General features: G+C 34.0%; 9 protein-coding genes, 2 non-coding genes and 7 pseudogenes across 11 annotated transcripts; 9 read left to right on the forward strand and 9 right to left on the reverse strand.

Moving 5' to 3' along the window:
- Positions 1 to 7,191: 7,191 nt before the first annotated feature.
- On the reverse strand, positions 7,192 to 14,771 carry LOC120143032 (annotated as a pseudogene).
- Positions 14,772 to 27,773: 13,002 nt separating this feature from the next.
- On the forward strand, positions 27,774 to 28,561 carry LOC120142965 (annotated as a pseudogene).
- A 383-nt stretch (positions 28,562 to 28,944) lies between these two features.
- Positions 28,945 to 33,699, reverse strand: LOC120143182 (annotated as a pseudogene).
- A 6,666-nt stretch (positions 33,700 to 40,365) lies between these two features.
- On the forward strand, positions 40,366 to 43,149 carry LOC120143034 (ataxin-3 homolog). Its single transcript, XM_039157459.1, has 2 exons — positions 40,366 to 40,704; positions 42,413 to 43,149. Exons 1-2 carry the CDS (start codon positions 40,456 to 40,458, stop codon positions 42,998 to 43,000), a joined length of 837 nt encoding a protein of 278 aa, XP_039013390.1. The 5' UTR covers positions 40,366 to 40,455; the 3' UTR covers positions 43,001 to 43,149.
- Positions 43,150 to 44,096: 947 nt separating this feature from the next.
- LOC120142991 (reticulon-like protein B12) lies at positions 44,097 to 45,525 on the forward strand. Its single transcript, XM_039157423.1, has 4 exons — positions 44,097 to 44,216; positions 44,430 to 44,610; positions 44,826 to 45,034; positions 45,145 to 45,525. The coding sequence occupies exons 1-4, from the start codon at positions 44,150 to 44,152 to the stop codon at positions 45,312 to 45,314; spliced, it is 627 nt and encodes a 208-aa protein (XP_039013354.1). The 5' UTR covers positions 44,097 to 44,149; the 3' UTR covers positions 45,315 to 45,525.
- A 291-nt stretch (positions 45,526 to 45,816) lies between these two features.
- Positions 45,817 to 47,563, reverse strand: LOC120143111 (annotated as a pseudogene).
- Positions 47,564 to 64,815: 17,252 nt separating this feature from the next.
- On the forward strand, positions 64,816 to 65,599 carry LOC120143045 (protein transport protein yos1-like). The gene is made up of 2 exons (XM_039157468.1): positions 64,816 to 64,969; positions 65,297 to 65,599. The coding sequence occupies exon 2, from the start codon at positions 65,301 to 65,303 to the stop codon at positions 65,532 to 65,534; it is 234 nt and encodes a 77-aa protein (XP_039013399.1). The 5' UTR covers positions 64,816 to 64,969; positions 65,297 to 65,300; the 3' UTR covers positions 65,535 to 65,599.
- On the reverse strand, positions 65,569 to 66,362 carry LOC120143044 (heme-binding-like protein At3g10130, chloroplastic). Its single transcript, XM_039157467.1, has one exon. It carries the CDS (start codon positions 66,286 to 66,288, stop codon positions 65,689 to 65,691), a length of 600 nt encoding a protein of 199 aa, XP_039013398.1. The 5' UTR covers positions 66,289 to 66,362; the 3' UTR covers positions 65,569 to 65,688.
- A 1,278-nt stretch (positions 66,363 to 67,640) lies between these two features.
- On the forward strand, positions 67,641 to 67,731 carry LOC120143186. Its single transcript, XR_005517911.1, has one exon. It is a non-coding gene; the product is annotated as a small nucleolar RNA snoR26 (small nucleolar RNA).
- Positions 67,732 to 67,827: 96 nt separating this feature from the next.
- Positions 67,828 to 67,920, forward strand: LOC120143187. The gene has a single exon (XR_005517912.1). It is a non-coding gene; the product is annotated as a small nucleolar RNA snoR27 (small nucleolar RNA).
- A 10,419-nt stretch (positions 67,921 to 78,339) lies between these two features.
- LOC120143112 (dehydration-responsive element-binding protein 1D-like) lies at positions 78,340 to 78,754 on the reverse strand. Its single transcript, XM_039157521.1, has one exon. It carries the CDS (start codon positions 78,730 to 78,732, stop codon positions 78,340 to 78,342), a length of 393 nt encoding a protein of 130 aa, XP_039013452.1. The 5' UTR covers positions 78,733 to 78,754.
- A 398-nt stretch (positions 78,755 to 79,152) lies between these two features.
- On the reverse strand, positions 79,153 to 80,439 carry LOC120143085 (annotated as a pseudogene).
- Positions 80,440 to 91,832: 11,393 nt separating this feature from the next.
- Positions 91,833 to 94,244, forward strand: LOC120143113. The gene is made up of 8 exons (XM_039157522.1): positions 91,833 to 92,019; positions 92,108 to 92,369; positions 92,750 to 92,950; positions 93,033 to 93,272; positions 93,345 to 93,744; positions 93,861 to 93,964; positions 94,046 to 94,105; positions 94,192 to 94,244. Exons 1-8 carry the CDS (start codon positions 91,846 to 91,848, stop codon positions 94,242 to 94,244), a joined length of 1,494 nt encoding a protein of 497 aa, XP_039013453.1. The 5' UTR covers positions 91,833 to 91,845.
- Positions 94,245 to 94,575: 331 nt separating this feature from the next.
- LOC120143114 lies at positions 94,576 to 98,862 on the reverse strand (annotated as a pseudogene).
- A 20,656-nt stretch (positions 98,863 to 119,518) lies between these two features.
- Positions 119,519 to 121,412, forward strand: LOC120142967. Its single transcript, XM_039157401.1, has 2 exons — positions 119,519 to 120,583; positions 121,181 to 121,412. Exons 1-2 carry the CDS (start codon positions 120,147 to 120,149, stop codon positions 121,410 to 121,412), a joined length of 669 nt encoding a protein of 222 aa, XP_039013332.1. The 5' UTR covers positions 119,519 to 120,146.
- A 1,215-nt stretch (positions 121,413 to 122,627) lies between these two features.
- On the reverse strand, positions 122,628 to 123,561 carry LOC120143115 (phosphatidylinositol:ceramide inositolphosphotransferase 2-like). Its single transcript, XM_039157523.1, has 4 exons — positions 123,443 to 123,561; positions 123,297 to 123,343; positions 123,051 to 123,178; positions 122,628 to 122,954 (listed from the first exon to the last, which is right to left on the reverse strand). Exons 1-4 carry the CDS (start codon positions 123,559 to 123,561, stop codon positions 122,874 to 122,876), a joined length of 375 nt encoding a protein of 124 aa, XP_039013454.1. The 3' UTR covers positions 122,628 to 122,873.
- A 75-nt stretch (positions 123,562 to 123,636) lies between these two features.
- Positions 123,637 to 124,722, forward strand: LOC120143116 (annotated as a pseudogene).
- A 5,195-nt stretch (positions 124,723 to 129,917) lies between these two features.
- Positions 129,918 to 131,850, reverse strand: LOC120143118. Its single transcript, XM_039157524.1, has 5 exons — positions 131,368 to 131,850; positions 130,966 to 131,277; positions 130,619 to 130,886; positions 130,397 to 130,516; positions 129,918 to 130,315 (listed from the first exon to the last, which is right to left on the reverse strand). Exons 1-5 carry the CDS (start codon positions 131,698 to 131,700, stop codon positions 130,194 to 130,196), a joined length of 1,155 nt encoding a protein of 384 aa, XP_039013455.1. The 5' UTR covers positions 131,701 to 131,850; the 3' UTR covers positions 129,918 to 130,193.
- Between the last annotated feature and the right edge of the window lie 12,329 nt (positions 131,851 to 144,179).

Here is a 144,179-nt window from a genome sequence, read left to right on the forward strand (position 1 = left end):
GATTAACTTGTTGAGTCAGCCTATAGTGAGAGCATAATGACATATTACTAATCGCAGACACTTCAACAAATATGACATACATTTTTGTGTATCAGCGTCTAAATTTTGATTATGAGCATCAACCATTATAGCAACATCATCATCGTTGGAGAGTTCGAACGTTGTATAAGTTAACGGAAATAGTGCAGTTTGAAATCTGTACTGAAGTGAAGACAATCTTCTAGTCCTTCCAACATGAACATTCCTTGAAATTTTAGTGATCAGCTCCTCAAGAGTAATGTTTCTCTTGAAGGATATTCTGACTGAATGATTTGATGCGAAGACAACGTTGGTTTCATTTTCCCGAATTTTTTCATCATGGTAAACAGTAGCTGAAATACACCTCATTTTGAGAGTTTGACAGAATGAGAGTCATATATCTGCAAAAACAATAGCTGAAATATAACTAATTAAATAAATTATATACAAATTAAAATATAAACTAATGCTAAAAAATTCACAATAATTTAAATAACATAATTTAATATTGTTATCGTATCGGCAAAATATCTCGAGATATGATCTCACTTTCCATTTTACAATCGCAAAAAATACAAAAAAAATTAGTACAAAAATATTTGGTCAAATAATTAAATATAAAATAAAAATAATATAATAAAAATAATTTTACCTTTTAAAAACTATAACAAAATATACTTAGATTGATAGAATAAAGAATGTGAAAGTAATTTTGGTGTGGTTTGATGTTTGTATTCGAGGTTATTTATAGGGGAATGGATGGGTGACCGAGAAAGTTGGTTCAGTTAATAATGGATTGCGCAATAATTCCTTAATAATGAAAGGCGCGACTCATGATCTGCGCTTTCTCTGCACTTGTCAAATTTTCCAGCGAATGCGTGCTTCATGATCCGCGTCTTCCCTTCACGTGTCAAATTTTCCAACGAAAACGCGCTTTATGATCCATGTTTTTCCATTGTGGGCCCAGATCAGACAGAATCCTATAAAGACGCGCTTCATGATGGGTACTAGATCAATAATATTTAAAGAAATAGTGTCTTACATGTAATATTTCATTGTTAGAATGTTATTTGGGTAAAATTGCCGATGTTTATGCACAACATTAGCGTATTATTATATGAGAGCGATTGTGGTACGAGCCCGCCGTTTATGCACAAACTAAGATGACAGCATATTCAGATATATATATTTTGGGACCAAGTAAAAAATGGGAATAAAATACCCATTATCATTATATTTATTTAATTTTTATATTTAATTTAGAGTTTTTTTTACTTTATCTTATTATTTTTAATATTATTTAGTAAAATTTTAGTTTTTATAATTTTTATAAAAAATAATGTTTAATTAAATATAAATCATTAATATTTTTATATAATATTTGAACGCTTTTTATTATTTAAATATATAAATATTTATTTTATATTGTAAAATAAAATTAATTACAGATTAAATCAAATAATTATGAGAGAGTAAACAAAGCTGCAAATATTTATTTTTGTAAAAGACAGTGAAAGAGGCAGACAACACGTGTACGCGTAGGGGTCGCATTCACTTACGTGCAGCGTATGGGATCAGAGACATAAGAGTAGAAATTAACAGTTGGGAAAAATTATGATTTTCGAGAAATAAGCCCGAAAGGGCCCACACGAGTAGGGTCACTATTGTGCTCCAACGAATTTTAAAAAAATCGAGTTTGGTCGAATTGGTCAGATTTTTTAAAGAGCGAGATCGGGTCAGGTAGAGAGTAAAAAATTATGACCTGAAGATAATAATGTATTTTTTTTAAAAAAATATTATTATTTTAATTAAATCTTTATTTGTTATCGGGTTAGATCGAGTCAGATTTATAATATAAAATTTTGGGTTGGGTCGGAGTTTGTTGGAGGATATATATATATTTGGATCGGTTTGGGTGGAAATTTTAAATTTTTTGGATCTGGTTAGGTTCGGGTGGAAGATATATTTTTTTAGTCAAGTTGGGGGCCGGGTAAGTTGACCAAAAACCCGACTCTAACTCGACTTGTTGTCATCTCTATCTACATCTCCTTAATTTGATTTGAGGGATCAATGAACTGAACTTGAACGAATAAAATTATATTTATATTTGTTTATTTATTTTTAAAAGTGTTATGTTTAATTCGTGTTTATTTAAATTTTTAATATCATATATCTGTTTATCTATTTTTTTTGAAGGTGTTGGTATTTAATCGATTAGTATTCCCAAATATATTAGTTTATATTTGGTAACCAACATTCTCTTTTTACGCAAGTCAAAAAAATGTTAAATTATGACACTAGTTCTTAAATTCTTTATGCCTCACAATTTAGACTTCAAAGTTCATCTTGTGTTCAATTTAATCATCATTTTCACTAATATTTAAAATATAAAAAAGATACAAGGAAAATGATAATCGAGTAAATGAGCTTATAAACTAATCGGTAAACAAGCTAATAAACTAGTTGGTAAACAAGCTAATAAACAAGTTGGAAAGGATGAAGCCATGACTAGAAATTGACAGAGGGCGAAATATTGAACTTTTTAAGAAAAATACAATTGTTTATTAGTTATTTAAACTTAAAATTTAAAAGAACATGTCTAATTTTTCTAATATTTAAACTTACAATGACCTAAATTGTTATTAGACAAAAAAATTGAGAACATTGAATTATCATTCTTTAGTTCAACCCCTACTTGATTAAATATGTAATAAATTCTTTTATTTTTTAAATTTGATTACTTATTTTTACATGAATTAAAATACTATTAGATCAAAATTTAACGAACATAACTTTTTTTTACAGGGGCCCAAGAGAGCAAGGCGGTAAACGAGTTTGTTTGTGAACCTAAATGGACCGAACACACTTCTATGTGTATTCATTCGTTTATTAAATAAATATAAAAATATTATTCATTCTCATTTATTTAACTTAATAAATCAACGTTATACAACTATTGACAAACAAGTTATTGACGTTATGTACATTTATACCTCTAGATTTGATAATAACAACATCCGATAATCATAAAACCAGTGCAAGATCCAGAAATATTTTTTAGGGTGGACACATATATTAGTAACATAAAATTTTTAAATGGGACGGGTACAAATAAAATTTTAGGGTGGGTATCATACGTGAAATAAGTAACTAATCAAATAAAACTCATAATTCAAGATAGGCACCATTAACAAAATAAATAACTAATCGAAAAAAATTCAGATTTCAACATGGCACGTGACTATGCAACTGCATAAAACTATGATGTTAAAGAAGACTCGACCTGTAATTTACCCCATATATTACTCATTGTAATTTTCAAAATTACAGTGAGAGGAGAGTGCGAGTTATTGTTGGACCGTGGCCAACGTACAAGGGAGTGTATGTTTGTTTTCTTGTTTTTAATCGAACGAGGAATAAAGGGATCCCCTGTCCTTTCCACCTTCACTTTCCCTTTCCCTTTCTTTTATTCTAATGGATACATGGATCTATCTTCCTTGCCACATTCTTTACAATTGTCGGACACATCAGCTGTGATTTTCCATCATTTTGATCCTATTTTAATAAACATAAGTTAACTAATCGATTCATAAAAAAACTATCAGGGTAAAGTACATAAATGATCTCCAAAATATATGATATTGCTTTATTAAATATTCTGATTGTTAAAAGTTACAAATAATCGTCTGACCGTAAGTAGTTGTTTTGTTGAGTCTCTTGACTATTAAAAATTATAAAATTGTCCCCCGGTTGACTATTCATTATGTTACAAACTCATCCCCTCTCATTAAAAATTGATGGAAATCTGAGTAGCACATTGACTTACTGACTGATATATGACTAAATCTGATCTCATAATCTCAAACGACTATAATATCTCAATCAACATGTTAACGTCCAACTCAGATGATCGATAGTTTTTTTAACGGAAAATGACAAGTTTGGAACATAACGAATAGTCAAGTGATTATTTTGTAACTTTTAATAGTCGAAGGACTCAACAAAGCGACTATAGTGAAGAGATTATTTTGTAATTTTTAATAGTCAAGGGACTTGATAAAGCAATATCCTATAATGGGGGACCATTTATGTACTTTACCCAATATATTTATAAAGGAAAAGCCTCCACATTTTAATTCCAACAGTGTAGGCAGTGGCCCCAGGCTTACATGATACCAAATTCCCTATCTTTGTTCCACTATGGGAACATTCACCCATAGTTTTCGAATTTTGCTTTTTATATCTCAATGTTCAGTCCATCTTACTTTATCAGTTCCCACCAAACCTATTACACTGACGGGTAGATATGTGTACATTTAAAATTCTAAATTTATTTATATTGATTGTTTATTTTATTATTAGTGTATATTCTGAAATTTTATTTTTGTCCATCTCGAATAAATTTTATTATTGGTATCACCTATTGTGTCCACCTTCAAAAATATTTCTCAATCTATCATCGACTTCTTACGTACCCAATGCTAAATGTTATTTCAACTCGAGGATATATATATATATATATATATATGAATATATTTCAAATAGGGATGGGCACGGGTTGAGTTTAGGTTGAGTTTCGGTCAATCCGACCTGATTCAAAAGTTTTACATCCTCCACCGACCCAACTTTTTGAGATAAAATCCAAACTCAACTCGACCCGACCCGAAATAATATATTTATTAAAAAATATTTTTTATTCAATAAAAAAAGGATTTAATTGAAAAAATAATATATTGAGGGATATTATTGTAATTATATTTAAATATATAAGGTAAAATTTTATTTTTTCGGATCGAGTATTTTTCACCCTAAACTCAAACCTAAACCCGACCCGAACACATCTTCTAAAACACTCGATTCGACTCGACTTGAACATGAATTTTTTATTTATAAAAAAACGGCTCTACGAAACTCGTCGGGTTTTAGTGCCATGCCCATCCCTGATTTCAAACATTAATTATATTTAAAAGAATAGAAATCCATTATATGCCATGCATCATGCATGTATCTGTCCAATCGGTCAATTTATATATATTATGGATAAACCTATTTTAGTCTAAAACAAAGATTCTGGTCTTGATTTTGTAGAGTCAACAATTATTATTAGGTTTGCTTGTGAAATGTGTTATATAGTAAAATTTAGAGTATGAACATATTGACATTGGCCTCACCATAGATATTGCAACTTGACATATAAAGTAAAATATATATACATGTATGTATATGTTGATTTCAAACTTAATTCAATTAATTTGTATAATCGCATGTACTCTAATCTTGAAAATAATAAATAAATAAACTACATTCATGATCACTTAATTATGGGTATATTTTATTTTGACTATCGACTTTTTAATTTTTTTCAATAAGATAAATTAATTGTTTAAGTGTTGTCAGTCAAACCATCAACCATTAATATTTAATAAAAAAATTGACGAGACTATTAAAAATTAGAATAATTAAACATTTAATTATTAATATCTATACATTCTATTAATTTGATCATAATCTTAATTCAATTGACCAAATTGATTGGATGTGTAAATATTGAGGACATTTTAACATCCACGTCAACTGCTCTGTTAAATGTTAACGATTGATAGTTAGATTGACAACATTTAAATAGTTAAATGATTTTATTAATAACATTTAAGTAATTAAGTGATTTGATTGATAGAATTAAAGGATAGGTAGTCAAAACAAAATCCGCCCATATATAACATTTCATGGTGAAAGCAACTGAACTTGGAGTGGACCAAACAAACTATAAACACAAAGCAAAAGTTAAGCTGCATGTTTCTTCTCTGGTGTCGTCGGACTCGGAAGCCAAAGCTGATGGAAGGGTTAACATCTGAACCAATGAACAGCATGGAAAGCAGGTTAGGCATGACAACAAAGATTATTGAGTTTCGGGGACAATCTTCTTAATGTTTGTTTTGCTTTTTTTTAGTGCACAACTGAAGATTCTGTAGTCAGATTTCAGACTTGGAGCTGTCTTGTGTTCTTCTCTCAAGCCTTTTTTTTTTTACAATGAGAATGAGAATGAACAGGAGGGAGAGAGAGAGAGAGAGAGGAATCCCAAGAAAAAAAGAATTGTAAGCTTGGCATGTTATGTTAGTAAAGCAAGACAAAAAGGTATATTATAGGGCCAAAGGGACAGACCCTCCCTATAAAATATAGTGTGTAGGGAGGCATGCCCTTTCTTAGGGATTTACACATGTTCCAAACAGATCTTTGCTTTGCAGTGTCATATAACAAAGGGATAAGAGAGCTGAGCATTGGACTGTCATGATTTGATATTTACAAGAAGATTAGAGAACTTTTTCACACCCATTTGTTGTTTCTTTATGCATTAGTAATGCATGAAAATCATCAGTGAAATATAAATGCTTTTGAAAGGTGGGAAAGGGGTAGGGAAAAGGCAAAGAATTTTTTTTTTAAATATATACGTATATACATATTTTTAAAAAGTTCACAACCCCTTTTCTCTTTAATGTTAAAGACTAGTGAGAGGTGAAATATTATGTTGGAAATTAAATTCAATTGAATCAAATAATTAATCTTATATATATATATATGATGAGTTTGTCACATATAAATTTAAATTAAAAAATATTTAAATTTGGAGGGAAAAAAACTTAGACCTAATACCAATCTTAATCAAATATCGATTTTTTTTCTTAATGTAGAGAAGAACATAGCAGTAAAAACTCGTCCAACATCACAGCATGACTTGCGCCAGCCTCGGCTTGCAGCAGCAGCGTCTGTGTCTTCTCCGGAGCAGAATTAAAGGTTCGAAGACTAAACGGAAGACTGCTAATTTTGTCATGCCATCCGCAACCATATTTCTCTCGAGATGCATCCGTATAATCCACTCGGAATCTATTATCTATGTTATTGGTTGGTTGAGTACTCAAGTTGAGATGCATTGTAACATTGGGTGGAATCCCCCTTCGCCGGATGGTATAATCTGATATCGAATTTAATATCTAATTTTTGAAATCTTCATCCTTGTCGTTACATAAGAGAATCGTTTCGGACCTGAATGCGGCTGAACTATCGGACACCAACCCTGGATCATACAACTCACCAGCATAGCACAAACACTACAACACAAACTTCAAAAATAGAAAAAGGAGAGAAAGGGCTAATTACATGATGCACCTAATTCTAAGTTGCAACCAAAAGAAACTTGGTCACCTGCACACCCAAGCATCCGATACCTCGATCGAATCAACTGCATACCAGCCAGAATACCATCAGTCACCTGCGTCGTGCTGCAATTGAATGCATGCGTGCCTTGCTGTCCATCCTTATTTTATCGGCATACATGGGCAACTGAATAATCTCGTTTAATAAGATTTCCTCGGTGATGTTATCCCTTATACTTCGCGTAACCTGTTCTTGGATAAACAAAACAGCTTTACTTCATGCGGTTAGCTATGGGAAAAAATTAACTATTTGTCAAGTTGGCAAATGGGACAGACCTTTTTGTAAGTATTGAAATCATTGGGAGTCGACTTATCTGTCCTGATCCGCATATAGACCCACACCTGTTCATCGAGATCCCGCCCACACTATAATCTTCCCGGAAAATGAAGGAGGATCTGAAACATCTGCAAGTAATCCAAGAAATTGAAAATAAAATCCAGTACTAAAGATCTCAAATAAAACAGACGAAAGGAAATAAACACGATAACAAACCTCCTATAAATTCAACTTTGTTTCCTTCCATCAACTTCTTTTTCCCACGTTCAAAGAGAAAAAGATGTTCATGACCGTCACTATCAATCTGTCAAAACAGAAGCTTTTAGTTCAAGGATGATTAATGTCGGTAAATGTTGGTAATGCAAAGGGGACAAGTATCCCCCAATCCTCGAGAAACCCTTTGGAACAATGTCTATAAGCCTTATTACTTGGCTGGGCTTGTGAGAAGTAAGGGGTTGGACTCATGCACAACAAGACAAAACCATCAACCTTTCTTACTTCAGGGTGTACGAATTTGGTAGTCCTTTGTTAATTTTGGTGGCAATGTCCATTTTCGATTACACAATTGAGACAAAATTACTTTTAAGACGATTGTTCCACCACACACAGTTCCTCTTACGAACCACCGTTATCGCAGGATTTTATTTTTCTTGCTAACCATTGTTTTGCAGAAGTGTCACTACCAATAATAAATTTTTTAAAGCCAAAATAGCCAGTTTAACAACAAGAACCAATTAAAAGAAAAATGAGAAAGCAAACCTCAAATAGAAAGTCAACAGAATTCATCGAAGCATATTTCCACTTCAAAAGACCTTCATGAGTGCGAGGTACATAAGGATCATCCCAGCCCTGAAAAGTAAAATTTAAAAATCATTGACCACTTGCGCCTAAAAGCATAACAGTCTTTCCTCACAGAGCATGCCCGTGAAATGACAAAATGATGCAGCTGTTACCACAAAAATCAAAAGAACAAGAAAGGTCGAGCAGAAAGAAGAAGAAAATAGGTAGAAGATAGATGAAAGACAGAGAACAAGGATGAAATGACATAGTACTGATAAAAAGAAATAAGCAAAATGTTCCGTTTCATTCAAATGAAATGACATGCATCACAAAAACTTTGATGTAAAGATGCATGAATTGGCAGGATGTTAAGTGAAATTAGAAAAGATTATATTGGATGATTATATGAGGTGAGCCACTTACTAAATAACCGATAGAAAGATCATTTAAATTCAAAAAGGATAAAGTGTAAAACAAACAAGTTTGAAAAATTAGAGACACATAATACAATAATCCTCTTCAAGCACCTGAAAAATAAGGCCATCTGCCTCATGAGAGAGATTGGGGATAAATTCCTTCAAAACCTTATTTACAGTAGATAGTAGCCAAAAATCCTTCCTCCGCACCTGATAACAGATTAAGCAAAACCTTAAAACTCATCTCACAAATGTAGGAGATAGATCCATATAATAAACATCGCTGCTCCTTAATAAATACCCTAAAGGGTTCAAGATCATATCGGTAATAAGGATTCCTGCTCTGGTAGATGTTATGCCGTTCATAATTTCGAGGCACAATCACTTCTTTCTCCAGCATTTTCCATCGCTCACAGAAAGGCCTCTGCACAAAGTTTCAATCAATAGGATTACTAGATATCTTTATGTATTTTCTTTTTCACATTGAAAATGGATTGAAAATTAAAATGGAACTTTATCATCTAATAACTCCATTCTTGAATCTCAAAAAAAAAAACCTAGAAAAAAGCAACAAAAACTAATAAGGGAAACCGACATAACTCCCTTTACAATTTATTTTACAATCATGAAGTAATCTAACTGTAATCTTCAATTCCCCAAAAGGATGACAAGAAGTGCCCACTTCCAACATCAAATAATGCTCGCTAGAAATTTTTGGTTAGGGAGAGCAAAATCCAAAAGAAAATTAAGTCTACTGTTTCGAAAGATACTAACTATCAGGTTCGTATAACTGCAAAGAGGACAAACATTAAGAAAAAGAAATTTTTAATACATAAGAATGACCAACCTCAATGATAGATGTATGGTTAAGTGCCATCATATCATAGATGAGATATCTTCTCTCTTTCTTTTGAGAGGCATGGTATAAATTACCATTTCCCCATCAAGCAATGTGAAATGATGAGTTCCGTCCCCTATACCCTTGCAAGTGAAAAAGTTATGCCAAATTAATAAGACGCATGGAAAGATAAATTCCCAAAGTTCTTCATGCAAGCTTCAGGACCTTTTCCGAACCAGTGTTGTACCTTCAGACACATCTTTACCTTATCTTCTAATTTTATTCACTATTTGTGTTTTTATTTAAATAGATGATAAAAACGCTTTCAATATCACCTTGGACCAAGCTAATCACAAGAAAGAATGGAAAAGAGAGAACCAATGTGTCAGCATAAAGCCTTGGGAAATATTTAAATAGATGATATAACTGCTTTCGTTATCACCTTCGACCAAGCTAATCCCAAGAGTGGAAATGAGAGAATCAATGAGTCAGCATAAGACTTCAGGAAAACGTATGTATTCTCAAAAAAAGGTTATTTAAAATGTAGATCCATATTCTCAAAATATATACTTTGCATCTAACATAACTACCACAGTGGCAACCATATTCATGAACTAATTTTTAAATACTTATGTTTCATAGCACTTTTTTTCTTTACTAATTTAACAAGAAAAATCCCTGCATGTTAAAAAATAGCTTTAAAGCCTGACCACGGTTCCAAGAAATAATTCACCCATGTCAAAAAATGAACAATCAAAAGAAGCATATAGGTAGACCACTCATATGAAAAAACAATATAACCACTTCAATCAAGAAAATAGAATAAAACCAAACATATTAAAGACCTGTTGAGTGAAACTGGATGTGATCCCGGAAATTGCGAGTTTCCTCTAACCTGGTTTCAAGAAATGTTGATGCCAGAGCTCGTATTAAATCAAAGCTGTGCGAGTAATACAGAATGTAAAGAACTATCTTAGACAAAAAGGTACTCAAGTATTAAAAAAAAATTGGTTTTATGAAAATAAGTTATATTAATGTTATCATTAAGAGAAGGTTTTCACAATTTTTCATATATTATAATTACAACAGTCACTCCCACATGTTCAAAGCCCTCTAGTCACTTGATTCTCTTCTACAGAATTATCACAGATAAAGGAAAGAATCACTTAAAAAATAAAATATGGATAAAAAAATTATGCTATAATGTCACAGATTTGATGAAAACTTTCTCTCTCCAAGTCCCATAGTCTAGACAACAGAAATAAGTAGTTAAACATCAAAGGAAAAAAATGACTTTCAAAGTCATACCCCAACATTTAACTTCAGTGTATGGTAGCAGAATAGTCGAAGTGATATCAATTGGTCTTGAGGTATTTCATCTCCCAAAATGTCATCATTTGTCAGCATTACATCTGTTTCATGATTCTCCTGCAATAAAAAATGCTTATTGAGGGTGAAATCTAAACAGAAATTTCAGAAGTTTGAGCAAAACTGAAACATCACGTATGAAACTAGAATAAGCGTAGTCAAGTTTGTCTTGGTACCAATTACAATACCTTAACACTAAAGCTTAACTTGATACAATGAGTAAGATTTTTATAACACACAACAGAATAACTTATCCAATTTACACGATGAAGAAGAAAAGGCAGGCTGAGGTTTCTTGCTAAAAAGTTAAAATCTTACCTTATCAATATGCAAGAGAAGTAATGGTCATTAAAATTTAAAAAGGTTTTGTCAATACCATATTCCATTTTTATTCCCAGTATTACAATTAATAACACACAATAAAGATGAGAAATAAATAATACTGCAAGGTATTCCATACAGGTAATGCAGTTAGACTTTCACCATCATCACCATCACCATCACCATCATCATCTGGAACTGCTTCACCATTGAGATCAAGATCAGAAGACCTCTTCCACTCCGGAGTTGGAGGGCAGACAACCATTTCAGGCCTTTTTTCATGATAAAATGCATACAAGGCATCAATATAGTCAGGTTTGTAAATTCCAGGAGGGCGTGCCTCGGAAAATATTTTTATTGCCTGGACAAAAACCAAAATGAAAATATTACCCCAATAAGAATATCAAAATGATATTGAAGAAGATAAAATATAACAGTATCTGACCTGAGAAACAGATATTGATTGTGATCGCATGAGATAGTGAACAATCATGTATCCGGTCCGATTATGCCCATGTGTGCAATGGACAAGAATATATTTCTTTGATTTCTGACGTAGTAGGAATTGTGACACCTGATAAACAAATTCCATAAAAACTCTCATAAATGATTGCAATAAATTAAGAACAAACAAGTCACGAGTTCAGTAATTAGCATATTTCTGTAGATCAGCAAATGTATTAGAATTAGATGAACGAGACAATGGAGACAGTATCAATTACGACATAAGATCGAATTTATGTTGGAGATTACAAGATAGTACTATGTTTGCATTGCCATGATGATAAGGGAACATATAAGACCAGCCAAAACTTCGGTCATCATGTGATAAAAGCAGCATGGGAGTTGAGAATGAATCTATTAAAGGAATCACATTTGATATACGGGCAGATATTCTAGTAGATTCTGGAAAAGATAGACAATTATAGTGGAAACCTACCTCATAAACAAAAGTATTTACAGACAAGTTATCAGGTACAGCATCTCTGCCCCTGCATTGAATCTAGAAGAAAACTGAAAAATTAAAACCAGAACTGCAAACAACAAGAATATCATTAAAATATAATAACAATCTACTCACTTTTACATGCTTAATGCCTTCTTTCTTCAGGTCTGTAGTTTGATAGTAACGAGATGTGTTCGTCAAATCAATGACCAAACCAAGCTGAAAGCAGAACATCATATGTAACGTCATACTTATTATACAATTAAAAATATTACTTCACAAGTCTAATATATCAAAAACTGATATCTAACTTGTTTTTCTGCAAGCAAAAATGCAATGGTTCAAGCCCTTAGAACAAATACTTACACAAAATCTCGAATGCTATAATCATGTCTATTGCCATAAATGTATAATTAGTCCCTAAATGCATTTTTTAATTCTATAGTTAACATGACCAAGCATATTTGAGGATTTCTAGACTATTCCACAAGGATTTTGTCATGCTGTTTACATGGTCGAGACAATGATAGAAGAGATCTGCTTTGCATTAAATGGGAAAATCAACAAGGTATTAACACTGAAATGAGAAAAGAAATGCAACCTTTCTACATACCTTTCTTCCTAAAACTCTTTGCTGATGAATCACTTGTTTAAAAGAGTATCTTTTACCAGGCGGAACACAGTCATTATAGGATTCACCAAGTGGAGTTTTAGAAGGAATGATGCAGCCTATTTCCTGACCAACCGAAGGACAACCCAACCAACCTGCAAAACGTTTGGAAAAACAATCCAATAACTTGGGCAACAACATGAATTTGAAATTTCAAATAAATTCAGATGATCATCTTGAGCACACAAATGAAACAAGTAAAAATTGGAATCTATGTTTTTAGTTTTTGTTGTATCTGAAAGCCTGCAACAATCATTCATACAGTTATATTGACTGTTGACGTTGTAGATACCATTTCATTAATTTGTTGACACATAAAACCATTATTAACAGCAATTATTTTTATTTTAATTCAAAAAGATACAGATGAATAAACACTATCTAAAAAAACACCACAGTATTTGGGCAATGGAAGTTATGGAAAAGCATTGTTATCGACATAGAGAATGACCAAAAAACATAGAGCAATTATTGTTCAATGTCAAGGATCTTACCAGGAGGGATCCTACTTTTATCATAAAACTTTGGATTCCTATTCTGATAAAAGTGATCAAGTATTTGAGGCTGAGAGACATGTACTGGCTGGTCATCAGGTTTGTCTTTTTTCAATTTCTTCCGTCTTTCCTCGCGTTCCTAATAGAAGCAAATTCCATTACCATGCACAATGAACAACGATGCACAGAAATAATTATTACAGAGTGAAAAATTCAATGCAGCATGATGTGCTCAACTCAGAAAACATATGGGAGAAGAGTGAGATGCAAAAAATAAAAAAGAACATATGCGCATGTTAAATAATATGAACACATTGATTTTTCATAAATGCAAGAAACAATCGTCTGTAACAATGCTAAATAAAAGATCTAAACAATTTCTCTTATCTACATCACAATCTCACCTATCCATCAATGCATAGAAAAAAATCATTCAGGAATTGCCTAAATCATTATAACCAAGAGTGTAAAAATATGATAAAAAAAATTGCATGAATCATTACCAAAAATTGGTAGACATCAAAAAAGAGAAAATTCAAGACGTACCCTCCGCAAAATTTCAACTGCAGATTCTACATGTTCTTCTGGTGCGGAGTACTGTTCTACATGTCTATCATATGCGTCTTCATCATCTTCAGGTAATGGAGAAGCATTCAAGTCCATACTAGCAAACATTCAGTATCTACCAAGCACCATAAACTTATAACCTATACCAAAAGGTAAATAAAATGAAAACATATACAAGATATAATATACTTTTGAGCAAACAAATTCTCTAATCACATCATACTAAACACAAATATCTAACCCCTTCCTAACTTCATAAAAGCGAAGACTAACTTTAACAGCAAAACTGAAACTTCCAGTCTCAACAAATAAACTAGTCAAAATTAAGAGAAAAAACCAACCTAACAGCTCTTGCTCTTTGCTCTCACACTTCCCTCCTTTTTTTTCCCTTTTTCTTATTTGCCTCACGCGTTTTTTTAAGATAAGCTACGCCTAACTGGTGAACGAAGTAAGAAAACTCTAAACAACTAAATCATACGCAAGCAACGCAATACTTTAAGCATGAAAAGGAGAAACCGCCGACGAGAAGAAAGAGAAAGGATACCACAAAAGGAAACGCGAAATTTGCTTCAAACTCACCTGAACCATGTAATCGACGATGAGATTACAGCTAAAAGAAGATCCCGAGAGCCGTCGAAGCCGCTAAAATCAACTGATTTCCTCTCTTTTTCCCTGAAGTATCCGATATACACCGAAACTTGATCTGTAAGCTGTAGGAAGCGTACAATCAGAACGGAAAGCGCCTAACGTTTGTCTGAAAGTAGACCTTCTAAACCCTAGAGAGAGAGAGAGAGCAAGTGGTAAAGCAAATTTAAAAAATGAATCCCATGAGAGGCGAGAGAGAAAGATGCACGCGGGAGGAGAGCAAAATGTCAAGATTCCAGTTTGGAAGGAATCCATGAATTAAATTTTAATATATATTTTGTGAAGTAATTTGAAAATATATTTAAAATATAGATTTTTTTTTGGCAAAATAGTAACTTTTATCTTTGAATTATACTTAATTTATTATTTTTATCTCTATCGTATTTCCACATCAATTTAATTTTTAAAGTTATTTAATTCCATCATTCTATACACACTTCTAACTTAAAATACTAAATTATAAACCTCAAACCCTAAATCATAACCTAATTACATCTAAACACTAAACATTAACTTAGAGTTTTAAGTTACAAAAATGATATATAATGATGCAATTAAAAAACTTTGATGATTAAATTTATGCGAAAATACGATAGAAACGAAAATAGTAAATTCGGTCTACCACAGAGGACAAAGGTGACCCCTTAAGCCATGTTTTTATAACAATATCGGATTCACATCTTCGGTAAATACATATTTATCTAAAGTTTAAATTTTCTTTAATTATAATTTTTTTTAATTATATTTGTCTTAAATTTTATATTTATGTTTATCTCATTTAAAAATTTAAACATGACAAAAATAATATAATAAAATTAGAAAATATGATAATGTTATTTTTAGGGTAAACTATACTCGTGACCATTCAACTATAACCCTTCTCATTTTGACCATCACTTTTATTTTTTATCAATCAAGTCATTCAACTATTTAAATACTTTCAATCATGCCACTTTTCGTTAACATTCAAAGGAGTAGTTAACAAAAATGGTATAATTACACATTTGATCCTCAATATTTATATATTTTTTCAATTTGGTAGTAGTTTTAATTATATTTGTCTTAAATTTTATATTTATGTTTATCTCATTTAAAAATTTAAATATGACCAAAATAATATAATAAAAGTAGAAAATATGATAATGTTATTTTTAGAGTAAACTATACTTGTGACCATCCAACTATAACCCCTTTTCATTTTGACTACCACATTTATTTTTTATCAATCAGGTCATCCAACTATTTAAATACTTTCAATCAGGCAGCTTGTCGTTAACATTCAACGGAGGTGATGATGTGGTAGTTAACAAAAATGATATAATTACACATTTGATCCTCAATATTGATATATTCTTTCAATTTGGTCGTAGTTTTAATAAAATAAAATAATTAAAATAAATAAAATATCTTCTTATCTGATAGTGACAAGTGTTACCACCTTATTTGATACAAAACATTAACATATCAATTAAATTGCAATTGTGGGGATTTAATCTAACATCTCACTACTTCACCAAGAAAGCCTAAACTACTAGGCTAAGCCCTCAATTTAATAATATTTTACAACATTTTATATATAACAGGTTATATTGATAGCAAAGAAAAAATGAAATTAACGTGCTTGTAGAGGGATTCAAACTTGAAAATTTAAGAGGGAGTGCAAGCATTTTAGCCATTAAGTTAAGCCTTATATTTGGTTAAAATTTACAATATTATATATATATATAATCATTAATTTATTTTAAAAAATAAAATTTATATTTTTAACCTATATTTTATTTTTAATATAATCATTAAATTAACTTTTTTTAATATAATTAATAAATTAATTTTATGATTATATATAAATAAATTATATATATAAGATTATTTTGTTGTTTTTAATAAAAAAGGATTATTATTTTTGTTAAAATAAATATAGTTTAAAATCTGAATTCAAGATTTAGTGAAACTAGTTTCTAATTTTTAAAATCATTTTAAAAATATTAAATTTATTTTTATACTTATCAAATTTTATTTTAAAATATTAATTTTTTATTATTTTAAATATTATATTAAATACATTTTAAAAATATATATATTTATAAAAACATTAATTAAATTTGTTTAAGTAGTTTTGGTGTTTATATATTCTCTAAAAAAACAAGATTTCATCCATTTTATTGTTTTCGTTATAATTCAAGATAAATATAATATATTATAAAATATAATTCAAATATGAGTGTTGGTGCAGTGGTAGGACTGCTCCCAAATCCAGTTGAAGTTTTAGTTTGTATGAAATAATGTAAAATAATACTCAATGAAGGGTTTAACCTAGTGGTTCAAACACTCTCAAGTGAATGTTGGGATGTTGGTTTGATCCTTTATGGTTGTAAATTATTTCTTTGCAATATTTTGTGTCAAATAAGGTGATGACACATGTTGTAACGCTCCAAAACTCGGGTTAGTAGTTTGGGTCAACTTGAGATCAATTTTAGAGCCCAAAATAATCTTAAACCAAGACTAAGTGGATTTGGGTTGTGTTGGGCCCAAAAGACTTATGTAAGGTGATGATATTCATATGGGCTTAAAAGTATAGGGACCTAAAATATAGTTTACCCATATTATTTCAGCTAAAAATCTTTCATCTTATTTTTATAATTTTCACGTGAATCAAAGCCCCAACAATCTTACCAAATACTTTTCTCTTTCTTCCTTCTAGTATTTTCCATTTCTCTTCCTCTTCCATCTCATATTCAAGTTTTTCCAAGCATTTCATTTTCCATTTGGTTAAACCAAGGTAAGAGCATGAATTCTCATCCTACAAGTTTTAGATTAAGCCTCATTTTGTAAGATTTTATCATAGTTTCCAAAAATGAGTTTTTGGGAAGTGTAGTAAAATCTAAGGATCTAAGGAGGTTTGGCTAGATTTAAGGGTTAAGAAATGTTCTAAATATTATCTTCAATACATAGACAACTTAGAAATTTCCATTTTCTTACTCTTGTTTAGAAAAAAGATATGGGTGGAAGCTCAAATACAAAAGGGAAGAAAACTTTAGGTCATAGTTTCAAAACTCCCAGGAAGTATCGAAAATGGGCATCACATAATGCTTAAAAGTGTTTGTACTTACATAAAGTATTGAAACTTTTGCAGGAGTGTTGATATTCTTGGGCTAGTATCGATGTTTTCAGTCTGTTTTAGGCAAAAAAAAAAAGATAGTTTTTAAGGGAATTAGCCCGAGGTACCCCAAAACTTCAGTTATTATCAAATAAGACTACAAGTGAGAATATTTACAATGTTTAATTCAAACATAGAAACCAAATAATAGGGTGACATAAAACTAGCCTTGGTTGATGCTTGGGAAATAATTTAGACACTCGAATTCCTCTAGTTTAGGGTGTCGAATGTATAAATATTGTCTGAATATCTATAGGTAAGGCGCAAGGCCCTTGAAATTGACTAGCTAGGGCGCAAGGTCCTACACTCATAAGGGGTGGGCTAGTTGGGGAAGTGGTATCCAATGCAATGATTTCGGGGGCCACATCCTCGGTTGACTAGAGGGGTGAGTGAGCTCAGAGATGCAGAAATCCCTCAGTCACACCATGCTTTCTACCATATCATAGAGAGTGAGTATCGCAAGGATACTAACTAATGTTGTATTGATGATACATTGTATTGTTTTCAGTTATTAAAGCATGTTGTAAATGTACCTCTGTTAGTATATTTTAGTTGTTAGTGTGGCATTGGACGCGTTTGGATTTTGTTTCCTTAAACAGTAGATGAGTCTTTTGACTAGAAGAAATCCAGACCAAACAACAGAGCAGGGTACGTCTCAAATTTCTAGAGGGCATATATATTCAAAGTTTCTATTTTGTAAATTTGAGTCATAAATTGTTTTAAATACATGGTATGTATATTTTGATTTATTTTGTAATTGTGGGATTTTCTAAATGTTAACTGTTTTTACATGGATTTTATTATCTATTTTATTGCAAGTATTTGTACATGAAGCTTTAATTTCAAATGAGTATGATAAAAGAAATTGGTTGGTTAGCCACTTCGTTGGTTTCGTATGTCACTTTCATTAGTCGACTGTGTGTCGTACTAGTGTAAGGTATTACATTTAGTGGTATCAGATCATTAGGTTTGACGTTCCTAGGACCCGCGGGTCAGAGTTAGTAACAATTTATGAAAATACATGCATATAGAGATGTCAAGAGTACTTCTCCTTTTGAAAAAGTTTAAAACAACACATTTATTGTTTCAATTTCAGAGAGTAGATATGGACGATAGCCCAGGCCACAGTTAGGAGGGTAGACATGATAGTGGGGTGTCCCTTGTGGATGAGTTAGGTGATGAGGTTTTCCTTGATACTAAGGTTAATGAGCCTAGGGATACGGGGGTTGAGGAGGTGACATTATTTAAGGATCTGACGGAGACCCTTAGACATATAGTTATAACTATACCCAGAGTACCTACTACCCCACTTGCCCAACTGGTACAGTCAGTCCCACATACGGTAGTACCACAGGAGACCTCGGTTGAGAGGCTCTAAAGATACTAACCACAGATTTCTTTGGCATGGGATACGATGAACCCATAGCCACAGATCAGTGGCTTAGAGAGACCCTTCGAACCCTTTGTTAGCTTCATCTTTCTCTCGATGGTATGTTATAGTATGTCATCTCTTTGTTGAAGGGTGACGCTATTGATTGGTAGAAGACGATAAAAAATGTCCTTACATCTAGAGAGACCTACCTGGATTGCTTTTTAAAAGAATTTTGACAAAAGTATATTGGTGATGGACATATTGACCAATTTATTCAGTTGACTCAGGGGGACTGTACAATGTTTGAGTACAAGGTGGAGTTCCTCCACTTGAGCCATTATGCACCCAAGATGGTATCGAAAGAGTACCACCATTATCAGAAGTTCATAGAGAGCCTTCGTTTGGACATTTTGACCCACCTAGTTGCTGACCCACCGAGAGTATTTTCTGAGTTAGTCTGAAAGGTGAAAGCTGTCGAGAGGGTTTTGGAGAGGATAGCGGCAGAGACAGAGGCTACCTCGGGCCAGAACAGAGGAACAAAATGGTTATCAGGATTAACCCAACAATCAAAGAGAGTAAGAAATTCTCAGGGGTCCTATAGAGCCCTAGCAGGCCAGTCTAGTAGGTATGCTCAGAGTACGAGCAGAGGGGGGCCCGATCTAGTCAGCGTAGGAGGTCGTTATCTACTGCTTCAGTATGAAGTTCCAAAGGTTCTTTAAGGTAGCAATCTCATCCCACTTGTTCTACCTGTGAAAAGAGGCATCAGGGATAGTGCTGGGAAGGGTCCAGGGGCTGTTACAATTCTGGATCCCTGGACTATTCCGTGAGAGATATCCTAGAGACTCAGAAGATGACCCTATCCACTACTCAGAAAGTAACTCCATCGGTTCATAAAGGTAGATGACCCCAAAAAGATGAGAGTTTTGTATCCGGACAGACTAGTAGGGGAGCAGCTAGATCAGAAGCCAGTGCAAAGCCTAGAGTTACCGCTCGCTAGTATGCAGTTAAAGCTAGGGAGGATTGTGATGCAGCTGACATGATCTCAGGTACTTTTACCATGTTTTCCCTTCCAGTCACTGCTTTGATTGACCCTGGATTCACTCAGTCCTATATTTTCTATGATTTAGTTCAAGAGAGAAACATTTCAGCTGAGAACTTCAATATAGGAGTTCGAGTGTCCAACCCTTTAGTATTAGATATCCTAGTAGACAAGGTTTATCATAGATGCCCGTTTGAGATTCAAGACGAGATCTTTTTAGTCGATATTTTAAAGTTACCATTCAAAGAATTTGATCTGATTATATGCATGGATTGGTTATCGGAGCATGACGTAAGTTTGAGGTGTATGCTTCGACGGCTTAAACTTAGAAAAGAAGACGAAACTCGAATCGTAATGTTTGGAGAGAAGTACAAGGGTGAAAGGGTTGTGTCGGCTCTTAAGGCGCAAATGATGTTAGATTATGGTTATAAGGCCTTATTGGCTCATATAGTCAACATTCGAGTTGGAATTCCAATAATTAAGGATATTCGAACTGTCAAAGACTTTTCAGATTTTTTTATAGGAGTTATTGGGTTTGCCACTAGACGAAGAGTTTGGAATCGAAGTAATGGTACCGACAGAGTTAAAGTAATTGAATTTGTAACTTCAAGAGTTTCTTGGTGGAGCCTGCGGCTTAATTTGACTCAACACGGGGAAACTTACCAGGTCCAGACATAGTAAGGATTAACATACTGAGAGCTCTTTCTTGATTCTATGGGTGGTGGTGCATGGTCGTTCTTAGTTAGTGGAGCAATTTGTCTGGTTAATTCCGTTAACGAACGAGACCTCAGCCTGCTAACTAGATACACAGAGGTGATCATCCATGGCTAGCTTCTTAGAAGGACTATGGCCGCTTAGGCCAAGGAAGTTTGAGGCAATAATAGGTCGGTGATGCCCTTAGATGTTCTGGAATCGAATTGTCAGAGACTTTTGAGATTTTTTAGAGGAGTTATTGGGTTTGCCAGTAGATGGAGAGTTAAAGTTTGGAATCGAAGTAACGGCACCGACAGAGTTAAAGTAATTGAATTTCCAACTTCAAGAGTTGCTTGAGAAAAGGTTTATCTAGCTATGCATCGACTATCGTCAGTTGAATAAACTGATGATTAAGAACTTATATTTTCTTCCCAGAATCGATGACCTCTTTCGTTCGGCTTAAATGAGCTTACATTTTTTCTGAAATAGATTTGAGATTTGAGTATTATCAACTAAATATTAAAGAATATGATATCCCAAAGACGGTGTCTAGGATAAGATACAATTATTATAAGTTCTTTGTGATGTCGTTTGGACTCACAAATACCCCGGTGGCATTCATGGATCTTATGAATTGAGTCTTCCACCCTTACTTGGATCAGTTCTTGATGGTCTTCATTGATGACATCTTGGTATACTCAAGGTCAGAGGATGAGCATGATCAACATCTTCGTATAATTCTTCAAACTCTTAAAGATCACTAGCTTATCGCTAAATTTGAGAAATACAAGTTTTAGTTATTTGAGGTTTTATTTTTAGGCATATAGTAGCAGCGGACAGTATTCGAGTCGATCCTTAGAAGATTCGTGCGATACTCGAGTGGGAGTTGCCCAAGAGTGTAACTGAAGTGCGAAGCTTCTTGGGACTTACAGGATACTATCATAGGTTAGTGAAAGGTTTTTCAATGATAGCGGTCCCGATGACTAAATTACTTCAAAAGGAAGTATCATTCATGTTGGAAGAAAAGTAGTATAGTAGTTTTGAGCAGTTGAAAACTTTTTTGACGCAAGCCCCAGTTTTAACTCAACCAGAGTCAGAAAAAGAATTCACAATTTATAGTGACATTTCACTAAACGACCTCAGATATCTATTAATGCAATAGGGAAAAGTGGTCACCTATGCTTCTCGTCAGCTTAAGCCTCACAAACGGAATTATCCTACTCACGATCTAGAACTTGCAGTAATAATATTCGTGCTCAAGATTTGAAGACACTACCTATATGAAAAAAATGTTATATTTTCACCGATCAGAAAAGATTGAAGTATCTGCTCTCCTAGAAAGAATTGAATTTGAGGCAATGAAGATGGGTTGAGTTACTAAAGGACTATAATTGAATCATCGATTATTACCCGAAAAAGCCAATATGGTAGCGGATGCACTAAGCCGAAAGTCTATATCAGAGTTGAGAGCACTTTTAGCACCTCTGAGCCTTTTTAATGATGGTGGATTATTGGTCGAGATCCAATAGAACCTGAGATAGTAATAGAGATTAAGAGACTACAAGGTTCAGAGCAAGTTCCCTGATGTGAGATCTCAAGGTTTGAGTTACGTAGATGAGATATATTGTATTTTAGGGGACGTCTTTATGTCCTGATGGTTGATCAGTTGCATGAAAAGATCCTCCAGGAAGCCCATTGCAGTCAATTTTCAGTTCATCCAGGAAGTAATAAGATGTATAAGGAACTTAAACTATTGTATTATTGGTCGGGGATGAAGAGAGATGTTTTCGAGTTTGTAGCAAAATATATGGTGTGTCAGCAAGTTAAGGCATAACATCAGGTTCCCTTGGATTTATTGCAGTTGATCCAGATATCACAATGGAAGTGGGACAGAGTGTGTATGGATTTCGTGATTAGTTTACCGGTGACGAGATGTAAGCAAAACACAATTTGGGTAATAGTAGATCGGTTGACCAAGTCTGCCCATTTTTTACTGATTAAAATGGATTTCACTTTGGAAATATCGTCACAACTCTACATCCAGAAGATAGTAAGATTACATGGAGTTTCGACCTCAATTATTTCGGACAGAGACCCTAGATTTACTTCTCGATTTTTAGAAGTTTTATATGAATCTTTAGGCACCAAGGTCCATTTCAGCACCGTATTTCAGCCTCGGATAGACGGTTAGCCAGAGCGGGTTGTTCACGTTCTTGAGGACATACTCAGGTGTTTGGTTATGGACTTTGAGAGTAGTTGGGAGGATCACATGCCTTAGGTGGAGTTCGCGTATAATAACAGTTACCAGTCAAGCATTCAGATAGCTCCATACGAAGCTCTATATGGGCGAAAGTGTAGAAATCCCCTCTGTTGGACTGAACTTAGTGAAGAAAAAATAGTGGGACTAGATTTAATCTGAGAAATTGAAAAAAAAAGTCAGGATAATTTAAAGTAGATTGAATGAGGCATTAGATAGACAAAAGTCGTATGCAAGTTTGAAATGCAAGGAAATCGAGTTTGTCGTGGGTGAAAAAGTATTCCTTAAGGTGTCTTCATGGAAGAAAGTACTTCGGTTTGGGCGAAAAAAAATCAACTCCGTATTTTATCGGTTCTTACGAGGGGATTAAAAGATTTGGACCAGTAGCCTATCGTTTAGCCCTTCTTCCAGAGCTAGAACATATCCATAATGTATTACATGTATCAATGTTGCAAAAGTACGTTCAGACCCATCACATGTCTTACCCTTGGAGCAAGTCGAGTTGAGTCCTGACATGACCTATGAAGATGAGTCGATTATAATCCTAGTTAGGGAGGTAAAAGAGCTAAGGAACAAGAAAATTCCCTTAGTAAAGGTGCTTTAGAGAGACCATGAAGTCGAGAAAGCCACATGAGAAACCGAGGAAGACATGCAACTTTAGTATCCACATTTGTTTTATCCAAGTAAAACTTTCGAGGATGAAATTTCTTATTAGGATGGGAGAGTTGTAACGCTCTGAAACCTGGGTTAGTAGTTCGGGTCAACCTGATACCCATTTTAAAGCCCAAAATAACTATTAAAAATATCTTAGACCAAGGTTAAGTGTATTTGGGCTGTGTTGGGCTCAAAAGACTTATGTAAGGTGATGATATTTATATGGGCTTGAAAGTATAGGGACCTAAAGTATAGTTTACCCATTTTATTTCAGCTAAAAATCTCCCCCTTGTTTTTATATTTTTCACGTGAATCAAAGACCCAACAATCTTACCAAATACTCTTATTCTTCTTCCTTATTGCATTTTCTATTTCTCTTCCTCTTCCATCTCAAATTCAAGTTTTTCCAAGCATTTCATTTTCCATTTGGTTAAACCAAGGTAAGAGCATGAATTCTTATCCTACAAGTTTTAGATTAAGCCTCATTTTGTAAGATTTTATCATGCTTTTCAAAAATGGGTTTTTGGAAAGTATAGTAAAATCCAAGGATCCAAGGTGGTTTGGCTAGATTTAAGGGTTAAAAATGTTCTAAATATTATCTTCAATACATAGACAACTTAGAAATTTCCATTTTCTTACTCTTGTTTAGAAAATGATGTGGGTGGAAGCTAAAATACAAAAGGAAGGAAAAAAACATATCAAGAGTGATTGAGGATTAACATTTAGCCAAGGATAAAAGGTATCCATACTTATAACTTCTCTATACTCTTAGTGGGTCATTTTAATCTATTAAATATCATGAAGGTAAGAAATAAACTTATTTAGTATATCTATGGTAGATTCTATATTTTGAAAGTTAGAGCATGCCTAAAGCCTTATTTATGATCCTTTTTAATCATATAGGACTTTAAAGAATGTTTGGGAACCTCACTAAGGTCTTTGGGAGTGAAATATAACATTCTCATACGTGAATTGTATATCATGCAGGTTGAGTATCGATACTATAGGGTTAATATCTATACTTGTTCTTTATTTCTAGGTAAAAATGTGTTTTATGGGTATGAGTATCGATACTCTTTCAAGAGTATCGAAACTTTGGGTCATGGTTTCGAAACTCCCATGAAGTATCAAAATTGGGCATTATAGAACGCTTAAAAGTATCCGTACTTACATAAAGTATCGAAACTTTTGCAGGAGTATCGATACACTTGGGCTAGTATTGATACTTTCAGTCTATTTTGGGCAAAAATGATAGTTTTTAAGGGAATTAGACCCGAGGTACCCTAATACTTTAGTATATTATCAAATAAGACTAAAGTGAAAATATTTACGATGTTTAATTCAAACATAGAAACCAAATAATTAGGGTGACATAAAGCTAGCCTTGATTGATGCTCGGGAAATAGTTCGGACACTAAGTTCCTCTAGTTTAGGATGTCGAAAGTATATATGCAATTTGGATATCCATTGGTAGGGCACAAGGCTTTTAAAATTGACTAGATAGGGCGTAAGGTCCGACACTCGCAAGGCTTTGGCTAGTGGGGGTGTGGTGTTTAATGCAGTGATTCCGGGGGCCACATCCTCGGTAAACTAGAGGGGTACGTGAGCTCCGAGATGCATAAATCCCTCAGTCACACCATGATATCTACCATAGCGTAGAGAGTGAATATCGTAAGAATACTCACTAATGTTGTATTGATGATGCATTGTATTGTTTTGAGTTATTAAAGCATGTTAAAATGTACCCCTGTTAGTATATTTTAGTTGTTAGTGTGGCACTAGGCTAGTTAGATTAGTGTTTGGAATTTGTTTCCTTACGTAATAGAGGAGTCTTTTGACTAGAAGAAATTCAGACCAAACAACAGAGCAGAGTACGTCTAAAATTTCTAGAAGGCATTTATATTCAAAGTTTCTATTTTGTAAATTTGAGACGTAAATTGTTTTAAATACATAGTCTGTCTATTTTGATTTGTTTTGTAATTGTGGGAGCTCCCGACTGTAAAATGGTTTTACATGGATTTTATTATTTGTTTTATTGCAAGTTTTTACACATGAAACTTTTAATTTCAAGTGAGTATAATAAAGGAAATTGGTTGGTTAGCCACTTTGGTGGTTCTGTGTAACACTCTTATTGGCTGACTGTGTGTCGTACTGGTGTAGGGTGTTACACATGTCACCACTGGATTGTATACAAAATAAAATAAATTAAATAATTAAAATGAATAAAATATCCTTCAATATGGTAGTGACACATGTTGCCACCTAATTGGAAAATCAAATTTATTAAATTGAATTAAAACTATGACTAAATTAAAAGAATGTGTTGTGTCACCACCGGATTGGATAATGTGTTGTGTCACCACCGGATTGGATACAAAATAAAATAAATAAAATAATTAAAATGAATAAAATAGCCTCCAATCTGGTAGTGACACATGTCACAATCTAATTTGAAAATCAAATTTATTAAATTGAATTAAAACTATGACCAAATTGAAAGAATATACAAATATTGAAGATCAAATGTGTAATTATACCATTTTTGTTAACTGTCACGTTAGCACCTCCATTAAATATTAACAACAAGTAGCCTGATTGAATGCATTTAAATAATTGGATGACCTGATCAATAAAAATTTTAAAATAGTGGTCAAATAAAAAAGGGTTATAGTTGATGGTTAGTTTACCCCTATTTTTATGTATCGAGGATTTAAATAATGCAAAAACTTCATTTGACGTTGTAAACTGAAAATCACAATTAGGATAGGTCAAGATTTTAACTTTAGATTTTAAAGGAAATATTATATTATGTTTCAAATGCTAAATTCAAAAAATGAAATCAAAATGGACGAATTTGATGTGCATAGAAGTTGACGCCTATTAAAAAAATAACAGTTAAATATGAAAACCACGTCGGGCATATATATATATATATATTATGAATAGTTTATGGTAGTATTTATTAAGTTTTTTTAAATTTATGGATAATATAAGTATATTATATAAATACTTTTGTTTGAGCTTAAATCTTCTAAAAAATAATATTTTTTTGAGTCAAGTATATAAATGGTCCTTGCTATATAATGTTGCTTTATTAAGTCATCAGCTATTAAAAGTTATAAAATGATCTTCTAATTATAAGATGTTATTTTGTTGAGTTCTCTAACTATTAAAAATTATGAAATAATCATTTAACTATTTATTATACTCCAAATTAATCATTTTTTCGTTAAACATTTGGCGACAGAATGAGATATAATAAAATATTATCTCATAATCTCAAATAACTATTATATCTCAAATGACTATTATATCTCAAATAGTATATTAACATCCAAACTCAGACTGTCGTTCATTTTTATCGGAAAAGGGACAAGTTTGAACCATAATGAATAGTCAGATGATCATTTTATGACTTTCAATAGTTAAGTGACTCAACAAAATAATATCTTATAATTGGAGGACTATTTGTAACTTCTAATAGTCGAAAAACTCAACAACAAAAAACACCATATAATCATAGACTATTTGTATACTTTATCATTTTTCTTTTATGATTTAAGTTAAAAATGAACTCTAAAGTTTAAATGTAAAAAAGGTAAGAGAGTTGGATAATTAGAGAGGAGTTAAAAATAGAATAAATTTTAATTTTTTTATTTTATACTAAATTTTTTTTTATTTAGTCACGAAATATGTCATGTTAGTTTAAGATTTTTTTAATAATCTGATGTAAGTACAAGGCAATATTTGTTTAAAGATAATTTTAATAATTTTAATATTAAACGCTCACACATCTAATATTTATGATTACTTGAACCCGAATACTTAAAATAACAATAATTCATTTGCATCAAACCTAATAATTAATTAAGGATAAATCCGAAAGAATATTTAATCGTAGCAAACCAATAGGTGTGTAGGATTAGGAAGGCAGCCGAAGTAAAAATCGAAGTGGACCACCACTTTCCCATGTTTTAAACTACAAATTCAATCGGATATTCTCTTTTCCAACTTCACCTTCGATTCAGATCCTTCTCTCTCGTCAAAAATAACCAAAAAAAAAAAATGGACTCCGATCGGACCCTTTTTCACTACAGCCTCTTCCTAATCTCCCCTCCGACATGGATCAGCCTCTACTTCCTCCAAGCCCCTTACGGTAAGCACAACCGGTCCCACCATTTATCCTCCTCTGGCTTGGTTCTTCATGGAAAGCCCCACCCCCTGGCTCACTCTCCTGCTCTTCCCCTTCGGCCAACATTTTTCCAACCCAAATCGCTTATTCTCATCTACCCGTTTCTCCTCCACTACTTCAATCGCACAGTGCTCTACCCGCTTCGCCTCTCGAGGAACGGAAACGGTGAAGGTTTTCCGGTGAGTATAGCTCTCACGGCGTTTGGGTTCAATCTGTTGAATGCTTATCTGCAAGCCAGGTGGGTTTCTCATTACAAGGACGACTACGAGAGGGATGGGCTTTTTTGGTGGAAATTCCTCTGTGGGTTGCTGATATATGGGGATGGGATGTGGGTCAATATCTGGGCTGATGAAGTGCTGGTGGGGCTGAAAAACAGGGCGGCGGCGGATATAAGGTTCCGAGTGGAGGGTTGTTCGAGTTGGTGAGTTGCCCGAACTATTTCGGGGAGATTTTGGAGTGGTTTGGGTGGGCGATGATGACTTGGTCTTGGGTGGGTTTTGGGTTCTTTCTCTATACTTGTGCTAACTTGATGCCTAGAGCTCGTGCAAGCCGCCATTGGTACTTAGAGAAGTTTAAGGATGAGTTTCCCAAGAAGAGAAAAGCTGTGATTCCATTTTTGTATTGAAAAGATTTGATGTTACCACAAGATAAAATTGTCTTTTGATTGTTTCATAATGGTTTTTGATTCATGAAAATTTACTTTCTTTTGTGTTTTAATCTGTTCTTGGTTCAAACCATAAACAAAAATTAAGCATCGGTGTGTAAGTAAATGCAAATTTTACAAGTAAAATGTTGGTCGTCTACTCGTTCTCATCACATGAAGAAAGATGCTTTGGCCGCTTGAAAGAGTGTTAACATGCTATCAGCAATAAACTGGATAATGTATGCCAATGGTAGTGCAAATGATTCAACAAGAAACAATTTACTACTACACGATACATCTCAGACAGAGGAACCAAACATTAAAACACCGTTTGCATTGCCGAAAACTACGCACAGAAACATGATTTGGCCACAAATTTGGCAGAGAAGTCTTTTGTAAAGAAAAATGGGGGGGGTATTCCTGCATGTCATTGGCTATTTGGTCTCCCCTACAGATCACACAACCTATACAGTGTTCTTTGTCTATGAGTAAAGGGAAAACAGTCTACCAATAAATCGGATAGAAAGCAACATCCAAAGGGAAAGTTTTTTAGCATCCCTAACTCAGAATGGTGAAGTTCAGCTTAAAATAGGAGAATAAAAAAGTGTGAGAGCAATATGTGATAACCGATCAGTGTTCTCATAGATGCAAAACCTTGTGTCCTCTGGCAGTTGACATCGGAGGATTTGGTAGCTCTTGCAAGGTTTGAGTTTGAATAATTCCTTCGATACAATTTTAGTTCTCCAAGCAGACTTCAAACACCATCTCTTTCTATACCATCTACCTCCGTAACATTCTGACCGAATGAAGATCCTGTTGAATACAAGTCAATAGTACCGATCAAATAAATTAGCAAAGCTATTAAGAGTTTAAACTAGCCACTCTTTCATGAAAAGTAGTTCATTTGTGAATTTAGACCTTTTTCATATATACTAAATGGCATCATGGACAAACAAAAAATAAATAAATGCCATTTGGGCGTAAACCAACTATTCTAAACCTTGTTCTAGATTCTAAATCGTATATATCCTTAAGCATCCAAATAAATAATGTAAGGAATCTCAATTATTCATCAAACACCAAAAGCAAAAATAAAAGAACCAGTAATGTATAATGCAAGGAGCTACATACACTGAGCAAAGCTGTTGTTTGAACCCATATTGATCTCTATTCCAGGTTCCTCATGCTTGGTTTCCTTTTGCAAATTTCCATTAGTTCCAGCAGAAGATTGTACCATTTCTGAAATTTCTGCCTTCAACTCTTCATGCTTCTCTTTCAATTCTGAAGAGATGATAGCTTCAGAAAGTCTCTGCTTAATCTGCTTTTGTAGAGCCTCAATCTTACTTTTTGACTCACTATCAGGTTTGTTTCCTGCCCTTGCTATTTCAAGCTTCAACAACTCAATCATATTCTTCAACTCCAATGAACTGGCAACATTTTCAATTTTCTTGTTAATTTCTTCATTCAAATTATCCACCTTACTTTTGAAGACTGAGAGCGAAGCTTTCTCACTAAGGACTTTTGCATTAGACTTTACAACAACAACATCCAAACCAAAGGACTTGAGTGCGCTTATCATTTCCGATTCTATCTCTTTCTTCATATTGATAATTTTGTCCTTCAGCCCTTGATCTAAATCCTCAAAGCTGGATGAACCGGAATTTTGAACCTCAGCCTTTATTGCTTCAAGCTTATCATTTATCTCAGGCCGACTCATGACTTCATTAAATTCCTTATTAACTTCCTGCTTCAGTGTAGCTGCATCTGATAGACTCTTGGCTTTCGAAAACTCCTACAACATGTCAAGCTTATATTTGAGGATTGAATAATTTGGAGCTGCTGATAGATTCTGGTCGAATTCATCTTTAAGCTTCTCAATCTTATTCCTTATAACAGGATTCGTGAGTTGGTCCCTGGAATTTACTTTTGAAACTTCTTCTCTCAACATCTCAAGCCTGTCCTTCAAGCCCATGGCTCTGATGGCCTCAGAATATTCATGATCAACCTCCATTTTTAATTTCTCCATCATGTCCTTTAGAGCCATCTCAGGAGGCTTGCTGGATGATTCCTTGGCTTTCAAGATTTGCTGTTTCAGTTTTTCAACCTCACCTTCCAACTCTGCATTTGAGATTCTACGAACAGTGTCTTCTTTCTTTTTCATATTGACCTTCTTCTTGGGATCTAACTATGCATTTTCTTGGAAGCCACCAAGTTTTCTGAATTTATGATTGCGATGGTGTAGTAGCTCTTCAGTGGTCATTGCTGTGAGCTCCTGCAGAATAAGATTTTGTTAATATATTATAATACAATTATAGATAGAGAACTACTGCTGGTGGAACTTACATCCATTGACTCGTTAATTGCGGCTTTTATTTGTTGTGAAGTCCAAGCTGGATTTGCATGGGCACCACCCAGTGGCTCCTATCAAACGTAAAAGCAAGTGTCATATGCCATGGTAATTAACATGAACTTCCAAAGGAAACAACAATCGGGAGAAATATTCAACTATTAAAGCTGTTGAAATGCATATACTTTGAAAACCAAATACGGCATTTTTGTCAAACATCAGATAGAAGGTATGCTAAGAAAAGTAGCAAAATGGTTCCCATAACAGTCAGGTTTGCTACATGAAATTGCTTGTAGTAGGTTAATCATATTTGTGTAGCTAGAAACAGAGAAACAAAAACAGTAAAAAAGAAGGGAAAGAAAAAGGAACACGTAGAAAAACTAATTCACTGAAGACATTGGAGAAACAATGTTAATCACCGGAATAATTCCATCACAATTTTCCAGCCTGCACAACTCTGGAGCAGTAATCCTCAGCTTCTCAGCTGCATGCATATAGATGAAAAGCTTAAATACTAATCAGAAAATGCAAATTACTGAAATATAAGCCTAAAACCAATAGTTTATTTCAAACCTTTGGAGAAGCTTTGGCAGTCTTCCACAAAATTGCAGCACAGGCTTCTGGACTATACCATTAGAAGATATAGGAAAGAAATGAAATATCAGCATGATTAGAAATGTCATCTAAAAAAGATCAACGTTACAAGGAATAATATACAATCCTCCTACCAGGTACAACAAGGAAAAATAAGGTTTTAACCAATTGCAATTTCATATATTATGTGGGTTCAAAAAGGCAGGTTGTACAGGCTTAAATAATATTCAATAGAAACAATATAGGGCACCTCAATACCTGGCAACATAAAAGACTGCATTTTCCAACATCAACAATTTATTAGCACAGCCAATGGCCAAGGCACCGCCAGAGCCACCTTCCCCGATAACAACAGAAACAACTGGGACCTTCAGACCAAACATGGTCCTCAAATTGTGGGTAATAGCTTCACCCTACATGAATGTGACGCATAAAAATCAGTTGTGCTAACATTAAAAGTAGATCTGGTATGCTTCATAATACAATAGTCCTCATACTTGACCCAGCTCCTCAGATTTAAGGTCAGCATACGCCCCAGGAGTGTCAATAAAAGTAACTATAGGAAAACCATGATGATCTGCATAATACATCATGCGCAACGCCTTCCTATAACTGTAAGCATTTCCTAAATATCAGTTACGTGTTACAGATTCTCTCTTTCAAAGGTGAAATTCAACATGCAAGTTTCATATACTTACCCATGAGGAGTTGGCATTCCAAAGTTACGCTGAATATTCTCTTTAGTGTTTCTACCCTTTTGCTGACCAATAAACATGTATCACCTACCATCTATGGTTCCTATACCAGTAACAATAGCTGGATCATCATACCCCGATCGATCTCCATGAAGTTCCACAAACTAGACATAGGAGAATATACAAAACATTTATTAAAACAATTCTTCACCTCCCACACTAGGTGTTAAAGATAATGTTGATGAGAATATGCAGAATTCAATATCTGAGAGTTAAAGGGCATGCAGCCACCAAACCTTATCAGTAATGCTAAATACATGATCAAGGAATGTAGGTCTGTTAGGGTGCCGGGCAATGTTCACACGTTGTATAGGGGTTAGATGTGTGCATAAGTCCTTCAGGGCCTGAAATAAATAACAGAAAGGATGATAAAATTTAACCGGAAACCACAAACATGGTGAAACATTAATATCTTCGACAGGACGTTAACACTAAATGGTGTGCAAGCCTTTTTCGAAACATTGAATTAAGTTCATCCCTTATTTAAGGTATCAAGTTTACACCAGACTTGAAAAGAATCTTAGATTTTGGAGTTTAACACCACAGAATTTCAAGCAAGCATATACATGTTCCACTATTGATAATCCTCTGCAATAAGAGAATGAATCCAAAACTAAAATCAAGTACTATAATAAAATTCTAAATAACCAATAAATGCCATAGCAAATGCAACGTCAGAAACATTTTATCAGCCAATACTAAATATAACTTCCTGACCTAATATTCAGTTTTGGCATAATTAAATTGTGCATACGAAAACATATTCCATACTCAACTTCACTCTCATTAACAGGCTGAATATGTATCGACTCGGAGGATCATATAAATGTATAACTAGAAATTATATTACTTCATGGAAACAACTAAAGTACTCTCAAATTGACTAAAACAAAAATAATTGTACCTGTTGATGTTTATTCTCCAATAATATAATCTGATCACTGAAGTCCAATCCAGTTTCATTTGCCATCCTCCTCACCTGCATATGAAACAAACACAAAATTTGAAGCAATCACGGGCGTGATATTATCAGAAAAATCAGAAGTCACTAAAAATAAGGAATTACATCAATCATCTTTTTCTCGAAATTCACAAGGGGCTTCTCAAAATCCAAAGTAACAGGCTTTTGCTTTTCTTTCAAAGGCTTGAAATGGGAAAGATGACTTAGGACTCCCCCTTTCACATTTGGATCCGGATCTGCAGGCCACGGATATTCATGCTTCTTCACTTTCCTCAGCTTTGCAACTACAGTTACACCCCTTTTTGTCACGGCAAATCGTGGCTTCCGTAGGGTTTCAAGAGGGATGCCGGTCACACCATTACTGGAGCTTCGAAGAAGATCGGAAGCCGAAGTTCCAGTAAATGCAGCTGGAGAATACGTCATAGAATACATCACGCCTCGAACTTAGATATCTCAGAACCCTATACGAAACCCAAACATTCAAATCTCCAAATTTCAGTCTAATGATTAGAAAAAAAGATAAACTGGATATTTTTTTCTTAAAATAATTTGACACTACTTCTAAGTAAGATAAACAAGGAAACATAAGAAAAACGAAAAAAAATCATAAAGAAAGAAAGTCATAATTTAGCATTCCAACGACACACAAATTAGCAGTTTGCTTTTTTTATCTCTGATTTTTACCTAAAAAGGAAATCTCCAAATTAATTCTTATGAATACTTAGCTCACACTTGTGTTTAAGCTGAATAAGCACATTTTAGACTCAAAAAACACAAACTTGAATCTCATCTTTTCCCTCTCCATTCTCTCAGCATCCAAACAGAGAATCATTCAGGGGAAAAAAGCGAGAGTAAGAACACTAACGATATATCAAATCAGACAATATCAAATTAAATTTAAGATAAAAAAACAGATGAAATTAGTAGGATATTTACCAGAGAGTGAATCGAAGAGAGAGAGAGAGAGAGAGAGAGAGATGAGTTTGAGGAGCAGGGAAATAAGAGTATTAAATTTGAAAGGAGAGAGAGACAGCCTCGTGGGGATCGTCAATCGAAATGCCTTGTTAGATTTAGGATAAATTATAACATTGATCACTTAACGATACTATTACTACTATTTTAGTCACTAAAGTTTAAACTTTTTCAATTTAATCACTAAACTTTGAAGATTGAGTTTTTTAGGACACACCACCATTATTTTTTTTAACTCTGGTGATATGCAAACTTTTATAGATTTTTGAGCTACGATTCACATTCCTCGGCATATATATATGGTTTCTTGTTTTAATTTACCAGAGATTTGTGCAAGCTATCTTCAAGGTAAAAATGAACGAGTTAGCAATAGCATCACATAATTATATATTATGTGTTTTCTCTCTATGGTGGAGAGGTCTTTCTTGAGTAAGTAAGTAATACATTTCTGTTTGAATTCAATATAATAATCAACGTAAGAGATCAAAGAAAAAGAAACCGAAACATTAGTGTTAGATTTGTGGAGTTTGTGGTGTTTTTTCAATTAAAAGGATATTAGATTCGCACTTTCGAGGGTGGAAGGAGTGTGATTAAAAATTTAGAACTCATCGACCGTATTGATTGTGACTAATGCGGTGGCCAGTCATGATAAGTGTTAGTTGAATTTTGAACAGATTGAAAGAAAACGAAGGGGGTAAAGAAGATAGTAGGAAAATAAGTTTTATATTTATTCAAAACGACGTCGTTTTAGTGTAAAATTATTTTTTGAAAACGGTATCATTTTGGTATTGTATGTTATGATATAATGTGTTAACTATTTAATAGGGTGGTAAAACGGTTAAAACGGACACCGACTGAACTGAATTATCATTAAACGAATTAATAGAATTTTTTTCTTTAACTGTTAATCGAACCAAACTTTTTTTCTGAAAATATTAACCGAACAGAATAAAGTTCGGTTAACCAATTTTTTTATAATATTTCTAATTAAATTAATTTAAATATAAAAGAAGTATTTTTTAAATTTGAGTTAAAATTTCATTAGTTATTAATAATTTAATGAGTCTAGTGTGATTAAAAAATAATTTGATCTTAATTCTTAATGGGTTTGGGCTTAAAATATGTATTTAATATATATTATATTTAATATTTAATAATTTTGATTAATTAACCGAATAATCGTTGGAATATATGAAAAACTGAAACTAATTCAATGAAATTAACCGAACTAATTTAGTTCGGACGGTTAATTCGGTTAAAACCGAAAATGAGCACCCTACCATTCAATGATGAAGTGACCAAAATAATAGTAATTCAAAAATTAATGATTAAATTAAAATTTTAAATTTTAGTAACTGAAACAAATGATAATATATTAAGTGATGGAAATTATAATTTACTTTTGTTTTTATTTATTTATTTATTTTGATTCTCACAATTTTCTATGCATTGAGTTAAGTTCTTCTCTATTGATAAAAGCATGAAATATCAATACGCAACAAAAAATTCACCAGTTATACCAATTACCAATCATGCAAATTAAATTCGATTAAAATATGATCACAATCCAAAATGAAGCAAGAGTATAAAGCGAAATTCAAGACTAGCAACCAACGATCCCAACACATCAATATCAGAATATTTTAATTTCAAACAATCAACACAAGTTAAGGAAAAATTTGACGACATACTTATCCTTTCACCCCTCACTTAATCCGTTTTGTCCCCAAAACATATATTAAAAACAAAGTTTAGTGACCAAAATGCAAGAAACCTAAAAGTATAGTGACCATTTATGTAGTTTACTCTAATATTTAAACCAAAGGTGATGGATTGCTTTAAATATTACTCATGTAATAGGCAGCTGCGGTAACTACTCTATCGGGGCCCAATGATAAAGAATAAATTATATTTTTTAGGTAAGATTATGGTTTGAGTTATCTGAAATAGAAAAAAAGGTAAAAAAGTCTGTAATGATGATGATGTTTACTGCATGTTACCATAATGTTTATCTTTGAAGACGTCGAGAGATCCAAATAATATATAAAAAAAATCTCACGTTTAGATATCCGGTAATGCATTGTTTTACATTTCATCCCATTTGAGCAAATAATAACATTATTTTGAGGAAAAATATTCTCCACATGCATTATTCCGGCCATTTAGGCCCTCTTACTCAGGCTCGCCTCTGCTGTTCCAACATATTTTCAGGATTAAATTCCATTTTTTAAAATCAAATTTTGATAAATATATTAAACATAATACTTTCAAATATTTTTCTCGAAGGTCGTTATTAAAAAAATGCAGGTCATAATTAACAAAATAATTATATGTGAATTAAATTTGTTTAGACAATATCGTAGAAAGATAGGGGTGCTCAACCAGTCGATTCGGTTAATCAACCGATTTTTTCCTCTTAATCGTATATTGAATCAATTTTTTTAAAATTTTTAATCGAATCCGGAATTGGTAATTAATATATATTATATATTTAATATTTTCGACTCTTGAACGTTAAATGTGAATTAAATTTGTTTAGACAATATCGTAGAACCCTCTTGAACGTTATTCAAGCAAATTTCATCAAATACTTTAATCGACTCTCGAAGAATAGATTCTTGATAAGTAGAAGTGTGAAGATGAAATTTACCTCGAAAACTAAAAAAAAAAAACTTGTTGAAGAACAATTTTTAAAGCACAAGTATACGAAACTTAATATATCAGTTTTAAATTATTTAATATAAGATCTAATTGGACCTCAAATATGTTTTAGGCGAGTAAGTTGTATGGATAGTAGACACTACATTTTGTCCGAGCATTTTAATTTCATATTAATTATTATTATGCGAATTAAATATTAATCATCGATTAATTAATTACTCGTTTTTTATTTTTGGATATTATTAACATAATATAAAGTATATATTGAATAATAATATATATACTAATATTATTACTTTGTTTCTTTTACATGGCCTAATTACAACAACCGAGCCCAAACAAAATACGTCAAACAAGCCCAAGGATCCGAAGCCCCAAATGTAATCCAAATCAACCCAAGTTTGTAGGGTTTGATGGAAACCCTAAGCAGGCTTTCTTCTTCAACGTCAGTCATCTCAGTCGTTGGATATGTTTAGATTCAACAATTCAAATTCTAAATAGGCCATCAAATTCACTACCATTGTCGCCTCTGTCGAGCCTTTCACTTAGAGCTAGGTATACGGGCTACCCGCCCGTTTAGCCCGTGGATTTGACGGTGCGAGCTTAATCAGAGTGGTTTAAAAAGCCCACAATCATAAACAGTCTTGAATTTTAAGACCCGTGGTCCGTACCGTTTAACCCGTAGGCTAACGGGCTTACTCGCGACCTGTTAAATAACAACAATTTTAAATACTAAGGCCCGCGACCCGCAATCATAAACGGTCTTGAATTCTAAGGCCTGCGACCTGTACAATTTACAACCATAACACAATAACACTATAACACCAAAAGTCAATTACACTATTAATCTAAAACGAAAGTTAGCAACAAAAAATGATCCACAATAACACCATAACACCAAAAGTCAATTACACTATTAATCTGAAACTGAAGTTGCTAAATAACACCATAACACCAAAAGTTCATTACAATATTAAGTCTTAATAAGTCTCAAGATAAACAAATAAATAAAAAATACTATAACACCATTAAATCTCAATAAGTCTAAAATAAATAACATCATTAAGTCTCAATAAATCTAAAATAAATAACACCATAACAGTAATAAGTCTCAATAAGTCTAAACAAAATCAACATAAAATAAATCGAAAAAAATAATTAAATTAAACGGGTTATCTGCGGAACCCGCGGGTATACCCATTAAATCACGGGTTTAACGGTTCCGGCTAATAAACCCGTAATTTAAACAAACTTAAATTTTTAAGCTTGAAGTCCGCACGAGCCGCGGGTTATACGGATAGCTAACCCATATACCGGCTATACTTTCACCTCACTACGTCGCCGTCATTTCAGCCATACCATCAATGTCAGTAAAAAACACAAAGGGGCCAAAGTCAGTAAAAAAATAAGATCCACTTGCAAAAGAAAATCCTGAGGGAAATCGAGGCCCTGTAACAAGACAAAATAGGGCTCTCATACCCTATGATTTGTAGCTACACAAATCATCATCAACCATCAACATGCAAAAGGATTAAAAAAAGGGAACTAATATTCGAATAAAGGAGATCCAGAAAAAAAAACAATTCGAAAAGAGAAAAAAGAGAGCAAGAGATCAGTTCGAAACAAAAAAGATAAGAGAAGGAATAGTCATCACCTTGATTCGGAACTTGTCGGAAAGCCGAAGGGATGCCTGAGTTCGAAAGTTTTGAAAGGCAAAATCCTAAATCTAGGCTTTTGAGGCTGGTTTTAGTTAAAAATAATATAAAGATTTGGGTTTAGGAGAAAAAAGGGAACATTTTGGGTTAGTTTTGGACTTCCCGACCATCGTTGGCAGTAGTCGGCAATGGTTACCGAAGTCGATGGACTGCAACCGGTGGTTGTCTCCTCCGAGAGAGAAAAAGTTAAGATGGTTGGGATTTTTGTTTTGGGTGAAAAAAGAGTGAGAGGTTGCAAATGAAGGATAAGGCTAGAATTTAGCTTTGGTTTTTATTTATATACGCCATTCAAAACTATGTCGTTTTTTGTTTAGGGTTTCTGAACCCTTACGTATAGGTTAATCCCATCTTCAGTCATCCCTGTTTTGTAATATTCCATTTCAGACAATAAATATAAGCTTTTATTCATTTTGTTTTGATCCCTGAATTTTGTTACGAATTCATTTTAGTCATTGTTTACTTGTGGTTGTGTTTGATGGGTTCTTTGGTTTTATTGCAGATTACACCTAATTGTTTTATTTTATTTATAATATCCCCCATATTTATTATTCGATGTTGGTTATGTTCTCAAAATTTTAGCTTATATTATAATATTTACAAATATATATATATAACGGAGTTAAAATATTTTTTATTTTTCATAAATACTATTCTTTTTAATTGAGGTATGTCTTATATTTTTTTTATTTTTTTAAAATATATACATTTATTTAATATTAATTAATATTTAAAAAAAAATTGGTGGGGGCCAAGACTCTCTTTGGCCCCTATGAAGTTCCGCCACTGACCCTCACAGTTCTAAACCCACACCGCTTTATTAGTGGTCACTACTCCGACGCTACCTTCAACGAATGAAAAAGTCCAAACCACCCTCATTTGGAGACAAAGAAGTCCAAACGCCTTTTATTTTTCTCTCCAATGGGTTAATCAAATTACCATTTTAAGATGGTTCTATGCCATGCTTTATCGTTATTTTCTGCTGCTTTATCATCGAACTTTCAGAGGTCAGGGAAGAGTGAGTCGACAATAACATGACTGTTGTTCTGCTGAATGACGAAACAGAACCTTTTAAGCCAAACACATATCATTATCCAGTTCCTATCTAGCATCAAAAAGTACTACTCCCTTCTAGTACTCGATCAAGAGAGCTTCAATATACATCATTGTCTTATCTTCATACTCGACCCATGGTAATATATATATATATATATATATTCATAATTGTGGACTCCGATGGTATAGCACTAGCAGAGATGCGTGTTGGATTCACCTGATAAATATCTGTAATTTTTCGGATTTTTTCATCTCCAATTGACAGTGGCTTGGACTTCTCCGTTCGTTGAAGGTGGTGTTCGAAATAGTGACCATTGATGAACGGTGATCGAGACGTCGGTTTAGGTATGCGAGGATCACGACTGTAGAGAAGAGGGAGGTGTGCGACGCAAGATGGGTTGGGAAAAAAATGTATAAAAGGGATAACCCTAAATTGCTTTGAATTTATAAAATGATCCTTAATTAATATATTATCTAAAATTCAGTGATTAAAGTAAAAAAGTTAACTCTTTTACTAACGTATCACGCCACCAAACTAACGAAGTCAACGCTTCAGTGATCACATTTTAATTAAAACAAAACAAAAGTGACTACTAATTATGTTTTTTGAATCTAGTTAACTTACCTTTATAAAACTGAAATAAAAGTGATTAACTCTGTAGTTTACCCTATAATTTTATATGTGAGTCCGATGACGCAAACTAGTACAACGTCAACTAACATTCGGTCTCAATTGTCATCTTCTCCTCCCTTGCATTGAAGTCGAAAGGGCTTTATTAGCTTTTAGGGTTTTTTTATATATTAAGCAAATAAGTGTTTAATTGACTGGTTTTGGAGGGATGGAGGGAGCGAGCAACGGAGGGATGTTGTACCATGAGGTTCAAGAATCTAATCTTTGCGCTGTCCACTGCGTCAACACGGTGTTGCAAGGACCTTTCTTCTCCGAATTCGATTTAGCGGCGTTGGCTTCCGATCTTGACGTCAAGGAGCGCCAGATGATGTTCCAAGGCACCGCCGCCGCCTCATCTGGTGGTTTCCTATCTGAGGAATCTCACAATGTCTCCCTAGGCGGCGATTTTAGTATCCAGGTTGTTCTTTCTCTTTCTCCTTTTCTGTTGCTCTCTGTTCGCGAATCGGTCTAGCAGTACTCCATAACGTGGAAAGATTTAACAAGAAAAATAATTAGCGATTTTGGGCCCTTTCTAACCTAATATTGGAAAAAATGAGCTTTTTGTAGAATAAAATCAACAAGAGTTGAACATTCAGTTAATTCGGAGTTTCAGTAATTAGGATAGAAGTCATTCGATTAATGCATGAATGATTTGAATGCTCCAATCAGTTTGATTGTGAGATAGTTACATACACTCGGTATGAAATTGGGTTTTACTTTTATTGAATTCAAATTCACGATTATTTCCATAGGTCAAAAACTGGTACTTTCTGTGTCTTTTCTTTATGTATTGAAGTAGCTAATTTTATCTTAAGTTTCTGTTCGGGTCTTGTTGGATAAACAAGCATGAAGCATCCCTAAAAGTTGGGAAGGTGTGGCAGATTATATGGCAGAGCACAACTAACTTTTTAACTTGGAATCCGTCATTTGTGCCTACATCGTATTTATTTCGGGCTGAATCGATTGCATTTATATTTTTGATCCAGTAGGTTTTTGATCATACCATATCAGACAACTTTCCGTTAATCGCACATATGTGGTCAGTACAATTCATGTTGTGCAATGTGTGAACACTTGAAAATCTTGATGTATATGCAAAACATACATGCATTTTGGTTTCTCTTATTATAGATTGCATTTATCATGTGGGTGTAATTGGTGCAACTTCTGATCAAAATATTAGCCTCGCATATCCGGCTTTTCAGTATAAGCCAGCTTAGGACCGTGAAACACTTTCCTTTAGTGTTGTTGCTCACACAGAATGACAGAAAGCAACATGTAAATTCCCAAAGAAGGCTGTGTGCATAGATGTCTACTGAGGTGGAGCCAGATATTCAGGATCTAATACTTCCATATTCTCATCTTGGAAAAAGAAAGCATCATTAGAAGTATAATATATTGGAAAAGCATTTCTATTTCATCATGGTGAAATAATAGAATCTTAAAATGTAAGTTTTTTCTGGCCTATTACCATCCTGCTGTTATATGGCCGGTGGATTGGGTGGTTATCAATAAGTAATGTTGGATACATTATTCACTTTTATGATAATTTCCATTTATGTTATTCTTCAATCTTACTTGGTAGGTTTTTGAAATCTACAGTTTTACATTGTTATTTCTTATATATCAACCATGAGGTAAAATAATACAGTTGATGTGATACAAAAAATTCACCTCCATAGACCTTAAAAGTGAAATCGTAAACATGCTTTCTAATATGTGAATATATCAAGCATCCCAACCGAGGAGCCGTTCATAGATATGTTGAGGATATCATTAATAAAATTTAAAAACTCTGCTGGTTCCTTTCCAAACCAGGGGCTAGGAAAGTGACATTGGTTGGTTTAGGGTATTCCAAGCAACTTAGAATGATTTAGCCTTGTGCCTTCCATTATAAAAGCACGACGTTTCTGTGGCCATTCATGCATCACGTAACAAGTTAATTTAATTTTCTTACATGTAGGGTGGTTGTGATTTGACACAGAATCTGGAATGAAAATATTTTTCTTTCCCTATTTATTTTGACAGGCTGCTCAAATAGGCGAATGTGAATGTCTGATCTATTTTCGAGATGACTTGCTTGTAACTTTTATAGCTTTGTCTTGATGAGAAATCCTTGTTCATAGGTTCTGCAAAAGGCTTTAGAAGTCTGGGATTTGCAAGTTATTCCCCTCGACTGCCCAGTTGCTGAGTCGGCCCAAATTGACCCCGAGCTGGAAAATGCATTCATTTGTCATCTGAATGACCATTGGTTTTGTATCAGAAAAGTCAATGGAGAATGGTATAATTTCAACAGCCTTTATACAGCTCCAGAGCACTTCTCTAGGTTTTATCTCTCAGCCTATCTGGACTCACTAAAAGGATCTGGCTGGAGCATTTTCCTGGTGAGGGGAAACTTCCCGAAAGAATTCCCCATTTCTTCCTCTGAAGCTTTTAACGGTTACGGGCAGTGGCTGTCTCCTGAGGATGCCGAGAGGATAACTAAATCATGCAAATTGATAGAGTCTCCACGCCAGAGAAACAATACAACCCAACAGCATCCCGATATGCAAGTGCTTTCAGATATGGAAGATGAGGACTTGAAGGCTGCAATCGCTGCCAGTCTGATGGATTCATACCCCGCCACAGCCAGTGATGAGGCCGGCAATCCTAAAACTGAAAATGAAAATAAAGATGGCCTGGAAAAGACTGCTAATGGAGAAAACTCTCTTTGACATATATATTTACGGGGAAATCTACAATGATTCATGCCAGGTTTTAGATTATTTGAGCAAAACATATTTGCCTAGAGGTTGTTGGCACTGTGCTGTATACACATTTATTATACATTTTCAGGTCGGAATTTAGCTTTCGTTTCTGAGATGTACGGCCTCAGTTATTCTGATCATCAGTAGATTTTTTTTTTTTGCATAATGATAAAATTAGTCAGTCCCAAAGTTTGCACAAATGATCATTTTATATCCTATTATTTTTTTTAGAGCATATTAGATTTTGATGCTTTAATTTTTGGTCAAAATTATCTATGTTAGGTGAAAATTGTTAGTTGACTAATGATTTACACATATTAATGATGTGGTATTTTCATATATGCTTAATCGATGACGTGATACATTGATACATACATCTTTCTCTTCTAATTAATTTCTTTGAAAGTCATTTCCTACAATCTTTTATTTTGTTTAATTTAATAAAATATACATATTTACTTTACATGGCATCATGTGTCCAAAAATAAGTATAACTTTTATATTTAATATTCTTGGTTAACAGAGCCATTTTTGAGAAAATTATTCCTTTATCTTTATTTTTTTCTATTTTAAAAAAATAATATTGATCTATTTAAAAAATATTTTCTAACAATAATATTAAATAATTTAAAAATATTTTTCATTATTTTTAAATATAATACTAAACTAGCTGAAATCATAGGAGGATAAGCTTATAAATTAGGGGAGGAGATGATACTTTACTTAGAACTCGAATTCTGTAAATCTTGAAGATATTAATATAGCATTTTAGCCACCTAATCCTCTAAATCTTAAGGTTGTAAAACCGTAGAAAACAAGGCACATGAAATCAGCAGTTATGAGGGGAATTTCTAAAATTTCTCCTACTTTAATTAATAAATAATATTTGGAATTTGAAAGGAAAAACAAAGGAGAAGAAAAGTTGGAAAAGGCATGAGTAGGATGATGCTTTTAGGCTGGAATCTGTGGCCACCAACCTTCCCTTTCAAAGGACATTAAGAAATTACTCTGATATACATATAGATTTATTCTTTTTATCCTCCTCAGGTCATCGAAAAATTGTGTTTAAACGATCTGATATTTGATTCCATTGAAGGTCTTTTCTTTTTCTTGTGAATGGGTTCATCTGATCGACTGTTTAACAGACAGAGAACTGTTCATGAGATCCTTGGCGGTGGTTTAGGTAAAGCTTCTCACTTTTTTAGTTCTGGGTTTTCTTTAGAATTCAGTTTGATGCACCGTTGAACTTGATTGAATTTCCATTTTTATGTACTGTGAAATGGATCTTCTTTGATCCCTTTTTGTGAATTCTGTTAACTTTGCTCAAGGATCAAAAGTGTTTCTTTGATCGACTGCCATTAGGGAAACTGATGACTATTTTTTTTGTTTTGAACAGTTGCAGATGTGGTGTTGTGGAGGCGAGGGAACATGACAATGGGGATCCTGTTGGCGACTCTAGCAGCTTGGGTGGTGTTTGAGAAATCCGGTTACACTCTGCTATCACTTGTCTCTAATGTTCTCCTCCTCCTCATTGTCATTCTTTTTCTATGGGCCAAGTCGGCCGCCATTCTTAACCGGTAATCGATTCAGCCGTGCTTAGAACCTAGCAACAGCATATAATGCTTGGAATATCTGATATAGACATACGGTTGTTTGCATATTGCTTCAGGTTATGGCTCTACGAGCCACAGGCGTAATGTTGATATAATGATTAGCATTAGAATAAGGTGTCATTATACTTTGTAATTCTTCCGGTTGACATGAATTTTACTCATTTGTTGTCATAAAATAGACCTACTCCGCCTCTTCCAGAATTGAATCTATCAGAAGAAATGGTAAACGAAGTTGGAGCTTTCATCCGGTCCCATGTAAATGATTTTCTCTCGGCTTCTCAAGATATCACATTGGGTAAAGATGCAAGGTTGTTCTTCAAGGCTGCTGCATACTTGTTGATTTCGATTGTCGGTAGCCTTACTGATTTCCTTACTTTGGGTTACACCAGTAAGTTCTAAATTCCGGATTCTTATTACTATTACCATCTTCATCGTTTTCGTCATCATCATTGACGGGTTTGGTGTTTTTGTCTTGTAACTGCAATTTCATTCTAGCAGGCCTTGTTGTAGTTCTCACAGTTCCAGCGCTTTACGAGAGATATGAAGACTATATTGATTCGTTTACCATACTCGGATGCAGGAAAATGCAGCAGTTGTATGTGAAATTTGATTCCAAGTTTGTAAACAGATTTCGGAAATGGATTTTGGAGAGGCAGAAGTTAAGCTGATTTCTTCTTTATTTTTTCTCTCTTGGATTTGATTTCCCTTTCTGATTGAGAGTGACAGAGACAGGCACAGGTTTGTTGTTTTGAGCATTGGAGATGCATTTTCTCTTGTATTAAGCTGATGCTTCCCTCTAGTATTGTTTCCGGCATGCGAGTTCGTAGGTGATATCGAGCATAGAGGTCATGTTAGCCACCACTCATGAAATGGTTATCAACATTTGTACAAGGAAATATACTCATGAAAGAATGCAATACTAATTTCACAAATCAGTTTCTTTCCAAATGAAACCTGGAAATCAGGTAGATCATGCATGGTTGCTTTTGTTGTGCAAAGAACTATTTTAGATATGGGTCATCCTTGTGCTCTGAGTACAATGGCGGATCAAGGGCTCTCTCTGCGACTCTTCTGTCCTCATGAATCTTCGCTATCAGGCTTTCAAGGGACTGGAAATTAACCTGTTGGCATGCAAAACTCATTAGCAGAAAGCACAAGTGTACAACCGCCAATCTACCAAGGTTCTGTTGGCAAAGTTCCCTCTATCCCTGCAATCGCATCATCGTATCCTTATGAATATAGTTTTACAAATTCAAGACATTAAGAAGAAAATGGAGCGGTCAAGAGGTTTACAATCTTGAAATGGAGGTAGGCCCCACTTTTCACGTTGCAAATCTAATAGAGAGTTTATCACTTCGGTTTTGTTTTGGAACGGATGGCACAGCAACCACTTCCATTCCAGCAGCCTTACCAGCAGCAACACCTGCTCTGACATTGCCAATCCCCAGTATTGGAAAAAAAATCTGGCGGATGCTTGTTAGTAATTGAGTAATGATTTAAAAAATCTATGCTAATCAATAAAAACAACAAAATATCTAAACATTATAAGACCATATGTCGGGACAAGTAAAGCATTCTGGCAATGCTGAAGGCTAGCTCAAATGCCCCATGTTGCCAAGATACTTCAATAACCAGACAACTTGAAGGTTCTCTATTTAGCCTTTTAGCAGCTTCCAGGAATCTTTTCCAGGAAATCAAGTGTGTTAGATTTGGACAAGGTTAAAAAGAAAGAATTTAGAATTTTATATTCAAATTAGATAAAATATGTATAACATAATATCAGACCATGTACTGATGCCACTCACATTTCAGGACTTGGCTTCCCTACTGTCACTTCATCACCACCAACAATGACAGAGAAGTAATCTCTCCAACCTGCAAAGGAAAGGATGAGTTGGCGGCAGCCCTAACAACAGATTTGAGTCATAGAAATTGTAAGGAAAAAAAAACCTCGGTGATAAGAAATTTTGGATTCTATGTTTCCCCTTGAAGAGTTTGAAGCTAAAGCCATAGGCACACCATGACCGCTCAAATGTTGAAGTAGCCGTTTGACACCTGGGAGAGGTTTAATGTTGCACAACCTGCAATTACAAAGTGCGTAAATAAGAGCCTTGGCATTGTGATAATTCGAGTTACTACAGCATCTAACAACAATAACATAAAACCAGACTTACTGGGCAGAGAATACTGGATAGAGTTGTGCAAGAAACTCATCCTTTCCACAAGGAAGCCCATATTCTTCCACAACAGCAGCAGCAGCAGCTTCCAATGGTGTTTTTCCTATTATTTTTTTAGATTCTCTTCCGTCCCATTGTTTACCATACTCGGCAAAAATCCCTCTAAAACCTCACTTACTACACCATCTGTCGTTTAATTAAAAAAACAATTCGTTATATAAATCAATACTCTAATTCCTTTGCATAACATCAAGAAAGTAATATCAAATCTTTTAAAAATTGGATCCATAATCAGAGCATAACCAAAAACAGGTTCCTAGCTGTAAAATAAGCAAGATAAAGAACAAAACTCCAAAGTAATACGAAGAACGAAAACTCACCAGTGCTAAGAAGTGTACCATCCAGATCAAGGATAGCACATGAAACCAGATCAAGGTTTATACACTCTACATGATTATTTTGTATTGATTATTGGAATATCAGTTTTTGTTGTCTATTTTGCTTCTCATGCTTCAACCATCCTGGTGGCTGTTCTTATTCAAGTTAAAGTACAATCGTTTGTTTTTGCTGATGTGGGTGAAAGGTTCATGGAATATTACACTAGGTTTGTGGTTTAAAAATAATGTACAATTATAACCATGAATATAAGTATGACCAAAAACAAAATATTATCTCCTTGTTTAAGTATATTTCCCATGGGAAATGTAGCCTTTAATGTTACGGTGCATGAGGTTGAACATGGTACGTGGAAACTATCAACAACCTCTTCAATGTTGTCGTCAATATTAGAGTCCAAAGAGGAGCATTCTTCAACTTAAATTTTAGATACATAGAGCACGATATCAAATCGTAAAGATGAGGATCCGGTTGCAATCGTTGGTGTATAACTTCGCAATAACACTAGCTCAAAATTATTTTTCAAAGAGGGGGAACACTCTACATTAATGTTGGATACGTTGATAATCATATCCGATTGTGGAGATGCGGATGCAGTTGTAGATGTTTCTGTAAAAGTTGGCAACAACACTGGTGCAAAAACAAAAATTTGGGCTATCCTTTGTTGCCTAATCTCAGAAGAAACTCAAGCAACCGAGTGAGAAATCAACCGAAACATAAAAAACATACAAAAAATTAAGCATGAAGAAAACAGAAAAATTCTTCTTCTTTATGAAACCAAGGATGAGACGGCAGTAAAAGAAAATATTAAATAAAAAAGAAGAAACATAGGGAAGAAGAATCAAACAAGTAGAAAATGAAACAAATTTAAGAGATATCATCCATTTCATGTGCAAAATGAAACCAAAATTAGAATTGTTTGTTGATAGAAGAAAGTTCATTCGGGAACTAAAATTAGAAATTATCATGCATATATATATGTTAAGAATTTAAAAGAGGAAAAATAACCAAAGTGATATCAACATAAAACAAAACATGCACATGAGATGAGATTTAACGTGGTTCGACATTGCCTACCACCACAAGCATGAACAATAATCCACTATAAATGTAGAAAATATAAAGAGTACAAATATATGATATCACATGTATCTCAAAACTCAGTATAAATACCAAAACTTGGTATATCGCAAAACACTCTTTCAACATCCTATAAAACTATCTTCCTAACATAACTCCAAAAGTTGTAAAAATCCCCCAAAAAAATTACATATCTCCAAAACAATTCTCTCTCATAATACCCTAAAGGTTAAGACATAATCTCTATTTATTGAGTCAAATACTTGGTCACCAAGATTTTTTTTCCATAAGAATTCTTGCCTAAAATAAATATTTACTTTATTAAATAAACCTAACTATCAAGTAATCTTTAACTAGTAGAATTATAATAAAATCCAACTTAATTACCAATTATAATTTAGGTTAAAATATAACAAATCTTCCTCTTAACTAAAATTTCATCAAAAACTGATCTTCAAGTTTTCAACAACTTCAATTCTTACACAATAGCAGTTGAAGTATCACCGGATCAATTGAGAATAGCTTTTCTGCAACTGAATACTCGTTGCAACAAATTAATCTTGCATGTCTCCAAAATCCTAACCAAATTCACAGCAACGAATTCGTTCAAAACTCTACAACCCAAACCATAACTCTGATACTACATGTTAGGAATTTAAGAGCAAAAACAAAAATAAAAAATATATCAACATAAAATAAGACATGCACATGAAACGAGATTTAATGTTGTTCAAACTTGACTATCTCCACAGTTGAGATGAACAATAATCCAATATAAACTTAGAGAATGCATAAAGTACAAATACATGATATCACATATATCTTGAAACTCGGTATAGATACCAAAAAAGCCCTATCAGGTTTTCTCCTAGCACATGCTTTCGATCAGAACTGAGTACTCACCTGAAATGGTTTTTCAACCCGTTCAACCGAACTTTGAACATAGCCATAAAATTTTGAAACGACTACAAACAACAACATTTCAGTGATACAATTTTTCTAAATACTAAACTTCAATTTAAAAGTTAAACTTTAAATCTTAATTTTGTTATCAAACATCACTTTTTAAATCTTATTATTTTATTTTAATAAGTATTAAATTGTATTTATGTAATTAACTAAAAAAATAGATAAGTATAAAACACAATATTAAAAAAAGTGGTCACCTAAAATAGTGTGTTTGACATTATTAGCAAAATTGACATTATTAGCAAAATTATTTAATTTTTAAGTTCATCATAAATTCAAAATTACATTTTGTTTGATCGGATAAAGATGTCAAATTTGGTGTCACTTCTAAGTTCTAACTGATTATTCATTTGGTTTTTAAATTAGAAAATAATCATTAAATTATTTTCAATATTATTTTTAAAAAATATATATAAAATGAGCACTAAAACTTTAATTTAGTTAAAAATTTAATATTACATTTTTATTTTGATTTAACTAAGATAATATGACACATTAAATCTAATAGATAATATCTCAATTAGTCCTTCAAATGTAATTAAATTTTTTTGATACTTTTTTATATTTTTTTTGTTGCCCTTCAGTTTCAAGGCTTCGTCCTGACTAATCTGGACCGATCCGGGTCGCACACCTGACTTCGGTGGGTGAGTCTCCCTGTGAGAATTTTCTGCATACACAAGGACGATACTTTTTTATATTTGAAAACACTAGTCTATTCTTAAAAAATACATAAAATATAAAAAAATTATAATTTATTTTCAATGTTAAAAAAATCATAAAACCCTTTGATATATAAATATAAAACTTATTAAAATCTCTTAAAAAAATGAAGAAATGCATAAATATTTTAATAAAAATATAAAGAAAAATAAATGATATTAGTATGTTTAATTAATTCAATAAATGCATATAACAACGGTTGAAATAATTAATAAGTAATAATAATCAAAGTCAAATTTAAAATACATCATAGACGGTTTTGTTCAACATTTTTTACAAAAAAAATATAATATTAAATACTTCACAAAAAATAATTATAATATAAACAAAATAATAATTTATATAAATTTACAAATACATTAACGAGTTTAATCTACATTTAATAATTAATAAATTCATATAATTTTCTTAATAAATGTGACCTTTTATATAATAAAATCAATTTCATGATAATTTAGAAATTATAATTTATTAATAAATTTAACAAATATTTTTGGATTGTATTTTTATCAAAATTAATTTACTTGAATTTCATTTTAACTGCCACTCCACCAAAATCTCACCAAAATATTTTTGGGCTGTTTTTTCATTTGGAGATAAAACTCTGAAATCTCACCAAAATCTTAACTGCCACTCCACCATCCTTTCCATTCCATCACCTCTATGTTTTGAATTGTGATACTTGTAAATATGGATGTCGACCCTCAATTTTAATCGAATTAATTGACCATCCTTATTCTGGGTTACACTAGTAAGTTCTAATTCATGCTTCTTCTTACTATTATCATCATCATCGTTGTCGTCATCATCATTTTCGGGTTTGGTGTTAACAAATTTTTTTACATCCGTCCCCTACTTCTGGCATGCCTTGTCGTAGCTCTCACAGTTCTAGCTCTCTACGAGAGATACACACTCCCACTTCTTGCTTTGCGGGGTTCGATTATTTCTTTACAGCTCCTCGAGATGATTCTACTTCTGGCAGGCCTTGTCGTTCGAATTTTCTTCCTCGTTAACATAATATATATATATATATATAAATTTCACACTTGTTATTTTAAAAAGTAGATGAATATGCCCGCAATTACCAATGAGATTGATTCAAGCGGTAAACAGTTTGATGTTGTTAAAACACATAGAAGAAGTATAATGGGAAATCAGGTCAGTTATACTTGGATGGAACTCACAGCATTGATTTATTCATTATTCTTTCAATAATTTGATTGCAAACATGGGAAAGAAAAAGAAAATAACATTTGTCTAACAAGCTTGGATGTATCTTTAAGGATAATTTGTTGTTTAGAGGTATCTTTTAAGGTTTAACAAGCGTCTTTTTATTACCGAGACGAGAACAAAAATATAAATATACTCAACAAACTCGTAAGAATAAAAGAAAAGATAAATAATAATTAAAAAAAGAGAAAATAACCTCAGTGACCGAAAAGCCCATATAATATACGATTTTAACCAACTTTTTCCGGATTTGCCAAAATGACCAACAAAATCGCAATGCGATCGCTAATTCGCAACGCGATCTCCATTATCGCAAATCAGTTTCCAGATTCGCAACGCGATTATGACTATCGCAATGCGATTTTCCAATTTCGCGTTGCGATTTTCCCAATTCACAATGCGAATTTGGAAAATCGCAACGCGATAATACAAAATCGCAATGCGATACTGACTTTCGCAACGCGATACTTACTTTCGCAACTAGATACTGACTTTCGCAACGAGATAATACATAATCGCAATGCGATTTTCAAAGCGCCATTAGTATTGCAAAGAGTATTTTATTTTCAAATTCCAAACACGAATATTAATATATTGGAACACTGAACCGTCCACAGTATATCCCGTAATCACAACTCATAATCTAAAACCTAAAATCACAACTCAGTCCCATCTCCATCTCTCACTCTCTCACTCTCTCACCCATCTCCGACGAAATCCGTCCCTATCTCCGGCGAAATCCGTCTATCTCCATCTCTTAGATCCACCCTCACAATCAGAAATGGAAAATCAACCAAATCAACCACCGAGGGTTAGTTTTTTTAATTATTTTCTTTTTGAAATTTTTGCATCATTATTAGGTTTTTCATATTGAAATTGATGATAAGTTTACTGGTAATTTCAATAATAGATTAACTATTTCACTTAGATTGCTTATTAAATCAACCGAGAATCGCAACGCGAAATGAAAATCGTAACGACAAAATCGTAACGCGATTTTATTCTCTCGTTGCGATAGTCAAATTCGCGTTGCGATTGTCATTTTCGTGTTGCGATTTTCATTTTCAGAAACTATTCTTCTTCTGCAAATTGAAACTTGAATGAATTGCATTACTTCAACCAAAAAACAAAGACAAATAAGAAATTCACAGTGTTACAAATTTAAGTTTGAAGAATAAACTACTACTCTTTATGTTTATTATTGTTTTTGGTATATCTTCACAGTGTAGTTTTTGGTATATCTAACTTAGTATGTTTATTGTTTTTGTAGAACTTTTATTCGGCTCAATTGACCTTAAGAAATAAAGTCAGCCTGGCCAAAACAATTGCGTCAAAGCTTTCACCTGCACAAAGAAAAATGTTTGAGGATACTTGCTTCGGGCCATGGCTGAAAGTACAACATCCCGGTGGAGATGCGATGTTGACACACCTGTTTCTTCAAACCACGACTAGGGATCTACCAGATACTATACAACGTCGTGATGAAGATATATGGTTTGATTTTCCACCGGCGTGTACGTGTTTTGGGCGGGAGGAGTTTTGCTTAATCACCGGTCTACGCTTCAGACACAATGATGTAGGTCGGTACACTAGACACATTACCCGCCCATCATGGTTATCCCGGGTTTTTCCTGAGCTGGAGAGGTCGAATCTACACGTGGAAGACCTGACGAGCTTATTGAATAAGAAAGATGATTTTACTCGGATGGATGACGTCGATGTTGTCCGAGTATGCCTTCTAATACTTTTGCATGCCGGCTTTTTAGGCAGAGAGGCCAGACAACCTATTCCGAATGATCTAATCAAATTGGTAGAAGACCTAAATGCGTGGAACCTGTTTCCGTGGGGCTCGTATTTATGGAAAGCTACATGGAATAAGTTATCTTCTGTCTTGGATGATCGAAAAAGTTTGCATGGCGATGGTTCCAAATACACTTTGACAGGCTTTATTTAGGCCTTTAAGGTAAGAATTTTTATATAATGTTTCCAAAATTATAAGTAATTATTTAACAATTACTAATATTTGTTATTATATTGTTTGTAGATTTGGATATTTGAGGCCTTTCCCGCCATGAAGACATATGCAATAAAAACTTCAAATGATATTCCCAGGGCTATTTCCTGGAAGAGGAAACGAACCTTGCAATGGGAAGATTTACTACGGTATACGACAATAAATAATGTAAGTTAACATAAATACTACCATATGTTTATAAACAAGTTATTACTAGTACACGTTTAACTTTGTTTGAGCTTTTATATTGTTAGGAGGCCAACACTCTATTACAGAGGCTGACACCCACAGAAGTTGAGCTTGTCACTGATTGGTGGCAAGCTAGTAAGCATTTTTTTGATGGCACAGATGATGAGCAGCCTTCACTTCGGGAGCCATCACCTCACCCAGAGCTATCACCTCACATAGAGCCATCACCTGATCGACCCGACTATACACCTCCACAACGACAGCCATCACCTATTATGTCACATCATCGAGCCTCTTCTCCACCATCATCGCAAGATAGGCGACCGGAAAAGATGCCACGACGTTTATCTCCCTGTTCTCCACCTCCACGGGATGAGTTAGGGGAGTTACATGATGAGGTCAATGCCTTGCGTGAGGAGGTCGGTAATTTACGCAAAGACGATGGTGCATGGCGTGTTGAGGTGTCTACTTTACGCGGTGAGGTAGCCGCTCTACGTGAGATGGTAGCATCATTGCAGAATGAGGTTCATACTCTACGCAACGAGGTAAGTTTAAGATTTTTCATATTTAACTTGATGATAAATTTACTCGTAATTTCACTTAGATTAACCATTTCACTTAGATTGCTTAATAAATTCATTCGGTTGCTGCCAATACTGCTAAACTGTTTTTGTTATTATTTGTTTTTGATTTTGTTTTTGTCTTTTGGTTGAAGTAATGCAATCCATTCAAGTTTCAATTTGCAGAAGAATAATAGTTTACTTTCGCAACACGAAAATAACTATCGCAACGCGGAAATGGCTATCGCAATGCGAAATGAAAACCGCAACGACAAAATCGCAATGCGAAATGAAAATCGCAACGCGAAATGAAAATCGCAATGCGATTTGTGTTTCGCGTTGCGATTTTGTCGTTGCGATTTTCATTTCGCATTGCGATAGCCATTTCCGCGTTGCGATAGTCATTTCCGCGTTGCGATAGTCATTTTCGCGTTGCGAAAGTATGTTTCGTGTTGCGAAAGTAAACTATTCTTCTTCTTGAATGTTTATATATGTTGTCCTTTTAAATGTTTATATAAGTGCTTACTTCTGGAATGTTATCTGATGCATTTTGTGAACTATGATAGAATAATGACTTGGGTGAATACAATGCAAGTTTGAAACTTATTTGTCTTTGTTTAATATCATGTCTGTTTATTTACTGATTTATGTATTAATTTTTTTTAGTGGCCCGATAAGGTGGATGCTTTATGTCGGGTTTTCCTTGCACGACGGAGTTCACGCATCAGACGGCGTGCACGTGCTATTACGTCTCCGTTCACCCCAATGGTGCGAAGACTCCACAAGAAGAAGCCCGACTCACCTGTCATCCCTCAAGAGTCCCCTCCAATCGTTCAAGAGGCCCCTATCATCCCTCAAGAGTCCCCCCCACCGTTCAAGAGGCCACTGTCATCGTTGAAGAGGTCCCTCCCACCATTCCAGAGCCCGATTCACATGGGGTAATATATCGAATTATTGAGAAACCCCCACCGTTACCGGACATGATGGATGAGAGTTGGCTCTCGTATGAGTTACCGGCTAGTACCCTTCCAGTATCTGAAGTGGAGATGAGACAACTACCGGAAACAATTCTGGATAATACCCTTTGGGCTAAGACCGTAGCTGATTTTTTATCTACATGAGCGGAGCCAAGGGTGTTACACTGACATAAGCAAACTCAACGATGAGATGTATTTGTTTCTTAATCGGTCTTGGTGGGGTGTGTTATTAGGGGTTGAAGACAGTGGCTATTTCGATGGGGAGGTAAGTCTTATATTTGTCTTATATATGATTTTGATTAATATTTTTAAAAATTAATGTAATTCACTAATATATGTCTTTTTTTGTAAAACAACATATCGATGCGTGGGTGTCACGTCTTCTAATAATAAGGAAGCTTAGGAAAAATAAAAAAAATTCGCGATATACAATAATGCCGGCTGCTTTTCACGCAGTTTACTTGAAGAATCAACGAGATGAATCATTTTTCGTTGGGCAATGGACAAGCTAAACTTTATCCTGCATGGTGGGAGGTAGATAAGGTTAGTGTTTATTTTTTAAATTTTTTAAAGGTGTTCATAAATAAGTGCACAAATAAATGAATTATTACATATGATTGCAGTTGTTTATCCCTGTTTTGGAACGTTGTCATTGGCTTCTCGTCCAACTTCAGCTCCCATCCCTGAAGATAATAGTATATGACAGCATGATAAATTACATATCACTGTCTGATTTGAGAGATATTATCAAGGGATGGAGCTCTCATTTGGCTAAATTCTTGGATGGGATTAATTATTGGACTCATTCTGGATAAAAGAAGCCAAAGAAGTTCAATGTCACAGTTGTCAGAGACGAGACCGTGCCACAACAATCGCCGGGAGCCAGAGGGGATTGTGGTCCTCTCGTATGCATGTTCTTGGCGCGTTTGACGACGGGAAGCACAGAGTTTCTACCTCCCATCGATAGAGATAGAGCTGCAGTAGGCTTGTGGTTTCGGTATTATATGGCTAGAGCGATATATTCGAGACGCTGCCTACTTGTATCCGCGTTATGAAAGTATCCATTGTTAATTGGTAAGTCAAATGCAAGTTTTGTTAACATATATACTTCTTTTGGTTTGAAAATGTTTGGTTAAGTACTTAGAATTCAATAATTTGTTGTTTGTAGGTTTTAGATGTGTAGGAAGTCTTGTTTGAGAAAATGTTTGGTTTATGCAGGTTAATCCTTAAGTGAGCTACGTGAAATGGATGTACGGGTGCAAAAGTTGATTCATTGATTCAATAATTGATGAGGAAATAAGAATTATTATTATTTTTTGATTGTTTAATTGATTTGTAAAAAATGATTTGTAAATGTTGATTTGTTTAATTGATGTGTACATAATTCTTATTTGTGCTTGTTTAATTGATTGAAATGTAATAGTTGATTTGTTGATTTTCAATCTGCATTATGTTGAAGGCAAAACAGACTGTCGCAACACGAAACTGACTATCGCAACGAGAGAATCATAATGCGAAATGAAAATCGCAACGAGAAAATCGCAATGCGATTTTCATTTCGCGTTGCGATAGCCATTTTCGCGTTGCGATAGTCATTTTCGCGTTGCGATTTCCCCGTTGCGATAGTCAAATGAATGTCTAATAAGTGATAACAACTGAACATATCATAGCAATGTTCAAACTCAAGTTACTAATACATGCCTAACTGAAAATGTTAAAAGTGCACACATAAAATACACATAATACAACGTTTGCATTTAAAAATCACCTAAGTTAACAGTCCCAAAAGGTGAAGTCGGTTGTGATTGGGATTTTGAAGATGATTGCGATTTTGATTGCCTTTTGCTTGACACCAAATGAGCTTTAGATTTTGATGAGGATCCATATTTTGGTAGAGGAAAAGATGATTGTGATGGCACTGGTGAACCACATGTCAACCTTGTATGACCACTTTCCTTGCACCGACTACATGTCGATCTCTTATTCTCTTCACCCTTAGACGGTATACGATCGTGAGTTTTTGGTCGGTCAGGTAGCCTTCTGTCCATGGCTGGTGGCAAAACTGTTTGTAAGTCATCTGGTATGTCCCACTCAGAAGGATGTTGCGAAACTAAAAACCTGTTGCGAACTTTGAAAATCGCATTGCGATTCTGTATTATCTCGTTGCGATAGTCAGAATCTCGTTGCGAAAGTCAGAATCGCGTTGCGAAAGTCAGAATCGCGTTGCGAAAGTCAGTATCGCGTTGCGATTTTGTATTATCGCGTTGCGATAGTCAGTATCGCATTGCGATTTTCCAAATTCGCATTGCGATTTACTTATTCGCGTTGCGAATTGGGAAAATCGCAATGCGAAATTGGAAAATCGCATTGCGATAGTCATAATCGCATTGCGAATCTGGAAACTGATTTGCGATAATGGAGATCGCGTTGCGAATTAGCGATCGCATTGCGATTTTGTTGGTCATTTTGGAAAATCCAGAAAAAGTTGGTTAAAATCGTATATTATATGAGATTTTTGGTCACTGAGGTTATTTTCTCTTTTAAAAAGTAGATGAATATGCCCGCAATTACCAATGAGATTGATTCAAGCGGTAAGCAGTTTGATGTTGTTAAAACGCATAGAAGAAGTATAATGGGAAATCAGGTCAGTCATACTTGGATAGAACTCACAACATTGATTTATTCATTATTCTTTCAATAATTTGATTGCAAACAGGGGGAAAGGAAAAGAAAATAACATTTGTCTAACAAGCTTGGATGTATCTTTAAGGATAATTTGTTGTTTAGAGGTATCTTTTAAGGTTTAACAAGCGTCTTTTTATTACCGAGACGAGAACAAAAATATAAATATACTCAACAAACTTGTAAGAATAAAAGAAAAGACAAAAAATAATTAAAAAAAGAGAAAATAACATCAGTGACCGAAAATTCCTTATAATATACGATTTTGACCAACTTTTTTTTGTTTTGCCAAAATGACCAACAAATCGCAATGCGATCTCTAAATCGCAACGCGATCTCCAGTATCGCAAATTAGTTTCCAGATTCGCAACGCGATTTTAACTATCACAACGCGATAATACAAAATCACAATGCGATTTTCAAAGCGCCATTAGTATCGCAACGCGTATTTTATTTTCAAATTCCAAACACGAATATTAATACATCTCGTAATCGTAACTCTTAACCTAAAACCCTAAATCACAACTCAATACCATCTCCATTCTCACTCTCTACGGCGACATCTGTCCCCATCTCCTACGAAATCCGTCTATCTCCATCTCTCAGAGCCACCCTCACAATCATTCACAATAAGAAATGGAAAATCAACCAAATCAACCACCGAGGGTTAGTTTTTTTAATTATTTTTATTTTGAAATTTTTGCATTATTATTAGGTTTTTCATATTGAAATTGATTATAAGTTTACTGATAATTTCAATAGTAGATTAACCATTTCACTTAGATAGTTTATTAAATTCATTTGATTGCTGCCAATACTGCTAAACTGTTTAGTCTTTAACCCTATAAAGTTAGTATTTGTCTTTGTTTTGTCTTTTGGTTGAAGTAATGCAATTCATTCAAGTTTCAATTTTAGACAATGACTATTTGAAACCGAGGATCGCAACGCGAAATTAAAATCGCAACGATAGTCAAATTCGCGTTGCGATAGTCATTTTCGTGTTGTGATTTTCATTTTGCGTTGCGATAGTCAAATTCGCGTTGCGATAGTTATTTTCGTGTTGCGATTTTAAGTTTCAGAAACTATTATTCTTCTGCAAATTGAAACTTGAATGAATTGCATTACTTCAACCAAAAAACAAAGACAAATATGAAATTCACAGTGTTGCAAATTTAAGTTTGAAGAATAAACTACTACTAATCTTTATTGTTTTTGGTATATCTTCACAGTGTAGTTTTTAATCTAACTTTGTATGTTTATTGAGAAAATCCGCAGTTGATTTTTATCTACATGAGTGAAGCCAAGGGTGTTACGCTGACATATACAAACTCAAAGATGATATGCATTTGTTGATTGATCGGTCTTGGTGGGGTGTGTTATTAGGGGTTGAAGACAAAGGCTATTTCGATGGGGGGTAAGTCTTATATTTCATTTTGATTTTTTTTTAATTTATGTAATTCACTAATATATGTCTTTTTTTGTAAAATAGCATATTGATGCATGGGTGTCACGTCTTCTAATAGTAAGGAAATTGAAGAAAAATAAAAAAAATACGTAATATACAATTATGCTGACGTCTTTTCACGTAGTTCACTTGAAGAATCAACGACATGAATCATATGTGTTAGCTAATGAACAAGCTAAACTTTATCCTGCATGGTGGGAGGTCGATAAAGTTATTATTTATTTTTTTAAATATTTTAAAGGTGTTCATAAATAAGTGCGCAATTTGAATTATTACTTATGATTGCAGGTGTTTATCCATGTTTTGGAACGTACTCATTGGCTTCTCGTTGAGCTTCAGCTCCCATTCCTGAAGACAATAGTATATGACAGCATGATAAATTACATATCATTGTCTGATTTGAGAGATATTATTAAGGGATGGAGCTCTCATTTGGCTAAATTCTTGGATGCGATTAATTATTGGACTTATTCTGGAAACAAGAAGCCAAAGAAGTTCAATGTTACAGTTATCAGAGATGAGACCGCGCCACAACAAACGCCGTAAGCCAGAGGGGGATTGTGGTCCTCTCGTATGCATGTGCTTGGAGCGTTTGATGACAGTAAGTATACAGTTTCTACCTCCCACCGATAGAGATAGAGGTGCAGTAGGCTTGTGGTTACGGCATTTTATGGCTAGAGCGATATATGCGAGACACTGCCTACCTGCATCCGCGTTATGAAAGTGTCCATAAACAATTTTTAAGTCAAATGCAAGTGTTGTTAAGTACCTAGAATTCAATAATAATTTGTTGTTTGTTGGTTTTAGATGTGTAGAAAGTGTTATTTGAGCAAATGTTTGGTTTCTGCAGGTTAATCCTGAAGTGAGCTGCGTGAAATTGATGTATGGGTGCATAAACAACTGTCTGGGGTACACTTTTTTTGATTGTTTAATTGATTCTTAAAAGTTTGATTTGTTTAATTGATGAGGAAAATAAGAATTATTATCATTTTTTGCTTGTTTAATTGATTTGTAAAAGTTGATTTGTTTAATATTGATGTGTAAATAATTCTTATTTGTGCTTGTTTAATTGATTGAAATGTAAAAGTTGATTTGTTGATTTCAATCTGCATCATATTGAAGGCAAAAGACCTGTTGAAGGTACACTTTCGTAACGCTAAACTCAAAATCGCAATGCGAAAGCCAAAATCACAACGCGAAAGTCACAACTAAAAAGACCTGTTGATTTGTTTAATTCACGTTACGATAGTCAAATTCGCGTTGCAATAGTCAAATTCGCGTTGCGATTTTTGCGTTGCGATAGTCATATTCGCGTTGCGATTTTTTGAGTTGCGATAATCAAATTCGCGTTGCGATAGTCAAATTCGCGTTGCGATATTCAAATGAATGTGTAATAAGTGATAACAATTGAACAGATCATAGCAATGTTCAAACTCAAGTTACTAATAAATGCCTAACTGAAAATGTTAAAAGTTTACACATAAAATACACATAATACAACGTTTGCATTTAAAAATCACCTAAGTTAATAGTCCCAAAAGGTGAAGCCGGTTGTGATTGGGATTTTGATTTTGATTGCCTTTTTCTTGACACCATATGAGTTTTGGATTTTGATGAGGATCCATATTTTGGTAGAGGAAAATATGATTGTGATGGCACTGGTGATCCACATGTCAACCTTGTATGACCACTTTCCTTGCACCGACTACATGTCGATCTCTTCTTCTCTTCACCCTTAGACGGTATACGATCGTGAGTTTTTGGTCGGCCAGGTAGCCTTCTGTCCATGGCTGGTGGCAAAACTGTTTGTAAATCATCTGGTATGTCCCACTCAGAAGGATGTGGAATAGGGTAGATAATCTCGGCATAAGTCTGTCGATATACTTCTGTATTGTAGCAATCTATAGCGTATGCGCTTGAATCATCTTGGTTTAGATGAAGAGCAACTTTTATAACATGGCCATACGGATAACCAGATGTTTTCCATTTCATACAACTACACGTCTTTGCATTTAGATCGACAAGCCCATTTAAGTTATTATCCAGTACTTCAAACAAAGTGTTTGAACATGGTTCAACTCTCCATGACATTGACTTCACAACACGTTTCGTTATCTTTTTTTCAGTCCATGGTGTAACACGATGTTCCAATGCTCCTGTAAATTTAAATAAATAATACTTAGTAAAATATATAATAAGTTACGAATTTAAAGAAATAATACCTGCATGGTTTCTTTTCTTGTAGTATCACTGTTGAATAGAGGCTCGAAAAAACTCCATTAACATAGTAATGGGTAATTTCCGGGAATGACGACTTAGAGCGTTGATTGATTCTGCACTATTAGACGTCATGAAACCATATCTTGCTCCAAGTTGATGTACTCTTGACCATCTTTCAAACCCGACATCTTCTAGTGTTTGAGCACACTGAGGCAATCCTTCTAACAGCGTTTTCAATTGAGTTTGCCCTATCGGATATGATTGTCAGATTGCTAATAGGACCTATGCAATCCCTAAGATGCCCCATAAACCATATCTATGAATCAGAGGTTTCAGATTTGCCAACCCCGTAAGCTATTGGCAGTATCCCATTGTTAGCATACATGGCTACTGCTAATAAGTTTACTCCAAGGTATCGACCTTTTAAATGTGCTCCGTCAACTATAATAATTGGGCGCATGCAAGTAATAAACGAACGAATCTACAAAATCATATACACCAGAAATATAATCATTTAAATGTGAAATGCATGTAACTAACAAAAAAGAGTCAACAAAATTATATTGATTTACTAACCGCAACACCAATGGCGATAAACAGCAACTCAAAGCGTCCATCTCTATCTGTTTTGATATGAGTTACCGACCCAGGATTTTTCAGCTTTAAATTGTGACAATAAGCCGGCAGTTGGGCAAACGATGCTTCTGGCGACCCCCTCAACAATTCCAAGGCATAACATTTGGCTCTCCAAGCTTGAGAATATGAGATACTAATCTTGAACCGAGCATTCATGTCAGTCATAATTTCATGTCCCCGATATACTCTGTCATTCAAAAACATTAACTCAGCCAGAAAACCACCCAACACCTTTTTGTTTGCCTGTCTATGGTGAGGAAAAACTTGGGTTCTTGAACATGTATGTTTATCAATAAAAGTCCTAACTTGAAACATTTCACAATCTTTTATCCTCTTTGCAATCATACGCCACGTACAGTTTTTGTCAATCATACACCTTATTTCGAAACGATCTTTGCTTGATTTGTTAACTTTTAGTTGATAGCCATCTTCCACACATTTCGTATACAAAGCTATCTTCAAGTCTTCCTTTGTATCAAAACAATCATCTTTCTTGATACGAATAATTTTTGTGTAACAATCAACTGCTATTTTTACCAACTCTTCTTCCGGTATCTGAAGTAATTCTGGCATATTCCAGTTATACTCCCGTGACATTTTCTTCGGGGACTTTTCTTCGGGGATTTATTCTTCTCCTTTTTCTTCTTCAGGGTTATATAAATTACAGAATGGATGTTCAACATGTTCATTCACAGTCGTAACTTCCTCCTCATTATCATCAACAACATCTTCCTCGGCAGCGGCTGTTTCATCATCAAAATTCGGGTATTGACCAATATCAAAATCATTACACGCAGGGTCTGTTTCTTCTTCTGAAACATCATCAAAATCCGAGTATTGACCAAGATCAAAGTCCGGGTATTGACGAATATCAAATTTCAAATACCGACTAGTACTCACAATTTTTCTGTTGGCTCATCATCATCTAACTGGTTAATACGAAAACCGGAATTTGGTGTTGAAAGTTGATTGGGATTTGGATTAGGGAAAGGTTGTGGGTTTTGAGATTGTGTTTGGTATTGGAAATGTGGTGAAACAAAATTTGCTTGGTGATGAAATTGTGGTGGAACCATTAAATTTTGAGCACCATAAATTGGGGTTGAAAAACTTAGTTGATTACTACCCGCTACTGACCCAACTTCACTACTTCTAGGTTCAACAACATACAATGTAACATCATCTTGCGAAACACTAATGTAAGCAATGAATCGTTCAACATCTTCATTGTCGGTTAACAAATAAACTTTACATTTTCTCTGATAAATGGTTGTCCCTTGTTCCCATATGTAATGGGGTAAGGGGAGGTAAGATAGTAGGCAGCTTCCGTAGGAGACCTCCAAATTATGAAATGCCCTCCATGGGACTCGATCCCACGACCTCAAGGTTAAGAACCTTGTGCTCTACCAACTGAGCTGGATGGTCATTTTCATAAGGTTAAGACATTTTCTCTGATAAGATAGCCTAAATCCACTTAAGGGCTCTAAATTCAATTTATTTGCAATACGTAACATTAGAGTTTCATAAGTTAACTTTTTTAATGACAGTTTTAGTTGAAGATTCATGGGTAAAGGCATATATTGTAAAACACCATGAACATTCTCCCATGACCCTCCAAAACACAAATCTATCCAAACATGATCAACATTAGATGATTTCATTATTGTAAATTAATTTACTAAACAAACAAGCTGCGAAACTAAAACCTGTTGCCGGATGGGGAAGGATGTCGTTGGATATAGGAACGGATGTCGTCGGAGAGGGTGATAGATGGAGATGGAATGAGTTGCGATTTAGGGATTTAGGTTATGAGTTGCTTTTGTTGCGTAGTTATATACCCAAACATTTGTGTTATGAAACTAAAACCTGTTACGAATTTGAAATTCAGTGTTGCGACAGTCAGAATCGCGTTGCGATTATGTATTATCGTGTTGCGATAGTCAGAATCACGTTGCGATTTACATATTCGCATTGCGATAGTCAAAATTGCGTTGCGAATCTGGAAATTGATTTGCGATACTGGAGATCGTGTTGCGATTTAGAGATCGCATTGCGATTTTGTTGGTCATTTTGGCAAATCGAAAAAAAGTTGGTCAAAATCGTATATTATAAGGAATTTTCGGTCACTGAGGTTATTTTCTCTTAAAAAAATTATGAACGGAAGAGATTCAGATGTTATTCGAATAAGTGTGTAAATGAACAGAACGTTTGATAAAATGTTTGTGAACTATTCGTTTGTATTTGTTTGCTATGTTAAATAAATGAGTATAAACAAAACTTTTATGTTCGTTTAATAAACGGAAGAAAACCAATAGTGGTTCGTTGATTCATTTATGTTTATAAAGGAGCTTGTTGTTTGTTGACTTGTTTATTAGTTTGTTTACCTGGTTCTCTCTTATTTTATTTTATTTTACATTTTAAATATTGAAAGTGTGTACTAAATTGAACATATAGTGAACTTTAGAGATCAAATTATGAAGCCTAAGGAACTTAAAAATTATTGGTGCAATTTCATCATTTTTTTAAATATTTATAAACATACTAATAAATATGTTCGTAAACGTTAAACGAATCGAACATAAACAACTTAAAAAATAAACAAATGCAAACACGATAATGTATGATGCAAATCGAATATAAATACCTTAAAAAATAAACCAATGAAGTTAACTTTACTCGTCATTTTCAACCCTACGTTGGAGTAATGGTTTCCTTTTTAGCTTGTCCTTTGGGCTTTCTGATAAATTGCATGGGCCTTAGTTCTGGGGTCATGTATGAAAGGATAAACCACATCGAGGAATACGTAAGCAAGGACGATCTCATCGGTCAGATCAAAAGCCTCCCTGAATCATACGTGGCCCAACAAGTTACGACCGGCTGTTGTCCACTTGTTTCGCGACTTTCTTCTTGTTGCTTCCATTCTTCAAAAAGGGTTTTGGCTGTGCATATTCATCTTTGATCTCTGCTTCCAGCTGGAAAAAACAATCTTCCAGGGTTGTTTCTCGTCACAGGTGAGAAAATTTAACATCTTTTGCTTCCTCTAGAAAATACTCTGTTTTGAACCTTTGTGTTCTCGAATCTGAAAATTTGAGATTTTTATCATGCCAATAATATGTTTCATTTCAACCCCAACATCATAATCGGTCAGATCTTTTGTTGTCTAATTGTAAAATCATGTTTGCTTGTTCACCAGAGCTCATCAAAGATTGAACTTTTGCTGTCTATGCTTAAACATATGTTGATTCTTTTGGTGTTCTTTCTTTTTTCTATGGGATTTTGATATACTTATAGACTAAAAAACCCCAATTGTGAGAACTGAAACCATGATTTTGGTGCAGCAAAATGGGGTTCTGGACATTTCTTGAAGGTTTACTGCTCTTTGCCAATGCATTAGCGATTCTGAATGAAGATAGGTTCCTGGGTCCAAGAAGATGGACTTTGGCAGAATTTCAAAGAGGGAGAAGAAATACACTAAAGGGACGGATAATTGGACTCGTACATGCTTGCCAATTCCTAAGACTGCCACTTATACTGTTCAATATCATCACCATTGTAATCAAGTTGTTCACCGGTTAAGCCACTTATCATGTATGTACAATACTCGGAAATAGTAGAATAAGAGAGAACTCATGTTCTGGTGACACCATTTTTGTAGCTTAAGCAAAATCAAATGTCTTGATACACTGACAAATGCTTATAATTGTAAGAAAAAGAACAGTTAAACAGACATTTACTCGACTGGTAACATGACTTCATTAGTCCTAAGATGTGGTATAGTCCATGGAGGATTATACCTAGCCAACAAGTGCTGGCCAGTCACCTTATGTCCATCTCTCTCCAAGCTCTTCTTCAGATTCTCCACCTTCTCTTCCACCACCTTATCCGTCGCCACTCCGGCGAACTTCACCACCCCATAATTCCTCTCACCTTCCTCCTTTATCACCACCCTCTCATCCAACGGCTTAGGCGCCTCCTCCGCACTCTTGTACTTAGCCGGCAACAGGAACTGCATGGTGACCGTGTTGTTGTCGTCACCCTTCGTCACCACGGGAGCAGTCATGGCAATCTTTTCACTGTCGGACGATTTAGTTATCACCGGAGCCGTCATTGCAATCTTTTCCGGTTTGGAATTCTGGGGATTGCCTAAAGCGCCGATGTAGTTCGCCAACAAGGTAAAGCCGCCGTCTTTGTTCCCCTTGAACTGCGATGGATCGTATGTGACTTGTGCCGCAACTGAAGGTGGGTACTTTCGGATTTCGTATTCGGCAGTGGATTGAACCACCTCGTATTTTGGGGTTTCCACTGCGATTTTGCCGAAAATCAGACCCATGTTGGAGAAAAACAAGTTGTGGTTTGGAAAAAAAAAGGTTTGAGCTTGAATTGAAGGGTTCAAGGGGAAACCTTTTATAATAAGAAATAAGTGAAGGAAGTGTTGGATTTGCCCTCTTAAATCTTAATTTCTAGATTGTTCAACCGAGTGCTTATTTTGTCGTAATGCCATTGCTTGGGGTAGGAGTAAAGACTTCATACGCCTGTGTTACTGGGTTTTGTGGCTCCAATTTGGAGATGACTCGGTGGACTTCATTTATCCACGACCTCTATGTCAGTGAAGAATGAGCCCTTGTCTTTAATGGTAATAAAGAATAGTATTCTTTTTAAAGGATCCGAGTATAGGGGTTATAAACGGACCGAACGAATATAAATTAGGATATATTTATGTTTGTTCGTTTAATTTTAATCACATAAACAAACGAACACGAATAACTAAACGAACGGAATTTATTGGTCGTGCTCATCCATTAAGAAATTTAGATTGTTCATATTCGTTCATTAAAATAATAAATGAACACAAACTAATGAATGTAAACGAATACAAACGAACATAAAATTAATTGGTTTATATTTGAGAAAAGTTTTTTTCTTTTCAAATAATTTTAGGATTTATATTTTCTTTAATTGATTTGAGTATTTTTTTTATTTGGGTTTAAAATTAATTGAATTTATATTAATATTTTTAAGGTTAAAATTTATTAACTCAACAAACATAAACGAACCGACATAAAGAACTAACATAAACGAACGCATTATCAAATGTCCACAAACGTAAATGAATGAAAGAACCTTTTGTATGTGTATGTTAATTTAACTAAACGAACATAAAATCTTTTCATGTTCGTTCGTTAATAAATACAAAGACATAACACAAACGGTTCATTGAACGGTGGATTCGTTTACAGGCCTATACGAGTTCAAACAATTATATTATAACTTTAGGTAGTGATATCACAATAATTAAAAAATATTTCGAATAAATATCATTTCCTTATTTTTTTTATAAAATTTAAAATTAAAATTAAAATTATCATTGATTTAAATACCTTAACATTCGGTTTAGTGATATATCTCAACAATGTTGAGTTTTAGAGCCAAGGACCCAAAAACCTTGGACTTATTCAGGTCCATAACACATTTCAAACAAGGTGGATAAAACCCATAGATTTATAGGGCTTATTCTGAAAGATCCTAGGGTTTGGTTATATATAAGCGGCAGCAAACACCGCCTCTGTCGGTGTCGGAGTACCTAGGGCAACCAATGTTCCATTCCCCCCCCCCCTCTAAAGCTATCTCAGTTTTCATGTTCAGTTGATCTATGTTCTCTTGTTTTTCATTTATTGGAAAAAAGGGGCACCAATGATGAGATGATTAAATTGTTATCCTTGCACTTTGATTGTCAGTGAAGAAACAAAGTGGGCGTTTTATATCTGAGATGCTTCGTTTTCAACTCTCTTCAAATTCTGGATTTTTTTGGCTTCTTGCTGAATTAACTGGTTCAAAAATTGCATCCCCATAGTTGTTAATCTATGCTTTCATTGGATCCATGATGTTATTTTATAAACTGCGTTATCTATCTGAACTTTCCCTTGAAGGGGGTTGAAGATAATTTTCCATACTGAGATCCTGTCTTGTTTTTGTAACATGTCCATTGCTTGTCTGGTCTCGTTAAGGTAGAGATTTCATTTGTCTTGCAAGATTTGGGGTAGTTCCATTAACAATGGGGCTGACACTCAACACGATATATGTAATTGGATAGCTGATCAATGGATAATATTAAGGATGCCTTAGGTTCACATAATGTAAGATTACCGGTTACCGGTTGAAATAAAAGATTACCAGATAATATGATTACTGGGAATGTTGTATTTTGTGTTTTGTTGATTTAGCAGGAATGTTAAATTACCGTGTTTGGTTAAAGGAATAAAAGATTATTTTAATGTATATTTTATCAAATTGTCATTATTATATATTTGTTTTTATAACAATTTGGAAAATATTTATATATTTTCTTTAAAAAATTTAAATTCATAAAATTTATATATTTTTACAAAATTAAAAATATAAATTTTTTTAATGAAATGGTAAAATTTTACTTTAACTCCTGAATTTTATATAAAATTTTAATTACATATTTTTTTTGTAAATTTAAAATAGTTTAAGGATAAATTTATAATTTAACTTTCGTAGAATTTGTATTATTCAATGACAGAATAAAGATATTTTTGAAAGAAAAAAAAAATTAAGGGCATTTTAGTCCAAAATGTCGGTAATCCAACAATACCTAAGAAAAGAGAGGTAATGACATTCTCGGTAATATACCCTAAAAAATTCATTATTGGTAATGTAAGATTACCGAGAATGACATTCTCAGCCAACCAAACGGAGAAATGTGAGATTCCCAGCAAACACGCCTTAAACATAATGTAATGTACTTCTAACTCTTTTAGGTTGCACTATATGGGTACGAGATTAGGGATGAGAATGGGTCGGGTTGGGTTGGGTTAGATTTTTTGTCCACCCGAAATCTGACCTGACATGCATGAAACAAGATTTCACTCGACCCAACTTTAACCCAATAAAAAAATAACTGACCATTATTCCCATATGTAATGGGGTAAGGAAGAGGTAAGATAGTAGGCTGCCCCCAACGCCAGGTTGAGAGCAACTTCCGTAGGAGACCTCCGAATTATGAAATGCCCTCCGTGATACTCGATCCCACGACCCCAAGGTTAAGAGCATTGTGCTCTACCAACTGAGTTGGATGATCATTTCAATCTGACCCAATATATAACTTAAAAATTTGACTCTACCCGAAATAATATAAAAATATTATTTTTATTCAATAAAAACAATGATTTAATTTAAAAAAACAATATATAGAGAGATATTATTTTAATTATTTTTAAATATAAAAGGTAAAATTATTTTTTAGGGGTCGAGTCGGATATTTTTCATCCTCAACCCGACCCGATCTGAACATCACATTTAAAAAATCCAACTCGACCTAACCCAAACCGAAATTAAAAAAAAAACAAACCCGGTCGGATCAAAATCCGTCGAGTTTGAGTCCTATGTTCATCCCTATTCGGAATGGATATAAGAATGAGAAATGATAATTTCTAAAATCACAGCGTGCAACATGAGTACGTTAAATATATAATGAATCTTAAAATTTTAAAAGATATAAAAATGTCATAAATATTCGTTATAATTCATAATGATTGAAATTTTTATACAAGAGATTGAGATTACGGTTAAGGGTGTTCAATCGGTTAAAAAGGTGGTCTATCGAACCGAATTATTATTAACTGAATTAATCATAAGTTTTTTAAATGTTAACCGAACTGATTTTTTTGAAAATATTAATCGAACCGAATAAATTTTGGTTAATTCGATTAATTTTTTAATTAACTGATTTTTTAATTTTCTAATTTATATAAAAATTGAATTTTTTTAATTCAAAAAAATAATTTACAATTAATTTAAATAATATATAATTATAAAATAAAATCTTTATATGGGGTTTTTAATTAATTAATATTGATTTAGGTTTAAAAGTTATTGGATATTAAATTATTAATTGAGTTTTAAATTATTTGGGTTGCACTCATATGTTATATATTATATATTTAAAATTTAAAATTTAATTTCGGTTAATTAACTGATTTCGAACCGAATTAACCGTTAACCGAATTCTAAAAAAATATTAACCGTTTCACGACCGAACTAATTCGATGATCGATCGAATTAACCGAACTAATTCGATTCGGTCGGTTAATTAGATTAAAACCAAAAAAATGAACACCCTTAATTATGGTAGTTGTAAATTGAATCATCAATACAATAAACTTAAAATTATACGTTTACTCATTGAATTTTATTATTTATTTTATTTTATTCATCATATTTTTAATTTTTTTAATTTATTCATTGAATTATAGATGTTAATTTTTTTCTCATCAATCTCATTTTCTTCCCCTCATCCAACTAATACCATATTCTCCGACACCGTCATTTCCTCTCCCTCTTTCTTCTCATTATCTCGGGAATTTGACATAACAGACACCAATTTTCTTTAATATTCCCTTTCTGACACCGTTTGACCAATATTTCCCGAAGTAGCACCCTTTCAGCTGAGTTGGCAAAGGCGCGTCCCCGGGGACGCGCTTTACCCGTGTTTTCGCTGAGTTGAATGCCACGTGTGGAAGGCGCATCCCCGAGGACGCGCCTTTCGCCAGCTCGACTGTCACGTATTTTGTTTAATAATAAATATTTTATTTTTATTATTATTATAAATTAATAATATATTATGTAAAATGTTTCGATTATAATGTAAGAATTATCAAATGTATTTTGTTAATGTGTGTTAAAGGTGGAGTGAATTATCTATATTAATATGATATAACAATATATGAAAACCAGTTTTGACTTTATTGTAGTTATAGGAAAAATGTATGAAATTATAATATTACACATATGGTTATATTATTATTTTTGATTTTGATTATCGATCTATTAATTTTATCAGTTAATTATTTAAATGTTATCAATCTAGTCATCTCATATCAATATTTAACGAAAATATTGATGCATAAGTTAATAAATTAGTATAATTACATATTTAATCTTCAAGACTTACATATTTTATAAAATTAGTCTTATTGAAAATTTAATTTAATAAATTTAATCCTCCAATCAGAACATGAAATGTTCATCGTATACATAAATTTTTTAATAATTTTTAATTTGTTTAATTTAATATTTTTCTCTACTTAGAAGGTGGAATTATTATTATATTTAAAAAAAATATAACTAATAATATTAATTATTATATTAAATAAATATATTAAATATATTTATGTATTTAAAAGTTAAAAAAAATTATTTAGGTGTACATACATTGAAAAATTATATAAATGCAATAACATTAAATTATTAGAAACAAAAACATTCATTTAAATACAATATTAATTACATAAGAGTTAACGGTTATATGATGATAACAGAGCTGGACATTTTTTCTATTGTGCCCGATGTTTCTACAATGCCCACATCGTTTTTGTTCTGTTGACTTCTCCCGAATATCCATATCACAATGTATTCTAGTAGATTTTGGACAACCTGAGTCCCTCAATAGCAATGGATCTGGTACAATTGTAAGCCAAGTTTGAATCTCATTTGGGTATCTTTCGTTTCCTATGGGCGGAAACTCAAATTCATATACCTTGAATACTTGTGAAAGTTGGTATACGGGATCAACATAATTTTTGTAGTCCAAATGCGAATGTGAGCAAGGAGCAATGACATGAGAGCATGGATATTTGAGTGCTTGAAAGAAACCACAATCACACCACCTCTCTTGCAGATTAACTCTGAAAGAGTTATCTTCAATCCCTTGCAGCGGACGTGGCATTTCGGTTACACGAAACAATTCACGGGTGCGAGAAAAATTTGTAACTAACATCCCATTTGATGCAGCCACTTTTTTCTGTAAATCAACTACTAGTCTTGGGTGGTAAATATGTCCGTTTTGCATTCAAGTAAGAGCTTGTCCACCGAGCTTTGCAAAGAGTTGACCCAAACGAAAATAAGTCGTTTTAACCAACGCCGTGACTGGTAAATGACGCGCCCCCTTTAAGGTTGAATTTATTGCTTCAGCCAATTTTGTTGTCATATGACCATAGCGATACCCCCCGTCATATGCATTTGTCCACATTTCTTTGTTGATGTCCATAATGTACTCGCACCCCTTCTTATTTTTGCCAAACAGCTCTTGTAGCATCGAATCAAACCTTTGAGGTAAGAGTTCGTAACCTAAGCCATTAGGAATATGTAATAGTTAATATGAAGTATAAATAAGTAATAAGAAATTGATAGAAAAATTGGGAAAAAGTAACATACCCATCCGCACGACTAACTGACGTTCATCGTTCTTCTTGTATTTTTCGTAATAGTTTGCAGCAATATGATGGACACAATAACGATGTTGAACATGTGGAGGTCTATACATTGTACCCAAAGAGTCCATTGCTGCTTTTATCCCAGCTCCTCGGTCTGAAATAATGCATACTCGCTCCCTGGTGACAACATGTAAACGTAAATTTTTAAGGAAAAAAGCCCAAGACTCAGTGTCTTCTCCTTGAACGAGGGCAAACGCAACAGGAAGAATATTGCGGTTTCCATCTTGGACCACAACCAATAATAAAACTTGCTTGTATTTCCCATACAAGAAAGTACCATCAATTTGGACAACTGGTTTACAGTACTTGACTGCATTAATACACTGAGGGTAAGTCCAAAAGACACGGTAAAATTGGCAGCGATCGCGAACCATTCGATCATTCACGTAATGATGTTGAGTTTCGAACTCAACAATTGTCCCGGGATTAAGTCTTTGCAAAACATGAAACCAACTGGGCAGCTCGTTGTAAGAGGAATCCCATTCGCCATGAAGTTTGCAAATGGCATTCTGTTTTGCCAACCATGCTTTTTTATATGAGACAGTGTACCCATATTGTGACTGTATAGCATAAATCAACACTGCAACAGCTATATGAGAGCTTTGCTTCACAATGGGCATGATTGCTTGACAAATAATGTTGGAGTCCAAGTTGGGATGATCCTGGTTTATACCTGTTGCACAACATGTATGAGGACCGTTGTATCTGGTTAGTTCCCATAAGTTGTTCTTCCTCTTCCTCTTTGATACACGGACCATCCATTGACATCCGTTGTCACGTTGGACACAGTAGCAGACATATTTCTCCGTGTTAGATCGATCAACTCGGGACTGAACTGAGTTATGAATATTGTAACTCTTTATTGCCATCATTGTTTCCTCCTTCGATGCGAACTCCATTCCAATATGTAAATTAATGTCATTGACTGATGATCGATGTCCATAGTTGCCAACATCAGGAAGATCTGGGAATTCAGGCTCATACATTGCATCATAATCAGCCTCATACATATGTGCAGGAAGTTCGGCTGGTGTTGTATTTATCGGAACGTCATCCTCGTCATCATCAGAATGTACGTTAAACTGTGGTGAGTCAGGTTCAACGAATAATCCCGTTTCAGCACCATCTGCACCTGGCTCCCGAAGAGGTTCTTCTGGTGGAGATGAGGGTTCCTCCGATAATCCAATGTTGAGGTCAAATAAGTTCCCGCTTGCGTGTTCTCCCCTTGAACTTGAGGCCATTGTATCATGTGGGATGTGAATAGACTGTCGTCTCGTTGGCATTTCCATATGTAAGTCGAAAATATTGGCAGATAAATGTATGCCCCTTGAAGTAGAAGAGATGTTGCCATATGGATTATTGGTGAAGCCACGTGGGTTGAGATCATAAGCAGTTGCAGATGAATGCCTTCCTATTGAACTTGATGGCATGGTATCTGGCGTTGGATCCGCCATTAATGATGTGAAATCATTACAGATCAGTTGTGTCGGGCTATCAACTTGATCAGTTTGATATGAAATGCCAAAGTGAGAGGAATATGAGAGACCACGAGTTACACGAACCTCAATAAAAGTGGCATACATTTCAATAAGAGATTGTGAACTCCCCATATGAGCATCAACCATCATAGAAACATCATCATCGTTTGAAAGCTGAAATGATGTATACGTGAGCAGAAAAAGTTCAGTAGGAAATCTGTACTAAAGTGAAGATAGTCTTATCTGGCCTGCTACACGAATCTTTAACGAAATTTTTGTGATTAACTCCTCAATTGTGATGTTTCTCTTCAAGGTTAAGGGGATATAATGATCTGACTAAAAATAACCCCCTCTTCAGCTTCCTTAATTAGTCCATCATACAAAACAACAGCAGAAAGACGACTCATTTTCAGAGAATTTGAGAATTTAGAGTTTGAGAATTTGAGAATTTGAAAGCTTGTGAACTGAAGTTTGTTTTAAAAGTTTATAATATGTTGCATATAATAGTGTCTATAATTGGAGTACTATTCACATGAAGGCATGTTCCCGGGGGCGCGCCTTCTATTATTTCAGAGAATATGTTATCATTGCCCTATTATGTCACTCATGTCCCTCGGGGACACTAGATATATCAGTACCTATTATTTCACTATTCACATGAAGGCGCGTTCTCGGGGGCGCGCCTTCCATTATTTTGTCAGAGAATATGTTATCATTGCCCTATTATGTCACTCATGTCCCTCGGGGACACTAGATATATCAGTACCTATTATTTCACTATTCACATGAAGGCGCGTTCCCGGGGGCGCGCCTTCCATTATTTTGTCATAGAATATGTTATCATTGCCCTATTATGTCACTCATGTCCCTCGGGGACACTAGATATATTAGTACCTATTATTTCACTATTCACATGAAGGCGCGTTCCCGGGGGCGCGCCTTCCATTATTTTGTCATAGAATATGTTATCATTGCCCTATTATGTCACTCATGTCCCTCGGGGACATTATTCATATCAGTACCTATTATTTCTCAGGGGACTTGAAGGCGCGTTCCCGAGGGCGCGCCTTCCATTATTTTGTCATAGAATATGTTATCATTGCCCTATTATGTCACTCATGTCCCTCGGGGACATTATTCATATCAGTACCTATTATTTCTCAGGGGACTTGAAGGCGCGTTCCCGGGGGCGCGCCTTCTATTATTTTGTCATAGAATATGTTATCATTGCCCTATTATGTCACTCATGTCCCTCGGGGACACTAGATATATCAGTAAATCAGGTAAATTATAACCAAAATTTAACTTCTTTTGAAAGTTCAGCAAGTTAAGAATAACTTAAATTAAAACGTTATGTGAAGTTTGAATAAATTAGATAAAATGTTATGGATAAATTGAATAAATGTGAAGTGATAAGTTGATTGTGACATTGAAATTGTATGGAATGAGCATTGAAATGTGACATTGAATAAATTGCCAATTCACCCCCTCTTGGCCGATTCCGTCGATCGATTAACTCAACATAAGTTGATTTTAATGTATACGTTTTAATATATATGTTAATGATAAAATCATATGTATGGATAAATTTAATTTCAATTTAAGTATTGTGAACTATAATTGGAATATAACTTTTAATTTCGAATACAATTGGAATATTAAGTTGAAATTTAATGTTAAATTTCGAATACTATAATTTATATTTTAAATTTAAATTTTGAATAATATTATTTTTATTTTTATTTTAAATTTTGAATAATATAATTTGTATTTTAAAAACATTTATCAAACATTTAATGTTAAATGTGAATAAAAAATAACATTAAAAAATATGTATGTAACAACCATGAAACATTTAAATAACATAACCAAATTACATAAAATTCTGAAATATAATTATTTAAATAACATTAAATACAACTGGATCACCGATGTCGTCTTCTCGAATGAGTTCCACATGGCGGTGGTTGTCTATTTCGTGGAGGATTTCTTCGTGGAACTTGTTCTTCAGTCTCCTCATCTTCACTATCATCATCAGCAGCATTTTCTTCATTTGGTGTAGATGATGCTGAAGGGGCTGAAGGGCCTGTATAAAATAACGACCCTGGAGGAGTGCTAGTAACAATCCCACCGCTCCCCGGGAACTGTGAAAACTGTGGAAACATTGGCATCGATGTCTGTGATCCAGATGGAGATTGAGGTGTCTGCGGAGAAGCACCATCAGCCAAATAAGATCCATATGAACCATATGCTGGATCATTAAACATAGTCGTATATGCACCTCCATATGGTATAAAACCCTGCGGGCTAGGAATGTAACCCTGCGGGCTCGGAATGTAACCCTGCGGAGATGGCATATAAACGGGTGGGCTTGGCATATGAAGTGGAGGGCTGGGCATGTACCCCTACGGCATGACGAATAAGGATGTTGTGGTGGGACTGATGTAGAACCGGTAGCGCCTTCTCTCCGTCCACGCGTCGGGGGACGATGATATTGAGACGGTTGACGTCTTTCTCGGCGCCTAGGAATGTTAACCCCTCGTGCTTCCGCCGAAAGTAGAAACAGCTTCCCATTTTCATTAAACCAGTCCATATAGTTATCCGTAACCATATGACCAGTTTCAGCGTAATATTGTCGAGGGGCCAACAGTGTATATCGGTTCTCCCAAAGCGCAATCTAATCTCTGTGTCTCACCACCCAGTTAACATCTTTCTTTCCTCGTCTATCTATGTTATGCACGTCGTCTAAATTCCTAGGAGCTCCAGGAATATATTGCGTACAACCATACTGACGGAGCACGCGATCAACTGGATGCCACTCAATAATAGCATAACATATAAGAGGTATAACCGATATCCATACATCTAATGATCCACTAAGGTGGGGTGGGATGCAAGCTTTCACTTCATCGCTCGCATAAGGTATCCACTGAAACTGAAATATAAATATACAATTCAAATAAATAAAATATTCTAATTATATCTAACATTTTAAATTAAAATATTAATAATTAAACAAATTTAAAAACATACATCAGACCCAGCTTTCGTATCAATAAGTAAACGAATTTCCTCTAACCCAGTAGGTATACTTTTATGGTCATTTCTTTTCATCGACCACCTATTAAATATAATATAAACTAAATATCACCCTATTTAATTGAAAATATTTAAATCAAAATTTAGTTCGAAAATTACCTCAACAATAAGGGGAATACGTATGGTTCATTCACGATCGGGCATAAGAAAGGCATGCAGAACCACGCCCATGATTGTAGAAGCAGAAGACATCCACCGATAGCAGTTTTCTTATAATTCGTCGTCTGACACATTTCTCTAAAGAGAAATGCCAAAACTGCAGCGCCCCAACTATATCTTCCAGCTTCATCAAAATCGATCAGATGCCGCAACCACATACAATGCATCTGGTTGCGAGATTTGTCGAGCATCAATATTCCTCCAATTATTCGTAGAATATATGCCCGAGCACATGCCTTTGATTGATCCTCTGAAGCATTTTCATTTAAAACCTCAAAATTAGCTTTCAACCAAGATAAAGCTATTCTACCTCCATTAAACTCTGGCGGAGCAGCTCCAAGATAATCAATGTACATTGATTGTCAATCACCATCCGCCATACCACACATCATATTTTCGTCGACGGGAAGCCCCAGATGCATAGAGACATCCTCCAATGTAATTGTCGCCTCTCCACATGGAAGGTGAAAAGTGTGTGTCTCGGGCCTCCACCTCTCAATCAGTGCAGAAATTAGGACAGGTTCGAGTTTACAACCGTCTATAATTGTTGCAATATACCCGAACTCGGCAGAAGCCAAATATGGTAAAATACGTTCCGGTGTCGGTATACGTGAATTTTTAATAAAAGTCTCTAAAATACGATCAGTGTCCTAAATAATATACATTATAAAAAATAAAAATTAATATAAATTCATAATAACTTTAAAATAAAAATAAATTTAAATATGAACATTAATTATAAAAAATATTACCATATCGCTAAAATGTCTGGAGATATGATCAATATCCAATCGCAACAGCATTTCGTTTTCCATTATAACTGTAGACAAAACAATATAATTAGCAAAAAAAAATTAATAATTCTAAATAAATAATAATTATATAAATATTATTTTAATAAAAAAATAATATTTACATAAATATATTAATATAAAAAATAATAACTATTTAAAAAAATACTAACATAAAAATAAATTTCTTACCACTAATAACAAATTTAAAACTCAAATAGTTGGAGAATTTGAGTTATATAAGAGAGGAGAATATGATTTTGGTGTGAAGAATGAGGGAGGGTTGAGGGGGTTTATATAGGGGAGGAGGAGGGGTAGCTAGGAAAAACGGATGGGGACATTTATGGCATTTAATGGAAGGCGCGTCCCCGGGGATGCGCTTTCCACACGTGGCAGTCGAGTCAGTGAAGGCGCGTCCCCGGAGATGCGCCTTCCACACGTGGCATCTAACTCAGCGAAAACACGGGTAAAGCACGTCCCCGAGGACACGTCTTTGTCAACTCAACAGAAAGGATGTTACTTCGAAAAATATTAGTCAAACGATGTCAGAAAAAGAATATTAAAGAAAATTGGTGTCAGTTATGTCAAATAGCCCATTATCTCCGGAGTTCTCATCCCACTGCTCAGTCGATCGAAACACCTCTGCCGTCGCCTTCTGGATATCCTTTGGATCGGTAGAAGCAGTAACCGGAAGCCTTCGAGCTGAGCCGGTGAAGTTCAGGCAAGCCGACCTTCCTCTCAGAGCTATGGCAGCCACGTCGTGGACACGCGCAGCCATCTCCGACGTTGGAAATGTGCCCAGCCAAATCCTCGACTTCTTATTAGGCTCCCTCACTTCACAAACCCACTCCCCGGAGTTCTTTCGGCGGACTCCACGGTACACCGGATGCCGAGTCTCGCGAAATTTCTTCCGCCCCGCTCGCTTCTTCCGATAACTCGAAGCTAACATCATATCTTCATCCGAGAAATTAACCCTGTCTTTTGATTGCTTAAATGTTCATTAACTTGAACTACCCATGTTCTTCTTGTCTTTGTCTGACATGATTTCTTTGCTCCCTACCTTTTTCAGGAGATTGCTCTTTTAAGTCAGTTTGAACATGAAAACATAGTTCAGTATTACGACACAGATAAGGTACTAATTTCCGACATTTACTTTGGGCTAATAGACCTTGTAATTTTGCTTCTTAATTGTCTAATGTTTCTTTTGATTTTACGGTTTTTGCAGGATGACTCCAAATTATACATCTTTCTTGACTCCAAATTTACCGGTCGACTAGTTCCACTCCCGGAATCCGATAACGGCGACGATTCTGACCCTGAATCACAGACCCATTTAATCAATGCATCTTTTCTCGAACAAGTTCAAAGTAAAAGCCAAGCACAGATCTTAAGCATAAAAACATGGGGGAAATGATGAAAACAATCAGGTAATACAGTGAAGAACTTGCACATGAGTTATGCATTTAAGGTTAAGGCAAGCAACAGGAAAACACTACGTAAGCACAAAACCTGCAACTACGATTACAGAACATCGTCAATTTACAACGTAACATTCAATCAGAAATCTAGTTCTTTCCATCTTTGACGGCATCGTCTACCACTACCACTTTGACCTTCTTGATCTACTCGAAATCCCCAGGATCCGCAACACACTCTTCAGGCACCACAGGGTATTACCGAAGATTTTCCGTAGGTACAGCACGAGAGAAGCTGTCAAGGCTCCGCAAGCACCGCCGGATACGAACAGGACTAGCACTTTACGAAAACATGTGTTGCTCTTGGGGGCTACCGTCAAAGGTTTGGGAGGATTCTTTGCAATAGCCTGGGGATCGAGTGGTTGGGAATGCATCCAATTGGGAGCCTGCCTTAGCTTAAAACTCCACGAGTGAATAAAGCATGCCTGTGAAGACTTGGCTACCCACATGGTTTTCATTCAAATCACCATGATTTACATCTCTGAAAGTATCAAATTCTACAGCAACAATTCTGCTTTTGCTTTCCTCCAATCCAAGAGAAACCCCGAACGAACTATTCCCCAATACATCAACTTTAGAACTACCAGGAACCATAATAAAAACCAAACCATCACTATTTCCACGAGACATTGAGAAGGAAAAGTAAGTTGAAAAAGAAGCAAAGTTCCTGACTTTAACTCCAACAAGCTTGATGGGTTTCTTGTACATGACTTCCCCAGCACTCCAACTCACTGAGTCAGTAAGTTGAATCCAAGAGCCATCATTACCAACATGAGCATCCCCATATAATGCAATATTGGCCTCAAATTTTGGATCTTTACCAAAACTTTTGAAAGAAAAAGATGAACTTTGCTCTGCAGCCAAGATTTTGAAGAGGAAAACAAGACAAGTCAGGGCTGTAAGATAGCTGGAAATGAAGAAAGTGGCCATTTTTGAAATCTGAGTTTGTTTCTCTTCTCTTTTGTTGGTCTACAAAGATAAGGCAGGTGATGATTCGATTTACAACAAGCTGGTTTCGTCTTCTTCTTTTTCACTTAATTTTTTATTCTGAGGCTTGTGGGTGAAGAACCAGAGGTGAGAAAGTAAAGAATGTGAAGGTTGGGTTGGAGGCTGTGAAAATCTAGGACGTTTTTCTTCGTTTCAGTAAAGTCTTTATGAGTCGCACCATCTCCTCTTTCTCTCTCCCGGTGGTTCCTGCTGACTGAGGGAATATTATAATGAGCGTACTTTCAGTTTTGCACTTGTACTTTTTTATTAATTCTCAAATGTACTCTATGTCTTCTTTATTTACATTCCCACCCTAAAAGTTAAAAATGAATATGATTGTTTTTAGATAAAAATATACGAGGCCTCTGTACTTTTTCAAAAAGATTAATGTAGCCCTCGAACTTAGAAAAAATTCAATGTAATTTATTGACTAACAGTTTTCGTCGTTGACCGTTATGATGTTGACTTAATAGTTCATGGTGGTTGGTGATGTGACTAATGATGTGATAGATGGGTTAATTTTTTTTAAGTTCGAGGACTAAATTGATTTTTTAAAAGTTAAGAGAGTAGATTTGAGATAGTATCTTTCAAGAACGACGGAGGGTCTAACAATATGTCATGATTAAGCGAGTTAGGAGTGTAATTTGGAGCAAAATAATTTGAGATGAAATATATCATAAGTCACAAAAATTCTGTTTAAATAATTATTTGATGATTGAACTTTCAAAAATTATAAAATGATCATTAAATTTATTGAATCTTTATACTTATTATAACATCACAATGACCATTTTATAATAATTGGATAAATTTGATGATTGTTTTATAACTTTTGAAAGTTCAATCATCAAACTAATTATTCGAGTATTATTTTAGATCAAGTAAATTTTAAGTTGGGTCCTTTTAGATTCAAATTGCTGTGTTTTCAAGTGATTTGGACTTGAGGCTTGTTATTTTCAGGTGGAGTCCTTATAAGTTTGCTTAATTTAGGGTTTTAGCCACTCTAGGTTTTGGCAATCTCTCGTTGAAGTCCTTTCGAGTTCAAATTGTTTTAAATTTGAATCAGCTTTGATTCAATTGATTATGCTTTAGGTTTAAATGATTCAATTGTTTTAAATTTAAATTTGAACTCGAACTAATGGAATCAATTTTTTTTACTCTAGATAAAAACTCTCCTATTTTAATCATCATATATATTCTCGAAAATTTGATACTTTGCGCACGAAACAAACGACTTCGGTGATAAATGAATTGTTGTTATTCTTTAAGGTTCAAGGTTTGAGCATTAGAGATATTAGGGGTGTGAGCGTTCAATGTCAAATGATTAAGAGATATCTTGAAACGGAAATTACCTTATACTTACCTCATATTAATTAAAAAAATTAAATTTGTTACAATATTCATATTCAATTCGATTATTGCCAAATCAAATTTATTATTTTTTGAATCAAACACATATGACTTGTAGATACTAATGTCTTTCTTAGACTCTTGTATATGAGTGTAACATTCACATTGGGGATTTAAGTTACGATTGCGATCGTGTTTTCGGTCGTGTTGTGTTTATTGTTTTTACAGATAGAATAAATATTATATGGTGATTGCAGATATCACTATCACACAATAACGATTTAAGATGACACCTTTATTGCTATATAACATGTGTTATTGCGATAACAACCCACTATTTAAATCCATTATTCTAATTATCTCTTCTCAAATTTATTTATAAGAGAGGGGAAGGTAGTGTTGTGGGGAGCAAGAGATTAAAAGGAGAAGAGAAAGTTTTTTTTTTTAAAGAAAAAGGTCTCATTAAAAACTCCTTTTAGGATCTACAAGAGAAAAAAATTGCCCAGGAAATATGTGAACCAAGATCAATGCCATAAGTTACAACAAATATAATAATCTCATAACAAAACGAGTCAAAAAACAACGTATTCCCTGATTTAAGTGCCCAGCTTACTAACTCATGGGCCACCTTATTATAAATGCACGAGACAAAAACAACTTTAAAAGATACATTGTTCTGCAAAATGGATCGAGTTTTAATCAGATGAAATCCTAAAGTGGACAAATTTACCACATCACGAGTCAATTTATTAGCTATCTTTGTCGAACCATTCTCAAGCACAACTTAGTGTCAATGGTTCTCTTGAGCAAATTTTAAACCGATAATCATAGTATGGATCTCTGCAAGACCGTTTCGATGCAAAAGGATAGCAATAAAGTCAAATTGTCCAACGGTACACTTGTAGAGCCCCAAGCTATAACACTGATGGCAGCCAACTTTCGCTGAGGGTCGAAGTCTTCATCTATGTTAATTTTGACATAACATGGATCGGGGGATTTAATTGCATTGAAGAGCAACGTGCGTTCACCCCCCTGATTAATGCCCAAAGTTTCACCTCAAAATTACCGTAAGCGTGCTCATATCATCACGCCTGCCCAAATGATTCCTCCAATTTTCCTCTCACATCCCTATATTTTTCTCACTTTTCACATTTAGCTGCTCCATTTTTTTGAATTAATCACTGATATCCGATTTATTGACCGACTAATCCAGATCAGGTACTTCAGAGGTGAGAGTAGCCCTCCCAACCCAGTTTGCTCCATTCACAAACGCCATGATTCGAACCCCTGACCTTGCTTAAGGGACCTAGTGTCTCATCCTACTAGAAATTTAATCTTTATTTATATATGAAAACTACAATAACTTATAAAATTCTTGCCTAAAAATTTTCAAAACAAATAATTTTAGCTCTTAATTTTTTTCTCAATATTTGACCCCTTAAAAAAAATTAAATTAAACCAACAGATAAGCAATAACAGACATATTAAACTGACATAAGTCGTATTAATTTAAATTTATTTTTTAAAAAGACACATTAGGAACGCATTTTCCAGAAGTGTGAGTAGGAGACTGAATTTCAATACGTAAAAGAGTACGGGGACTGCAGACAAAATTTAACCATCTTTTTTGGTTCGAGCAGATGATTTTAAGGATATGTTTCTCTTATGTTTACGGTCTCGAAACACTGACCACAGAAAATCCAACAGTGATCAACAAAATACTTGAATGTTGGGAGTTGAAAGTGACCCTCCGTATACCATTTAAAGCTACAATTTCGATGACAATTAATACACATTCATATAAATACAATTCATATACAAACGAATAAATATATCCGTATAACAGGGAAAATTACTTCATAAACCTTATTCACCGTGTTATTCAAGGTCTCAACCAATAAAAACCCACTCATCTTTCCTTCTTTTCCCTTAGTCTATTGACAACGCACATATACCCTACAGATACAACTACTCAAACTCGAATTCTCTAAAAAGAATAACATTTTCTTTTACCACCGATGTTAATAGATTTATAACTGCAATATTATTTGCAAAGCACATGACGTATACTTATGGCAACAAAAATACAGGTGCCATGGGACAGAGTTTAGAACCATAAGCAATGGCACTTGTTTGTGCATTGAATTTGAAACATGGCAAGGAAGGGGACCACTGGCTTTCTACGTGTGAATCCTGTGACCACTGGCTTGATTGGTTGTTGTCAAGTTTCAAAACCCTATCAGGTCCGGTTGGCTACACTACCCTGTTTCTGAGGCTAGCAGTAAGAACAAGGAATCAACAAATGGATTAAAGACATATCAAATACATGAAGCTAGCCAGCATTTTTTTCAAGCCAACATCTACTTCCTAGATTAAGCAGAAACGGGTTATTATTCGATCAGATATACGACGACCGAAACCGGAGAATTATGCATGAAAAGAGTGACCACCTGATGAGTAAATAATGAGTAATGCCTCTGCAAGAAAGAACTGTAGTGGCTGTGGAACTTGAAGTGGGGCCTGATAATGTTCTGGCAATCCACAAAGAAAGAGAGACAAAAAAGCAGGCCAAAGGTATTGAAGATGGACATAAATTGGATACCAACTACGGTGTAGAAGGCAACATTGTTGTCCTGTCTAGATCAGAGGACAGACATTATTTAGAAGAAGCTGGCACATTGGATTTGGCTGAAACCTTCACACTTCTAAGAACCGGAGAGCGTTGGGGGACCACCGTTAAGCTAAGACGGACCATGTAACTATCGTAGCCGGATCAGCTATTTAGAGGTTGCTAAAGCCATCCCACAGTGTTCAAAGCCTAGTAGCTCTTAGAAATACTTCAAAGACTTGCATTAACATTGATCACTATCTAAATATCAAGGTATTAACAAGCATATATTAAGTATATACTATAAATCTTGAGGAACTATGATAGCCAGAGGAAGAAGGAAGCTATAAGTTAAAACCATGAGGTGTTTGCTATGACTTCCATGCCACATCTCCAGACAACAAGGGTGGAAAGGATACTCATGCCAAAAGGTCACGAGTTCCATGATCTTACCCTTGAACCGTGATGATTATCAGGAGAACACATTCATATTACTTTGTTTCCAGAACAATATCCTTGGCATCTACCTCTACTAAGCTTTCTTTCCCACATACTGTAAATCCCACAGTTGCCTGCAAGAAACACATTCTCAGTTTTGAAATGTCGTTTTAATCTTATAGACGAAGACAAAATTATACACCATATGTTAGGAAATAAATTGAGTACAAGTAATTTTCCTATAACCAGATTTGTGAGAATGCGAAATAAAAGCGGAAAAATAATACCCGAAAATTGATAACGGAGTTCAGCCAATTGTGCTTACGTCTCCGAGCTGCTGTAGATCTTTTACTAAGAGAGAAAATTTACAAGTGTTTACAAAACACTCACTACTCACAAGAAAGCTCTCTAGTATAGGAAGAAAGAAATGTTTTGGGATGATTTTGAAGCTAAATGGGCTAGGGTATTTATAGTTGAAACTTAGGACTAATCTTGTAAATACCCTAAAGTGTGCAGTGGCTAAATGTGTGATTTAACCATTTTTTATTTTAATTTAATATTGGGGCACCGAATTCGGTGCCCCTTTTGTCAATGAGAATGTGCGGTGCCTCCCCCAATTTTGAAAATTCTGCTGAGAAACAATTCAGCTGGGCCCCACCTTTGATTACTTTCAACAATCTCCCACTTGAAGACTGATTTTAATCTGTCTTCACACCTCGATCGATGCAGCAGTATTTCTGTTCTTTTATTCTAGCATGCCAACTGAAGCTGAACACAACTTCAGTTTGTCTGTAGTCACCGTCTTTGTCAACATGTCTGCCGGATTTTGAGCTCCACTGATCTTTTCAAGTTTCAAAATCCCATCTTCCAGAAGAGACCTGATAAAATGATATCTCAATTGTATGTGCTTCGTCCTGGAATGAAAAGACGGATTCTTTGCTAGATGGATAGCACTTTGACTGTCGCAATACAAGACATTGTTTTCTTGTTTCTTGCCTAACTCTTCCAAGAGACTTTGGAGCCAAACCATCTCCTTGCTGGCTTCCGTAACAACGACATATTCTGCTTTAGTTGTGGAGAGAGCAACTATCTTCTGTAGTTGAGAAACCCAACTCACTGCAGTACCTCCTAGAGTATAGACATACACTGTAGTGCTCCTTCTGATGTCAACATTTCTGGCTAAGTCAGCATCTACATAGCCTGTCAGTATCGTATCTCCACCTTTGAAACAAAGTGCTTTGTTTGTGGTACCCCGCAGATATCTGAGGATCCATTTGACTGCTTCCCAGTGTACCTTGCCTGGATTATTCATGTACCTGCTAACAGCTCCCACTGCATGAGCAATATCTGGTCTGGTACAAACCATGGCATACATCAGACTTCCAATTGCTGAGGCATACGGTACCTTCACCATGTGTGCACGTTCTTCCTCTGTCTTTGGTGATTGATCTTTGGAGAGTCTGAAATGAACACCTAAAGGTGTACTTACTGGTTTAGCATCTTGCATGTTGAACCTGGAAAGTACTTTGTTGATGTATTCAGCCTGTGATAACATCAAAGTCCCCGACTTTGTGTCTCTTTTGATCCTCATCCCAAGAATCTGCTTTGCAGCGCCCAGATCCTTCATAGCAAACTGCTTCGACAATTTTTGCTTCAAGTGTATAATCTCTTGCATGTTTGAGCCTGAAACGAGCATGACATCAACGTACAACAATAAAATAATGAAGCTATTGTCGAACCTCTTGATGTAGCAACAATGATCTGCTTGGCATCTGGTAAAACCACTGCTACCCATGAAACTATCGAACTTCTTGTACCACTGTCTAGGAGCTTGTTTTAAACCATACAAGCTCTTCTTCAACCTGCATACCAGGTTTTTCTTGTCTGCCTCTATGAAGCCTTCTGGCTGCCTCATATAGATTTCTTCCTCCAAATCACCATGAAGAAAAGCTGTCTTTACATCTAACTGCTCAAGATGTAAATTCTCTGCAGCTACAATTTTCAACACCAGTCTGATTGTAGACAGTTTTACTACTGGAGAGAAAATTTCATTGTAGTCAATACCTTCTTTTTGCTGAAAACCTTTGACTACCAATCTTGCTTTGTAGCGTTTGCTCCCATCGTGCTCTTCTTTGATCCTGTAAATCCACTTGTTGTGGAGCGCTTTCTTGCCTGGTGGTAATTCAGCTAATTCCTATGTCTGATTTGACATAAGCGAGTCCATCTCATCTTTCATGGAAGACTCCCACTTGACTGAATCATCCACCTGCATAGCTTCATCATAGCACTCTGGTTCACCATTGTCAGTCAGCAACAAGTAGTGCAAAGAAGGTGAATACCGTTGGGTTGGTTTAGGAATTCTGGAGGAGCGTCTCAGTTCTGGTGTGCCTGGTTCTTCCTCTTGAACTGCTTCAGGACTGATCTGAACACCATTTCCAGAAATCTCCTCAAACTCAGCAAATTCCTTTGTTTTAGCTTCGGTATTACCTGATTCTGCGGTTGACCTGTCTTTGTATATCACATTTTCATTGAAAATGACGTCTCTACTTCTGATGATCTTTCGATTTTTGTAGTCCCAAAACCGGTAACCGAACTCATCACCACAGTAACCAACAAAGACGCATTTGTTGGACTTGGCATCAAGTTTACTTCTTTCAGCAGAGTTTATGTGTACATAAGAAATACAACCAAACACTCTTAAGTGTGAAAGGTTTATTTCTTTCTTGCTCCAAGCTTCCTCTGGTATTCCGCCATCCAAAGGAACTGAGGGCCCACGGTTGATCAGGTAAGCTGCAGTGTTGATAGCTTCAGCCCATAGAAATTTGGGCAATCCGGCATGTATCCTCATGCTTCTGGCACGTTCATTCAGAGTTCTGTTCATGCGCTCTGCTACGCCATTCTGTTGCGGTGTTATGGGAACTGTCGTCTCCATCTTGATCCCATTGTTTGCGCAGAAATCTCTGAATCTACTGTCTCTGTACTCTCCTCCATTGTCAGACCTCAACCGCTTGACTTTCAAACCAGTCTCATTTTCCACCATGGCCTTCCATTTTCTGAAGGTATCAAAGACTTCTGATTTCTTCTTCAGAAAATAAACCCACACCTTCCTTGTTGAATCATCGATGAAGGTGACATAATATAGTGAGCCTGCAAGAGATGGAACTGGGGATGATCCCCATACATCAGTATGAACCAATTCTAACCTTTCTGCCTTTGGAGTCTTGCCAATCTTTGTAAAGTTGACTTTCTTTTGTTTGCCAAAGATGCAATCCTCGCATAGTCCGACATCTACATTCTTTAGATCCGGCAGCTTCCCTTTTGACAAAAGGGTCTTCATCCCTTTCTGGCTCATATGGCCATGCCTTTGGTGCCATAGGTTTGATTTTCCGTCAGCATCTGCTACTGCAATGATATTCTCTAAATTCGAGGTTACATAGAGAGTACCAGTCTTCTTACCACGAGCAATGATGAGTGCTCCTTTGGTAATCTTCTATTCACAGCCTGAAAAGGTTGTACTATAACCTTCTCTATCAAGCTGTCCAACAGAAATCAGATTTCTTTTGAGGCCAGGAATATGTCTCACTCCTGTCAGCTTCCAGGTGGTCTGATTTGGCAGCTTTAGTCGGATGTCTCCTTTTCCGACGATCTTCAAGGTTTCATCATCAGCTAGATGAACCTTCCCAAAATCACCACTGACATAGTTCTCCATGATTTCTCGGCATGGGGTGGAGTGGAAAGATGCCCCTGAATCCAAGATCCATGATTCAATCGGACTGTTGACGATTAGAATCATGGCATCACCTGTCTCCTCTGTCATGTTGGCAGATTCCTGTGCACCGGTATTTTTCTTCGGTGCTCAGCAATCTCTTTTGAAGTGACCCTTCTTGCCGCAATTATAACATGTAAAATCTTTATTACATGTTCTTGATTTTCCCCGTCTAGATTTGGATCTGCCACGATTTGAATTTCTTTCTGAAGTTCTCCCTCTAGACTCCGTGTGCAAGGCTGAGGAGGTTGATGCTTCACCCGCTTCTCTTCGTCGAATTTCTTCACTCAATACCAGATCCCGAACATCGTCGAATTTTAATTTGCTATTTCCCGACGAGCTGCTTACTGCTGTAACAGTAGCATTCCAATTGTCTGGTAGAGATGATAAGAGAATTAAAGCTCGAACTTCATCATCGAACTCAATTTCCACGGAACTCAACTGGGTTGTGATTGTGTTGAGTTCATTCAGGTGTTGAGCCACTGATGCCCCTTTCGCCATCCGTAAATTGAATAATCGCCTCATCAAATGAACTTTGTTTGAGGCCGATGCCTTCTCATACATACTGGAGAGAGCCGCCATAAGACCCGCCGTGGTCTTTTCCTTTGCTATGTTGAAAGCAACATTGCGGGATAACGTCACTCGGATAACTCCGAGGGCTTGTCTGTCGAGAAGAGCCCAGTCTTCATTCTTCATGCCCTCTGGTTGTTTTCCTGAGAGGGGTTGATATAGATTTTTCTGGTACAGAAAATCTTCAATCTACATATTCCAAAAACCAAAGTCCGCACCATCGAACTTTTCAATTTTCACCTTCCCTTCGTCTGCAGCCATCGCTCCCACTCGAATCTGGCTTCGTTTGGATCGTTTCTAACAATTTCTGTGAACCGCCGTGTATTAGAACACCTCCGTCGACAAACTCGTATCGCCGACCAAATTTCACTATTCACGAAAATCACTATTCACGTGAATAGTAATGAATAGTGACATCACAGAAAAATTGACAAAATTCACAACCAAAAGCTCTGATACCAGTTGTTAGGAAATAAATCGAGTACAAGTAATTTTCCTATAACCAGATTTGTGAGAATGCGAAATAAAAACGGAAAAATAATACCCGAAAATTGATAACGGAGTTCAGCCAATTGTGCTTACGTCTCCGGGCTGCTGCAGATCTTTTACTAAGAGAGAAAATTTACAGGTGTTTACAAACACTCACTACTCACAAGAAAGCTCTCTAGTATAGGAAGAAAGAAATGTTTTGGGATGATTTTGAAGCTAAATGGGCTATGATATTTATAGTTGAAACTTAGGACTAATCTTATAAATACCCTAAAGTGTGCAGTGACTAAATGTGCGATTTAACCATTTTTTATTTTAATTTAATATTGGGGCACAGAATTCGGTGTCCCTTTTGTCAATGAGAATGTGCGGTGCCCCCCTCAATTTTAAAAATTCTGTTGAGAAACAATTCAGCTGGACTCTACCTTTGATTACTTTCAACACCATAATCACAAGAAATGATGTTTTAGGTTATTAAGGCTATAAAAGTTTCCAGGTTGACGCCAAAAAGCATAAAAGCATGTTAGTCTATGTTTGATTTCGTTACTTCACTTGTTCATGCTATGAATGCCATACCTTTCCAGTTTTGCGGTTCAGTTTCTTAAGGCGGCCAACAAATTCAGCAAATTCCCAGATAAAACTCGAACCTTTGAACATGAGACATGTGACTTTAATACTTTGCTCCATTTTCTTAAGGAAGAGTCGCAATTAGGGGGTGTAAATACCGAACTTGAACAAACGAAGTTGTTTTCATGTTCTTTTGTTTATTTTTGAAGGTGTCCATATTCAGTTTGTATTCATTAAATTTTTCAATATCGTGTTCGTATATTTATTTTTGAAGGTGTTCGTGTTAGTTTTAATTTGTTAAGTGTTTGCGACCATGTTTGTTTAACGTTCATTTAATATTAGGCAATCATCACTCTTTTATTTGCAAGCCAAAGAAAAATGGTGAATTTATGCCACTAGTCCTTAAGTTCTTTAGGCTTCAGATTTACTCCAAAGTTTAGCTTACGTTCAATTTAGTTTCTCTCTTCACCAATATTTAAAATGTAAAAAAATAAATAGAAAAGGAAAATTAAATAAACGAGTCAATAAACAAACTTAAAAGTTTGCAAGTTTAAAATTTATAAACTTGATTTGAACTCATAAAAAAATTAAAACTTGACTCGAGCTCAAAAAACTTGAATTTCAAACATTCTCAGACTTAACTCAATTGAAACTCAAACTCAAGTTTAAACTATAACTTTAAGTTCATAAGAATCTTATACTTCATTTAAAAAATAATAATATATAAATATTAATATTATTAATAATTTAATTTACAAAATTAAATGTTTATTATATTATTTTTTTGAATTATTCACAATCTTTTTAAGTCTTATATTAAGTAGCTAGTTTCATTCACTCAACTGTTAAAACTAATAAAGGTCAATAACCCTAATTACACTTGCAATTATATATTGGGTAAATTACATGTTTAGCACCCAAATTATTACGTTTATCTTGTTTGATATTTACATTTATGAATCTGTTGTATGTTGCATTCTTTTATGAATAAATTATATATTTTATCACTCAACTATCTTCTCACTTCTATTTCGATCATTGAATTTTTTTAGTTTAATCTTTTAACTTTCAAATCACTTATATTTTAATCACTCTAACTTATTTCATTAATATTTTCTATGGCATGAGAGTTTTAATTATTATTTTATTAATATATGATTAAAATAAGAAAGGAATGGGTGTGTTGGAGAGGTTGATAAGAGTGAGGACATGAGGGGTTTGTGATTTAAAATTTATGGTATAATTTTAATTTTTTTAATTATATATTAATAAAGTAATAATATTAAATTTCATGTCATAAAAATATTAATAAAATAAATTAGAGTGATTAAAACATGAGCAATTTAAAAAATGAGTAATTAAATTTAAAAAATTTAAACTTTAGTTATCAAAATAGGAGTAAAACGATAGTTAATAAATGATGAATGATGTAATTTACCTATAAAGAATCACGTACAACAGTTCCGTTAAATTTTTAACGACGAATACTAAAATGAAATATAAATTAAATATTAAATATGATTTTGAAAAACAATAAAATTTAAATATCAAATCAGAATAGAAGTAATAATTAAGGTATTAAAAATGATATATTTCCTTTGATTAGCTGTCCTAAGAGTAAGTCCCGGGAAACGCAAAACCCCAAATATGAGTTAACCAAATAGAATCGATAAAGAAAATAATTTTCAAAGTCTGCCGCGCTTTTCATTTCACCTCAGCCATGGCGCCATTTCACAGTTTCCCTCTCACACCCCAATCTCTCTTTAATACACCCCCTTTATCGTTCTTCTATGCCTTTCACTTCCAAAGAAGCAAATGGGGAAGCAAAGCAGATCCAAGAAGCCAGAGAATCTGGGCAAAGGGAAAGTCACTCCTGTCCAAGTCGCATTCATCGTCGATCGTTACCTTTCCGATAACAACTACTCCAGCACTCGTTCCACTTTCAGAAACGAAGCTTCTTCTCTCATCTCCAAATCCCCTGTTCGAGAGGTACTCACCCTATTAATCGAATTCCTTGTGCTTCTTAAAAAATTGTTGTTTATATACTTAATTTTTAATTTTTTTTGGGCTGCTATAGGCGCCGAAGAGTTTGTTAAGTTTAGGTGCGATGCTAGACGAGTATATTTGTTTGAAAGAACAAAAGGTTCTAGTAGAGCAGGAAAGAGCTCGTTTGGAGCAAGAAAAATGCAGGGTTCAGTCCCTTTTGCAGGGAATGCAAAGTGTAATGAACGCTTACAATGCGAGTGCCACTGCATCAGTGCCTGTGATTTCTCATGCCAATGCAACTAAAACAGTAACCGTGGTTCCTCGATCAGATCCATGTGCAATATCTCCCCCAGGTACAAATATCGAGCTTGAATTAGGATTGATCACCTTATTTTAACTCTTACTTTAGCCATGATCTGTTGATGTGTTGAAACATGTAAAACTTTTTGAAGATTGAAATGTTTATCAACTGTCAGATAAGTTTGGCTCGATTTCTGAATTATAGTTTGATTTAGATGTATGTAGAGTTAGTACGTGGATTCTTTGGAATTGGCTGTTTGTGGCAATTTGTTTCTGATAAATATTTCAGTTTCCAGCTGATATTATTAGGCCTTAGAGTACCCTGGGAGATTTTACAGTTGCACACCTCTTATATGATCTAACTATTGAATTGCACACCTCTTATGTTCTATTTGCTAAATGATTCTTGTATTTTTTTATGCTCTTGTTTTAGGCCCTCCTGCGTATAGAACACCAACTGTTATTCCAGTATCTGGTCCTTCTAATTCCAGAATGGAGAGAAATAGTTACTTTACGCCAGTTACACTTCAGCCATTAACAAGGAATAAGAGGACCTTGGAGGCTGTCACCGGAGCCTCAGCAGCAGCAAAGAGAGCTCGCAACAAATCAACTTCTAGGAAGTTAACAACCCAGGGTAGGGTTAATTCATTATATGCCTTATCATATTCGTTTCATGCCGTGATACAGCCATAACATCCTTGACATGTTTGTTGCAGGAATGGAAAAGCTTCCGGAGACTGATAATGTAATGAATAGACAAGTAGCTGGACAGTCAAGCTCTTTAAATCAATCAACACCTCCCAGTTGCACGCCCAATGAATCAACAATGCACGTATCTGGTGTTGTCAATTGTCTGTTCAATCAGCCACAGCCATCCCCTCCACCTAATTCTTTAGGTCCTAAGACACCCCCGCAAGCAGTTTCCCCTCAGAGTCATAAATCAATGACTCCACTGGGTGTTCCTTCAACTGCTAATTGTGGTCACAGCAATACTCCTACTAACTGTGATCACAGCAATACTTCTCAAGAGATTACTCCTAACTGTACTATAGTTTCAACTGAGAGAGTTACGGTTAGTCCTTTAAAACAGATGACGTGCTACACAATTGAGAGGAATCATTGCATTTCCTCTTGTTCACCAGTTAAGACATGCTTGAAGAGGCTTGGTAAGAGGGATCATGTAAAGAGCAGGCTGGACTTTGATGGTTCTGATGCAGCAGTGCATGTGGACAAACCGATAGTTAATGAGATTTCAACATCAGAGTATGAAATGGATGCTGATCTTTTTGACCTGGATTTGCCAAATTTAGATGCTTTAGGAGAAAATTTCTCATTCTCTGAACTGTTAGTGGATCTTGATCTTGGATCTGAAGGATTTGGCTACCCTAGCAAACCAACGTCGTGTACATCTGGAGCTGCTCTTTCAGGGTATTGGTTCTACTTCAATCAAATTGCATATTTTGACCATTAACTTCTCCGTGTATTTCTTTACTAGTTTCAGTAGTTATTTTTCACTGATCTTTAAATTCATTCATGCCTCACAGGTCATCTAATGTCTCGGGAGATGACAACCTGGGGGCTAGTCAAGTCATGTCAAAGTTTTCATCTACTGTCACAGAAGTGTTTACGGAGAATAACATGAACGCAGGTGGTAAAGCTCACCCCTGCATAATTTTATTGATCCCAAACTGATATTTGTATGCTCACTCTGTATATGCTATGGTTGCAGGACCCAACACACTAACATCAGTGAAGTCTATAACAAAATGCATAGAAATATTGAGCCCTGGTATAATACTACATCCTCCTACTGTCTTCATTTTGAGAGTTATTGTTTCTCTATATATTCATGTTTACTTTAACCTGAATTTGCAGCAAAACGTCAAAGGAGTTCTTTGGAGCAACAAAATTATTCTGCTACAAACTGAGTGGTTTTACCATCAAGATGAGTAGTGGGCTGACTGTAAACCGCGGCACTCAGTGCAAGCGATGCTTAACAACAAACTAGGCTAATTTCTCTGTAAAGATCAACTTATGTGTGAAATGCCTTCCATCGATGGGCCAATATGATTTTTTTGTTAGATATGATGCTCTACATGAAATGCCTTCCGTGTAGGATGCCATGTAGGCAGCTGATAGCAGTTTGATTGTCTAATCACGCGATTCTTTAACTGAGAATTTCTCTTGTCATCCTTGTGTTTTTTAAATATGCTACTCCCAACTAGAAAAATAGTTGAAACTCATACTTTGGGGTTCATGCTAAGTACTTCTGTAGTTTTTGAACTTCATCTGGGCTTCCGAGGAAGATTGGTGTGTGTGCTGGTGTACCTGCCAATGTAGCATGCTAAAACCATTATTGGCCATTGTTTGGGTTGTATTATTCTTGGTTTGCTTGTCTAGTGCAAGGACATGATCCTGTTAACGTTGAAGTTCTTGAAACAGAAATCGGATAAGTTGGTATGGTCCTCTGGTTTACGTTACTTCCTGCTCAGGTATGATAAAACCTAAGACTAACCTCGTTGGATATAACGTCCAGCTTCTTCTGGTCTTCTCCTTGGACATTAACAGTAACCTGGCCACCGGTGAGGTTGAGGATGCTTGATCTTTGGAGCAAAGAAGCTATCCGTTTACAAGCCAAGGAGATGCTTGATAGAACGACGGCGAGCTCGGTGTAAATGTCGCCTGCAAGTTCTTGTTTCAACAGCCAAGAGGTTAAATTCTTGATTGCAAACAGGGTCTTTCTTATTCAAGTAGTTGTATCTATAGGGTGTACGTGTATTGTAAAGGCTAAGAAAGATTCTATTGAGATAAATCCTTGTTGTCACCCTTATTATTAAAAAAACACACACATTTTTTGGGATTAATTTCTTCAAACAGCCTACGATTATGACTCATATTTTATACTGAACTCTAAATTATAAAAATATTCTAATCAAGTCTTTAAAATATCAATATTATAATAACAATGTCCTTTAGTCACTTTATGCTTTCTATATTAATTTGAATTTATCATGAAACTAGAACACAAGAACTAAATCGTGAACGTATGTATGCCCATCCCATACAACTATCTTGAAAGGACATTTTTGGTCAAAGGGTGTCCATATAATGTCCACAGAAAATCCAAAACTTCGTTTAATAACTCTAGATTGTGATTCCAAAGCGCTATTAGAAGGCAGAGAGACGGACAGTTTCATTCCATTTGGACCTTGGCAAGTTGTGTTTGGTGGGCAGACTTAGAGCGCCAATCCAACGGAAACGAACATTTATGGTCCACTTGAAGCGGGACAGGCACCCAGTAAGGCCCACCGACCAAACTGGTAAGACTGGTGTAAAACTTATGAGCCGTAGGGCTGTAAACGAGTCGAGTTCGACTATTGTTGAGCTTGACTCGAATTCGAAAAGTTTAAAATTAGGCTCGACTCGATTCGAAAACTCACGAACTAAAAATTATCAAGTTCAGCTCGAACTCGAAATATAATATTGAAATTCGATTTGAACTCAAAAACAATTCAGGAGCTCGATTGAAGCTAAAAGACTCGAGCTTGATTGAAGCTCGATTTTGAGCTCGATTCAAGCTTGAACTCGAACTCGAATTTGAACCTACAAAAAATCTTATATTATATTTAAAAATTTATTTTTAAAAATTTATAATTATCAATAATGTATTTTTAATATATTTTTAATAATGTAATTTAAAAAATCTAAAATTACAATACAACATTTTTTTCGAATAGCTCGCGAGCTTTTCGAGTCGAGTGTTAAGTAGTTTGTTTTAGATCGTTAAGAATTTGAGTCGAGCTCGAGTCGATTTCATTCGATTTGAGTGTTGATCGAGCTTTGACTGAATCGATCTCCAGTAACTCGCGATTTATCTCATCTCATTTACATTCCTACGTGGGGATCATTGAACGCAGGTAAGACCGGCATTAGCGGCTTTGTTAAAGATGGTGCACCGTCGTAGACGATGACACCCCTCGTTGCAGTATTGTCAAATGGTAAACCAACTGCACTTGCGTAAGCTCTTGCGGCCATGTAATACCAGCCAATCGGCTGATCCACCGTTAGCAAAACGTCGACTGTCTGCCCAGGGGCGATAGCCACCACGTTGGTGACGTAGGGGTTGGTGTAAGCAGCATCAAAGGCCACAACAGTCATCTTATGTTTGGCTATCTTGTAAAATTTCTGGTTGTCGAGTGCAGCGTTGATAATACGTAAGAGATAGGTCTTCCCTTGCTCCATCTCAAGCTTGTACATTTCTCGTCATCGGTAACCATATAACTAAATTAATAATTATTTAAATATTATTGTAAAATGAGGAATTAGTATTGATAGAACAAATGAAAGGAATTAGCAAATTGTGTCATGGTGAATCACTATCTTAAAAGTAAATTCACCCAAATTGATATCATCGATATACTAGACGATGTCTTGAGGTTAATATAATCACTTCAAAAATCATACACCCGAAGTTTAGAAATGGACGAAGATAATATTGTTCTTCTCTTAGAACTCGAAAGGAAGCAAGAAACTTTGAAACTCAACAGAAAACGTAGACAGAAATGGTTTTGAGATTTTTGGATTATTCAAAATGACTAAAGGTCTTGGTATCTATGGGTAAGATACACCACCATAAAATGGACATCGACAATGACAACGATAACGACGCACGTACGATGATCTTGTAGCTTTACATTTAACGAGGAAGGAAAGGAAGAGCTCCTTATAAACCCATCTCAAGGTATTTCTTTTCCCAATATGAAATTACATGCTTTTTATTCTAAGCATTACCAACAATAATTTATATTCAATACATTAAGGGGTTATTTGGTTCACGGCATAAAGGATTATCGGAGAAATGAAATCTCCATTCTCCCGTTTGGTTGGCCAGTAATTCTATTCCCGATATTCTTTTATTACCAACAGTAGATTTTTTGGGGTATATTACCGAGAATGTGATTACCCCATTTCCTTAGGTATTGTTGGATTACCGACGTTTTGGACTAAAATGCCCTTAAATATTTTTTCAAAAATATTCTTCTGTCGTTGAATAATAAAAATTGTACGAAGGTTATCCAACAAATTTATTTTTAAACTATTTTAGATTTATAAAAAAAGTCTATAATTAAAATTTTATATGAAATTCAAGGGTTAAAATAAAATTTTACTCTTTCATTAAACCTATTTATCTTTTCAATTTTGTAAAAAAAAATTATATAAATTTTATGAATTTAAATTTTTTAAAGAAAATATATAAATTAATTATAGTAATATTATAGTATAATTCAACTTGTTAAAAAACAAATATATAATAAAGACAATTTGGTAAAATATACATTATAATAATCTTTTATTCCTTTAACCAAACACTGTAATCTTATATTCCTACTAAACCAACCAAACACAAAATATAACATTCACAGTAATCCTATTCCCGGTAATCTTTTATTTTAACTGGTAATCTTACATTCAGTGAACCAAACGTACCCATACCCTTACGATGTCTAGAGCATGGATAGAGATCACCGGGCAACCCATTTATTGTAAAAGCATCAGAGACGTTAGGACCACGGCCAAGGGCTAGAGCCTCGTTTTGGATATCAATGATATTAGCATTCCACCACTCACCTGCGACCGCATTTCTATTTTTTTAACTAAAAGTCTAGAGTCCCCCATGGAACATGATTAATGAATATGAATGTAAAATCTTAGGTTCCCTGTAGTTACATATACCTAATAGGATGGGAACTTCCCTGTAGGGCTTTGGGAATGGGTAAGAGTTGCGAGCTCTGGGGCGGACGATGAGTGCACCGTACACGGTGGCTCGGAGCGCGGAGGCATGAGCGTGCCACCGAAGGGTTCCCTCCTGCTTAACGATTTTGAATTTGTAGGCGTATTTATTTCCGGGGCGAATTGGACACTGAGTCACCATGCTAGGTCCGTCAGCCCAGGCAATCAGTTTCTGGAAAATCCCATGCCTGGTTTCAGCAGTCATCAGCAAATGGTTAAAATATGATGCACTTGTTCGTACCTAAAATCTTTCTTTTGAATTGATAAAACCAAACCCGATTTGACCAAGTATGGACATTGATGTTTTCGTCACGAAAAGACAACATTTAAGAACAAGTCTAATGATAATGTCACAACTCACAAGTGAACAAGCAAATTTTGTGAAGACTGAGTAAATTGTATTGTATTTTCCGCGAAGGTTTGCCAGTGAATAGTCAAGTTGTAAGGTGATTTGTTATAGACATGAACAATGAGTAAGTCACCCTCTCGAACTCGGATCTGGGAACAGGGAAGCTACCATTTACTGCTGTAATCACCTGGCGATTGCATAGCCTATTAACAGTCAAATTTTGCACCTGCAGGCAAAGTTGAACTCCATTATCTGCCTATAAGCTCAAACTGTAATGGCTAAAAGCTTAGCTTAAAAGCCATGTCGCTTACATGGAATGTGTGCTCCATTGTTCTTGCACCAGACGCCATTGAAGCAGACACCAGAAGAAGCAAAGAGCAAGCAAACAAGAAAACAATGCACCCCATTTCGATTGAGAGGGAAAATGCTTTGGTAGATGTGAGACGCAAAAGCAAAGTTAAATATTAAGGGTGGTTTTAGTCAAAACGAGTGGAAGAATATAAAGTTCTGAGAAAATAAAAGCACAAGTCATATAAAACAATCTTGGTTGTTTTAGTCAATCCTCTATAAAATTGATAATCCTGATGCCCCTAAGCTTCTTTTCTTAACAAATTAAAGACTGAGTAATTAGGGATGGATCGAGTGGGCGGGTGGAGACAACATCCCTTGAAAATTTAAAATTATCATATATTTTAGATTATTTACATATATTTTTTTATTAAAAATCTATGTTCTTTCCTCTAGTATTTTATAAAGTCATCCATTTCTAGAACAACATAGATTTTTGCGTCCGTCCCTGAGCAACGGAAAAACCTATACTAATTGACTTAATCCAAGTAGAGTATAGAAAATTTATGTTAGTGAAAAAATAATTATAAATAAACACATGTTGAGGGACTAATCTGTAAAAAAAGGAAAAATTGATTAGGTTAAATTACAAAAAGAAATAGGTGAAAAGGTTCATATATATTTGGGCTGAGTGGTTCGGCTAGAAGCCGGGCTTACGGGTTGCTCTGCTTGCAAGGTTAAGCAGCCTGCTACGAACATGGGCTCCGGTCTGACCTAAAAATAATAATTTACCATAAATTTAATATGTCCAAAACCACAGTGAAACCCATCGTGTCCTTTCTCAATTTATTTTATTAAATTTAGGGTAAACTGTACAGATGGTACCCTACCTATATGGTGCTACTATTTTTAGTCTCTCGACTATTAAAAATTATAAAATGATCTCCAGACTATATGGTGATATTTTGTTGAGTCCCTTAACTATTTATATGTTCTAAACTCATCATTTTTCATTAAATAATTAATGGTCGTTTGAGCTGGACGTTAACATGCTGACTGAGATATGATAAAATTATATTTTAATGATGTCTACTGACACTGTCATTACTTTCAATCACTGGCTTGAGGGAATAATGTTTCAAACACTTGCTCAATGACATAATTTAAGCGGGGATTTGATCCAAAAAAATATAGCTTAAATGATTCTAGAATCATATTTTATCAATATCTCACTCAAGAGATTAATGTTCAACTCAAGAGTGCGTCAACTTTTTAACGAAAAAATATGAGTTTAAAATATATGAATAATCGGATGATCATTTTGTAACTTTTAATAGTCAATGATTTAATAAAACAATGACCAATAATCAAGTGTTCATTTTATAAATTTTAATAACAATATGACTCAATAAAATAACATCATATAATAAACGGATTATATATGTACTTTACCTTTAAATTTAATAAGAGCACAATTGCATGCATCCTCACAAATTGAAAAGCTTTATTTAGCTCAACCACCAATGACCAAACGCAGCAGCAAAACAACAAACAATTAATGAGTAATAAGAACAACCTTCACCTTTTTGTTTTGAAAATGGTACTGTACATTTGGCGGCTAATTGATAAACCCAAATCAAGCCGGCGATTCTTTCAAAGATGACTGAAGTACAAGTAGAAGCGGCAAAAGTGTTTGAATAATGCAATGAAAAAAAAAATTCATATAATGTAGTTGAATAATTATTTACTTAAGTAGGATGATTGTTACAGTGACTACCATAGGTTTCCAGGAGCACATGTCGATCTCTATAGGTCTCTAGGAGCACACGGCGACCTATGGAGCTGCAACAGCGAGGGAAGAGAGAAGAGTTGCTGCAACAGAGGAGACTTTGTCGCAAGAAGCACTTGACAACCTATGGAGTACTTGACGACCTATGGAGCACTTGGTGACCAATGAAGTCACTGTAGCAAGCATTACAGTTCAAGAAATAATTTGGGTAGAGCCCTATATAGAGATTTTTTTTTCAATGCCCTACATGGGCGAGGAAGCCAAGTAGAAACTTGCTCAAAACTATACGAACGTGTGTTTATCTTAAAATTTAAATTTTTATATTAATTATTTATTTTATTATGAGTATTTATCTTAAAACTTCATTTACAGGTATTTTTGTTTGGGGGGAAATATTTTACGAAATTTGTTTTCCTTATTTCCCCTTATTTGTTTCAAGAAAAATGAACATAGTCAACGTAAAATGTTTTACAGTCAATAGAAAAACTCATGGATTTTTCGTAAAATAATTTACCGAAAAAAATGCGTAAGTCATTTTCCTCAATTCTCTCGTCCCTCTCATCCATAAACAAAAGAAAATCATGATGGTGTAAGGAAAAAAATGCCCATCCCTCTCATCCCTAAGTGAAAGAAAATCATGTTGGGACCGTCGGTGCACCCCATGGTGCAATGGAAACAATAACTCGACGATCTCACCAGCGACCCAAGTACGCAAAACCGAAATCGGGAGGAAATGATGCGAATACTTACAATGGATTCCTTGAAAAACAACAAAGATAACAACGACTAATGGTGATCACGAAAGGTTCGAATCGTAAGCCTCCACGAAAACACGTCTCAGCCTCTACTCAGTTCACCTGATTGAGAGAAAAGTTTAAATATATGAGTTTCGAGAGAAAAAAACGACTTCTAGACCTTACATCACTTTAAATATATGAGTTACCCTAACTTATTAGGGATTTTAAGTTATTTTGAATTAGTTAAAATATTATTTAATTAATTCAAATTAAATATTCATTAAAGACTTACAATCCGAATTACAATCTTCAACGTTTATTTAAACTCTTATTTAATTAATCTGAATTAAATATTTAATAAAAGAGTTGTAATCAAAATTACATTCTTTTAATGTTTACTTATTATATTCAAGATAATTAAAATCATATGTATATCAAATATGCATATATTAACTCTATATATATTTTAGTAACGTACAACAAATTGTACATCTTTGCTCATTTCAATCTTAGGGTGTGACCCTGTAGGTTATTGTAACATTAGTAATAATTATTAGAACAATTCTAATATTACATACAATGAGTGACATATAGCAATATATAATTGTCACCTAAGTTACGAGAAATTATGGTTCGACATATCATTTTCGTGATTAACTCTTTTATGTATTACATCGTTTTGTACTTTATATCTAGAATAGACACAAGTCTTAGAATAGTCAAACTTGTATAGTCCATCTATTGTTTCTTGATATCTATAGTATACTATAATTAACGAATAATTTGTGATATCTCATATCAACTTATTCGAGTATGGCCATGTATTTTCAATCTCACTAAATCAAGTGGCCTGTGATATATTTCTTATTATGTAGGAATGACAAATCATATCTTAATCTTACACACCCCACTACATACATCAAGATATATTCAATAACAATCTTTAGTGCAACCAATTACGGAGCATATTTAACTGTATCAAAACATACAACAATATATGTTGGGATAATATTGATCTCAAGTCTGAGGATCAAACATGTAATCATCACCATGAGCAATGTTATGATCGTCACATAATAATCCAAGACATATGCTCATGGTGGGTCAATCCAATACATTGTTCTCTAACAATATAATCATGTATCAATTCTGACATATGTATGTCAATGACAACTCGTTGTCATCAATCAATAACATGTTAGTCTTAAACGTATTATTATTTTCTATGCCCATAACAATACTTGACTGTGGATATTTTAATAATAATAATGTTATTATATGGACTTTATTATCATTTAGTTTATGTTAAATACAAACATATAATTGAAAATAATAGTGTCAATGATTTTATTCAATAAAATTGGTAAATAAATGTATTATTATAATCATTATATGACTGATATTTGGACATACTCTAACAAATCAATGCAAGAAAAAAAAATGCTCATCCCTCTCGTCCAAGAACATCGTCAATTCTGATGCTTCTTCCTGTTCGACGGTGGTATTACTAAGGTAAGATTTCCTTGTTAGATTCATGTTTCTCTCCTTTTTTCTTTCTTTTTCTTTTGGTAAGATCTTTGTTGGTAGAATTTCAAATGACTTCGTCAGTACTCTCTTTGACTTCTGCAACTCCCTCTCCTTCACTTTCTTCTTACCAAATTGAAAAAATATTTTTAATCTCTCTGTTTCATCTTCTTCTTAGAAAAATTGTTTCTAATATCTTTATATAAAATTTATTTCTAAAAACCCTAATGCAATCTAGAAATGGAATTTTATAATGTAAATTCATGTGGTTGATGATATGAACAAATTAATATTGGGTAATTATTCAAATTTAATATAGATGAGAATTTCTATTATCATTGTGAATTATCAATTTGCTCTAACCTGGTTTCATTTGAAAAAATAAATCTTGTGCAAAGCAAAGAAGTACAACTCTCTGCAACAATCTGAAAATTACCATTTGTGTTTCTTGTCCCAAGTGTTTTTGTTTGTTTGTATTGAATTAGTGTTATTTTTCTGAAAAATGATAATCATTCATATGAAGGTTTTACACATTATTGATAAAATGATTGTGAAGTGTCTGATTGTGTACTTCTTGATTGGTGTGAATGGGTTATCACTAAATTTTGATATGGAGTTATGGTTCGATAGTATTAGTTAAGGTGTGCTCTGATTTAGTTCTTGCTATTCTGCCTTATCTTGTTGTCTATTTTGTTGGCTCGATGCTTCTTTGTCATGTTGATTGACGGTGCCTTGATTTTGTTTCTTCCCGTGGAATATGTTTACTAAGATGTTTGTGTTTCCGGGCCATTTCTTTTGAAATTGAGTTGTGGTGTTGGACTCTATATCCTGTGAGTAGGCATGATCTAATCATGTTATGGTTGAAGGCTCCTTTTGAACTGTTGGTGAATGGTGGTAGCTGAAGGGTTCTTATTAATTTGACTTTGTATAGGACAGTTTGCGTACTTGTTGACCATAGCCTTTATTTCTACTAGTTGTGAGCAGGGTCTGTGTTTACCTCTGTTTTGAAAATCGGATCGGATCGGTCGGTTTAATCGGAAACCGTTGCTTAGTTCGGTTTAATTTAAACTGGTTGAACCGCTATTAGTGAACCGGCCAGAACCGTTGAACCGTTCGAACCGGACCGGCTGAGAACCGGAAAAATCGCGAAAAAGGGGAAAAACCGGGATTTTTGTTTTGTTTTTTTTAAAAAAAATTAAACCAAACAACGTCGTTTGTTAAACGAGCCAAGTCGAACTCGAGTATTGCTGAGCTCGACTCGAACTTGAAAACTTTAAAAGTAAGCTCAACTCAACTCAACTCAAACTCACAAGCTAAAAATTATCAAGTTCAACTCAAACTCGAAATATAATATTGAAACTTGAACTCAAAAAGGCTTGAACTCAAAAAAAAATTAGAAGCTCGATTGAAGCCTAAAATTCGAGCTTGATTGAAGTGAAAAAATAGTTCACTCAATGCTCACCAAAAGGCTCCATGATTTTGAATGCCAAATTACCTCTATTATTTATAGAAGTTAGTTGTGATGCGCTTCTATGTTTCTTAGCAATGTGAGATTGTTTTGTTCTCATATTTTTACTCTTTAGACTTTTGAGATGCTCTTCTATGTTTCTTAGCCATGTGAGATTGTTTTTTAAAAAAATAAACCAAACAATATCATTTTGTTATGATTTTTTTAACCCCAAATTTATTTTTTAATTATAGTTATATAATTATATTTATTATTTAATATATTTTACCTTAAATATTATGTTGTAGTTAATTTGAAACATTTTGTTTCACTTGATTTTATGGTTTTTAACTTATATATATTATGACTTGCTTTAAATATGACTCGTGATATAAAAAAATTATTTTTTATTTAATTTTTTAAATAATTATGATGTCGTCCGGTTGTTCCGATTGATCGGACCGATTCGACCGATTGAACCAGTGAATCGATAGCATGACCGGTTAACTAACCGATCCGGTTCTGAAAACCATGGTTATATGATCAGATATTCTTGTCCGTCATACATGTGGTTTGGTATCTCAATCTGCGATATTAGAGTAGGTTTGGTATCTCGGTCTGTGATGTCATACATATGTTTCTGATATTAGTCAAAATGTTAGTTTTTTCACTTTGTATTTTATCAAGTCATGATTCTTCATTTCATATTTTGATTTTACATACCAAATAATATGACATTACAAGCGGAAGACTTGATGTTGATGCAATATCTGTGAGGAAGTTGATGGTCATGAAGGTTATTACTACTCAGTCATACAACATCAAGGACATAGATATGATTTCATGTTGTAATGTTCTTGTCATAAAACATTATAATATATATTCAAAATTTTATAAGATATAAATGAAATTTGATTCAATACAAAATAAATGATACTTTTGTAATGTGTTTTCTTCATTAAAAAAATAGTCCAAAAAATATGTCCATGAAAATTTACCAAACAATGAAAAATGATTTACATAACATCATTTAAACACCGGAAAATGATTTCCAGAATATGTTTTTCAGAAATTGTAATTTGTTTTTCAGAATTTATTTTATGAAAAATCGATTACAGCGAAACAAACCGACTCTATATCTACATTATACGGAAATTTTCAATAATTAATATATATATGTACACATCTTGAAAAATATTTCTAAATACAATACAAATTGACTTTTGTGTTCAAATTTTATTTAATCCACTAAATCTTAAAATTTATTGAAGGAATATATTGAAGATTAAAATTTTATATATTTATTTTATTTTTAATTCAGTGTAGAATTCAAAATATTTATGCAATATTATCAGCATTAAACAATAAAAATTGATTAATTAAAAATTAATTTAAATCGTAATATTTAGATAATTGGTGAATTATAAATTTAAAACTTCGAATTAAAATGAATTGTGTTTAATTTTTATTAATTTTGATTAATTTATAAGAAAATAATATATATTCTATATTAGAAAAATAGTAAAATAGCTTAAAAGTATTATATAAAAATATTGATTATTTTTATTTATTAATTTTTTTAAATATTTATGAAAAATATTTTAAAATTTTATCAAATAATTTTTAAAATTTATATAATGAAATTATTTTATGAAAGTAAATTACAATCTCAACGTTCGAAGTTAATATAAAAAATCAAAACTAACTGAATTAAAAACTAGTAAATTGTTAAAAGATTAAAAACCCGGCTCAAACACGTCGTTTATGATTTCAGTGAATCACATTCATTAGTTTTAAAATAATTTCTAAATAATTATTCACTCCTTATTTACACGTATGAAAAATGTGAAGATTAACTTTAAAAAAATGAAATAAAAAATGTTATTGATTGAGACCACATATGACGTGGTGAGCCGAGTCCATTTAATAATTTTTCAAATCATACACACTCTTAAATATAACTAAATCATGTTTTATAATAATAAAATATTAATTTAAAATGCTATATGTGTTTATTAATAACGATACAAATGTGATCCAATATAATATATATATATATATATATATATTTTTAGAAAGCTGCTAGTTTTATTAAAAATCGAAAATATTTAGAATTACAACGAAAATTTACAAGTATAACTGTAAAAGTAAATTAAATTATAATTCGGACATTCTCCTATAATCGTTGACACAGAAACTAGTCACCTAGATCACACAAATATCAAAGAAGGAAAAATGTTTTTTAAAAAACTAACCAAAATGCTCAAACAAAATAAAGATACGAACAAATCTAATTGTATCGGCAAATGAACCACAAAAAAGATGAAACTATTGAAAGATCATCGATAAATTACAAATAAGAGTCAAGCGACATGAGAAAACTATCTAAGAATGTAAAAAGAGTATCAAAATCAATCTGAGGGTCTAAAGCAGGGAAGATAAGCATGATAACAAATAAGTGGCATATTGATCAGTCGTGGCGATGCCAAATTCAACTCTAAGAAAAATGATAAAAAAAGGGTCAAACAATCGAAAACTACCAAAAGACATAAATAAACATACCACAAAAACAGAGATAAACGTATTATAAAAATAAACTTAATTTTATTAAAAAATAATCGATAATCAACATCAAAACAAATCTAATCACTACAAAATAAAAAAAATGATTTAATCTATGAAATGAGACAAATTATAAAGAAAAAAGAAGCGTAGGAGAAGGGATAAGCACCTATTTTTATCCAATATAATATATAAATAAACACTATACAGCGGTCGGTCTAACAGCTTTAAAAGTTTATAGTATTTAACATTGTTATGAGGTGTACCGCATGTTTATCAGTCTCCATGCACAGTACCCCTAATCTAGCCTTGGATACATCAGATCATCTTCACTATTCTTTTGCCATGTGATCACTGACCCAAGTCAAAGTCAAGTCCAATCGATACATCATCGTATACATATAATAAAATCAAGGATAAACTGTGTGTTTAATATCTAAACTATTAATTTTGATTCGTTTTAATATCTAAATTTTCATTTCTCCCAAAACGATAGCTAATGTCTAGTTTTTGTTTCATTTTAATATTTCGTCGTTTAAAACTTAATGGACAGGCTGACATGACTTAAATTCAATGGACGGACGACCAATCCAAACGATGGACCATAAAGATTGAAAGATGAAGAACTCGAAGAGTCTATTGTCAATTTCGGGAGATTGATATAAAAATATGTTTAATAAGTTGATATAAAAATATTTTAAGTTAATATATATAAAATTATATTATATATAATTCTGGTAACGGTTACCCGATTCATTAAAAGTTTATAATATATATAATCCACACATAAAGTCTATAAAGCTTGAAAATTCAAATTACAAAATTGAAATAAAATTTATTAAAATTTAAAATAAAGAAATATGATTAAATTTCAAATGTTTTAAAGTTAAAACAATTATTTTAAAAATAATTTAGAACGTTAATGTGAAATAATTTAAGAAATTAAGAATTTAAAACGTTATGGTGTCAAAATTTAAGAAATTAGGATTTTAGAATGTTATAGTAAATTAATTTAAGGATTATAAATAAAAATTTCATATAAAATAAGAATGAAAAATAAAAAGTATATAATAAATCGGGTACCGGGTCAGAGGGTACCCAGTTAACCAACATTTTGTAACGCATGCTCAACCTAGAAACCCGGTCGAGTACCCGACCCAGAAAATCTGGTAATTTTATTATAAATAGACGATATTTTTAACTGGGTCAACGGGTCGACGAGTCAGCTCAATCGAGCTGGGTATTTTTGAACAAACTTACTAGCATGACATGTGATATCGTTCGATTTGAGGATTACATTTATTTTAATATATTAAAAGTATGATTAAATTGAAAGAATATGTAAATAATAGGGACCAAATGTGTGATTATATCAAAAATATTTTATTGTTGTTAACGGCAGTTAACTCGTGATGATCATATCTTGATTAAATAAAAATGAAAGTGATCGTATCTTAATTAAATAAATATAAAAATAACTATATATTATATATTTTTTAAATCAGTGAGGAAAAGTGTACAAAAGACAAATTTAAGTGATCAATCATATAGTTAACCTTAAATTTTAAAGGTGTATAAATTTTACCTCTAAATATTTAATATTTCACTTTTAGCATCACGTTTTTTTACTGTCGTAAAAAGTCAATCATCTTTTTTTCATCGGTATCAAAATATTCATATTTTTCCCTTCTTTCTTTTCTTATGATTGATTTTCATAAAATTCACTCAAAATCGATAAAATTAAATTAAAAAATTCATCAGTTTTAAAGGTGTTGAAAACATTTTGATATTTCGATATAACAAATTAAGTTAAATGAATTTTAAGATTTTACAAATGATTTTCTAAGTATATTCGATTTAATTACTCGAATATCAAAATATTACTACAAGTCTTTCAAAGTTCAATTTCAATCCTTACTAATGTGTAAAATTATGTTTTATACTTCAAATATTTTTGAAACAATTTTCATAAAGTATTTCGAACCAAAAACGAGCCAAAAATTAAAATTGAGAAAGGATGCACCGATGCACTCATTGATGCATCGATGCACTCACCATATCGAATGCATTTTATGTATCGATGCACTACCATGCATCGATACACTCATGTTTTATGAAAAACATCGAATGCATTTTATGCATCGATGCACTCAAGCTTGTTTGAAACATCGAATACATTTTATGCATCGATGCACTCTTAGTGCATCGATGCACTAAGGGTCCAACGGTCGAAATATTTGAATTTTACACATAGTGTACCGATGCACTAGCCCTATGCATCGATGCACCAGACGTTCTCAATTGTTTTATTAATTGTTTTGACACTTAAACGGCTCCATTGACTCCACTGATCTTCCCCAACGTTCATAATCAATTGAAGGAGTATTTAAACAAGCTTAGAAGCCATTGATCAATAACAAGAAACAACAATCAACAAGAATCAAGAGAGAATCAAAGAGAAAGCATCAAACTCATTGTTTGAGCATTTCAAGCCTATTTTTCATTCAATATTCATTTTGCTTTCAAGAACACTTCTTGTACTCAATTGTATTCATTCTTGAGTGTTCTTTCTTTATTCTAGAATTGTGCAAACAATCTACCTTGTGAGGTTTTCCTTGTAAGTTTGCAAATTTGTATTGTTCTCTTTGGGAGAGAGTGTTCTCAAGAATTTGGGGTATAATTCTTGAGGGTTTGTAAGGTTACTCTTTATCCTCAAAAGAAAGACAAATTAGTGAATTTTTGGAAAATCCTTAGTGTGGATAGCTAAGGTAGTGGACGTAGACTTTGGTTGAGAAAGTCGAACCACTCTAAATCGCTGTGCAAATTTCTTTCAATTTTCTGCAAAAGTTTCCACCAAAACTTTAATTTCCAATTCACCCTCCTCTTGGTCATATTCGTCAATCGATTAACTCAACAATTGGTATCAGAGCCTTACTCATTTGAAGGTTTAGCCACCTCTTGAGTCGATTCGGGAAGAGTTAAATCGATAAAGATGATGTCCACTTCCGGTTCATTCTCCATGGAAGAATCCAGACCATTTGACGTGCCTCCACACTTCAATGGAACAAATAATCGTTGTTAGAAGAAGTTTATGATGATATTTATCCAAGCATTTGATATGGAAGCTTGGATGATGATCGAGAAAGGATATTCTTCTCCTACGAAGAAGACAAAGAAGTAGAGTAATCAAGAACAGAAGAAAGCTCAACAAAACACAAAGGCTAAGCACATATTGTGTTGTGCAATTGATCCTAATGTATATAAAGGATTTTATTCTTATTAAAATGCCAACGAGATGTGGGATAAGCTTGAGGAGATCTATAGAGACAAGGAAGAAGAAGAACCAATAAAGATGATGTCTCTATTAGCTCTCACAGAGCTAAATGTATCTTCTAACTCAAATAGATTACATTCAAAATCTTTTAATGAGTTACAAGATGCTTATGATGAATTATTTTCGGAGTTTGAGACCATGAACTCCAAGTATAAAAAATCTGATTTCTAAATTTATTGCTAAAAATGTTCTTCTTTTGGAAGCTACAACAGACTTGGAAAATCAAAATTAAATGTTGAGAAAGAAGTTAGAGCTTTCAAAAATAAAATCTAAAAACTTTGAAAAAGAAATTTCCAAATTAAACAAACTTCTTCTAGAAACGAAAATGGATTTTGAAAATCAAAATGAAACTTGAAGAATGATTTAGAGCTTTCAAAAATGAAATTTGAAAGTATTGAAAATGAAAATTTCGATTTGAAAGTTAAGCTTGAATGTTTAACAAAAGAAAAAGATATCATTTTAAATAATTCATCTAGTTCAATAATGACAATATGTTCACATTGTCATTATCATGGTCATAAGGAACATACTTGTCCTTCAAAAAGAAAGGAAAACGATTTAAAATTAGACAAGTACGAGTTTCAAAAGGAACAAGAGGCATTGAAACTAATGTTCAAGGATCCAAAGCAATTTGGATACCAAAATCTACTTAAATGTCTCTTGTAGGTGTGTGGGAGCAATGGTGATGAAGATGATGATATTCAAGATGCTCTAGCCACACATGAAAAAAGAATGGATAACCTCTAAACTTAATGTTTTTATTTTATTTGGTTGCTCATTTAGTTTATGCATGTATGAGGTTTTAAATGTTGAATAATTCTAAATGATTATGTTTTATCTCATGTATGTTGAAAAATATTGTATGATGAACATAGTAATTTTTGGTAATGTTTTATAAACTCTAGTTCATCATATTAATTTTTGGTCAAAATTGTTTTTAAAATGTAATTGATATCTCTTTAACAATTGATATCAATTTTTCAAGAACTTTGGTTTTGCAAAATTTTGACCTTAACTTTTTCTTAATGTTTATGCATAATTTTTTTTTAATATTATAAAGTTTTAATGCATAACATTTTCAAAAACTTTATACATGTGCTTTTAATCTCGATAATCAACATTGCATAATGTTTTGTATGTGAATGGATTAAAGCATAATCCGATTAGATGAATTTGACAAAATATACAATGTCTTATTTTTTAAATTAAGTGTTTGCAAAATTGATTGACATTGCATCTATTTTGATTATGCTTGTTGGTCATAGAATAAGAAACATTTATATGGTGCATTTAGATTCTATAGATATGACTAATTTTTGCCTAGTTGCTAAGGATGAGCATGATAGTTGGTTACGGCATAGGAGACTAGGACATGCTAGTATGAGTGTTTTGCAACGGTTAATTTAAGGAGATTTAGTTCAAGGGTTGCCTAAACTAAAATTTGATAATGATAAAATCTGTGATGCTTGTGCTAAAGGAAAACAAAAGCGAGTTTCTTTTAAACCCATTAACGACGTAACCACTAGTAGAGTATTACAATTGATCCATTAAGATCTTTTTGGGCCATCTAGAACTACTAGCTTGGGTGGAAAACAATATGCATTTGTATTGGTAGATGACTATTCTAGATATACTTGGGTTCTATTCTTAAGTACTAAAGATGAAGCATTAGAAAAATTTATCACGTTTTCAAAAGTAATCCAAAATGAAAAAGGTTACTCTATAACTAGTGTTAGAAGTGGTCATGGAACTGGATTTGAAAATCTTGGATTTACTGAATTTTGTAATTCTAATGGTATTAATCATAATTTTTCAGCATCTAGAACCCCTCAACAAAATGGAGTTGTTGAGTGGAAAAATCGAACTTTAGAAGAAATGGCTAGAACCATACTTTGTGAAAACAATTTGCCAAAATATTTTTGGGCGGAAGCCACAAATACCGCTTGTTATGTTATTAATCGAGTAATGATTAGGCCTATTTTGAAGAAAACTCCATATAAACTTTTTAAAAATAAAAAGCCTAATATTAGCTATTTTCATCCTTTTGGATGTAAATGTTTTGTTTTAAACAACGGTAAAGACAATCTTGGCAAATTTGATGCTAAAAGTGATGAAGGAATTTTTTTGGGTTATTCCTTAAATTCTAAAGCTTATCGAGTATTTAAAAAAAGAATTTTAGTTGTAGAAGAGTCTATACATGTTGTTTTCGATGATAATCCCCTTCCGAGGAAGGATTCTTGTGTGAATGATGATGTAGGTATTATAAACATAAATAACGTTGGACATGACATTGGAGAACCATCATCAAAGGAAGAAATGAAATATGAGGAAATTCAAGATCCTCTCGACAATCCAACCATTGAAGAAAGGGAAATCTCTTACCCAAGGGAATACAACTATGTCAAGGATGGTGAAATAATAGGTGATCCATCCAAAGGGGTAACAACTCGATCTTCTCTTAGAAATATTTGTAATTATGTTGCATTTATCTCATGCATAGAGTCTAAGAATATTAAAGAAGCATTAAATGATGAACATTGGATTATGGTTATGCAAGAAGAGTTAAATCAATTTGAGAGAAGTAAAGTATGGACATTAGTTGAAAGGCCTAGTAATAAATCTACTGTAGGCACTAGATGAGTAATTAGGAATAAGCTTGATGAAAGTGGTAATATAGTGAGAAACAAGGCTAGACTTGTTACTCAAGGGTATACTCAATAAGAGGGCATAAACTATGATGAAACATACGATCTCGTAGCTAGGATGGAAGCAATTATAATGTTATTAGCATTTGCATGTTTCAATGAATTTAAATGGATGTTAAAAGTGCATTTTTAAATGGTTTTATAAAAGAAGAAGTGTATGTGAACAACCTCTTGGTTTTGAAGACTCAAAATTTCCAAATCATGTTCTTAAATTGAAAAAAACTCTTTATGGTTTAAAACAAGCTCCTAGAGCTTGGTATGAAAGATTGCCAAATTTTTTAATTGAAAAAGGTTTTTCAAAAGGGAAGGTTGACACTACATTGTTTTTAAAGCATAAAGTTAAAGATTTATTAGTATTTCAAATTTATGTTGATGATATAATTTTTGGTTCTACTAATGATGTTCTTTGCCAAGAATTTTCTAAACTAATGCAAAGTGAATTCGAGATGAGCATGATGGGGGAGCTCTCATTTTTCTTGGGACTCCAAATCAAGTAAAGAAAAGATGACATCTTCATCAATCAAGCTAAGTACGTTAAAGATATGCTCAAGAAGTTTGGACTGGAAAATGAGAAACCTCATAACACTCCAATGAGCTCATTTACAAAGCTTGACAAAGATGAATGAGGTAAATGTGTGGATGTTAAATTATACAGGTCAATGATTGGCTCTTTGCTTTATTTAACCGCAAGTAGACCGGACATTATGTTTAGTGTTTGCTTATGTGCTAGATTTTAATAATGTCATAAGGAATCACATTTACTAGCTGTTAAGAGAATCTTTAGATACCTTAAGGACACTCCTAGTTTAGGACTTTGGTATCCTAGAGACTCTAGCTTTAGCTTGTATGCCTTCTCTAATGCGGATTATGGAGGATGCAAATTAGATAGAAAAAACACCTCCGGTACATGCCAATTTCTTGGAAATATGCTAATTTCTTGGTTTTCAAAGAAACAAAATTGTGTTGCATTATCTACCACTGAAGCGAAATATATTTCAACAGGTAGTTGTTGTGCACAAGTTTTATGGATGAAACAACAACTTTTTTATTATGGAATTGAAGTGGGTACCATTCCTATCAAGTGTGACAATACTAGTGTTATTTGTCTCACTAAAAATCTCATCCAACACTCTAGAACTAAGCACATTGAAATAATACATCACTTCATTAGAGATCATATCACTAAGGAAGATGTAGTTCTAGAATTTATTGATACTTTGCACCAATTAACATATATCTTTACAAAACCTTTAGACAAAGAAAGATTTTAGACACTTAGAAGAGAATTAGGTTTAACTAATATATCTTCACTTAGTGTTTAAAATAATTTTTAGCACTTTTAAGAATAAATGAAAAATGTTTATAATAATAAATTTTGACTGTATTCTTTGCTATTAGTTAGGGGGAGTTTATGTTCTTTGGTGAAAATTAATTTTATGTTCAAATGTAGTTTAAGGATTAAATTGATTGATTGAACATGATTAATTTTCAATATATGAGTTGCCAATACCACTAGAGCTAATTAAGTTAGCATGTTGAGTGTTTAAAACAAATTTTTGACATTTTTGTCCATAATGCATCGATACACCGAATAGTGTATTGATACATCCCTTTGAATGTGCATAGATACATCATGAAGATGCACCGATGCACTCCTTGAATGTGCATCGATGCACAAGGCCATGCATCGATGCATCCATCGGGTTTTTGGATAAAAACCCCGCTTTTCTTCATTTTCTCAAAACCCTTTCAAACACTCTTAGTCGCCGTTCGTCCCTCTCCCCCCTAAACTCTCCATTTGCTTAAAATCAACAGAAAATAGTCGGAATCCAACTGTTCTTCAACTCCGAATCCTGCTAACATCATTAAATCGTGCAAAACATCATCACATTCCACTCAATTCGAATTTTTCAAGGTATTTTTCCAAAATCCTCTATTTTGATTTTAGAACTAGTTTAGATTAGTTATAGGATGAACATTACATCGGGCATTGATTATAGTATGATTCTAAACTAGATTTTACAATCAATTTCGTCAAAAACAAACAATTTTTCAACATTATCTTTGAATTTTCGAAATAAATTTTTTTTTGTTATTTTCGAGAATTATTGATGTTTTTGATTTAATTGTATTGTTTTCATAAAACTATATGTATTATGATATTCCCAATGTTATTTTCAAAAAAATTTCAAAAACATGCCCATTAGGATTCGATTTAGAGAACCTTGAATTATTGCGGACTCAATTGAGTTTTGGGATTGATTATTGTGCATATATGTGTTTCAAAATTACAGGTTTCATTCCTAATTATGATTTCTTAAACCATGTCAAACCCTAAACGCCCTAGAACTTCTTCTAGTCATTCTAACCGACCTCCTAATCCTATTCCTCTTCAATCTCCAAATCCAAACGATCCCAATATGACCATTCTAAACTCATGTTTTAATATGTCTGAGCGTCGTAGATAAGAACTCTACCATAGGTACATGGATTCCTTCCAAACTTACAAAATCCGGGAAGAACATATTCCCTCTGTTCAAGCCATGGTAGATATCAACTTTCAATACCTACCGACTCTTAAGTCCTGGAAGTTTGATAAACTGTTTCACCTTAAACCTATTGTCTATCATCAGCTGATCCGTATTTTCTACTCTAATGCGGTATGTATTCAAAACGAGAGTCAATGTGGGACTATAGGAATTAAATCCTACCTTTTAGGACAATATATTCATATTGACACCGAGACTATAACTAAACAATTTGGGCTATATGACAATGGTTTACATAATGAGAAAGAAACTGTGGCATATCATATCTTCCTAATGCTAGTGTTAGTACCTTACATACACATCATGATCATTTTCTACATTTAATGATCTCTTGGTGGTTTCGACCATCCGGAGGTAGGTATTCCACTCTTCGTGTCAAGGATTTATGGTGGATGCATTGTATCCAGCATAATAGAAAGAAAAATTTGCCACAAATCATTTTTAGTGAACTAGTAGATACCATAAATATTGTCCCTTCTAAACATGTCGAAACTTTAGTTTATGGGTGTCTACTTAGTAATATTTTTATCAAACTTGTCCTTTGAGTCTCTCTCGACAATCTCATCCCTCTTCAAAACCAAATCAATCTCACCTCTTTGAAGAAAGCTGATTGAAAACAGGACGAGAAAACTGGTCAATTGGTCTTTCAACCCAATAAGCAAACTCCGGGAGCCAGTTCTTCACGTTATGCTCCTAGCTCTTCTCGTGCTCCTCCTCCTCCTCTGGCACTGACTGCTGACGACGATTCCAAGCTTCAACAGCTTATGCAAGATATTGACGATCACATACCAGACGATGAGCCTGCACCGGAACCAGCACAACAAGAATATCAAACGCCACTATATTTTTGACATTTCTTAGAGTCGTTTGATTTGAGGTTTGCTTCCACGGAGTCTCAGATAACTGAATTTCAATGGGAGATGCGTGAACGTATGGACGCTCTCACTCTTGAAGTACGAGCACATTATCCTCCTCCTCCCGACCCTCCGATGGAGTAGATCTTTACTTGCCATGCTTTCTTGAACTTAAAACTTGGATTGATAAACATTTTGTTGTTTTTGGATTGTTTTACTTTGGTTGTTGAATGTTTGAATTGGTTTGGATTTATGAATTGGATGATTGGATGTTTGAACTTAATATATATATATTTGGTTTGGTTTTAACTTTCTTTTTGAGCTTAATGTTTATTAATTTTTGCATCATTTACATATTAGTTGCATTATGACCAATTATGCCATTTCACATTTGATTATGAATATTGAATTATGAAACTAATGGCTAACCTTTCTCTTGATCTTTGATATTAGCAGCTTAAACTATATTTATAATCAATTGGCTATGCTTTTCAAAACCTTGTTTAACGCGTTTTAAAGTTTTTTTTTTGATTTAACAAAAAGGGGGAGAAGTGTTAAAGTAAGGGGGAGTAATTTTTCAAACTTAATTTCAAAATTTATTAGAAAATCTTAAAATCACTAAAATGTTTTGTTATATCAAAATGGGGGAGATTGTTGAAAACAATTTGATGTTTCGATATAACAAATTGAGTTAAATGAATTTTAAGATTTTACAAATGATTTTCTAAGTATATTCGATTGAATTACTCGAATATCAAAATATTACTCCAAGTCTTTCAAAGTTCAATTTCAATCCTTACTAATGTGTAAAATTGTGTTTTATACTTAAAATATTTTTGAAACAATTTTCACAAAGTATTTCGAACAAAAAACGAGCCAAAAATCAAAATTGAGAAAGGATGCACCGATGCACTCATTGATGCATCGATGCACTCACTATATCGAATACATTTTATGCATCGATGCACTTCCATGCATTGATACACTCAGGTTTTATGAAAAACATCGAATGCATTTTATGCATCGATGCACAGACCATGCATCGATGCACTTAGGCTTGTTTGAAACATCGAATGCATTTTATGCATCGATCCACTCTTAGTGCACTGATGCACTAAGGGTCCAACGGGCGAAATATTTGAATTTACACATAGTATATCGATGCACTAGCCCTATGCATCGATGAACCAAACGCTCCCAACTGTTTTATTAATTGTTTTCACACTTAAACGGCTCCATTGACTCCACTAATCATCCCCAACGTTCATAATTAATTGAATGAGTATTTAAACAAGCTTAGAAGCCATTGATCAATAACAAGAAACAACAATCAACAAGAATCAAGAGAGAATCAAAGAGAAAGCATCAAACTCATTGTTTGAGCATTTCAAGCCTATTTTTCATTCAATATTCATTTTGCTTTCAAGAACACTTCTTGTACTCAATTGTATTCATTCTTGAGTGTTCTTTCTTTGTTCTAGAATTGTACAAACAATCTACCTTGTGAGGTTTTCCTTGTAAGTTTGCAAATTTGTAATATTCTCTTTGAGAAATAGTGTTCTCAAGAATTGGGGTATATTCTTGAGGGAGTTGTAAGGTTATCTCTTTGGCCTCAAAAGAAAGAACAAATTAGTGAATTTGTTAGAAAATCCTTAGTGTGGATAGCTAAGGCAGTGGACGTAGACTTTGGTTGAGAAAGTCGAACCACTCTAAATCGCTGTGCAATTACTTTCAATTTTCTGCAAAAGCTTCCTCCAAAATTTTAATTGCCAATTCAGCCCCTTCTTGTCCGATTCCATATATCAATTAACTCAACAAAAGGTTTAAGACTTTTTTAGGCTTAAGGGTTTTGAGGTGTTTGTTTTAAAATATGAATTGTGAGAAGAAGTATTTCAAGAAGACGAACAATATACCTTAAGATTAGCCTCATCGAATGACCATTAGAAGAGATTAAAGTATTAGCACGTTGAACTTTAATTTTTTGTCGATTCTTAGTTGATTCGTGAAAAACAAATATTTGGAGAAGAAAGATGAGTGAAATGTAAACATTTTGATACCGATCTTTCTATAAAAGACGACTAAGGACATACGATTGGATGTCAACATTGATTGAAAAAAATAGTGGTAAAAATGAATCCTTTTAAAGTTTAGCAAACAAATCAATACACTTCTAAAATTCAGTACTTAAACGACATTATTTTAGACATTTATAGAAGTGTCTATATCATTTAATGATGAAGAAATCTATATGATCGTGCCGCAAAAATTTAAGAACCAAATGACATAGTTAAAATTAAAATTAAAATTTAATATGAAGAAATTATAATTTTGATAATAAAAATGTTTAATACTAAAATAAGTGTCTAAATTATACCTAAAACCATGAATAGGTGTCTAAACTATTTTTTGACTCATCCAAGTGCCTAATGTTACAAACGTTACCCATTTAGGTGCTCGGGCCATCAACAACGTTAATTTTCTCGTTAAGTGTCACGTGTCAGAATCTAGTTATTTTAAAAAAATTATTTAAAATTTTAAAAATAAAATTATATATAATTTTATAATTTTAAAGAAAAACATAAACATTTTTGAAATAAACCAAAATCTTTAAAAACATTCATTTCAACCCCTAAACCCACGCCGACCATCGCCATTTGTCGTCGACGAAGCTCCACCAGACTTCATCTCCCTCTGGCGACAAAAACTCCCATGAAACCGTGACCAATCGACAACGAATCGACATTTTATACCTCATGAACCGTAGGATGAAAATCGCGATCATACGCAATCTCGATGGCCAATCAACGATAACTACGACGACATGTGACTAGGATTATGACAAGGACTACGTCGGCAACGACGGTTGTGGTCGAAAGGAGTACGACGACTGTTTAAGGATAAGATTAGAGATTTTAGGATTTTTTTTTTACAATTTAAAAGAAATTAGAGTTCTTTTATAAATATAATAATATTTTTTAAAAGATAAATTTTAAAATCATCAGATCGTAACACGTGTCAATTAACAGAAGAAATTAATGTCGTTAACAGCTCGGACGCCTGAATGGGTAATATTTGGCACATGAATGAGTTAAAAAAATAATTTAGACACCTATTCAAAATTTTAGGTTATAGTTTGAGCATTTTTTTTATATTAAACATAATAAAAACTATACACCCTTTAAAATTCAATGATATGGGGGTAATTTACCCAAAAATTAAAAGGAAAGAAACGTAAACGGCGAGAAAGAAGATTAAAGAAAACACACAGTAGAAACGACAAGAAAGAGAGGCTATTCTAATTTTCCGACAAGAATTTGTTAATCTCAAAAAAGTTGTGTCCTTCAAAGGAGTATGAGCACCTCAAATCTGGAACGTCTGATAACCTAAAGATCTTCACATATAGTATAACCTGATGCCATCGGAAGTACATATTGTGGTTCAGACAATGATCCCAAAGTACAAACACCAAATCTCTTCTGCTTTCTTCAATGGTTTCCCTGTCCTTATTTTCTTCTATTCTCTAATAATGTAAAAACGAAAAATGAAATCTTTTCTCAGTTTCTCAGTTTACCTGTGCGCCAACTGCACGTTTTTGTTTTTCTTTGCAGTGCTTATCTGAGTTTCAACAACATTTTTAATAGTGCACGAGTTCTTCTTCTCTTTAAGCTCCTCTCTCTCTCTCTCTCTTGCTGAGCGTTTACGAAGATGATCCATTTTTTCTCATTTTATGAGTTGATGAATCGTTAATGGAGTTAAAAGGGTCGGATACTTCGATGCTAAACTATGTAAATTCCCATGTTTTATGTCAACTTGTACAAAATCCGGCCAAAGCTTGAAGCTTTGATCGTATCGAGTGTTGATCCTCAAAATATTCCAACTTTATAGCATCATTTTTCCCAAAAATGTCATCACTAGAGATGTCCCACATCGATTTAGAGCAAGGGACTCACCGCCGCAACGGGAGTGACGAAAGCGCCGGAGAGGCAAGCGTCTGCTTCTCGGATGGCGACGAGGGCCCTTGCTTCTCTCAGTTTTATTCCACTGCAGGTGGTTCTCAAGACGACTACAGTATCGCCTACGGAGAAATCGGCGCGTCGGATAGGAGGAGGGGATCTTCGGCCTCGGATTTCTCGGTGGAAGCGGAGATTCAGGGGGGGGTCCCGGAGATCAAGGTGCATTCGGCCAAAGTTGAGAGGGATTGTAGAATTTGCCATTTGGGTTTGGAAAGTAATAGCCGTGAATCTGGGGTTCCTATCGAACTTGGCTGTTCTTGTAAAGATGATCTTGCTGCTGCTCATAAACACTGCGCTGAAGCCTGGTTTAAGATCAGAGGAAATAAGTAAGTAAAACAATTCTAACATTTTTAACTTATTGGTGAAAACTACAATTCTAACATATTTTAACTTACTGGTGAAAACTATCTTTTCATGGAACTTTTGATGATTGCATAGACTAGGAATTAATTACTGTTTCTTGACAATGTTTTTACAGTTTACTATCCAGACATACACTAGAGATTGACTGTAATATGATAACTGATTATTTTGATGTTAGTTTTGCAATCCTAGCTTGTTTGCCAGCAGTTGTACCATCTGAACATTACACTTAAGTGGTTGCTTAGGCCCCAATCCCCTAATTGACTTGGATGATTGATCAGATAGGATTTGAAGCTCGAAAACTCGACATATTTGGAATACTGGTGAAGAATGCCTGCTAAGTGCTATTGATATCACAGTCTGTAATTGTTGAGCATGATTTCATTATGTATAATGGGAGATTCTGATAACTTTAGTAGTTTCAACTTTTAATAACGTATGATTAACAGATATTCTTTCTTCCGATGGAGTGTTGGCTCCTCTTTGTACCGAGTTTCATCGGTATTGAAATCTTTTTCCCTGCAATTTATCCTATCCCTTAGTCTGTTTTATTGTTTTAGCACTTGCGAGATTTGTCATTCAACTGCACGCAATGTAGTTGGAGCGAACGAGACTGAGTCAATAGACCAAACGAACGAGACGAACAGTTCCGCGACAATAATCTCAGGACCGACACACCATACGGACTCTCAAAGCTTCTGGAACGGCCATCGCATCCTCAACCTTCTCCTAGCTTGCATGGTATTTGCATTTGTTATCTCATGGATCTTTCACTTCAATATGCCATCATAAAATTCAGTTGCTGTGAAACGGAATTACTGTAAAGGAGCCTGGCGAAACTTGTTGCTGTGATGATTAATAATGGGATGGTTGATAGTCATTTTGTTCACCCCATCTTCATACATGTGAAAACTTTTGGTGTTATCTTTCGTTTAGTGTTCCGCTGGAGTAGCTTGCTATCCCTCGGCTAAACACGCAAGCGGATACCGATATAGAGCAGTGGGATACTCAAGGGGACAAACAACCGTTGCATGGCATCTCCAGGGACCACTTTTGGTCGCTCATTCAAGTAAATCAAGCAGCGCTTGGCATAGATTATTATTTGATGACACCACTATCTCGCCATCAATGAACTAAATAAGACAAACAAGATTCTTTTGAGTCTATCCGATGCTGTTCTAATAAAAATCTTCACTTTGTAGCTCTTTAATGCACAAGTGGTCGACCTGGAATGGGTGTGCATTAATGTGGCAATCCAAGTACAAAATTGTAAATAACTTTTTCCCTTTGACAAAAGCGAGCCAAGTTCTTCACCTTGCAGGAACAAATCAAGGGGTCCATGTCTAACAGGTGTTGGCATAAGCTTAACCACCCACTTGGGGGTCCTACCCACTTGGGGCTCCAGAGGACCCCCATTTGGCTATTTTCCCCTGTATAGAAAGTGATGGTTATTCAAACATGCAACAACTATGCAATTGTAGCATCATCTCTAACCTCTCAATCAGACATTGCCGCAAGTACATACCAAACCAGTCGGTTGTTCTACCTAGTTTGTGCCGACAGTTACTTAACCCCTCAATCAGACATGTTTGCATATGTGCTCCTCAGCAAGGTAACGTTGCTCTATTGAAGACAACGTGCATGTCAATCCAACATTACAGACACGACCATGAAAGGTGCAGCAGCCTGGACATTATTGTGCCCAATCATTCGTACTAAAAAAAGGGAGGCAAAAAAATTGTGCAAAATTGAACATTCAGACAATACGCATTAGTTTACATCATCATCACATGCATCATCTGTAAAGGCATGGAATGTCATGTGCTCTTCCATTTTAGTTGCAGGGATCACAGGTGTTTTTAATGCTTGGCTACTAGAAAAAACCACTTGCAAATTGCAATGCCTTGACAAGAAACATAAAGATTCAATACACTTAAATACTTCATCTCGATAGCATTCGGCATTGTTGAAAAAAAAAAAACGGAATTTCTAACAAGCATCAGCGTGAGAAAGAGAATCACAGTGGCAATCGGAACTATGAAAATTCCATGATATATGTAGGATGCTGATGATGATGGCTGATGACTTTAATCAAGACAGGGAAGGAAAGCACAATGTACAAGTGCACTACTCATTTCTGCTTTCTTAAGAATACAAATCAAATTACCAGTACTGGAAAAGGCTTAGCCTTTCTTCCAAGATCAGATGGATTCGAGCAGCACAGTTACAATGATAAAAAGCAGCTTCCATCATCTATGCACCATTCATCGCAGTATCGACATGGATTCCGTTTGCATCTTCCAGAACCTGGCCATTAACTTGAGTTCTCGGCCTCTAAACAAATAATATAAAAACATAAATGCCGATATAAATTGGATATCACCATGAAAAAATTCAAAGAGGAAACATTAGCATATACAATTACTATACCCAATCTGCAGAGTCTATGGAATTCCCATTCAAGAGCTTCTGGTTCTCTTCTTTGGTCTTACTATCCTTGTCTTTGGTGCTCAAGGGTAGCAACATTGGTAAATTTCCACTGGTTCTGTCACGCAATTCTGCAGTAATATCTTGGTGTTAAAACTACTGGGTAAAGTTATGACCTGACCAACAGAAATCGTATAGGTTATACCAAATTAGATAAGGTACAAAGTCGAAAGCATTCTAATTTCTAACCTGGCAGTTTCTTGTCCATGAATAATACCACTAAATTAACAGTATACCTGTGCAGAGTGCATACTGAAGTCAAAATCAATTAGAAATTTCAAAAGGGTACTTCATACCACTAAATCGTATAGAAATTTCAAAAGGGTACTTCATACCATGCGACAACTACGTCGACCGTATAATGTTTGCGGGTTGCCACAATCAAGAGACTTTGGCTGATGGCTACTAACCAAGCTAACTGCTTTATACACCTGCAATTAGACAACAATACCATCAAAAACCAAATAATTGTCTACTCTTATGTATAGCAACATAACAAACTCGAATTCTTTGCCCCAATTACTAATAGCTGATGGGATCATGCCATGTGCTGCTATTGATGCCGGTGCGGAATTCGGTGTGCCTGTTTTAGCTTTTCGTACGTCTGGTGCCTGCTGCATTTGGACTTACTTCCATCTGTCCATGCTCGTTCAACAAGGTGAAGTTCCAATACAAGGTTAGTTTTGGGGTAATCTTCATCTTATTCAAACTAATAAGTTCTGATATCTTTATTTCATTAATACCTCATAAAGACATGAACACGTCTGGCCGTTAACCTCTGTTATAAGCCTCATAAAGACCATGAATTCAAACTAATAGGTTCCTGTAAAGATGTTACGTGACCTTAATGTGATTGCAGATACAAACATGGACGAGCTAGTGACCAGAATTCCAGGTTTGGAGAATGTTTTACGACGTTGAGATCTTCCAGGTATTTGTAGGCTCGAGAGAGCCGACGATCCACTCGTCAATTTCTATATCGCCCAAGCTTCCGCCGCCGGACGAGCATCTGCTCAAAAACTCAACACGATCCATGAACTGGAAGCACCCATTCTATCTAAACTCCGTACCGTTTTCTCCGAGCTTTACTCCGTCGGCTCTTTGCATGCTTTCTCAAACGTAATCATAAACGACGACCTAACTGCTTTAGCTTCAACAAGTATTTTCTGGAAAGAGGAAACACGTTGCATCACTTGGCTTGATTCTCACCCACCGAAATCAGTCTTGTTCGTTAGCTTCGGTAGTTTAGTGAAGTTCACATCTGACCAAATGCTCGAGCTTTGGCATGGCTTGGTTAACAGTGGGAAATCGTTCCTGTGGGTCATTCGATCCAACTCCATCACTGGAGAAGACGATGATCCAAGTAAAAACTGACGGAGCTCAATATAAGTGCAAAAGATAAGGGGTTGACCGTGAGTTGGGCACCTCAAGAGGAGGTCTTGACTCACTCAGCTGTGGGTGGAACTCAACTTTGGAGAGTATTTATGCAGGTGTTCCTATGATTTGTTGGCCTGCATTTGCTGATCAACAGGACAACAGCAGATGCGTGAGTGATGTGTGGAGAGTCGGCTTTGACATGAAAGATAGCTGCCACAGATCCATTGTGCTTTATTAATGGTATAATGTTTGTTTTATTTGTTAGGTGTTGTGTTATAGGGTTTTATTACAACTTATATTAATTATTTTTTGGATTATTTGTAATTAAATATTGTCGAGGTTTAGGAATTATGTATAGATTAAAATCTTGTCTTCTTTTTGTGCATCTTCAAAACTCGTATCGATGTGATATTGTTGGAGTTTATGATCCCAATTTTATTTAATCTAATGCGAATGAATTGTTAATTATTATGAAAAATTATGAGTTGATATTATCTCATTGTTGAACCAAGTTTTATAATGTTTTAATATAACAAGTTAAGGCAAAATTTTTTTAGACTTAATTGAATTTGTTTAAAATTTTCAAAAATTTTTCACAAATAATTCAAAGTCCATAAAACTAGAATTTGAGCACAAAAATGTTTTTCAAAGTATGAAGTACCGATATTGTTCACGTGATATCGATATCAAATGTAAGAGAAGTATCGATACTCTAAAGGTAGTATCGATACTACCTTTTCCAAATAGCTCAAATTTCAGAATGCAAAATAGATACTGATACCCAAAGGGGTACCGGTACTACTTTACACAATAGTATCGATACCATGGTCATAATATTGATATTGGTTAGGCCCAATGACTAGTAAAGATTAGTTTATTTAAATATTATAAAGAAAGTACCGATACTCATTAAAGGAGTATTGATACTCCTTTTCTTGGACATTTTTATTTTGCATAAAAATTATCCCAACGGCTCCAAATCATCCCAACGGCTAAAAACGGCCACAAACACATTCCAACATATAAAAACAAGCTGAGGACACTTGAACAAGGGTTATAACACTTATCCAAGCAATCAAACATAAGAGAAAGAGCTTTTAATTATTATTTTCCTTTATCTTGTAAATAGAAGTGATTTTATGAGCTTAATCTTGTAAACATCTACCTTTTAGAAGTTTTATTGTTTACTCTTTTTATTCATTTTGTAAAAGGGAGTGGTTCTAGCTTAGCCTTTGAAAAATTAGGGATTTTCTAAAGGTTATATTTGTCCTTGAAAAATAAAGAACAAATTAGTGAATTTGTTACAAAATTCTTAATGATGAGCTAAGGTAATGAATATAGATTTAGTTGATAAGTCGAACCACTATAATTTTTTTGTGCCAATTGTCTATCTTTTTAATCTCCTTACTACCTATTCTCAAAAACCAGTTCAATCCTTCTTGGTAAACTATTCAATTGTCAATTTGAGCTTCACCGAATATCCCGACACTTATAATCATTTTATACTCTTCACACTACTAGTTTGCATTAATTATATAAACAAATCAAAATTATTTTATGCCAAAATGTTGTAGCAGAAGGACAATTATCAAAATTTGCAGCAGTCTTGCCTTGGCTTTGGAGAAATCTATCAACTCAATCTCGAAATGGACAATAACTATTGGTTTGTTGGGTCAATTTTGGTGTAGAATGATTAAATATTGTAAATTTTGGTGTTTTTTCCGAAATATCATTTATGCCCTATAATTTTTTTCTTTGTCATACACCTTTCAGATTATTTTTTTCGATCTAACACCCTTTGCAGTAAGGCGTGCCCCATGCAACGCGCTTTACGCAGACATGGACACACGTGTCTAAAGCGCGACCCTTCGGGTACGCCTTACGTCACATAGGGCTATAACGCGGGTCAAGGGCCGCGCTTTTCAATTATCATATGCTTAATTATCATACATGCATAATGCAAGGCGCAGTGCAGGGACCGCGCCTTGCATTATTTACCCGACCTCTCGGCTTTAAAGCATTATCTCTCGGCTATAAATAGCCCTCTCACCGTAAACTCTCTCACAATTCCCTCTTAACCGAGAAATTAATACAACAATCCTTTCAACCAGTAAATAACACCCGACAATCCTCTTATATTTAATTCAGAAGTTCGTTCGGTCTTTTGTTATAAGATTTTTTATTATACTTATTATTTATTATAATTATTTGAAAAAATATTATAGTAATTGTTTTCAATTAATTTATCTGCCAGTTCAAGGGGAAAGTGGGAACATACATCGAAATATTTTTGCGGTGCATGTAATATAAAAAATTATATTATTTAAGTTATTTATATTTATTTGTAAAAATTTTATTGTGTTATATTTTCGTTCATATATTATTTATTTAATCATGTTTATTTCAGTTGTTTTTTCGCATATATAATATTGTTGCACTTTCCGGGACATCGTTAAAACTTTCCGGGACACATCCTAGATAGTCCCGGCACAAAGCAATCCACGAACCGTGCGCCATCCCTGATATCACATCTCCATCCACCGAAAGCCCCAGGTGCATAGAAACATCCTCAAGTGTAATTGTGCACTCTCCGCACGGAAGATGGAATGTGTGGGTCTCCGGTCTCTACCGCTCCACTAAGACATAAATAAGGTATGATTCTATCTTACAGTGACCCTCATATCTACCTATGTGACCGAATCCAGACTCTACTAAATACGGCAAGACACAGCTAGGTACCACTATCTTAAGATTGCTAATAAAATGATCTAATACACGGTTACTCTCCTAAAATTAAATAATTACAAAAATTAATTTTTAAACTAATAATCATGCATTAAATAAATAAATAAATAATTACTAATAATTTAAATTATATTAAAACGTTAAAATGTTACCGTATCAGCAAAATATTGCGATATATGATTTCTATCCAAGCGAAGTAGACCTCCTTCTATTTTATATATGCAAAAAAAATTAAATAAATAAAATATTAAAAAATTTAAATACTTAAATAAATTAAAAAAATATTAAATATAATAAAATATAACTTAAACAATTAAAATATAATATAAGAGTATTTGAGAGAAGTTGAGAGGATTTGGTGTGATGAAAGTGATTGAGAATGTGAGTATTTATAGGGAGGGGGTGGGGTGTGAACGGCCGGGGTAGAGGGTAATTAAACCTAAGACGTTGCCTCGCGCTACACCCCACGTGGAGCCAGATCAGCGTAAAGCGAGCTGTAGGGGCGCGCCTTACTGCAAAGGGTGTTATATCAGAAAAAATAATCTAAAAGGTGTTGAAAGGGAATATTATAGGGTATAGGTAATATTTCGAAAAAAACGCCATAGATTTCAAATTAATTTTAAAAATAATCTAATAAATTAATATTTTAACCCGCTTGGTCTATTAGGCCAATTCACATGCTTTCAATGGGATTGTATTTCCGAAGGTGTCAAAGGAAACAAAAACAACCTTCTTCAAATCAACTAACCCACATGCTTCTTTTTTCTGTTTAAATCGGGTAATTAAGGGAACTTACTGTATCCTCCATACAATTACTACATAGATGATTGAACTTGTAAAATACAAAAACTATTTGAACAGGCGTATTCGACTGACTTCTTCAAGTAAAATCAACCATTAGAACACCAGAGCTTTAGATTAATGGTATTTCTTCATCAAAACATGCGTAGCATATACGTAACGAAATACAAATGGAATGAATATACGTATTATATACAAGGGCTCTTCAGTCCGAACCAGAAGCCATGTTGTGTGCTAGGGAACAAAGCCGTACGCTGACTGTAAAGCTTATCGTTGGTATTGAAAGGTTCAAACGACCTTATCTGTCACCAATAATGCATCCATCAAACGTCGTCATCCTTTTACAATAATAAAAGCTTTGCGGTGTGGCTGTTAGTGTTAAAATTGAAGGGATCCCAGATAGCAGGTCCAGTTGGTTGAACCACCGTGGAATTTGTAATACAAATTGACATAAAGGGAAAGCGATGTTTGTTTCCCAATCTCCATTATAGTCTAATACAAGTGCTGTACTGGTCTTCCTTTTTATGGAGAGATTAGTGAAGATGTGCAATAGGATTATGTCTCTTACTCGTTTTTCCATATTTAGAAAAAGGCTTAATACCAAAATAGGTATCCAAACTATACCATTATTCCCAAATAGGTGCCTAAACTATTTTTGAAAAAAATATTTAAAATCTTAAAAAATTAAAAAAAAAATCTTAAAAAATTAAAATATTATAAAAAAACCTTTTCCCCTTTCCCTTCCCCCTACTCTCTGCTTACATAGCCAAAGGTCAAACGGCTAATTAAATGGCCAGCCACCGTAGTTGAATAAACGGTCAATTATCACGATCAAATTTAAAGATTTGAACATTTGAGATTTTAGGGATTATATATTAAAATTTAATGATTTATAAATTTAAGGTTTAAGATGGTAGTAAGTATAACGATCGGATATTAGGTGGTCGATGACGTATGGTTGGCCGATTGTTGGTGATGGGTTTTTGGAGATGATCGACGATGTATGAACGGCCAATCGCCAGCAGTGAGTGGTTGAAGTAAATGAAACTAAAATAAAAAAATTTAAGATTTTGATTTTTTTTATATTTTAAAAAAATTGGAACTTTTTCAAAAAATAAAATTATCGTCGGTTCATATATATATATATATATATATATATATATATAATATTTATAACGTTAAATATTTACCTGAATAAAAAAATTGGACACTTAAGTAGAATTAAGCCTTGAAAAATGTTCCCAGAGTTGTTACAGTGATACAGACCATTTTCTCCCGTAAATTTGTTGATTAGTGAATGAAGGGCTGTTGTTGCTTTTGGGTATGAAGAAAAGATGTTGATGGGATTTTGCAAGCGAAATCCAATAATATAACCATATCGTTACCGACGACGAGACCATAGATAAACAAAAGATTTACTCGTAATCATAAGTTCACCAGAAGCCGTTGCTTGGCAACTCTGTTCTTACTGTTTTTACTGCATGCGAGGCTCACAATTAGCCATAAGTACTCATCAACACCGCCAAATTCATGTATGCACCACGCGTGCCCCTCCCAATGATAAAAAGCATCTCTTTCTTCTGCTTTTTCAACCTCCTTTCCACTTTCATTTAACAACTCTATCATTGATACTTTCAAAATTACTAATTATCTTACAAAATGAAAGCTTTTGCATATAACAAAGGTGAGATCCAGCTGCGGCCTTGCCAGGCACTGGGCACAGCAAAGATGCAAAATTACATCTTCTACACACATCAACCAATTCATTAAATATTCTTTTACTTAAAAAGGCCATCTTAAACCATAATGGCTAGTAAATGACCAAACGGCTCCCTTGTTATTACAACTGTTTCCATTGCCACCGTAATAACAAATCACCCCATGTGCTTAGACAAAATACCCTGTCCCCTTTCATTTCATTAAAACATTTTCACTTGTCAACAACAAAATTCATAAACTTATTAACCCAAGATGCTTCATAACTAGAGATTCTTACTTTATTTTTTTCACCTACGCCTAACCCAAATAACCATTTCATCTTCTTAAAATAACCCAGAGATTTTCCTTCTTGAAAGACTATACTTCTATACTAGTATTTCCCTATAACAAAACCCTAACATAGAGATAATTAGTCGACCACCGGTCGATATGCTAAGTTGAGAGTCAGTATGTCCATTCCTGAGGTAACCCCACTTCGTGATTTATTCCTTGATGTTGCCTGAAATTACGTTGCTTTTGATTGGGAAACACATTCTCACCACTTCGAAGCATCCTCAAAGCACCATCTGCAAGTATACAACGAAGTCAAAAAGAAAATATATACAGCTATTAACGCAAAATCTAATTAGATTGACGTGATTTCGAACCAGTATCTGCAGTGAAATTAGCGTTGAAACGGGGATGAATTTGGGGCTGGGCGCCAATCTCATCGAGATTCAAGTTCAATGCCTGAACAACTCTTGCCGGAAGAAGAACAGTAGGACAAGCTGCCAAAATAATCAAAAGATAATAAAAACAAAATCAGATACTGATAAAAAAGACAAATTAATGCATTTTGTATGGAATGAGAGAAAATATGAGATGAGGACCTGACTTCTTGCGGGGTTCAGAGGGTGCACCAATACGGCGAGGCAAGAAAACACCAGTTCCAGCACATTCCCTTTTGGCGGTGGGATGGTTCAAGTAAACAGCCTGCATACCCGATCCGTTCGTCATCCGGGTTTGCTGCTTAAGAGGAAGGCATGCAGAAGGAGACAAACCCATAGGCCTATTAGTACTATTGTTGCTCCTCGCTCTATTTTGAACCACATGGTGATGGTGCTGCTGTTGATGCTGCTTTTGCTTCAAAATCTGAAACTGATAACAAAAAAAAACAAATTTATATAAAAATCCACACTGAAAGAAGCATTTTTATCTCTGTTTTGTGGTTTTTTACTTGTGCGGCCTGCAGCTCCTGGCGTGAAAGTGACTGCGGAGGCTGGCAAAAGCAGGAAACATCGATATTTTGAGAGAGCTTTGTCGCCGGCGAACGTAATAGACCTGTGTTGTTGAATCCACCGAATGATTTTTCATTCACGGGCATCCTAGCAACTTCCCCTGCCGCCGCATACAGCAGATCCCATGTTCCCGACGGCGACGAAACACGAGACTGACAAGTAGGGCTTCCACGGCTAGACCCTTGCATGCAGCCGCAGCCGCTTCTCAACGGACATAACGTAGATTGCGGCGAACTTGGCAATACCCAACCCTAAAAAAACAAAAAAACAACTACAATAAGAAACCATCATTAAACCAAATAACTCAGTTGAGAAATTAATGGTTTAGAACGTCAACAAACCTTAGGGTTTTCAGCGGCAAAAACACACTCGTTTCTGCGAATACCGCTGCGAAGAGTAGAGTGAGCCATTTGACGAGTTAACCCGGCGAGATAATCCTCTTCATCACTCTCTGTCTCAATAGAACCCACCACGGACTCCACCGGAGAACTTGGATTCGAAGAGAAACCCAAATACCCAAACCCATAAGGGAACCCGTAGGGAAACAAAGACTGGGTACCATCATCCAGTTTCTTGGAGTTGCTCTTAGCTTTACCTTCGTCCATGAATAGGTCGTCGTCGGTTAAAAACTGAGGAGGAAGCCAAAACTCACCGTCGTCTAAAACCTCCGCCATGAGAAACAAAGCAAAGAAAATATCAGAGAAACTGCCCAAAAAGAAGAAAATTTGAGGAGTGTAGAGTAATGGGGAATTGCTGCTTGGTTAAGATTTAATAATAAGCAATTGCATCTCTGTTCGTTTTGCTGGCAACGGTAGACATTGGACCCAGCAAAACCTAAAAGCAAAAAACAAATTAAATAACAAATAGGGTAAACTACACATTTAGTAATTAAACTATCAGTGTTTGTCTGTTTTAGCACATGAACTTTCAATTTTTTAAATACTAGCTAATGTTTTGTTTTTCATTTTATTTTAATACCCTCCATTACAAACTTAATAGTTAAATTATAGTTTTAGATCTTTTGATTCTTTTTAGCACTTAAGATTTTAATCTTTTTAAAATTTAATGTTAAATTTTGAACAAAAGTATTAAAATAATACAAAATCCAAAATTTGTAACAATGATATTAAAATGAAATAAAAATTAAATTTTCATTATAATTTTTTTAAAAAATATATCAATATTAAAATAGATCAAAACTAATAGTTTAGATACTTAACTCATAATTTACCCAAAACATTATTCACAAGGAAAAAAAAAAGGGAACTGGGGGAAAGGGGCAGGAGATGGAGATTTTTTAGTGATAAAAAGCAAAGAAAAAGAGAATTGCAGAAAAAGCAGGGTTGAGTTTCCCACTCTCCGGTGAAGGAAGGATTGCAACACGCGCCCACTATGTTGGTGGGGTCCATGTATGTAGTTGCAGGCCTGTAATCCAGGTAAGTGGGGGCCATTTGCCACCATTTTCTAATTCTTTAGAAAGTTTTAGACTTAAGGCTAATTAATTAATTATTTTTTTTATTAATCTTATTATAAAGTGGTATATATTTTAAATATTTTTAATTATTTGAAAATAAACGTTTAATCATTCTGTTATAATTTCGGGTGGTCGAATCTTTGATCTTTAAGAATAATAATAATTCATTTAATTATTAAGATAAATTGATTCGTACTACTAATTAATTTACTTAATTAGAAGGAAAGATAATCCTAAAATGCGCAATTTTTTATATATATAAAATGTCACTTTCTGGAGGGCTATGCTTTCCACGTGGCAGTCCAGGGACACACTATAGCTTATCTCCCAAAAAAATCTGTATTTTATTTACTCATTTCCACTTGATATTGACTTTTGTTTGCGTTACAAATTTCATTATCCAATCACAAATGAAGTGATACAGATCTTAAATTCAAATTTTGAATTTCTTTTATCCCATTAATCATATAATTTTGATTTGATAAAGCTCATTATAGATAAAAAATTATTTAAATATATGGTATGATTATTGTAATATATTATAGGGTAAACTGCATGTTCAGTACCTTTATTATCACTTTTATTTCATTTTAATCGTCTAATTATTTTTAATTCCCCGCACCCATTTCCCAACTTGATACTCACCACCCATCCCGTATCTGCATGTATTCATCAATACCTGCATAACAGTAACCTCACAGATTACATAAGCAACAAAATATAAAACAAATACATCCATTAAGAAGCATAATAAAATACACCAATGATTAATCTAACATTTGTTTAAATTACAAGTTATATCCTCTAACATCTTAAGATTTATAGAATAATCTCTGAAATTACACCTAAATTCATAATAGTCCAAAATTTATATAGTGGGTAATTAGTGGGTGGGCGGATGCGGACCGGATAAGGTTTTAAACCATCACCTACTCACTACCCATGACGAGTATGACTGTTTACATTCACACCCGCCCACTACCTACTAAACTTATATCCATCTCTGCCCCAATTGAAGTGGGTGCGGTGCGAAATCCACGAAATTGTACTCGTTTGCCATCCCTACTAACATGTCATAAAAAGGTAATATCATATCATCATTGAAATTTAAAAAAAATGTCATGACAGTAGTTTACTCTATAATGAAACTAAAACATAACGATATGCATGATTTTGAGAAAAAATATATTTAAGTGACTAAAACAGAACAAAAATGATAGTTAGAGACAGTTCTATTAATCTTTTAACAACACATAACCAAAATGAACTAAAATGTAACAATATATATGATTTAAAAGAAATAATATTTGAGTGACCAAGACAAAATACAAATGATAGTTAGGGTATTAAATGTGTAGTTTACCTTAAATTATATTTTACTGAAAACTTTATTTTATTTATGTAATTAATGAACAATAACAAATTTTTAAATATTTTACGTATTTGCTACATTAAAAGTTTTAAGCGTAAAATTCTCTCTTAAATTATATTTTCATTCGGATAAATTTCTTTTTCGTTATTTTTTTTTCTTTTATTGTTATTTGATATCAACTTTAATCACCATTCTTTATTATACGTAAATAATATATATAATTATTAGGTGAGTCATACACATGTAGAAAGTAATAATTAATTTATTTAAAAATAATATATAAGATAATAATTGATTCGGCCTTTACTCTTTTAAATTATATTTTAATTCGGGTAAAACTTGCTTCCGTTAATTTCTCCTTTTATTGTTATTTGATAAAATTTTAATCATCATTCATTACTATTCATAAATATAATATATACAATTATTGGATGAGTCATGCACATATATAAAGTAATAATTAATGTATTTAAAATAGTAATTGGCTCGATCTTAACTCCTTTAATTCCTGCTTTGGTGTTTTAACAGCTGTTTGGATATTTGTGTTGAAGTAATTAATTTTCCTAATTATTGTATTCATTTAAATTGATTTATTCTAAAATATATTTTTATTTGTTTATTTTTGTATGTATTAAATCTTTAATTTGTGAAATTGTATGTAAAGCAATAATTAAAAGTATACATGTTATCTTATATTATGCATGTCCAAATAGTCTCTATAGTAGATCGTTATAACACTTAAAAAATGATGGTTGTTTTCCCTAAAGGTTTCGAGTTCGAGCATAAGTGATTATCAGTGATCTCGAGTTTGAGTATCAGTGACTGTTAGGATATTTGAACGTTCATTATCAAATAATTAATAATTTTTAAAACCTACCGCTTGTAATCAACTTAGATTAATAAAAAATGAAAACTTTAATATAAAAGATTAAAACCATAATATTGTTGCGGCCGTATTTCAGTTGGGCCCGGAATTGGGCTTCGACTTGAATGAAATAGTTAGAGTCGCCACCGATCATTTTAAAGAAATATTTAGGTTGATCGGACACCATCTTACCTGATATGCGTTTTACCTGAAATGTGTCGGGTTCGGGAGTCGGTTACAGTCAAGGAAGAATTAGCACCCTTGTACTGCCCTTTCGGTACCAATTAATTTGTCGGTTGTCTTTACTTACGAAAATTAAAATTTAAAAAATCAATTTGAATTGTAAAAATAAAATAAATATGAAAAAACATTAATAAAAAAATATTACTATAATAATAAATGAAGAAATAAATAAATACAATTGAGTAAAAATAAAAAATATAAAAATGAAATAAGATAAAAAAATGATAATAATAAAAAAATGGGGTTAAATATTGAAATTAAAAAAATGTTAAGAAGATAAATATTAACAAAAAACCAAAAGAAAAAAATAAATTAAATAAATTAAATGACCAAATTGAATTAAATTGGACTTTATGGACTGAAAGTAATGCTAAAAATGAACTGCAAGGAAAAAATTAAAGGGTTAATTCGCAAAATATAAAAGTATAAATTGGGATTAAATTGAATAAATTGAAAATTTGAAAGCTAAATTATAAACAGTGACTGAATTGCAATGCGCTTCAAACTTATAAGGACTGCAGAAAGGATTTAATAATCCTCTAATTACAAAGAGGTCCCTAGAATATAAATACCCAAAAACTCCATTTCTAATTCATTTTCAACATATCTCTTAAAACTCACAGTGTTTTGAAAACCGGACCAGATCGGCCGGTTCAATCGGGAACCGTTGCCCAGTCCGGTTCAATCTACACCGGTTGAACCGCTACTAGTGAACCGGCCGGGACCGCTGAACCGTTTGAACCGGACCGACTGAAAACCAGGAAAAAAATGCCAATTTTGTTTTTTTTAAATTAAACCAAACGACGTCGTTTGTTAAACGAACCAAGTCGAACTCAAGTAATGTTGAGCTCGACTTGAACTTGAAAACTTTAAAAGTAAGCTCAACTCGACTCAAAATCACGAGCTAAAAATTATCAAGTTCAAATCGAACTCGAAATATAATATTAAAACTTAAACTTAAAAAAATTAGAAGCTCGATTGAAGCCTAAAATTCAAGCTTAATTGAAGTGAAAGAATAGTTCACTTAATGCTCACCAAAAGGCTTCATGATTTTGAATGTCAAATTACCTCTATTATTTATAGAAGTTAGTTGAGATGCTCTTCTATGTTTCTTAGCCATGTGGGATTGTTTTGTTCTCATATTTTTACTCTTTAGACTTTTGGGATGCTCTTCTATGTTTCTTAGTCATGTGAGATTGTTTTTTTTAAATTAAACCAAACAATATCATTTTGTTATGATTTTTTTAGCCCCAAATTTATTTTTTAATTATAGTTATATAATTATATTTATTATTTAATATGTTTTACCTTAAATATTATGTTGTAGTTAATTTGAATTATTTTGTTTCACTTGATTTTATGATTTTTAACTTATATATATGTTATGAATTGTTTTGAATAAGACTTGTGATATAAAAAATTATTTTTTATTAAATATTTTTGGTATTTTATTTAATTTTTTTAAATAATTATGACGTCGTCTGGTTCTTCCAACCGGTCAAACCGATTGAACCAGTGAATCGGTAGCATGGACGGTTCGCTAACCAGTCCGGTTCTGAAAACCATGAAAACTCATCTTACCAAACACTCAAAACTCTCTCAATTCTCCCCCAACCGGTCAAATGCTGGCCAACGCCCGGTGGCCTTCCCGTCGCGAGCAGCGGCCGAAAAAAAACAAATAGCCCCAAAAGAACCCTTTCAACCTCGTGAACCCGATTACCACAAAAAAACCTCGATCGACCTAAATCTGAAAAAAAAACTTCGGCTTTTTTACCTTTCCCTGTGAACGGTTCGACTTCCCGATGATCTCTCTTCCCTCGAGTCAACACCGATGCATGCACTGATTTTTATTCTCTTTGTTGCTTTCAGATATGATTTTTTGGGTGGATGTGTTGTAACATCCCAAATCAGGGTCAGTGACTAAATTGCAAATTTTGTAAACTAGGTGCTCGATTTCGAAATAAGTTAAAAGTTCATGGATTTAATTGAAGAAAGTTGATGTTGGATTTAATGATTAAGTTTGGAAATATTAAGGGTACTATGGTAATTTTTCAGGGAAGATTTTTATTTCCCTTTATAAAGGGTAATAAGCACGTAGGAAGAAGAGTCCAGAGCATTCTTCAGTCTTCTTCTTCCTCCTCTCAACCGTGAAGCCTGGTATAAGGTAAGTGGGTCTTTAGTTGGTTAATTCTTTCGTTTTAAAGCTTGTTTTGATTCTTGAGATATTAAGAAAGATTAAGGAAAGCTTTAGGTGGCTTAAACCTCAAAGATTAACAAGTTATGAGAAATTAAGAAAAATGAGTTTTTAAGTGAATTTTTGATATGGAAGGAGATAATAGATTGTGAAGTTGAATTTGACTTGTCAAGGGTTAAATTAAGAGATATGAAGTGATAGAATGGGTTTTAAAACATGTTGGAAATTTAGTGTGATTCTTGAATGCCATGTAAATGATAGAATTTTGAGTTTAAAGAAGTGATTATGGAGTAGAAATGAGTTTAAGTATGTGTATGAAAGTTAGGAATATTAAAGGGAATGAAGTATGATGTGTTGAGCTGAAAATGAAGGATTTTCGAGCTCAAAATATGATTTCTGGGCAAGGGGAATCGGTACCCATTCAAGGGGAACCGATACCCCTTCAAACGAACAAGAATTTCCAGTATGTCATGGGGGAACCGATACCCCCATAGGGGGGAACCGATTCCCCCTAAAGGAAAATTGGGAATATGGGTTTAATAAGTTCGTTTAAGTTGCTAGTATCCAATTACAAGGTGTAGGTATCTAATGATTGTCTCAAAATGTACATTTATGTAGATTCTACGCATAAAGCAATTCCGGAACGTTTGGCAAGTAAGATCGATCAAGGGAAAGATAAGAGATTGGAATTGACTAGTGAGGCCAGGTGAGTGCATATTCAATAGTATACGATGTGCGATGGGAATAAGACTTGCGATGAGTCTATTTCCTAAAGTGTTACACATGAATTCATGATTAAAGGCATGAGTGGAATATGCATGTATGTATGCTTGATTATATGGATTGATCTGTTCTTTTATGTGTTGGATGATAAAGTATAAGTAATTCCATAAGAAAGGTTATGAATTATATGAGATATAAACTATGTGATCATAGTAAAATATAATTATTATTATTATATGATAAGTGAAATAAGCTGGATAATATTGATCTATAGGATTAAGTGAGAATAGTACACTAACTAGGAGATTTGAACATAAATGATAAGATGAACATATAAGATAAGCTAGATGGGAAAGATTCATATGTTTAAATAAAACTATAACACATGGGTTGTATGATAGAAAATTATGAAGTTATATGAGAAGATTATAGGAGTTATATGAAATTGAATTAAGTAAACAGATTAGATTATATATAGAGAAATAATAGAAGTGAGATATGTTTATAAGTCTGCCCTAGATTAATATGAATACGAAATATAAGAGTGCTATATGATTTATATTAGGATAATCTTGAGGATATATATATATATATAGATAGATATGAAATAAAATGAAATGAGTTATATGAATACACAATTATGTGATGAAATGGTGGATTACCTGAACATGTGAATATATATATATATATATGTCTAAGAGAAGGCATAAGATTAAGATATAAGCAATGTAACTATAAGTATATGTGCTCTAAGTGATATGACTTATAAGTATTTCTATTATAATGTTACATGATATGTTATGTATGTTAAAGGTATTATGTGATGGTATAAGAATTGATATGAAATATATATGTGAAAACAAGTATATGTTATGAGACAAAACCTATGATTATAAGCTAAGTGAAAGTGTTCCTATCTGTTATATGAAGTATATGATCATATGTGAACAAGATATGATGAGTATGTGTACATGAATAAAGGTGATTGGGTGAGAAATGATAGAAATTATATGAAAACATGATATATGTGACATGTGAATTATATGGAAATGATCTACGTGTAAGTGAACTACGTGACTATGTGATCATATGAAAAGAAGCTATGTGATAAGTGATATGTGAAAGTGAATTACAAGTTTATGTGAATATTTGAAATGAAATAAATGATAACGCCCATGTTATGTGTCATGAGAGCTAGGGGTATAGTTGGCATGCCAAGAGTCGAGGGTCTACGCGGTTCTTCGGGACATATGTATATTCTTTGGAACATGTGTGAAGTCTGGAAAGACACATACTTGATCCCTAGCATATGTATATGATTCTTAAAGAATTCTATGTGGTCCTTATGGACATTATTATATGGCACTACGGTGCAATTCTACGCGGTTCTTCGGGACATATGTATATTCTTTGGAACATGTGTGAAGTCTGGAAAGACACATACTTGATCCCTAGCATATGTATATGATTCTTAAATAATTCTATGTGGTCCTTATGGACATTATTATATGGCACTACGGTGCAATTCTACGGGGCACTTCGGTGCATTTATACGAGCTGTGGTGACAGCATAGTGCACAACCTCTATAGACTCACATATCGATAGTTCTCACATATGTACATGGGCTAATCCAGATATATGAACAAATATAAGTTAGTGGTATGATAAATGCTATAGAAATGATGAATTATGTGTATGTATGTATTTACTGCAATTAATCTGATATGATTTTATACGATATGAAAAATGCATGGAATTGCTATAACATGATAGAACAGAACATGCATGTATCAATATATGTTTTAAAGTGCATTATAAGTTGTTATGCCTCACTAAGTCTTCGACTTAGCGTGTGATTGTTTCACACGTAGGTTTCGAGAAGAGTAAGGAGTGATGCGGAGCAAGACAAGTCAGTTTTCCTTACCAAAAGATCAAATCAGAAATATTTGACAAAGTATGTATTTGGTTATGTATAAAGTGTTGGCATGTAATAAGTCATTAAGTACGAGCACTCTGATAAAGTCTTTATTTTGATTTAAATAAAGTTTTAAATTTCCCGGGATTTTTCTTAAGAGTCAAGGTTTGAAAAGTCAATGTGACACTTCGGACTCGTATCCGGGTCGGATACGGGTTGGGGGTGTTACATGTGTCGTTGTATAATTTCGGTTGTGCTTGCTTTGTGTTTTCGGTTGTGGTTCCCCGATCTTGGTTCGATGTCGTTGGTTTTTTTATGGTTCAATGATTCGTTTTGATTATTGTGTCCCCCTTTCACTGTGGCTTTGCAGGGTATTTATAGGCCCCCCATCGAGGCTGTTTTCGATCGTTTTGGGGTTACTCCTGATTATCTCGGGGTTGTTCCCGATCTTGTTGAGATTTGCGTTCTGTTAGGCGTTATGGAACGTGTTTGTTCCGATCTTGTTGCTTGTTTGACCGGTTTCATTTCCGACGACGCATGATGCTTCTGGCCGTTGGATTGGGTCAGATCCAACGGTGCAAATCTGACTACGCTGGATCTTAAGTGTATGGAACCCTAGTGTGATTGGGCTTTCGGGTTGGTTGGGTATTCGGGCTTTTACCCGTTCTTGGCATGCTGGGTCAGGCAGGCCCTGACTTGGACTCTGGACTAGACCTAAAACGAAGAGAAGAAAAAATAATAAATAAAAAAAAAAAAATAAAAAAAAAATATTTTTAAAACCATATAATATATATTTTTAAAAATAGTTTTTAAAATTATATAATATACTTTCAAAAATATTTTCCAAAACTATATATTATATATATGTTTTCAAAAATATTTTAAAAATATATATATTATATATATTTTCAAAAACTATATTATATATATATATATATATATATATATATATTTTCAAAATATTTTTAAAAACTATATATTATATATTTCAAAAATATTTTCAAAACTATATAATATATATATTTTCGAAAACCGCTTTCTACAAATTATATATTATATTTTTTCAAAATATAATTTCAAAAATTATATTGTATTAATATATATATATATACATATAAATAAATAAAAATAAAAACAAAACAAAACAATATAAAATAAAAACAAATCGGACGAAAGTAAGTGTCTACAAATATAAAAAATAAAAATAAAATTTTGCACATAAAAGTATATGACCTGCACAGTTCATGTCATCACGTTCATGATACGTCCATAACGTGTTTTTTCCTTAAACAAATGTAATTTGTTAAAATTGTTGTAATAATAAAATCTGTATTCCAGGATGTGAGAGAGGAAATTACTTATTGTATTGATTTTTTTTATTTATGCAACTTCATATTTAATTTTTAATTGCAATTATTTTCAAAATTAAAATTCTCAATAAGAAATAAAGAATCTGAAACCATTTATTATGGTGATGGAAGGAGATGCAGTAAATAAATAGTCTTAGGTAGCAAAATTAGTGTTGCCCAACTCTTTTCTTTTTATGATGAACCATGGAAATCAATTTCCCCATAAATGGTGACACACTTATGGCATGTTTTGTAGGGTTTGTGAACTTCAACTCTGCCCCTTAATAGGGTAGACCAAATGACCAACGGGTATGCCTCACAAATCAATGCCCCCTACCCTTACTCCAAAATTATTTATTTTCCTTCATACCCATAACCCATTTTTTTATGTAAGGGGAGTGTTTTAAAATGAATGGTTATTTTTTTCATTTTAATAATAAATAGAATTATGTGTATGTTTAGTGGTTTGCATGTTTATCCATGTCCAGCGGTGAGATTAATCTATATAATAAAGTCTGGGTTTTGTCTGGTCAATTTTTATAAAAGATCCCTGTATTATGTGCTTTTAGTGGATTTAGTCCCTCTATTATAATTTCATACATTTTTTTTATTTCTTTTACTATTAAAAAATGTTACATTACTGCATATTTTTGGAAGAAACCATTAAAACCACTAATCAAAATACCACTAAACTTACATGCAAAAAAAAAATATTGAAATGATATAACATAGGGACTAAAATATAACTCTTATAAGACTGATTTTTGAAATATAAAAAAATAAATAAATAATAAAACCTGTTGTTATAAGTTACATTTATGAATTTGTTGAATTTAAAATTTGTTTTATTTATTTTTTTGTTGCCCTCAAATTTCAAGGATTCATCCTTATTAATCTGGACCGACATGGGTCGCATACTTGGTTTCGTTGAGTGAGTCTCTCAACAAAGATTTTTTGCTTACATAATAACTTAGACCTGAGATATTGATTAAGTAATATCAAGTTGCTTACCATTTGAGTCAGTCCTGTTAGTTAAATAATTATTTATCTTATTAGAAGTATTTACCTTAAAATTTTATTTCTATTCATCCATGCAAGAATTTTATAACATTACTGTATGTGTTCATTTTTTAGGTGTACGAACCACGCTACCTCAATAATTAAAAGATTGTTGTTATTTCTTAAAGTTCTGGATGCGAGCACTGCGAAAATCAAAGGTATAAACGTTTATTATTAAATAATTAAAAGTAACATATATTATTTTATATTTATCTTGGCTTACCTAGGAATCGCCTGTCCAACTCAGTTGGTAGAGCGTAAGGCTCTTAACCTTATGGTCGTTGGATCGAGTTTCATGGTGGACATTTCATAATTTCCGAAGGTTTTCCACGGAAATTACTCTCAACCTAACGTTGGGGGCAGTCTACTACCCTACCTCCCCTTTATTCCATTACATATGAAAATAGGGTCATCTAATTTTAGATTACCTAGAAAACATTTCTAAGTCTAGTATTGATTATTATATATAGTAGTGATAGTATGTTATATAATTGGAGTGGTGAGTGGTGGAGACCAAGCAGGTTGGGGAGGCGGGGGGCTTTGGGTCCAGCCTTGTACGCCAGAAAACAAGACGCTTTCATTGGATCCTATTTAGTTATTTGATTTCTCTTGGAGTAACCCTTAAGCTTCTTCTCATTATGCCTTCAATCCTTTCATGATCATCATTATTTTCTTTTATTCAACGCTCGAGATGTAATTGTGAGTTGACTCATAGATAATTTTGTTTAGATAATTAGTGACAAAAAAATTGATTAATTTAAGATTTTAAAAAATTATTTGTTGAGATAAAATGTTTGTTACGATATTGAAAGAAATATATGAATAAAATATAATGGTTTTAGAAAGATGTAGGGAAGACATCTTTTCTCCTAACTACGTCTAAGTAAAACACCTAATCTTACATAAAAACACCCCAAAAATGATCTAATAATTTAGATATTTTTTTAAATGCATCATATAATTTGGCTTCCTCGCACATATACGCTAGGGGAAAAATCATTTTCTCATATAAGACATCAACTTTATTATTTTATGAACTATGATTTTTTATTAGTCTGAAGACGCAGTGCACTCCTAGGGTCCTCTCAATTTACCTGAATATGCCATGCAACGCGGGGTCTTCTTCATTTGCCAGAAGACTAGTGGTGGATCCAGAAATTTAAGAATGGAGTCAAAATTTTAATTTTCTTTTCTTAAAAATGATGGGTATTCAAAAATTGTCATTTTTCCATTTTTTTTCTTAACACATTAAGTTAGATTTAACCACTTTTCCAAAATAATAGGATGCACTTAGCCCCTATGGGGGCTTAGTGCATCCTTCACTGTTGAAGACGTCATGTAGTCATAGTCTTTATATTTAACTTAAATACGCGTGAAACACCTGATGTCTTTAGGTTGATACTATTTAATTAACTCTAAATAGAGAAATAATCTACTAAGTAGATTATATTAAGAATTAAAAAGTCTCACCTACTTTATCTCAACAATTTTACTAAGATAATTTATATGTCTTCCCATCAATATTACAACTAACACTATACATCAATAAATAATTTTCTTAATGCTCTAAATTTTTTTTCAACCCCATATCTTTCTGTCCTATAAAACGAGACATTTTCTGCAACACTACCGGCTTGCTCGGGACTACCCAGTGTATTCTCATCGGCCAGCCGGATAGGTCGGCTTTGCAGCATCGACTACACAATGCACATGTTATCAGCGTAGCAGGCCTTTTGACTACTAAATGTTATGTCAATTGACATAAAGCAGTCTGTAGGTCCCCAAAATCCTTCACGTGATATGCTTGGATGGAATTAATGGACTAAAGTGTTTTTAGTCTAAAATTTCATTTGAAACATAAAAAAATATACTTAAACAAGCCATTTTTAGTTAAAGATTATATTTAAAATGTAATTATTCACTCAAATTAAAAAAAAACATCGAAAAAAATTCGTTAG

The sequence above is a fragment of the Hibiscus syriacus genome, unplaced genomic scaffold (genome assembly GCF_006381635.1).
Source record: "Hibiscus syriacus cultivar Baekdansim isolate YM2019G1 unplaced genomic scaffold, ASM638163v2 tig00110833_pilon, whole genome shotgun sequence".
Lineage (NCBI taxonomy): Eukaryota > Viridiplantae > Streptophyta > Magnoliopsida > Malvales > Malvaceae > Hibiscus > Hibiscus syriacus.

Excerpts from the sequence above, each read along its gene's own strand:
- LOC120143034 (XM_039157459.1), top strand. The coding sequence starts at position 40,456 with ATGGAGGGAGCGAGCAACGGAGGGATGTTGTACCATGAGGTTCAAGAA. Across the intron at positions 40,705-42,412 it reads GCGGCGATTTTAGTATCCAG|GTTCTGCAAAAGGCTTTAGA; the intron begins GTTGTTCTTTCT and ends CCTTGTTCATAG.
- LOC120142991 (XM_039157423.1), top strand. The coding sequence starts at position 44,150 with ATGGGTTCATCTGATCGACTGTTTAACAGACAGAGAACTGTTCATGAG. Across the intron at positions 44,217-44,429 it reads GATCCTTGGCGGTGGTTTAG|TTGCAGATGTGGTGTTGTGG; the intron begins GTAAAGCTTCTC and ends TGTTTTGAACAG. Across the intron at positions 45,035-45,144 it reads CCTTACTTTGGGTTACACCA|GCCTTGTTGTAGTTCTCACA; the intron begins GTAAGTTCTAAA and ends TCATTCTAGCAG.
- LOC120143045 (XM_039157468.1), top strand. The coding sequence starts at position 65,301 with ATGGGGTTCTGGACATTTCTTGAAGGTTTACTGCTCTTTGCCAATGCA.
- LOC120143044 (XM_039157467.1), bottom strand. The coding sequence starts at position 66,288 with ATGGGTCTGATTTTCGGCAAAATCGCAGTGGAAACCCCAAAATACGAG.
- LOC120143112 (XM_039157521.1), bottom strand. The coding sequence starts at position 78,732 with ATGATGTTAGCTTCGAGTTATCGGAAGAAGCGAGCGGGGCGGAAGAAA.
- LOC120143113 (XM_039157522.1), top strand. The coding sequence starts at position 91,846 with ATGGGGAAGCAAAGCAGATCCAAGAAGCCAGAGAATCTGGGCAAAGGG. Across the intron at positions 93,745-93,860 it reads TCTGGAGCTGCTCTTTCAGG|GTCATCTAATGTCTCGGGAG; the intron begins GTATTGGTTCTA and ends CATGCCTCACAG. Across the intron at positions 94,106-94,191 it reads CATAGAAATATTGAGCCCTG|CAAAACGTCAAAGGAGTTCT; the intron begins GTATAATACTAC and ends CTGAATTTGCAG.
- LOC120142967 (XM_039157401.1), top strand. The coding sequence starts at position 120,147 with ATGTCATCACTAGAGATGTCCCACATCGATTTAGAGCAAGGGACTCAC. Across the intron at positions 120,584-121,180 it reads TTTAAGATCAGAGGAAATAA|CACTTGCGAGATTTGTCATT; the intron begins GTAAGTAAAACA and ends TTATTGTTTTAG.
- LOC120143115 (XM_039157523.1), bottom strand. The coding sequence starts at position 123,561 with ATGGTATTGTTGTCTAATTGCAGGTGTATAAAGCAGTTAGCTTGGTTA. Across the intron at positions 123,179-123,296 it reads CATGGACAAGAAACTGCCAG|AATTGCGTGACAGAACCAGT; the intron begins GTTAGAAATTAG and ends ATATTACTGCAG. Across the intron at positions 122,955-123,050 it reads CCATAGACTCTGCAGATTGG|AGGCCGAGAACTCAAGTTAA; the intron begins GTATAGTAATTG and ends TTATTTGTTTAG.
- LOC120143118 (XM_039157524.1), bottom strand. The coding sequence starts at position 131,700 with ATGGCGGAGGTTTTAGACGACGGTGAGTTTTGGCTTCCTCCTCAGTTT. Across the intron at positions 130,887-130,965 it reads AGGAGCTGCAGGCCGCACAA|TTTCAGATTTTGAAGCAAAA; the intron begins GTAAAAAACCAC and ends TTTTGTTATCAG. Across the intron at positions 130,316-130,396 it reads TAATTTCACTGCAGATACTG|ATGGTGCTTTGAGGATGCTT; the intron begins GTTCGAAATCAC and ends GTATACTTGCAG.